The sequence below is a fragment of the Delphinus delphis genome, chromosome 10 (genome assembly GCF_949987515.2).
Source record: "Delphinus delphis chromosome 10, mDelDel1.2, whole genome shotgun sequence".
NCBI classification, from domain to species: Eukaryota; Metazoa; Chordata; class Mammalia; order Artiodactyla; family Delphinidae; genus Delphinus; species Delphinus delphis.
The window spans coordinates 23,188,563-23,310,458 of NC_082692.2; the positions used below are offsets into that span (position 1 = coordinate 23,188,563).

The window sequence follows — 121,896 nt, forward strand, 5'->3', positions numbered from 1 at the left end:
CTGCTGGAGGCATAGGTTTGGGCATCATTGCTTTTCCAGTAGAGGTGGAGCCTCTGAGTGGACAGGATCCCCAAAAGAGGGTGACCAGAAGAGGCTTGAGGATGATCAAAGGAAGAGGAACCAATAAAGGAGAGAGGTTGGGGGAGCAGTCAGAGAAGTAGGGCAAGGGAGAGGTATGCCAAGCAGAGACTGGGCGGCCACATCTGGTGCTTCAAAGAAGTCTAGTAGGTGAGAGTTCAAAAGATCCTTTGGGTTCAGGAGCTAGATGATTACAGATTTTGAGAAAACAGTTTCCACTTACCAGAGGCACAGAAATCGCTTTACGTAGGTTAAGGAATGAGTGGGAGGTGAGGAAAAGGAGGTGGTGAGTACAAAGGCATAGAATGGTGAATACTGAAGGTAACAGTATCATCTCTAGCTCAACCCACGAATTTTACAGTGAGGAAAATTTTACCAGTTCCCAAAAAAGTGGTTAGTTAGGGGGCTAGTCTCTTTTGAGACATCACACAGAAAAGGAGGGTGAGAGGTGGATGGACATTTAAGGGAGAAAGTCCAGGGAAGGCTTTTTATTTTCAAGAAATAAAGTTGAGTATGTAAAATGAAGGCGAATGAAAAGAGAAAGATACTGAAGACAAAAGAAAGGCGGGAAAGAGTATGGTAAACATGGGCAAGTGGGAGAGAGTACAAAGAATCAGCCTTGGACGGGAGAAAGAGTCCTCTGAATCAAGAAGAAAGGAAAAAGGAAACAAAGTGAAGGGAAAAGAAAGCAGTAAAGAGATCCACCTTGGATGGCCTTAAGTTCAATAAAAAGATGATAGCATCACCAACTGGGAGTAAAGAGGGGAGGAGGCGTGGAGGTTTAGAACATCACCTGCAGGAGAAGAAGAAGGGAATCAACAAAGATTAGGGATCACTGAGGGCTTTCTGAGGTTAGATGGTCAGGATTAGTCGTAGGCCTCTTATGAGGGCATGACTCTCCTGCAATGCTTGGCAGCCTAGGAAAAAGACCCAAGAATGAGACCATTGAGTTTACCCAAATCAAGTTTTTCAAGATTTTCTTGATAGAATATCAGGAAGGGAATGAGAGATGAAGAAAAACTTATCTAGATATACAAGTTGTTAAGCACATGGTAGAGATGTTGGTGGAGAAGATTGTGCTGTGAAGACCAGAAGAACGTGGAAAATGCAAAAGGCATGGACTTCGAGAGAGGAGGAGGTTATCAATGATGCAGAGGGGAGAGAGGAGAACAGTGGCCTCTCTTCTGCCCCCCCCTGCTCCTAGTGATGGGTGTGGAAGAAACAGCAGCCTTCACCAAAGACAGAAGGAACTTTATTAGGGAAAAGCCAGGTTTCAAAGTACCAGAGGAACTTGCTTTCAAAAGTGAAATAGAGGATTTGAGGAGTTCCATAGAATACTGTGAAATGGATTGGTAGAAACATCCTTTGTTGGGTAGGGAATCGGATCCAGGGAGGTTAAATCCCAGTGAGAGTTCAGAAGGAAACTAAGTCTGGAGGATTTTGCTTCCGGAAGCAAGAGGCTGCTGCTTCTGGAATTTAGGATGGGAGCTACACTGCATTTATCCTGAGGGAAAACAAACACTTTGAAGGCATCTTAGGGGGATGCGTAAGGTAAGGTATCTCTTCCAATTCCATGGCTTTCTTCGTGCCAACAGTTCCCATTGTTGACTCTCTAGTTCTCACATTGCCTCTGAAATCTAGACTCATATATACGACTGCCAAGTGACATTTCTGGGCAAGGCTTGAATATTATCCAAGACTTGGATGTCTGTCCAATAGGTTTAAACTTAAATCCAAAATTGAACTTCTGGTTCTCCCATCCCATCAGAATCCTGCTTCTCTCCCAGTCTCCCCGTCTTCTACCCCACCACCATCCATCCAATCCATCATCTGGTCCTGTCAATTCTACCCATGAAATATATCCCAATATATCCCAAATTTGTCTACTTCTCTCCATCTTCATGGTGGCCACCATCTTCTCCCCAGGATTACTGCAGTTGCCTCCTAACTGGCGTCTCTGCTTGCAATGTTACCCACTACAGTCTAGCCTAAACACAGGAGCCACAATGATCTTTTAAAAATGTAAATCCGGGCTTCCCTGGTGGCGCAGTGGTTGAGAGTCCGCCTGCCGATGCAGGGGACACGGGTTCGTGCCCCGGTCCGGGAAGATCCCACATGCCGCGGAGCGGCTGCGCCTGTGAGCCATGGCCGCTGAGCCTGCGCGTCTGGAGCCTGTTGTTCCGCAATGGGAGAGGCCACAACAGTGAGAGGCCCACGTACGCAAAAAAAAAAAAAAAAAAAAAAAAAAAATGTAAATCCAATCACCTCTACCTCAGACCTCCCTCCCTCCTCCCCCCACACCCACGCAACATGTGCACACCCTGACACCCTCCAGAGCTTCCCATGGTTGAGTAAAATTCAGGTGCTTTACTCGTCCTTGCAGGTCCCTGCATGATCGGGCCCCTGCCCCTGCTCCCTGACCTCATCTCCCACCTCTCTCCCACCCTCTCTGCTCCAGCCACACTGGCCTCCTTTCTGTTCCTCAACACCCCCAGCTCATTTCCACCTTCCGGCCTTCGCAGTAGCTGTTCCCTTTACGTGGAATGATTCTCCCCCAGACCTTCACTTGGCCACTCTTGTCATTTGGGTCTCAGCTTAAAATGCCATTTACTCAGAAAGGACTTTCCTGACCACTGTGTCTAAAGTAGTTCCCTGCCACTCTTACCACATGGCCCTGTCTTATTTCCTCATAGCCCTACTAACTGCCTTCTTCTTCAGTGTGTTTCTTTTCTGCCTTGCCTCACTAGAGTGGAAGCTCCACAAGTGCAGGTACCTTGTCTGTCTATCCCTACTGCCTGGAACAGTGCCCAGCACATAGTAAGCTCCCAATAAAGACTTGTTAAATGGAGGCATGGATGAATAATGGGGAAAAGCAGGATAAAGCTCAACTTTAGGTTTGTGGTTCAAGTTGAACTTACATTTAGAGTCAGGTTTAACTATAGGGTTAAGAATGGGGATGAGTTAGTTCCAAGATTAGCTCTAGAAACAGGGCTGGGTTAGTTTAGAGGATAAGTTTATTTGGGGGTTCATTTATTGAGATGTTTAGATTTGAGGTTAGGGTTGAGTTTGAGTTGTGATTTGGGTTGAGGTTAAATATGGGTTAGGATCAAAGTTGATATGTAATCCCACTTCAGGTTTTGAGGCTAGGTTCAAGTTTGAGACTATTGTCATTTCAGCCTTATCTGGAGGGCTCAGAGATTTCACTAGTTTCTCCACAGACACCACTGTAGAAACTGTATATCCCTCGGTTTGGAGCACAAGACTCCAGTCATCACCCCTCCCACTCAGGGAAAGCCCCAAACCAACTGCTGGCCTCCTCAAGAAAGAAACTGAATTTCACACAACCTCCAAAACTGAGATTGAAACCAAGATTGGCCCATCTCAAGGAGCATCCTTCAGCACATCGCAAATGCCTGTGGCACGGAGCTTCGACCCAATTCTCACCCTTCATTCCTCTCTGTCTCTCATGTCCCCCCATCACTTGTCCTCACCTTCCCCTTTTTTTTCTTCAATGCCCCAGTCTCTCTCTGACCGAAGTTTCTCCGTTTCTCTCTATTTCTCACCGTTAATTGCAGCACCATTTTACATTTTAATATAGCCGAGTTCTCCTAGTCCATGGGCTCCTACCATTGGAGAGGCAGAAAGAGACAGCAGGAAGAAAAAGGGACTCCAGAGAATGAGGGACACAGAGGAAAGGAAAGGAGCAGGGACCAAGAGGTAGGCCAACAGTGACACAAGACACAGTGAGGTTAAAAGAAACAAGATGAAGCCAAGATAGAGACCAAGGTATTTAAAAGAGGCATCTGTGGCTACCCTTCTTCCGCCATCACGTCTGGTCAGCCACCAAGACCTGTAGATTTTGCCTAGAAACTCTCTCCTCCTCTTCGTTCTCCTGCTACTGCCTCGATTTAAATGCAGGCTCTTGGGCTTCCCTGGTGGCGCAGTGGTTAAGAGTCCGCCTGCCGATGCAGGGGACACGTGTTCATGCCCCGGTCCAGCGCGGAGCGGCTGGGCCCGTGAGCCATGGCCGCTGAGCCTGCGCGTCTGGAGCCTGTGCTCCACAACGGGAGAGGCCACAACAGTGAGAGGCCCGCGTACAGCAAAAAAAAAAAAAAAAAAGTTAAATGCAGGCTCTTGTCACCTCCTTGCTGAGTTGTTGCAAACCCCCCTAACTGTTCTCCACACTTCTGGTTTCCCCTGCAGACCCCAACTCCCATTTCTCAATTCATTCTTCATGTAGCATCCAGACTCATGTTTTAAATATACCAATCTGGGTGGGTCCCTCTCTCACTCAAAACTTTTGGTAGCTCCCCATCACAATTACAATGAAATCCAAACCTCTTTTCTTGGTTTTAAACCCCTCAGGATGTGGTCTCAGCTTACCTCCCAAGCCTCATCTCTGTTCCTTTTATGTGTACTCACTTGCACAGGTTAGTGCACTTCATACTCTCTTTTACCTCCAGTCTTTGCACCTTCTATTCCCTCTATCAGGAATGCCCTTCACCATCTTTGCCTTGATACTAATGCCTGAATCACCTCTCCCCCAGGCCAAGTCTGATGGCTTTACTGTGGGCTGCCATAAGCCCACTGTCACGGAACCCACACTAGTCTTTGAGCTCCCAGAGGTCAGGACGCTCAGTAAATGTTTGTGAAATAGAGAGGAAGCTAAAGAGATGGAATGAAGGAATTCCCTGGTGGTCCAGTGGTTAGGACACCGCACTTTCATTGCCGTGGCCCGGGTTCAATCCCTGGTCAGGAAACTAAGATCCTGCAAGCCACGAGGCACAGCCAAGAAAACCCAAAGAGATGGAATGAAAAGAAGTAATAGGTTAGACTAGGAAGGCATGAAAGGCAAAGTTGCAGGGCCTCAAGTAGCAGGGAGGAAAACAGAACTAGCTGATGCACACCCTGAATATCACTTACGTGCCACAGGACACCAAGACACCTCAGGAACTTTCTGCCCAGTGCAACAGAGGGAGGGCTTTAGTTTCCATCACCACCATCCTCAGCCCCAGCCCCTCCGAAAACCTCCAAATGAAAGCATAACAAGCTAGTAAGAGGAATAATAATATTTGAGGGGCCAATTGTTATTTTCTCAATCTCATGAAATGTGACTAAAATCATCTTTAGAAACCTTGCTTTTTTTTTTTAACCTGCAACCTGCAAGCTAAGTGAAAACTCCCTCATGTTCAAGAACATTCATATCAACATTTTTCATACTAGCCAAAAACTAGAAACGAACCAAATGCCCATTAACAGAAAAATAGATAAGTAAATTAGAGTATATTCACACAACATCACATCACAATGAAATAAAAATCACTGATACACACAACAATATACATGAATCTCACAAACATAACGTCGAGAGAAAGAAGCCAAACACAGATGAGTAGAGTCTGTGTGATTTCATGTGTATGAGGCTCAGAAGCTGGAAGAACTAATCTATAGTTGTAGAGGTCAGAAAGTGGTTGGTTATCTTTGGAAGGTATGAACTGGGAGGGGGCACAAGAGAACCCTCTGGGGACCTAAAACTATGTTGAACTGGATGGTGGCTACATGGCTATAAACAGATGGAAAAGTTCATCAGGCTATCCCCTTAGGAGAAGTGCACCTCACTGTACCTGAGTTCTGCATCAATAGAAGGGGGAAATCCTTAATGATTTTACAACAGTGTATTGGCTTTACAAGTGCAGCTGCAAGACAAGTCCCTTTGCTGTCCCCACTCCGCCCTAGGTCACCACCCTTAAGCTCCACCTGTGTGGAATTCTGAAGCATCCCCTGTAGAGAACTTTAGCAATTGCCACATTCCTTGATCCTGGAATGTGTTTGTTTGGGGTTATATAAATCTGATCTGTGGAGCCCACCTGAGGTTGGGATGAGGTGGAGGGCATCCTTCAGCAGTGAGACAAGACCTCATCATATGTGAGTTCATGGCTCATCGTGAGCTGAATCTTCCAAACCAGAACACTTTTGAGAGTAAAAGGGGGTCCATGAATATTTCTACCAGGACAACAGGCATAACCCAGGATGTACCAGGCAGGAGGGAATATAATGGAACTTTTGATATGAAACCTTCCAGGCAAACTGGAAAATACACACACTGGGACAAGTGTGACTTGAGTCTCTGGGACAAGGACAGGGGTGCAAGAGGAGGAAATGTGCACAGAGAGAAGCCTGTAACCAGCCAAGGGTGCAGAGGTGTTATACATAATTGCTCTTCAGGGAACCGGGCCTCCAGCCCACGCCCCAGCTGCTCCCCTTCTCCTCGTCCTCTGAATTTACTGTCCCTTCTCTGGAACTCCTAAGCCTGACCCCCGCTCCCTGGCCCTCCCAGCCCACGGTTCCCCTGACCCCACTCCCTTTCCCAGAACTCAGTCGTCTGAGCCCCCAGCCTGCGGTTCTCTCCTAGGCCTCAGCCTTTCCTGCCTTCGACTGAAACAGCAGCATCTTCTAAGCCCTGGGGGCTTCCCCGGGCCCCAGCCCCGGCCTAGAACCCGCCCGCTGCCTGCCACGCTGCCACTGCCGCTTCCTCTATAAAGGGACCCAGGCGTCCCGGCCAAGGGGCCCCGCACAGCAGGTGAGACTCTCCCACCCCATCTCCTTGGGCTTCCCCGGCGGTGGACTCCTTCCCCCGGGGCGTTCAGTCCCTCCGACTGGGCTTCAGCCCCTCCTGCACCTCCTGCTTGGGCCTGGGCCTGGGCCTTGGTGGGTTTGGTTTTGGTTTGTTCCCCTCTCTCTGACTCTTTATCTGTCAATCTCTTTCTCTCTGCCTGTGTCACACAGTCTGATCCCTCTCTGTACCCTTCTCATCTCTGTTCGTCTCTCTCTCTCTCCCCCTGCTCACCTGGGGTTTCCCTGACTGCATCTTGTCCCCTTCTCTGTCTGTCGCCCCGTCTCTCAGGGTGGCTGTCTCCACGGGCAGGAGGCCCGTCTTCCGCATCGTGCCCCGCCCCGCTCACTGTCTCTCTCCCTGCAGGTTCTCCCCATGACACCACCTGGACGTCTCTACCTCCTGAGGGTGTGCAGCACCCCCCTACTCCTCCTCCTTCTGGGACTGCTGCTGGCCCTGCCGCCCGAGGCCCAGGTGAGGCATCAGGGCAATGGGGACTGTGTGGGCAGCCCAGCCTGACCTTGGGCCTGAGGACCTCTCTGACTCTGTCCTCCCCTAGGGGCTCTCTGGTGTTGGCCTCCCACCCTCAACTGCACAGCCTGCCCATCAGCACCCCCCGAATCACTTCACCCGAGGCACCTTCAAACCTGCTGCTCACCTTGTTGGTAAACATTCACCTGCCCTCCTAGACATGTAGCCCCCAGCCCTCCTCCCATCCCCCTTCAGGGACCCAAGCATCCCCTCCAGCTCACCCCCACTCCCACTCCCTTCTGTTCTCCCAACCATCCCCCAGGAACTCAGTCCAGCACCTGCTTCCTCAGGGATCGAGACCTCTGACCCCCAGGTCCTTGACCGCCATCCCTCCTGGCTTTCCCTAGGAGACCCCAGCACCCAGGACTCACTGCGCTGGAGAGCGAACACGGATCGCGCCTTCCTCCGCCACGGCTTCTCTCTGAGCAACAATTCCCTCCTGGTCCCCACCAGTGGCCTCTACTTCGTCTACTCCCAGGTGGTCTTCTCTGGGGAAGGCTGCTTCCCCAAGGCCACCCCCACCCCTCTCTACCTGGCCCACGAGGTCCAGCTCTTCTCCTCCCAGTACCCATTCCACGTGCCTCTCCTCAGCGCTCAGAAGTCCGTGTGCCCAGGGCCACAGGGACCTTGGGTGCGCTCGGTGTACCAGGGGGCTGTGTTCCTGCTCACCCGGGGAGACCAGCTATCCACTCACACAGATGGCATCTCCCACCTGCTCCTCAGCCCCAGTAGCGTCTTCTTCGGAGCCTTCGCTCTATAGAAAAATCCAGAAAGAAAAAATTTGGTTTCAAGGCCTTCTCCCCATTTTGCCTCCATTCTGACCACTTCAGGGGTCACCACACCTCTCTTTTGACCATTCCATCAGTCTCAAGTCTTCCCCCGTTCTCGGCACCTGGAGCTTCCAAAGAAGGAACTCTAGGCACCCCAGGGGACCACACCTTCCTGAACCACCCCGGATGCTCGGCTGAGGACTTCAAACCTGCCTGGAAATGCCCACCCAGAGCCCTTTGTCTGCCCTGCCCGTCTAGGGGGCCTTGCCCTGGACATGGAAGGGGAGCTGACACATGAGGGAGCTTGAGTGGATGACTGGGGGCAGGGAGGGGGGTTATTTATGAAGGGAAAAAATTTTAAATTATTTATTTATGGAGGATGGAGAGAAGGGGGACGGCAGAAGAAAGAGATAATACACCCAAGAGACGGAGAGTGAGAGGGCGTGGGCACAAGGATGACCTAGCAAGAGAGAAAAAGAGTGGGTCTGAGGGACCAAGGGGCTCTGGAAGGAAGTGAAAGGCTCCTAAGAGCCAGCCATTGCCTGACTGGACACCCCACGAGGAGACGTCTGACCCTTGATGGAGCCCAATAAACCTCTTTTCTCTGAAATGCTGTCTGCCTGTATCTGTCTGTCTGGGAGGGGAGAATTCCCCAGATGTCTCTAAGGAATGGAGGGAGGACAGGAATCAGAGGGACAGGAGCTGTGGGCGTACAGAGAGGCCTAAGGGGCTCTGGTGAAATGTGGTGGCCTCGCAGGGGTGGGAGGAGACCAGAGGATAAGCTGAGAAGACAAAGGAAAGATGCAGGTCCAAAGTCTGGAGGAGTGGAGGTCAGGGAACCCCTGAGGAATGGGGGTGACAGGAGGCTTCTGAGGAGCAGTGACCACACTGAAGGGTGTTTGTTTGGGACTGTGGAGGAGCAGCATGAGGCCCCCGGAAGGCATGGCCATGCCAGGGCCCCGAGGAGTGGGAGAGCCTCCAAGGCTGGGGGACTGGAGAACACAGGGGACGTTTCGGGAGACGTGGTCACGTGCAGGGGCTCTGAGGGCCAGGGCTGTCTCCAGGAAACTGGAGGGAGCAGGGAGTTCTTTGCAGATACATGGCCACACACAGGGACTCTGAAGGGTGGGGTCTTCGTGCAAAAATTGGGGCATCACATGCCCTTGGAAGTCAAGACTGAAACCAGCACCAGGGTTTTGCTGAGTCCCGGGTCAGAGTGAAAGGAGAAGGCCTGCCGTGGTGGGGTTCGTGAATTCCCAGCGTCGCTTTCACTCCTCTGGGGCTGTCCCAGGCTTGTCCCTGCCATCCTGCCCCAGCCCTTGCAGAGCCTCAAGCTTCCCTTCCTCCAGCTCCTCTTGCCCTCAGGGACCGAAACACACATCTCGGGACCCAGCACAGCTTCCCCCAAGTTTTCTCTCCATTAAGGACTCAGCTTTCTGAAGCCCCTCCCATTTCTAGTTCTACCACTACCTGAGTCCGGTCTGGAAATCAGAAGGAAATAGGCCACAGAACTCATCCCCCAAAGAAATGGAAACAACGGGAACTGGGGGGCACGGGGAAATGGGGTCCAGCCTCCAGGGTCCTACATCTACAGCAGTAACTGGCCCAGGGAGCCCCCCTCAGAATCCGGGTGGGTAGGGTAGGAAGTATCCTTGATGCCTGGGTGTCCCCAACTTTCCAAACCCCCGCCCCCGTGATGGAGAAGAAACCGAGACAGAAGGTGTAGGACCCGCTACCGCTTCCTCCAGATGAGCTCATGGGTTTCTCCACCAAGGAAGTTTTCCGCTGGTTGAATGAGAGCCTTTCCCCGCCCTCCTCTCACCCCAGAGCGTATAAATGCAGCTGTTTGCACACCCAGCCAGCAGAAGCTCCCAGAGCGAGGACACCAGGGGACCAGCCAGGAGAGAGACAAGCAACTCCAGAGCCCCCTGGAAATAACCTCCCAGACCACACACCCCCACCCCGACAGGCAGCCAGACGACTTGCTCCCTCTAACACATCCTGCCACAGGGCTCTACCGTCTCCCAGCTGGACTTGAGCCCTTCAGAAGAAGACGCCATGAGCACTGAAAGCATGATCCGGGATGTGGAGCTGGCAGAGGAGGCGCTCTCCAAGACGGCAGGGGGCTCCCAGGGTTCCGGAAGGTGCTTGTGTCTCAGCCTCTTCTCCTTCTTCCTGGTCGCAGGAGGCACCACGCTCTTCTGCCTGCTGCACTTCGGGGTAATCGGCCCCCAGAGGGAAGAGGTGAGTCCCTGGCCAGCCTCGGCTCGTTCTCTCACCCAGAGAGAAATGGGGCGAGATGTGGGGTGGGGGAAAGAGGTGTGCTGATGGGGAGGCTTGGGGAGGAAAACAGTGGAGAAAGATGGGGAGGCAGAAGGAGACGTGGAGAGAGATGTGGGAAGAGAAGGAAGGATGGAGAAATAGGGTGCCTGGCACATGGGCGACGCTCTCTAAATATTTGTCGAATGAATGAATGAGTAAGCAGGGATTCAGATATAAAGAGAGATGTGTAGACAGATAAGGGGTATGGGTAGAAAGATGGGGAAGAAAACAAGTCATCTGGATAAAGATGAAGCAGATACAGCAGGTATGAAAGAGAGATAGGAAAGATGAAGCTAAGGGTGTCTGGCACACGGCAGGAACTCAATGAATGAGCTGTTAAATGGATTATGGATGAATGGGGAGAGAAAACGAGACGCATCAGTGCAGAGAGTACAAGCTAGAGAAGCAGCCGGCTGTTTCTCCTTCAGGGGTGACTTGCTTTGATACTAATCCTCCTTCTTCTCCCAACAGTTCCCAACTGGCTACTCCATCATCAGCCCTCTGGCTCAGACACTCAGTAAGTGTCTCCAAAACCTCTCTCCTAATTCTGGGCTTGGGTGGGCGTAGGGGTTGGTCCTGGGATGGAAGCAGTAGGGGAAATTTAGAGTTTGGGTTTGGGGGGAGGAGGAAAGGAGGTCAAAGTAGTGAGATATTTTCTGGGAAGCTTAAGGGTCTCTCACCTTCTTCTTTTCTCTTTCCTCTTCAGGATCATCTTCTAAAACCTCAAGTAACAAGCCCGTAGCCCATGTTGTAGGTAAGTGTTCTGAGGATGTGTCTGGGGGACGAAGAAGCAGATGGGATGGGGAGGGGTAGGATTTGGCTGCTGAAGCCAGGCTGAGGGTAGACAGACCTTGGAGACAGGGTGAGAAGGACTCACTGAGCTCAAGGGGAGGGTGGAGGATACTTAGAACTTGAAGGGGATGCTCAGAGCCTCATGGCCAGATGGGATGTAGGAAGACAGACAGAGGGGACAGGAACCGGATGTGGGGGGTGGGGTGGGCAGAACTTGAGGGCCAGGATGTGGAGAGTGGAACTGACAGGGTCACAATGACTCACCCCTCCCTCTTTTTCTCCCTCCCTCCAGCCAACCTCAGTACTCAGGGGCAGCTCCGGTGGCTGAACACATATGCCAACACCCTCCTGGCCAACAGCGTGAAGCTGGAAGACAACCAGCTGGTGGTGCCGACGGATGGGCTGTACCTCATCTACTCCCAGGTCCTCTTCAGGGGCCAAGGCTGCCCTTCCACCCACTTGTTCCTCACCCACACCATCAGCCGCATCGCTGTCTCCTACCCGACCAAGGTCAACCTCCTCTCTGCCATCAAGAGCCCTTGCCAGAGGGAGACGCCAGAGGGGGCTGAGGCCAAGCCCTGGTACGAGCCCATCTACCAGGGAGGGGTCTTCCAGCTGGAGAAGGGTGATCGACTCAGTGCTGAGATCAACCTGCCCGACTATCTGGACTTTGCTGAGTCTGGGCAGGTCTACTTTGGGATCATTGCCCTGTGAGGGAGCAGGACATCCATCCTATCCCACCTCAATTACTTTATTATTTACTCCTTCAGACCCGCTCATCCCCTTCTGGTTTAGAAAGAGAATTAGGGACTCAGGCCTGGGCTCCAAGCTTAAAACTTTAAACAACAACAACACTTAGAAATCAGGGATGCAGGGAAGTATGGCCTGGACAATGGGGCACTGACCACCACCAAGAATTGGAACTGGGTCTTCTGGAACTCACTGGGGTCCTTGCGTTTGGATTCCTGGATGCAACCTGGGACACCCAGAATGTGGGGGCCAGGGGACCTTGGGTTCTGACTGGAACACTTCAGAACATTCCTTGAGAAGATCTCACCCAGAACTTGACATGAGTGGACTTCAGGCCTCCCTTTCTTCCAATGTTTCTAGACTTCCCTGAGATGGGGAGCCCAGCCACACCCCAACAGGGCCAGCTCCCTCTATTTATGTTTGCACTTGTGATTATTTATTATTTATTTATTATTTATTTATTTACTAATGAATGTATTTATTCAGGAGGTCAAGGTGTCCTGGGAGACCCAATGTAGGGGCTGCCTTGGCTCAGATGTGTTTTCTGTGAAAACGGAGCTGAACTGTAGGTCGTTCCCACCCTGCCTCCTGGTCTCTGTGCCTCCTTTTGCTTATGTTTTTAAAATATATTTATCTGATCAGGTTGCCTAAATAATGCTGATTTGGTGACTGACTTGTCGCTACATCACTGAACCTCTGCTCCCCAGGGGAGTCGTGTCTGTAACCGCCCTACTGGTCAGTGGCGAGAAATAAAGTGTGCTTAGAAAAGAAATATGGCCTCTTTCTGGGAATTAATTCTTCATTGGCCTCTCCTTGGGGGTGAGACGTGGCTCCCTGAAGTTCTTTCTCCACAGGGCTTATGATCCCTGCCCCTCACCCCTTGGACTGCTGGGGCTCAGGAGACCCTACATAAAACAAAGCCCCACTGAAAATGCCCCTCCCCCAAGAAAGGAACCTGAACTTAATTAGCTCTCCCTCAGGGCCCTGGAATTTCCAACTCTGGGAATTCCTATCCAAGTGGGGGAAATCCCGCAGCTCAGATGAGATTTCCGGCTGTTGCGGCCTGACCGAAAGACCCCGGGGAGCGGCCAAATTCTCAGGTACCTGAATCACAGCCAAGGGACTTCCAGGCAGTCGGGCACCTGGGCTCCAAACCGCCTGATCCCGCCCCACGCTCCTCCCCCTGCCAGCCCAGTCCTAACTGTGCAAACTGAACCAGTCGCTGAACCTCGTCTATCAAAGAGAAGTAGGAACGCCCACCGCACACGGGGCCCCCTGAGAACAGAAGACCTAAACTCATCACAACAGAGCAGCTAGCGGAGCACTCGGTGAATTCTGGCTTTCTCCCTTTTCCCAGCCCCCGGTCTTCTACCCGCTTCCATCTCTCAGTGGATGGAATTGAAGAGGAAGAAGAAAATAAAAAACAAGGAATAAGATGTAGGTGAAGGACCCACCCCCCCATGCCAGCTTGGTCTCCCTGATTTTCCTGGCGAATGATGAGGAGAGGGATGGGAGGTGGGTGAAGTGGAAAGAGAAATGCATTCCTCCCCTCCGGGAAGGCTCTTCTGGACACAGAGTCAAAGACAAATATGGAGTCAGAAATGAAGACTCAGAGAGTGGCAGCCCTCACTGGGCTCTGAAGTTGGGCTTTCCTTCCTGCTAGGGTTGCCAGGCAGGGGGAAAACTGTGCCGTGTGCCGCAGAGGTGGGGTGACCTGCTGGGGTAACCTAGATAGAGCCTTGGATCCTCCTCCAGCTCGGGGCTGAAAGTCGGTCACGGGGTGAAGAGGCTGCTGTTACTCACTCTGGGGCCGCGACACTTGCCCACTCATGGAAAGGGGACCTGAAGTGTGACTGCGGGGTGAGGACCTTCCATCCCACCCTGGACAGGGCCAGGTGACATCAGTTTTTCCTCCTCCCCCGGTTCTCCCTGGTGTCCTCGGGCACTATCCCCACCCCATCTCTCTTTCTCAACCACCCTCCCAACTCCTTCAGCCTCCTCCCTTCACGCCCGGTCCCCACCCCCACTGCCCCGCTCCCCGAGCTGTGGGTCTTCCCCTGGAGAAGAGTCGACTGAGGCTAACAGGGCCTTCAGGCAGCTAGCAGGGCGGAAACGCTGTCCCCTCAGTGCTTCATCATCAGCCCTCTTCGGGTTTACTCTGCTGGCTGGGCCTTTCTGAGTGGTACTTGCCTTCCCCGGTAATGACCCCTGTCACTACCGGGAGGGACCCAAGAGAGAAGAGTGCAGTGTTGAGTCTGCGGGGACCATGTGGCCTTGAGAATCAGGACGCTTGGAGATGCTTGGGGCTTTGTGGAGAGCCCTTTCCTTCTACCCTCTAAATGGGCTAGTGCTGGGGCAAGGCCATTCAGAGGCAGGGGTGGGTGGGACCCACAGATCCCCATCCCAGGGAACAGAGGCCATGCCAGGTGTTATGAATAGTTTCAAGACACCAGGAAAATACAGAGACTATTTAACCAACATTTGTGTACCCGACCTGAATGAAGACACGTCAGCATCTCAGCATCTGTACCGGCAGCACTAAAGCTTTACCTTCTTTATTTTCACCAGGCTCAAAATCAGTTTCCAAACAGTCTTCTCCATTTTCGCCACGGCCATGGGGTCCCTGGTGTCTGGGTCCCCAATATCTAGGCTGATTCGTTCACATACTCCCACCATGCAGTAGTCGTTTTAGGGACGCGGGTAGCCCTCACCCCACCATCACCGCCCCAAAGAAGGTCTTTCCTCTCCTGTAGTCCACCATATCGGGGTGACTGATATTGACGTACACCCTCTCGCCCCTCCGGAGCTGCACCAGGCCGCCGAACCCCACGCTCGTGTACCAGAGAGGCCCGTACTCGTGCCTCTGGGCGGGGTCCAAGACCGGGCTCACGGTCTCCGCGCCCTCGAGCAGTAGCTCGGGACTCCCCGATCCATAGGCGCCCCCCGCCCGGTACAGGCGACTGAGCAGCGTGACGGAGCGGTCCAGGGGGTCCCCGCCGGGAGGGGGCGCCCGGCCCCGGTAGCCGACGTGACAGTAGAGGTAATAGAGGCCATCCTGCGGGAGGGCCAGCCCCTCGGCGCCCGAGAACTGCGTCCCGCTCCTCAGAAACGCCTCTTCTTTCTTCGCCTCCCAGCCTAGCCCCTGCCCCGTGGTCCAAGCGCCTGCGGAGAAACGGGCCAGTTGGCTCTCGGAAATCCGATCCTGAAAGGAGCGATCCAGGCCTGGGACTTCTGGGAGGGTGGGCCTGAGGGACATTTGGGGCTTTTAACCCACTGCAGGAGTCCAGCCGGGCTGGGGGGAGCGGGGTCATGGCGCTCTCTCTGCAATGAGTACGAGTTGGGACTGAGGGCACCTGGGTGTGCGGTACAGAGCGCTGTGGTGGGGAGATCCAGGCCGGGTTTTGACTCCTCCGGCGGAGGGGGAAAGCGAGAAGCTAGAATGCTGGGCGAGCAGAAGAGTGCGTACTATAGCAGCGGTGAAGCAGGTGGGCTACCCAGCAGGGCAGTAACAGAGCGAAGGGACTCTAACTGTGGGCGAGCAGAACTGGCACCCTTGGACTCTTCAGGTCTATGAGATCCTTACCAATGAGGTGGGCAGCCGGGAGCCTGGGGCTGAGATCTGTTTCTGCCTCCTCCTCCACCGGCAACTCCCGGGACTCTGGAAGGGGCGAAGAGTCCACGGTTGGGGGCAGGGCAGCCACCCACGTGTAGTCACCTTGAGAGGACAAGGCGCCAGGGCCCAGGGATGGGGCACCTGGATTCCTGGAGGAAGAGAGTATCTGGGGATGCTGATGGATGGGAGCTGGGAGTCCCTGAGGGGCAGAAGCAGGGGAGGGGGAGGTGGTCGGCTCTTACCAAATCGCTGATGGGCCTGTGCTTGGGCGCCTGGGTCAGCGGTCCCTGTTACCTGAGTGGGTGGGGTCACAGGGCCCAGAGTTCAGTCTTAGCTGATGCCAACCCCCCCATTCCCAACATAGATGCAAGCTCGACTTGGGGTTTCTCCCACCAGCCCCAGCCTCGAAACACACCTCCCTGGAATGGAGAACAAGTAAGGCATCTGTACTTGGGCAGAGAGACAGAGGCCCAAGTATGTCTTGGGAAGAGGAGAAGAGACATACAGACAACCAGAAAGGGGCTTGGTGACATCAGGGCACAGCAGCATCACAGGAACGTGGAAAGAGGACCAGCAAAGAGACAGAGGAGACATCCCCACTGGGGGACAGCCAAGCCAGCTGAGCAGGAAGAGGCAAGAGGCACAGCCAGAGGTGAGGCCCTTGGAGGATTCGTGGCAGCCACTCACCAGTCCGCCCTGCTCCTGGGGCACCAAGGCCAGCACAGCCAGAACAGTGATAGGCACAGCCAGCAGGAGGGTCACCAGGGAAGCGGCTCCTGCGACAGCCAGCAGGAGGCATCCCTTCCCCTGGGGCCGCCTACCCCGGCACTCCAGCCCCAGCGCCCCCATTGAGACTGAGCCAGGGCCAGGGCAGGGGGGCTTTCATACCTCAGGGGTGGGGCCACCCCCCCCCTGTAGACCCACACACCTGGCTGGGACTTTCCGAACACCCCTGCTCCCCTCACCCTGCTTCCTGTTTACCCAGAGCTAGGGTGGGGCAGCTGGATGCCTGGGTTCTCTGAACTGGGGAGGGAGCTGGGGTGAAGAGACAGGCATTCACGGTAGAGCTGGAGGGGGCCTTAGAGATCTTCTGACTCAGTGGGAAGGGAAACTGAGGCCCAGAGAGGGAAGCTAGCTTGCAGAAAGTCAGGCAGCTGCAATGAGAACACAGAATTCCAGATTGCTAGTGTGGTCTGCATTCTTCTTCTTCTTTTTTTAAATTAATTAATTGATTGATTGATTGATTTTGGCTGTGCTGGGTCTTCTTTGCTGCGCAGGCTTTCTCTAGTTGCGGTGAGCAGGGGCTACTCTTCGTTGTGGTGCGCGGGCTTCTCATTGCAGTGGCTTCTCTTGTTGCGGAGAGGATCTGGGCACGCGGGCTTCAGTAGTTGTGGCACACAGGCTCGCAGGTTCTAGAGCGCAGGCTCAGTAGTTGTGGCACACAGGCTTAGTTGCTCTGCAGCATGTGGGATCTTCCCGGACCAGGCATTGAACCCGTGTCCCCTGCATTGGCAGGTGGATTCTTAACCACTGTGCCACCAGGGAAGTCCCTGGTCTGCATTCTTCTGCACCCCAGAGGTGGGTGCTGGAGGGAGGGCTGCATCCATATCCCTGAGGTCAAGGGCTGGAATAGGAGGACCAGAACTGGAATCTCCAGGGATGGATGTCTAGGTTCCAAAGAAGAACCTGTCCCCACACTGGAATGACCTCCTCCTCCCATTCCCTTGCGCCCTCCAAGCCCCCAGAGCTAGGTGAGAAAGGCAGAGTTAAGCCAGTCCACGGTGATGGCAGCTGAAGGGGGCCTCAGCCTCACCACTGACTATTAACTCACTGAGGAGGGATGGAAATAGAGCATTACCTCCCTTGCTACACAGAGTATAGACAGGAGAGCAATGAGGCATCCACCGCCAAAGAGCTTCACAGTCTAGAATGGCTCCATCCATTTAGTAGATGCTGACTAAGTGTTAAGTGAAGAAAGGAAAAAAGGATGAATGAGTAAGCAAAACAAAGCAGTAAGGACCAAATGAATGGTGTAGTCGGCAGAGCAGTAGGAGTTGAAGGGAGGAAAAACCAGGTCAAGAAAGTTGGAGGTGGTCCCAGATCATTTCCCCTTCTTGCTATCTCTGTGTGTTCAGGTAATAATAATAACAACATAGCTAATATCCAGATAGCATTTGGCATGTGCCCACCGCTAACCTACACACTTTATATATAATAATAATAATGCTCTTTCTCTCTTCCTTCCTTTTTCTTTCTTTCCTTCCTTCCTTCCTTCCTTCTTTCTTTCTTCCTTCCTTTTTCTTTCTTTCCTTCCTTCCTTCTTTCTTTCTTTCTTTCTTTCTTTTTCTTTCTTTCTTTTTCTTTCTTTCTCTCTTTCTTCTTTCTTTCTTCCTTCCTTCCTTCCTTCCTTCCTTTCTTTTTGGCCACACGGCGTGGCATGCGGGATCTTAGTTCCCCAACCAGGGATCAAACCCGTGCCCCCTGCAGTGGAAGCGTGGATTCTTAACCACTGGACCTCCAGGGAAGTCCTATAATAATGCTTTTAATCCCGATAAAAACTCTTAAGAGGGGAGCTTCCCTGATGACGCAGTGGTTAAGAATCACGGGCTCTGAGACAAGAGAAGCCACCGCATTGAGAAGCCGGTGCACCGCAATGAAGAGTAGCCCCCACTCGCCGCAACCAGAGAAAGCCCGTGCACAGCAAAGGAGACCCAACGCAGCCAAAAATAAATAAATAAAATAAATAAATTTATTTCAAAAAACTCTAAGAGGAAACTGAGGCACAGAGAAGTTAAAGAACTTGTGGAAGGTCACACAGTAGTAGCAGAGACAGGATTTGAACCCAGGCAGTCTGGCTCCATACCATTAACCACAAGACAGTTTAAAAACTGAGTACTGACTTCAGATTTGTCCATTTCAGGGTATGTAAATCTTACCTTCCTCACTCCCCCCAAAAAAGAATAGGGAAACAAATACTGAACTTGAGTCAATGATAAGCATGGTAAAGGGTTTAGAGGTAAAATGTACTGATGTTTGCAACTTTGAAAGGTATCAAAAAATGAGATGGATTGATAGATATGTGATAAAGCAAATATATAGAAGAATATTAATTGTAGAATCTAGGTGGTAGGGATAGGTTCACTGTACAATCCTTTCAATTTTTTTCTATGTTTGAATGTTTTAATAATAAAACATTTTGAAACAATATTTTCCTACTGTCCTGCATGGGAACACTGTGGATGGGAGAAGGGAAGGAAGTAGCAGAAAATTTCTGAATCTGGAGAAGGAAATGCAAATGCTTATGGGCCCAGGCACCAGATCTCCTCTTCAGTCCTTGCTTCCACATGAGCTCCCAAGTCTTCACCCTCCTCAAGGACTAGGTGTGCCATCCTCCAGCATTTATCTCCCTCTCCATCACAGTGCCACTATGAGGCCTTCATCTAGGTCCTTGGACTACCACCCTTACTTTTGTGCTCAATATCAGAATGTTGCTCGCTGCAGGAAGGCCACCTGGATTGCCCACACCTCTTTTCCCAACACCAACTTGTCATCAACTTTCTGTCCTAGATCTATCAGCAGTGCTCATGTCGATCTAGTCTGGCTGTCTCTGACTCTCCTGTTTGTTAATCAGTCAGCCAAGTGCCCTGTTAGATACAGCCCCAGAATACCAGGAGAGTTACCCAAATCCACTGGAACTCCCAGTCTGCCTTGGGAGCTGGAGTGTGTGTCCACACATACCAGGATCATGAGCTCTCAGCGACACAGTGTAATTGGGAAAAGTGAATCAGGGAAGGCACCTAGAAGGGATATGATCACTGACGACTTGTGGGATCAATAGGATGGCTGGAGGGCTTTCCTGGTGGCGCAGTGGTTGAGAGTCTGCCTGCCGATGCAGGGGACACGGGTTCGTGCCCCGGTCCGGGAAGATCCCACATGCCGCGGAGCGGCTGGGCCTGTGAGCCATGGCCACTGACCCGCGCATCCGGAGCCTGTGCTCCGCAACGGGCGAGGCCACAACAGTGAGAGGCCCGCGTACCGCAAAAATAAATAAATAAATTTGAAAAAATAGGATGGCTGGAGCTGACAGGGATCACAGGCTGAATTATAGTCCTAGGAGCCTGAAAGGAAAAGATGTTGTAACCCTAACCCTCAAAGCCTAACCTCCTCTCCTAACAATGCTAGGGAGGCACCCAGGCTGGGGGAGAAGTTAAACCAGAGGAGGGGCAGGAATGTCTGAGGTGGCAACACTTTACCCAGGCAGCTCCGGTCAGTCAGGAGTCTGTCCAACCGCAGGCCACAGACTCTAGGTAAGCTGGGCGAGAGCAGGGAACCCTCATGAAGGAAACCCAGGGAGGGGACAGTCACCCCCAGAGTGAGGTGAGTCTAAGGTGAAGGAAGGGAGAATATGGCTTTGAGGTTCCCTGGGCCCTGGGGGGATCCTGTCTGGCCTCTGTCTCCGCTTCCCAAAGATCTGCAAACAATCCACTTCTGCCGCCACCCCCCCCCCACCGTGGCCACCGCAGGCCCTCCTCCACCTGTGCTTCTGCTCCCCACCTGCCACCCCCCCATGTCCCAGCCTTCCTCCTGAACCCAGGATGGTCTCAGTTTCCACACCCTGGTCACTGCCTCTGGCTCTGGATGAAGTCAGCGGCCCCCTCTTCACCCTCAAACAGGAACCAGTGGTTGTAGGGCAGGAAGTGCCTGAGGGGAAGTTATGGGCCCCAGACGCTCCTCCATGGCCCCCTTCAGCCCCAGCAGTATCTGCCCAAGGGAAGCGGCTCTCCACACCAGCCAAGCTGGGGGCCCCCCTTTCCCAAGTTGCTCTGGGGCTGAGGGAGCGGCCGTAGGTGCCAGGTGGCGCTGGACACCACCTTCCCTATTTTCCCACCAGTCGCCACGCACCCTCCAGACCCCAGCTCCTGCCTCAGCCCCCTCACCAGAAACTAGAACTATCCAGTGCTGGAGAGGCCCCTATGAACCAGCTGGTCAGCCTAGGGTCGGAGAAACAGAGTGGGCTCTGGAGCTGGACAGAGCTGGCCTTGAACCCCAGCTCTGCCACTTCTGGGCTGGACGTCCTTGTCGGAGTCCAGCCTCGAGTCTCAGGTCCTTCACCAAGGAAATGGGCACAGTACCCTACATTGTTATGGGGATTAGCAGTGACGAATAGAAAGAGCCCAGTTCAGGGTTGGCACATAGCTAAGGCTCCTCAGCCTGGGAAACGATTGTAACAGGGGCCCCAGACTTTACAGATGAGGAACTTGGGGCACGTGACTCACCCCAGGCCATTTAGCCTGGAAGAGCAGCGCTAGGTTTCCCAACCTGCAGGCTAGTCTTCAGTCCCCAACCTAATGGAAGATTGTGGGATAAAAGGTAAGGTAACCCTCCGCTCAGGGAACAGTGGATAAAAAGCGGTGTGTGCGCGGGTCGTGGGTAGGTGGCCAGGGTCTCTTGGGGCCAGCCAGTGCAGCAGACAAGGGGCTTCATGGGGAGGCCCAGAGAGGGCAGCAATGTGGTGGGAGGTTTCTGAGGGGCGAGTGGTCTCGGGGACGAGCGAGTTAACTGATGAGTCATGGCCACCTCTGGGAGGAGGTGAGGGAACACAGTCTGGGGTGAAGAACCTCTGAAAGGATGGTTTTCTGTCTCTAAAACTGTTGGAGAAAGAAGCTGAGATCCCCGACCAACAAGGAGGACGGGGTAAGCTGCAGAGAGAAATGGGCTCTCTGACACTCACCCCTTTTCCCTGCAGACATATGGCCTTACCTATTTGGGGGCCTAGGGCTGGGGGTGCTTCTGTTCCTCGTCATGGTCATTCTGTCCGCCTGCCTGTGTCGGCTCCGTGGGAGAGGTGAACCCCACCCTCACCTCCCTCTTACCCCCTCACCCCTCACCCCCGGGCAACACCCTGTGCCGTCCCCCACACACCCTTTCCTCCTGTGCTCCCAGACGCCCCCATCAACCCTCACTGGCCCCTCCTGCCTGAGGAAGGGGGTAGAAGTTGGGGGGTGGAGAGGGGAGGGGAGAGTGTCCAAAGAGAGGGACCTTGGCTTTTGGCTGTGGGAAGCACAGGGAGGTTGGCAAGTGAGGAAACACCTGCTGGGGGTGGGGAGAGTGGGCGAGGAGGGCTGGAGGTGGCAGAAGGGAGACAAGGGGCAAGCCGAGCTTCTTCTTTTCTTCCAGTGAGGAGGCTGGAGAGGAGCTGGGTGAGTCTGGGGCAGAGAAGTGCGTGATGGGGCAACAAGTGGGGGCTGAGGTCGGGGGGCAGGAGAAGAGGGAGAAACGAGCCGGAGAGACAGAGAGACAGAGGAAGTAAGAGAGAAGCAGAAAGAGGGAAGTAAGGGCTGAGAAGAAGAGAGGAAAGGAAAGGGGTAGAGATGGAAAGAAGAAATAAGACAGAAAGGAGAGAGAGGAAGAAATGAGGGAGAGAGAGACAAAAGTGAGAGGCAAAAATCAGAGAGAGAATGAGAGAGATACAGGGAAAATGAGAGGAATCAAGAGAAAAAGTAAGAGAAGGAGATTAAGAGTGATAGAGGGGGAGAGTGAGAGAGTAAGAGAGACACAAAGGGAAAAGGACAAGAGAGGGAGACAGAAAGAGAGAGAGAGGGAGAGAGCGCGCAAATAGAGGCAATGAGGTAAGAAAGCGGGGCAGGGGAGCAGTGAGAACTCAGAGGGCAGCGTCAGGGGAGGGAGGCTCCTGGGGACCTCCTGTCAGCACCCTCTGTCCCGGCCCCAGGCCCAGCTCTCGCAACAGGAGCTCCACTATGCGTCCCTGCTGAGGCTGCCTGAACGGGAGGGACCTGACCTCGGCAACCAAGAAAGGGAAGGCAGCAAGGAGGACCCCAGCACGGACTACGCCTGCATTGCCAAGAACAAACCGGTCTGAGCACCCCCAGATGCCTCGTCCAACCCAGGCGGTTGGTCAGGGCCATGCTGTAAAGACCAGTAAACACCCAGTAAAGACCATGGTCTCGCCACCCTCTGTGTCTCAGGCTTCTCCATCTACCTCAAGCCCCAGCTCAACAGGGCCACCATCAAGACCTAAGCAACTTACCCTCCCACCCATTCTTACCCACCAGGGATCCACTGGGTGAAGAAGGGTGTTTAGGGACCCAGGCTCCCCTGAAGGCCAGAAAAGAGCATTTGTCTGTGGGCCACTGAGAAGTAGAGCTAATCATGTCTAATAGTCCACTTTTCTCAGGACAAAGGCCTTAGCCTCCTGGGGGGGAGAAGGAGGTGTGTTGAGTCTCAGGATGATGGTGGGAGGGGACTCTAGGCACAGTCCTGGGAAGCTCCCTCCTTGGACCTTTCCAGACCAGACTTGGTAGAAGGCAGAGTAAGAGTTGGGAGAACCCAGAACAGGGCACATTGGGTCATCTAGAGCAAGAAATACACAAAAGGAGTTAATGGTGGGGCAGAGAGGGATTTATTGGGGGGTATCTTGAAGAACTTGGAGTCACTGGGGTCTGAAATCACTCATCAGAGGCCATCCAAGGAGTGGCAGTGTGTTCCCATGTGACAGTGGCCTGGTGGAGAGGCCACAGGGGTAGCTCAGTAGCTGCCTGCTTCTCTCCGTGGTCTCTGTCTCCACCTGCTCCAGCCCTCTCAGTGCCCCTCCCACCTCTGCGCCCATTGTCCCGGCTCCACTACTCACATTTGCCCTGGTAATAGATGGTGCTGCCCATGGCCACTGAGAGAAAGCTGAAGGCATAGAACCCAGCCCGAAGGAGGAAGACTGTGCCGGCAGCTAGCTGAGGAGGTCCTGCATGTGGGTGGGGATGGCGAGGGGGAGAGGGGCTTAGGAAAGGAGGCCCTGGGAAGAAGCGTGCACAGGCTTAGGGAGGACAGTGGGCCTCAGGGAAGGACTCTTGACTCGACTACCAGGGAGAGTGGGGCCTCCGGCCAAGGAGGCACAGCTTCCCAGCACCTCACCTTTCTCCACCACCAGCAGAGTCCCGTTCCCTGTTCCGACACCCAGGCCCAGCACCTCCACCCTGCACACGTAGACTCCGGTGTCACGGGCTCGGGTGTCCCAGATGTGCAGCTCAGCCTGGTGGTCACAGAGGAAACGGGAAGACGGAAGAGGGGCCAGGCGGCCCCTGAACTCTGCGGTCTCATTCCTCACCTCCTTCCCTGGGGCCACTTTGTCCTGGTACCACGTGACAGAACCAATGGCCAATTTCCCTTGGCTGGCATTGAAGGAACAGGGCAGGAAGGCAGGGCTGCTCTCCTGGGTATGGATCTCAGGGGGCTGGGACACCCAGAGAGCACAGGATCCTGGGGGCAGAGAGAAGACCCAGAGAAACACCTCCCCAATTACTCCAAAGAAAAAAGACAAGAGAGCTTGCAGTAGACCATCCCTGCTGTACCCTACCCACAGAGGGCCCAGAGGGACGAGCACTTCAGATGTCTCATTAAGCCTTTCCTCTTTACCAATCTAATTTCTTAACATTGCTTATTAAATTGTTTTTCAAATTCTTTCCCATACCAACTCTCACCCTCACCCTCTCCCATCATTCTCCAGTTCCATTCACTAGTAACATTTTGCTGAAATTTAACTTGTCACAGTGAAAGTGAAGCTCATTCATGAATGTGGCTGCCTAGTTAACTAATACCATTAATTATATTATTCCAGGTATTATCTTAGTACTAATAGCATTCTGTTGCATACCATCCTTGCTACTTTGGTTTTTTTTGTTGTTGTTGTTAAAGAGCATTAACTAGGGCTTCCCTGGTGGCACAGTGGTTGAGAGTCCGCCTGCCGCTGCAGGGGACACGGGTTCGTGCCCCGGTCCGGGAAGATCCCACATGCCGCGGAGAGGCTGGGCCCGTGAGCCATGGCCGCTGAGCCTGCGCGTCCGGAGCCTGTGCTCCGCAGCGGGAGAGGCCACAACAGTGAGAGGCCCACGTACGGCAAAAAAAAAAGAGCATTAACTAATTAAATCTCCAGGTGAAGATATGGCTATAATTGCTTGGGATCCCTATTTAACTTATCTAAAATGATGAATTAAACCAATTATTAAAATTCTTGATTAAATTCTCTAGTTAATGAAATTTACCAATCAGTCTTCTATTTCAGTGATTCTCAAACTTGAGAGCACATTGGAATCACCTGGAGTGCTTGTTAAAACAGATTCCCAGGCCCCACTCCCAGAATTTTTTATTCAGTGGGTCTGGAGTGGGTCCTGAGAATTTGCCCTAGGTCCCCACTGACGCTGATGCTGGTCTGGAATCCACACTGAATTTAGTCAATGAATATGTCTGACAATTAAAATCAGTTTCATTAAGAAACTTAACTTAGATTTAATTAGATCTCCTAAACTCCTAATTATATCTAGACCCTAGATAATAAGCCTTGTTTAATAAGTTTATTAAACTCATCAAATTAAAACTGACCCCTTAAAAAGATTTGACCCCTTCCTTCAAGCCCTTCCTTCCTTCAAGCCCTTTTTTACTGGTTCTTTAAACTTTATCTTGTTAGGAACGTGGCTGGAAAGGAAGAGTTTTAGGATGGAAGCTGGGGAATGACCTTCCCAGCGGGTGACATGGAGGGAACTGCGAAGTGGGGAAGCCCACTGGGTATCAGCTTTATTGAGGGATGCCCTGCTTTCAGCCCCCACCCAACCTGCTCCCCCGGGACATCTATGTCCAGCCTCCCCCATCCTCCATCCTCCCAGCCCCACACCCCTCAGGGTCCTGGGAGAAACCCCTGTCACCTGGATGGACCGTGATGAAGATGAGGAACAGCATCCGGGCCATGTCGAAGGGTGTTCCTGTTGACGAGGGGGACATGAGCAGTGAGGTCTGGGTGGAGGAAAACGACCCACTAGTTCTGACCAGGACTTTGGTCACTGGATGGGGGTGGGGAGCTTCCTGTGACACACAGGACTGACACATCACTTACAAAGGACCTCAACGCCCCAGGGCCTGGGGCATCACACGCATGCCTCCCTGAGGAAAGAGGATGCTGCTGACGGGGGTATCTGGGTCACTAGGAGGTGGGGGCAGCATGTGCGCGTGTTGCCTAAGTGTTTGAGGGGGAGGGGGGGCTTAGATGGCCGGTCATGCTAGGGTGGGTGGGTGGATAGGTGAGACCAGGATGTGGTTCCCCTATCTTGTGAGGTTCAAGAAGACCAACACTTTACCAAGAATCAGCCTCCAAGAGCCTTATCTGGGCTCAGAGCTAACCTACTTCCCCTCCCCTTGGCTCAATAGCGCCCAGGTCCACCCTATCCATTCCCTTCCTTCGAGTCCGGCCCTCCCCCAGGGCTGCTCTAGAAATTCTATAAATGAGAGGATTAGCAGAAGTCAGCTGATTGGTCGTGGCGACAGGGAGTTGCCAGGGACTCTGTTTCGCTTAGGATGTGCTGACTTGGGTGGATTGGCAGCGTGAGTGCCGCTGATGGGGAAGTTTGGATGCTTTCACACTCAGATCCCCATTAAAGGAATACGCCTCTTGCAGAGGTCTGCTTTACCAGGTGTGTTCTGCACAGATTTATCACCCACTGGTCAATTCACTCATTTTTTATTTTATTCATTATTTAGCTAACATTTATTGAGAAATCACAAAGTGCCCCCATTACGTGAAATGCATTTTGACAAACCCAAATGAAATACACATTATGTGACACATAACTCCAAGGTTATGCAGGGATTAGTACAAGAGTATGCAACACACTCTTGTACATGCATTACACACCTACATGAGACAACACAGCACAGAGAAAAGAGGATGATGTGTAATATGCCGGGTGAAGCCTGCCCAGCCCTCGCCACACATTTTCCCTCTGGCTCCTTTTATATCAGTACATATTCTTTCTTTCTGGCCGAGTTTCTCGCTGTTTCACAATACATCCATAGATTGTGCAGTCCTAATCTCCACTGCAGTGATTTGGAGCATTTTTGGAGAAGTAGTAATTTTATGGTTAAGAATGCTGGCTCGGGGCTTCCCTGGTGGCGCAGTGGTTGAGAGTCTGCCGATGTAGGGGACACAGGTTCGTGCCCCGGTCCGGGAAGATCCCACATGCCGTGGAGCGGCTGGGCCCATGAGCCATGGCCGCTGAGCCTGCGCGTCCGGAGCCTGTGCTCCGCAACAGTGAGAGGCCTGCGTACCGCAAAAAAAAAAAAAAAAAAGAATGCTGGCTTGAAGTCAGGCTGTGATCAGCTCCCCTACAAACTAGTTACATAATCTTGAACAAATTATTGAACCTCTCTGAACCACCTAGACAAGCACGGTACCTCACAATCTGGGAAGGAGTGACTCAGCCACTCTCTTTTAGTGGAGTGGCTGCCTCCTCAGGGCCATCTAACCAGAGGCTGTGGAAATGTGGTGCCATGGCAAGGCAAGGGCTGCCCCCTGGTGGTCACAGAGAAGGGGGAGGCCTGAGGCACCAATATGTGGCTTTTCTCAACTGGGCCTTAATTCCAGCTTCTGCCCTGTCCCTTACCTTGCCTTGTCCTATCAATGCCCCATCCCCATCCCCAAAGGGTCAATGTGGAGCAAATTGTCTCTTGTACTCAACTGTGGGAACCCCATGGTTTGGGGAGGGAGGGAAGATCACCACCAGTGGAGTGGGGGTGAGGGGCTGGAATGGGCAACTGGCCTGAGGATAAAACTCTGTATTTCACAGGGCATATAATTAATCACATGGCACTACTCCATGTCCCAGGGCAATGCAGCTTAGAAGCCAAGTCAACATAAATAGGAATCATGGTTCCCCTACTTACTGTAAAATGGGAGTAGCATCTGTCAGTTTTCAGACTCCACTGTAGTGGAGGGTCAGTGTATGTTAGCCTTTATCTCCTCCCCAGTCCTGAGCTAGAATGACCAAGATTATAGCTGGGCCTGAACTCAAAGGTGCTTTGCTCTTTCAACCTCTTTTGTCCACCTAAGATTTCCAGTATCCAAAACTGTTGTGGATTATGAAGACAGTACTTGGCTTTTCTTAAAGTCCATCTAGAATAAACCCTGGTGTATGTGTGGATTCAAGGACCCTTTCAATAAATCTGAGACCCTCTAGGGCACTTTAACCTGTGGGATGGGAACTGCTGTGCTAATAAGCTCAGCAAACTCAAGGATGTAACTTTTCAAAAGAAACTTTTACCAGGCACTCAAGAAGAAAGGCCACAAGTAGGAAAGTTGTGAAATGGATGTACACACGTCTCTGGTCTGATTGCTTTAACATCCAGCTGTGGGCTGCCTTGAGGGTGGTCAGGGCCAACAAACTCCCAACTTAGAGCTTAGAGCAGGAAAAGAAGTGAAAAAAACAGAAGGGATTCTGGAACCCCAGCACAAGTGATCCCATCTCACCTGGTGTTTCCTCCTCTACGTGTTGGCAAGGGTGACTTCTCCTCCAGCTGAGTCCTTATAAATATTTTTCAACTAATTAATGGTTCTCAGGATATACTTTCAACCTCTGACCATGACTTCTCTGAGGTTCACCCCACCTCCTTTGGCCTCTCCTTCTTGCTGTCACTGTCCAACTCCCTCACATTCACCAAGAGCAGACGCCCGACTCTCCAGCTTCCTCTCTATTTCAATCTCTGCCATCTCTCTGGAAGATTTAATGTCCATGTATATGACATTATATACAGATGTAAATATATATTTATATAGTAAAGTACATAGATCTTAAGTGTACAATTTGATGACCTCTGGCAAATATATACACCCATGTAAACAGCACTGCAATTGAGATACAAATCATTTCCACCACCCCAGGAAACTCTCCTATGCCCCTCTTTGGTCAATCCCCTTCCCCTCCCAGGAGCAACTACTGATTTATACCCCTGTAGATTAGTTTAATCTGTTCTTGAACTTCATACAAATGGAATCCTAGAGTATACATTACTGTATCTGGCTTCCTTCATTCTGCATAATGTCTGTGAAATTCATCTATGTTGTTCCAGGTATCAGAGGCTTGTTCCTTTTTGTTGCTGAGTGGTATTTCATTATATGGATGTCCCACAGTTTGTTTATCCATTCACCTGATGATGTACAATTGGATTATTTCTATTGGTTTGATATTATGAGTACCTCTCCTATGAACATTCTTGCACACAATTTTCAAATTACTTTTCTATGCACTGATTTCACAGCTCCTTCACCTTGTCCACTCCATCCATCATCTTGACTCTACATGACCTATACCTTGGATCTTTTCTCCATTTTACCTCTTCTTTCACAGGGACATAAAAGCAATCAGACCTGAGTCCCTCCCAACTCCTGTACCCTCCACATGTGCTTTCACACCATTCTCCTGTTGGAAGACTTTTGGGATGTTTCTCTTACCTTCATTCAACTGAGCATCTACTATGGGCTTACCTAGGCAATTCTGTCATAGCCACATTTTTTTTTTAATAAATACATTTATGTATGTATGTATGTATTTATTTTTGGCCGCGTTGGGTCTTCGTTGCTGTGCGGGCTTTCACTAGTTGCGGTGAGCGGGGGCTACTCTTCATTGAGGTGGCCTCTCTTGTTGCGGAGCACCAGCTCTATGCGCGCAGGTTTCAGTAGCTGTGGCACGCGGGCTCAGTAGTTGTGACTCGCAGGCTTTAGAGCGCAGGCTCAGTAGTTGTGGCACACGGGCTTATTTGCTCCACAGCATGTGGGATCTTCCTGGACCAGGGCTCGAACCCGTGTCCCCTGCATTGGCAGATGGATTCTTAACCACTGCACCACCAGGGAAATCCAGAGCCACAGTTTTAACTACTGCTAGTCTCTGTCGAGTCCCCAGTCTATATCTCCACCTCAATTTGTACCTTTACCTCAGGCCTCTTTCTGAGATCTGAGTCCAGATTATCTAACTTCCCTCTAGACATCTTCCCCAGAATGTACCCCCGGCATTTCAAAATCATCAGTGTCTACCCAAACCGGGTCAGCCTTCTATATTCCCCACCCCAGTGAATGGAAACAATCTACCCAGTCACTCAAAGCAAAATCCTGGGACTTATCCTATTCTGCCTTCTCCCTCCATTCCCCCAACCAAAAAAACCCCAAGTGCTATCCATTCTGCCTCTGAGATATATAAGTATCTTTCTCTGCCTTTTGATTCTCACTGCTAGTTAAGGCCCTCATCATCTCAGGATGAAACTAGGACAATTGCTTCTCCGATGGACAGTGGGTTTCCTCTCAATATTCATTCCACGTCTCCCTATCTGAGCATCAGGGCTCATCCATCTATTCAACTATGCCTTTACTGAGTGCCTTCCATGTCCTAGACATCCTATCTTCATCTTCCCTGATCTCTCTTTCCCTTACCTCTCTCCTTATCTCTCATATATCTCTGTCCACAGCTCTATTTATTGTCTCACCATCTTTATTTTTTATTTTATTTTATTATTATTATTTTTGGGGGGGTACACGGGCCTCTCACTGTTGTGGCCTCTCCCGTTGCGGAGCACAGGCTCCGGACACGCAAGCTCAGTGGCCATGGCTCACGGGCCCAGCCGCTCCGCGGCATGTGGGATCTTCCCGGACCAGGGCTAGAACCTGTGTCCCCTGCATTGGCAGGTGGATTCTTAACCACTGCGCCACCAGGGAATTCCTGGTCATTTCTTTTTGTTACTCATTTTTTTTTTAAAGCTTATCAGTTTGGGTTTTTTTTTCGTATTTATTTATTTATTTGGTTGCACCAGGTCTTAGTTGAGGCACGTGAGCTCCTTAGGTACGGCAGGCGGGCTCAGTTGCGGCTCGTGGGCTCCTTAGTTGTGGCATGCAAACTCTTAGTTGCGGTATGCATGTGGGATCTAGTTCCCTGACCAGGGATCGAATCCGGCCCCCTGCATTGGGAGCGCAGAGTCCTATCCACTGCGCCACTGGGGAAGTCCCACTCATATTTAAATGAGATAGATTTTTCTAAACTATTAACAGGAGGAAGTTTGGTGGGGGGTCAGAATGGCTTTCCAGACTTACAAGTACAAGGACTCCTCCTCTTTTACCATCACAATGGATTATTTCCTTAAATTTGGCACCTCTGTGTAGCCACTACCTCCTTGGCCTCTGAGAACCTCTCCCAGTTAAGTAAGCATTTACCCCCAACCTTAGGCTTCTTTATTTCACAGGAGACCTCACAGGCTGCCACCTCCCGAGTGCACCTAAGGTGGTGCACTTAATATTAGGAGAATTTTGCTGCCACATCTGGGTCCCTTTGGCTGCTTTAAAACATTCTCTCTCCACCTTTACGGGTATTTGAATCTGTTCAGTCAGCACTGCCCTCAGCTTTTCCCTCCAGGGGTGAGGCCTTTCCTCCTAGGAAGGAATATTTGCTTTTCTTTTTTTTTTTTTTTTTTTTAGCAGTTACCGGGACCCTCGCTAGTCCCCTGCTCTTCTCAGAGGCACTCTTGGGGAATGCCTGCTCAGCGGGGAATTTGGTCCCACGGACACATAAATCGGAGTTTGTAGGTACTCTGTATCTCCTAGCTTCACTGAAAATGTAGCGCGCGCGTGCGTGCGTGTGTCTATGTGTGTGTGTTTCCAACCTCTTTACAGGAGTCAAGAGGGGAAATTTAGAAATAAACAGCTGCCACATTCCCCTCAAAGCCCTACAAGGAGGCATTTTAGAAAAGAAAAGCCTTTGGCAAAAGCGATGTTGGTGACTCGGTTATGGTTCTCCAGAGCTGTACCTCGTAGACTCAGAATCCTAACTTGTTTTCCTGCCTCCCGGAAAGCCTCTTGTTAACCAAGCCCCTGAGTCTGGTGCATACACCAGGATGCCCTTTTGTTCATTTGCAATAAGAAATAGAGCTACAGCAGAGATCCGTTTCTTCCCAGCCCCCCACACTCCCTCCATACACACATGTACACTGTATCATTCAGGTTCTCAAATTTGGTTCATTTGAGGAAATAGTTTTGTTTTGTTGTTTTAATTTGGCTGGGCTGGGTCTTAGTTGAAGCATGCGGGATCTTTAGTTGCAGCACACAGGATCTTTTTTTAGCTGCGGCATGCGGGATCTTTAGTTGTGGCATGCGAACTCTTAGTTGCTGCATGTGGGATCTAGTTCCCTGACCAGGGATGGAACCCAGGCCCCCTGCATTGGGAGCGCAGAGTCTTAGCCACTGGACCACCAGAGAAGTGCCCAGAGATAGTTTATTTACCAAGGTGCAGGTCAGGTATAGGGGAATCACAAGGCTTATTGCAACCCCGGTCCAAACGGATGAGGGGAGGAGAAATTACAGCAGTGGTTTTTACTCATTTTGTGCCACAGATCTCTTCAGCATTCTGGTAAAGTGTAAAATAAAAAATATATAACAAAGTAAAACAATTACATTGAGTTCCAGTTATCAAAATATTAATAAAATATTGGGATAGAAAAAACCATGTACTTATTACCGCATTAAAAGACAAGAGATTTAAAAGAGAGGCAAGTTGGGACTTCCCTGGTCGTCCAGTGGGTAAGACTCCACGCTCCCAGTGCAGGGGGCCCGGGTTCCATCCCTGGTCAGGGAACTAGACCCCACATGCAGCAACGAAAGATCCCGCACGCCACAACTAAGACCCGGCATAGCCAAATAAGTAAATAAATATTAAAAAAAGAAATACAGGCAAGTTGAAGTTAGACTTTAAAAAAGATGTATCAGTGCAAAAGATGTTGTTGGCTTGAGTAAGAACTTTAAACTGTGAAGTGGTCTTTGACAAGGCAACACGTGTAATGTCGGATGTGAGAAGAGGATGTACTTTTTCTTTTCCAAATTCACAGACCACCTGAAAGTTATTCCCTGGGCTTCTGAAACCTGGAAAAGGACAGCATCATGTAGAGCAGGTTGCCTGGAGAGGCGCATTGCCCATAGATGGAGGTGTCAGTCAGCCTGAGGTGACCTTGTGGGAAGGGAGTCAGAGGAATGAATACCTTTAACTTAATGTGCTCCCTCCTGTTGTTCTCCTGCCACACTCCCCATCAGCCAAGACAGCTAGAAGCCAGAGGTGCCCTTGACATAGTCTGTACAGTTAGTCTCCTGGGGCAGAGGACAGAGTGGGAGAGGGAAAATGGAGGGGCAAACAGAAGACCTCCAGGCCCCCCCCCAACACACACAGACAAGCTTTCTGGCCAGTGTATTTTCTTCATGTAGGTACACAGGGGACCTAATTCTAACCAGGAGCTCCCCTGGAGAGTGGACAGACATCCAGACACATCCTCACCTTAGGACTTTGCGTTTGCTGTTCCCTCTGCTTGAAATGCTCCCCTCCAATATATCCACGTGGCTTGTTTCCTCACCTTGAAATCTTTGCTCAAATATCACTTTCGCAGAGAAGCCTCCCTAAGCACCCTATTTAAATCTGCAGTCTGCGCGGCCCTTCCTATCTCCTTCCCTATTTTGTTCTCCATAAGCACCTACCACCTTTAATATACTTGTTTATTTTTATTGTCTGTCTCCCCCAATTAGATTGTCCACGAGGACAAGATTTTACACTTATTTGGTTCATTGGCCCTAGAAAGGTGCCTGGCATATAGTAAGCACTCAATAAATATTTGTTGAATGAATGTATGAATAAAAAAATAGATTCCCTCCACTAGGCACCAAGACCATTGGGAGGGCAGGGTTGCAGCTTTCTCCTCAGGGGGAGAGGAAGCTGTGATAAAGGGAACTCAAGAGGCCAGAGTCCCCATCAGCATCTCCCCCAGTCATGTGGGTCAGGGAGAGGGCAGTGAGAAATGAAAACTCCCAGCTGCAGAAGGGGAAATAGGTTGGGGGGGCGGGGGAGAGAAGGAAAGGTGTGCTCATCAGTGCTGGGGCAGAGTGGATGGAACTTGGGGCAGGGAGCTTAGACAAAAGTGTCTCAGTGAGGGGGACGCACTGTCCTGGCCTCCCCTAGAAGCCACTAGCCAAAAAGAACAGCAAAGGGGATAAAGAGTGTGCCTAGGGAAGACATTTATCAGAGGCTACTCCCCACTCTGTTGAGCCCACAGTGACCAGCAGCGTCCCACCCCTAAGTTGGCCTCACCCCCTGGCTCTTGTATCCACCACTGCTATATCTCTCAGCACCACTGGCCTCCAAAGAATCTTTTTTTTTTTTTTGGCCGTGTCATGCAGCTTGTGGGATTTTAGTTCCCCCACCAGGGACTGAACCCGGGCCCTCGGCAGCGATAGCGCCACAGTCCTAACCACTGGACCACCAGGGAATTCCCCCAGAGAATCTACTGAAATTCTCAAATTCCGGAGCTCTGTAGATTTTACTGAAAATTCCAAAGGAGATAAGAGGAGGGGATTACATTGCACATCCTAAAGCAAACAAAGACTGCTTTGTCAGACACTTTCATATTTCCAAGTGCCTCTCTGGAGCTGTCAGGTGGGAAGTGAAGTACCTCTCCCTTTCCAGACCCTGCACCCATCTTGCCACCCTCCCAGATCTGCCAGCAACTTCAGGTTCTTCTCCCATCCACAGTGCAGAAAAATTCAGTCAGCCTTTCCTCAGCTCCCTATCCAAACCTGCATGTCCAGACTTGTGAAACCTGGGCCTCAGTCACCTGAACCTCCAGACCTGTTCAGAGATTCTTTGTTCCTGAGAATAAATGCCCCCTGGGGTCTTACTGACCTTCCCCCACTCCTTTGGTGGCTTATCGAAATATTTCTTTCACACCCACACTGGGCTCCCCTTAAGAGGAATTAAGGAGAACGTTGTTTTCTCATCTCTTTTCTACATCCAGCTCCCCCTTCTTCCTGGGTGCTAGTGTCAGCAGAAGCTGATGGGGAAGTGAGGCCTGCAACTCAGAGGAGGAGGAAATGAGGGGAAAGGGGAAGTTTGGGAGGGAGGCCTCCAGGAAGCTGGTGGGAGAGGACAGCTGGCAGACAGAGAGGCGCCCAGCCTGGTCTGTCTCCTCCAGCATCTGCTGAGCTATGAGCCAAACCAGGGATTTACAGGGTAGGGAAGGTGGCATAGGCAGGACCCTAAAACGGGAGAAAGAACGTGCACAGTCCTGGGCTGTGGGCTGGGAATCTGGCCCATGAAGGCAGAATTGTGATGGCTTCAGGCTGGGCTTGGGGGTGAGGAGAGGAAGGGGGCAGTGAGGCTACATTAACCTTTGCGCCCCTTCAGGAGGAAAAGCCTTTGGGCTGCTGAAGGCCCAGCAAGAAGAGAGACTCAGTGAAATCAACAAGGTAAAAGGAAGAACTAAGGGGCGGGGCGGGTGGGGGGGCGTCCAGGAGGGCTTACCCAGGTTCTTGCTTTCCCCCACAGCAATTCCTGGATGATCCCAAATATAGCAGTGACGAGGACCTGCCCTCCAAACTGGAAGCCTTCAAGAGTGAGGGGAAAACTATAGGGGTGGAGAAGTGGGTGAGGAGGGTAGGATTTCCCCAGGAAAAGAGCAGATGGCAGAAACGAAGTTGACTTTTGGGGTGGGAAGAAGGAAGGCTGCCTCTATCGCCATCCTGGTTATAGTCCCTTTCCCCGGCCTGCCCCTCTCAGGAGCCCCTCCAGTTCCCTACACCGTACCAGGGCCCTCAGCCTCCCAACCTTCACACTTCCTCTACCTGCCCCACCTCTTCTTCATCTTCCCCCCCTACCTAGCGCTCGGTCAGTCCCTACCCTGCCCCTGCCTGGGACCCTCCAGCCAGTGCTTACCCTCTCTGCTTTCTCCCCTCACCCAGAGAAATACATGGAGTTTGACCTGAATGGAAACGGAGATATCGGTGAGAAAAGGGTGATCTTCGGGGAGTGTGCAGATCTAGGAAGAGGGAGGTCTTTCCCACAGTGCTCCATTCCCAATGGTTCGGGAGAGGGCCCATCGACCAGGGTAGGAAGGGGAATGGGAATGAGGAGGTAGAGGCAACAGAGTGAGAGAGGCTCCCCCTCTTCTTACCTCCATCCTCTGCCTCTAGATATCATGTCCCTGAAGCGAATGCTGGAGAAACTTCAGGTCCCCAAGACCCACCTGGAGCTAAAGAAATTAATCAGGGAGGTATCCAGCGGCCCCGGGGAGACTTTCAGCTACTCTGACTTTCTCAGGATGATGTTGGGCAAGAGATCTGCCATCCTAAAAATGTGAGGGTCCAGTTCCAACCTCCCCTATACTTACCTGTTTTCTCTCCCCCCACCTCCATCCCCAGGTTCACCTTCTACACATTACTCAGCATGCATTTCTCTTCCGTCTTTTGAGAGACCCTTCTAAGGTGCTATCCTCATCTGTGGTCTGGTCCCCAACAGCCCCCAGTACTCCCACTCCTGCCCTTTCTCCTTCTCCTCCCACCCTAACAAACCTCATCCTTTTTCTGGACTTTCACAGCAGCCTAAAATTTATTCTCTTGAGAGGACTGTCCCCTGATCCCTGTGTCTCTTCCATCTCAATCAGGATCCTGATGTATGAAGAGAAAGCAAGAGAACAGGAGAAGCCAACGGGTCCCCCAGCCAAGAAAGCTATCTCTGAGTTGCCCTGATTTGTGGTGAAGGAGATGTGGTGGGATTGAAGGGGCTTCTATGACTCCAACATGGAAAAAGAACACAAAATTGTGAGCCAGAGCTAAACTAATTTAAATAAACTATCCTCCTTCAGATCAACAGATCAGCTTGGTCACTGTTTGGGGGATTTTTTTTTTCCTGGGTTTGGGAAGGAGTGAAGCATCTTTGAGGGAAGGGTAGCAAGGATTTGCCCATATGAGCAATCCATCAACAATTCTGTAGTATGTCTACTACAGCAGGTGGTTTTGTACACCAAGGGGGATTCCAGATGTATAAGATAGCCTTGATCTCCCTCAAGGAATTTAAGTGAGATGAAAAGACATGTACAGACAAAAAATATATCATCCAAGCTCACGATGAAGAGCAAGGATTACCTTGAACCAACATTCTCTATGACTATAAGCTTTGTAACCTCAATGATTATTCATCCTCTCTGAGTCTTTCATTTGAAAATGAGAGTAATATGATCTACCCTGCAGTGCCTGACATATCATAAGCCCTCAATAATGTTTAAAACTTGAATGAATGGATGGATGGAGAGATGAAAGAACTGGTGTTACTGAATTAAGAAAAGGATTCACGACACTATAAAGCCTGATAATTTAAGTGAAAATGAGTCTTGAGGTCCTGTTGGGGACAAGCTACAACAACCGAGTCTACCTAATAAAAGGAAAAGGGGCTTGTATTAGGAGAGTACTGAGGGCAGATTCTGAGCATACAGGATCCCTGGATGGCAGAAAAGGTTAAAAAGCCAGTTCCAGGGAAGGCAGGAGCCTGAGAGTTCCCAGGCCTTTGGTGAGGCTATTCCTGGACTTTTCCTCCAAGGGATCCAGATGCATTAACTCCAGCAACTCCCAGTCATTGGCCACTATTTCAGATTTCCTTACTCCCTGGAAAGCAAGAATCGAATTGGCCCAGCTTGTTTCATGTACCAAGGACAGATCAGGCCCCTAGGGCCACTCATTTTGGCCCTTTCCAATGGTAAAGCCAGGTTGGCATCCTAAAGAGTGCTACAGTAAATGTACAGGACTTCAGATGAGGACGAGATCAATGTGGGTTCAATAAAATATCTGAATATAACAAAATTAATAGCTAAGCTTTACTGAGCACCTACTATACACTGGGTAGATGCTTTCTGTGTATTAATTCATTTAATCTTCTCGACAACTCTGGCGACAACAAGGAGGATAGGAAGGATCTGGAGCTTAAACAATTTGTTCATTCAGGATAAATAAATTGGGTTATGTATGTGTATGGCTGATTCACTTTGTTATAAAGCAGAAACTAACACACCATTGTAAAGTAATTATACCCCAATAAAGATGTTAAAAAAAAAATTGGGTTATATTTACACAATGGACTACTACTATATAGCAGTAAGAATGAACAGACTACAATAACATGCAACAATGTGGATAAATTTCATTAATACAATGTTGAGCAAAAGAAGACAGACATAAAAGAACCCTTACTGTACAATTCCATTTATATAAAGTACAAAAACAAGTAAAACTAATATATATTGTTAGAAGTCAGGATAATAGTTAGCCTTGGGGGAGGGCAGTGACTACAAGGGGCCCTCGGGCAGCTTTTGTGCTAGTTAAGGTTCCGTTTTTGGTTACATGTTTTGCTCAGTTCATGAAAAGCTATCAAAATTTCATATATTATATATATAATACACATATATATTACACACTTTGATAAGAAGAATTTTTTTTTCTTTTTTGGCTGGGTTGGGTCTTCATTGCTGCATGCAGGCTTTCTCCAGTTGCAGCGAGCAGGGGCTACTCTAAAGAAGATGTAAAAAATCACTTATTGGACATTAACTATGTTCCATTCCCTATTCCAGGTGCTTGGGATAGAAGAGTGAACAAAACAAAGATCCCTGCCTTTGTGAAGTTTACATTCTGTTGTGGGAACTGGTGTGGGAGGAGGACAGACAATAAAAAGTAAACATAATTTAAAATTTATATGATCTATTAGAAAATGACAAGTATTATGAAAAAAAGAGAACGTAGAGCAGGTTAAAGGGAATGAGGGGTGCCAGGATGGTCAGGGAAGATTAAAATTTTGAAAGGGTAATCAGGAGAGGCCTCATTGAGGAGGTGACCAACACTGAGCAAAAACTTCAAGGAAATAAAGGAGTGAGCCATGCAGGTTTCTGCGGGAAGAGTCAGTTGGGCAGAGGGAAAAGGAGCAGAAGGGCCCTAGGGTAAGACAGGTCTGTGCAGATAGGCAGAGCAATAAAATCAGAAACATAATAGAGGGCCAAGTCATCTAGGGTCTTGTGGGCCACAGTAAGGACTTTGGCTTTTATTCTGAGAGAAATGGAGAGGCAATGCAGGACTTTGAGCAAAGGAATGCTTTGAAAACTCCTCTGAGAAAAGGCCCCACTCTGACTGCAGTATAGAAAATAGACTGTAGGAGCAGGGGTAGACTTAGGAAGACCAGTTAGGAGGCTGTTACTGTAACCCAGGTAAGAGATGAGGACGGCTCAGATCAAAGTGGAAGCAGTGGAAGTGAAGAGGTTGGATTCTGGATAATTCCTCAATATAGGATTTCTTGTCTGATTGAAAGTGGAGTGAGATAAAGAAAGGAGTCAATGAAGTTTCCAGGATTCTTGACTTAACTGGAATTTTTTAAAATTAATTTTTATTGGAGTATAGTTGCTTTACAATGTTGTGTTAGTTTAACTGCAATTTTTAAATTGTCATCAGCTGAGATGGTGAAGGCTGTGGATAGAACAGGTATTGGAGGACCGGAGATCAAAATGTTCAGTTTTGGATGTACTGAATTTGAAATGATCTGTTAGATACCCAAGAGGTGATGTCAAGTACATAGCTGTGTATACAAGTCTGGAGTTTTGGAGTGAGGTCTCTGATGAATAGACACATTTGGGAGTCATCAGCATATAAACTTTATTTCAAGCCATGAGACTGATGCTCTTGGCAGTTTGGGTAGAAGGTGGGGATGAAGGCTTGACTGGAGTGGGTTTAAGAAAGAATGAGAGGAGAGACATTGGAGACAGTGTGTATGGATAGGTCTTCCAAGAAATTCTGCTGTGGTAACTGACCTGGGAAAGGGGACACGAGTATCATTTTGAAAGTCTGAGAGGGACTTCCCTGGTGGTGCAGTGGTTAAGAATCCCCCTGCCAATGCAGGGGACACGGGTTCGAGCCCTGGTCTGGGAAGATCCCACATGCCGCAGAGCAACTAAGCCCGTGTGCCACAACTACTGAGCCTGTGCTCTAGAGCCTGCAAGCCACAACTACTGAGCCTGCAAGCCACAACTACTGAAGCCTGCGTGCCTAGAGCCCATGCTCCGCAACAAGAGAAGCCACCACAATGAGAAGCCTGCACACTGCAACGACTAGACCCCGCTCACCACAACTAGAGAAAGCCTGCGGGCAGCAACAAAGACCCAACATAGCCAAAAATAAATAAATTAAAAAAAAAAAAAAAGAATCCGCCTTCCAATGCAGGGGATATGGGTTCGATCCCTGGTCCGGGAACTAAGATACCACATGCCATGGGATAACTAAGCCAGCGCACCACAACTATTGAGCCTGCACACCACAACTAGAGAAGCCTGTGTGCTGTAACTAGAGAAGCCCATGCACCTCAACAAAGAGCCCACATGCCGCAACAAAGACCCAGCGCAGCCAAAATAAAAAATTAAAAAATATATAAATAAAAATAATTTAAAAATAAAAAGAAAGTTTGAGAACTGAAGTCATCTCAACCATCTTTAATGAGCCTCAGGATAAAATTCTTACCAGAGTCTTGCTAAATTTTCTGCTCTCATTTTCCATTATGGACAGTCAGTCCTTTAATTTAGCCACACCAGCCTAGGCATAGGTTCCAAACCCATGCCTCTGCTTATCAGTTCACTGCGCCCAAGATGTGCACTCTCTCCTCAAACTTGCTAAACCTTTTTTTTTTAAATTTACTTATTGATTTGGCTGCATCGGGTCTTAGTTGCAGCACACAGGATCTTTGTTGTGACATGCGGGATCTTTCGTTGTGGTGTGCGGGCTCCTTGTTGCAGCACATGGGCTTTTCTCTAGTTGTGGCGCATGGGCTACAGAGCACATGGGCTCAGTAGTTGCAGCGTTCAGGCTCTCTAGTTGTGGTGTGTGGGCTCAGTAGTCGTGGCATGCAGGCTTAGTTACCCTGAGGCATGTGGGATCTTAGTTCCCTGACCAGGGATCGAACATGTGTCCCCTGCATTGGAAGGTGAATTCTTAATCACTGGACTACCAGGGAAGTCCCCTGGCTAAATTTTAACTAGTTCTTCATATCACTTAATAAGAGTCACATTTTTCTAGAAGCATTTCTGAACCTGCTCAGGCACAGTCTGATTTTTATTCCTCTACTTCTATAATATTCTGCGCATATCTCTGGCGCCTTCAGAACATCGTTGTTGACAATGGGTCACTTAAAAAATCAAAGAGGAAATTTTTAAAAGCTGGAGACAAATGAAAACGAAAACACAATGATCCACAATCTATGGGATGCAGCAGAAACATTTCTAGGAGGGAAGTTTATAGCGATACAAGCCTACCCCTGGAAACAGGAAAAACCTCAAATAAACAATCTAACTTTGCACCTAAAGGAACTAGATAAAGAAGAACAAACAAACCCCAAAATTAGTAGAAGGAAAGAAATAATAAAGATGAGAACAGAAATAAATGAAATAGAGACAAAAAACAGAAAATATTAATGAAAGAGCTGTTCTTTGAAAAGATAAACAAAATTGATAAACCTTTAGCCAGACTCATCAAGAAAAAGGGAGAGGGCCCAAATCAATAAAATCAGAAATGAAAAAGGAGAAGTTACAACTGACACCACAGAAATACAAAGGATCATAAGAGATTTTTACAAATAATTACACGCCAATAAAATGGACAACCTAGAAGAAATGGACAAATTCCTAGAAATGTACAATCTCCCAAGACTGAATCAGGAATAGAAAATATGAACAGATCAGTTACCAGTAATGAAATTGAATCAGTAATTAAAAAAAAAAAAAAAGCCTCTCAACAGACAAAACTCCAGAACCACAATGCTTCTACCAAAGATAAATTCTACCAAACATTTAGAGAAGAGTTACCAGGGCTTCCCTGGTGGCGCAGTGGCTGAGAGTCCGCCTGCCGATGCAAGGGACAAGGGTTCGTGCCCCAGTCCGGGAAGATCCCACATGCCGCGGAGCGGCTGGGCCCGTGAGCCATGGCCGCTGAGCCTGCGCGTCCGGAGCCTGTGCTCCGCAACGGGAGAGGCCACAGCAGTGAGAGGCCCGCGTACCGCAAAAAAAAGAAGAGTTACCATCCATCCTTCTCAAACTATTCCAGAAAACTGCAGAGGAAGAAACACTTCTGAACCCATTTTATAAGGCCAGTATCACCCTGATACCAAATCCAGATAAAGATATCACAAAAATAAAAATTATAGGCCAATATCACAGATGAACCGAGATGCAGAAATCCTCAAAAACTATTAGCAAATGGAATTCAACAATACATTAAAAGGATTGTACACCATGATCAAGTGGGATTTATCCCAGGGATGCAAGGATGGATCAATGTCCATAAATCAGTCAATGTGATACACCACATTAATAAACTGAGGAATAAAAATCATATGGTCATCTCAACAGATGTAGGAAAAGCTTGTGATAAATTCAACATTCATTTATGATTAAAACTCTCCAGAAAGTGGGCACAGAGGGAGCATACCTCAACATAATAAAGGCCATATATAACAAGCCCACAGCTAACATCATACTCAATGGTGAAAAACTGAAACATTTCCTCTAAGATCAGGAAGAATACAAGGATGCCCACTTTCATTCAACATAGTATCGGAAGTCCTAGCCACAATAATCAGACAAAAAAAAAGAAATAAGAGGAATTCAGATTGGAAAGGAAGAAGTAAAACTGTCAGTTTGAAGATGACATGATACTATACATAGAAAATTCTAAAGATGCCACAAAGAAATTACTAGAACTCACCAATGAATCTAGTAAAGTTGGAGTATACAAAATTAACATATAGAAATCTGTTGCATTTCTACACACTATCAATGAATTATCAGGAAAAAAATTAAGAAAACAATCCCATTTACAATCACATCAAAAAGAATGAAATACCTAGGAATAAATCTAACTAAGAAATGTAAGATCTGAAACCATAAAATTTCTAAAAGAAAACATATGGAGTATGCTCTGTGACACCAATCTTAGCAATATTTTTTTGAATATGTCTCCTCAGACAAGGGAAACAAAAGCAAAAATCAACAAATGGGACTATATCAAACTAAAAAGCTTTTGCATAGCAAAGGAAACTATCAGCAAAATGAAAAGGCTGCCTACAGAATAGGATAAGATACTTGCAAATAATATATCTGATAAGGGGTTAATATCCAAAATACACAAAGAACTCATACAATAAAAATAAAAAGATTAAAAAATGGGCAGAGAAGAAAAAAAAAAAAGGGGACTTCCCTGGTGACGCAGTGGTTAAGAATCTGCCTGCCAATGCAGGGGACATGGGTTCGAGCCCTGGTCTGGGAAGATCCCACATGCCGCAGAGCAACTAAGCCCATGCATCACAACTACTGAGCCTGCGCTTTTGAGCCCGTGAGCCACAACTACTGAGCCTGTTTGCCACAACTACTGAAGCCCCCAAGCCTAGAGCCCGTGCTCTGCAACAAGAGAAGCCACCGCAATGAGAAGCCTGTGCACCTCAATGAAGAGTAGCTCCCCACTCGCCGAAACTAGAGAAAGCCCGCGTGCAGCAACAAAGACCCAGCACAGCCAAAAAATAAACAAATTTATAAAAAAACAAAACTTACAGAGAAAGAGATCAGATTTGTGGTGGGGGGTAAGGGATGGATAAAGGCAGTCAAAAAGTACCAACTTCCTTGGGCTTCCCTGGTGGTGCAGTGGTTGAGAGTCCGCCTGCCGATGTAGGGGACATGGGTTCGTGCCCCGGTCCGGGATTCCGCGGAGCGGCTGGGTCCGTGAGCCATGGCCGCTGAGCTTGCGCGTCTGGAGCCTGTGCTCTGCAGCGGGAGAGGCCACGACAGTGAGAGGCCCGCGTACCGCAAAAAAAAAAGTACCAACTTCCAGTTATAAGATAAATAAACACTAGGGATGTAGCGTATAGCATGATAAATATAATTAAAACTGATGAAAGTTGTTAAGAGTAAATTCTCAGAGTTCTCTTCACAAGGAAAAAAATACATTTTTTCTATTTCTTTAAGTCTGTAAACTATGAGATGATGGATGTCCACTAAACATTGTGGTAATCATTTCATGATGTTGGTAAGTCAAATCATTATGCTGTACCCCTTGTTTATATAGCGCTGTGTGTCAATCATATCTCAATAAAACTGGAACAAAAAACCAACGTATCACTATTGGCTCATCAATTGTAACAAATGCGCCACGCCAGTGCACGAAGTTAATAATAGGGAAAACTGAGGCAGGGGAAGGAATATACGAGCATTCTCTGTACTTTCTGCTCAATTATCCCGTAAACTTAAAACCGCTCTAATAAAAATCTATTTTATACATTTTTAATGGTTAAAAAAACATAGCTGTTGAATTATTTGCTGAACGGGTAGTAGGAGCAGAGTAATAGAGTAATAGGAGACAAAGGAGGGAAATGGTACTGCATTTCGTAGAATTAAACTCGTTGTGAAGCGAATGCAAACTGCTAATAATATCAGATATACAAATATATTCATGAAAATTGTAGATTATAAAATTAAATGCCCGTCTTAGTCATTGGTTACCACTATTTTGATGAGCAGGCTATTCGTAGCCTATCTTTGTTCAAATGATTTGCATATATTATGCAAATAAGTAGAACTACCCACAGAAGGCATATGCTGTGTGATGCTCGCCCCTGGCCCCTTGGATTGGCCCGTCAATCCACCTTATTTGCATGACGTGATTTAATAAATGAAGGCACGCCCCCCCTGGTGCTTTCACCTCTCGCGAAGAGAAGCGTGAGTTGGGACTCTTCCCTGGTTACGTAAGCTCCGCCCTCCGGCAAAAAAAAAACCCTTCCGCCCCGTCTTCCAGCTCCGTCTCCTTCGCCGAAAGCGCCACGAGCCTAGGATCGTTTCCTTCCACTTTCGGCGTCCCTACGTCTCTCCGTTCCCATCTCTCCACAAACGCACGACGCACGCTCCGCCTCTTTCTCCCCCTATTTGTCGTGCAAATTCTGCGCCCAGGCCGACCGGCGCCGCATTCCCGCCCCCTCTACACGTCTCAACGGCCGACGCCGGGGGCCTGCCACTTCAGCCAACCGGCGTCCTAGCGCCTGTAAGTCCCTCCTCTTTATGCAAATAGCCTATATCAGCTTCGCACGCTCTGCTTTTTTTAATAAGGATAGCCCTGGAAGTAAAGAGGGATAGGGTAGAAAGCTCCCCGCCCTTTATGCAAATTAAGGGGCGTGTTTATGCGCGGTGGGAGGCGGCGGGGGGGCGCTCCCGGGGGTGGCGGTTGCCCGGATGGGCCGTTAGTCGGGGCCCAGCCGCGGAGTGAGCGAGGGAGACGGGAGGAGCCGAACCCGGCGCCATCCGCCGCCATCCGCCCCCGCCCCACCGCCATCCCACCCCGGGGAGCCCCTAGGCCCCGGTCCCGGACCCCCGCGCACCCGGCCAGGTGAGTCTGGGCGAGCCGAATGCTAACGCCCTTTTCCGGCGCGGGAGCAGCGGTGGCAGCGGCAGCAGCGGCGGTGGCGGGCCGGGGGGAGGAGAAGCTGCCATTAGCCGCCGCCATTTTGTCCTCCTGCTGCCGGGCCCTGCCTGCCCCTCCCCCTCCGATACTCCCACCCTGGGACCCGCACTTCCAGCCTTTCTCTGAGTCTATGGCCTGCCCTTACCCACTCACCTTATGGCTTCATGGGGCGACCCCCCACTCCTGGGCCGTAACCCCCCCCGCCCCCCGTTGCGCTCCTGGCCTTTCACCCGTATTTGTGGTCCCCTTCCCTGCCGCCGCTCTAGGGTGGGCCGCGCCTGACTGTCCTCTTCTCCAAGAGTCTCCCTTCCTTCAGTGGACCCCTCCCATCATCCAGCGCTAAGGTTCCCCCTTCTTGACGCCCCACTTCGCGTCGAGTCACTCCCACTCTGGAGCCCTGCTTTTATCCCGCATCTGTGCTTTCTACGTTCCTCAATTCCTTTTCTGCTTTTTTCATGTTTCCTTTCTTATCTCCTTTCTATCCCAACCCCGCCCTTTCTCCTGGGTCTCTTGACGTTGCTCCCTTACTTTGGTCTACATCCTTTTCCTACCATTCCCGCTTACGTGTATTATTTCCCACCTGCTTTCGTATTAATTCTCTTTTATTTTAGTTTCTTCACTATTTTTCTGTCCCTTTTTCTTTCATAAATTTATTTTCAAAGACTGGCCTCCTTAAACACCTTAAAAGCAATCCTTATCTAACCTGTCTTAAAGTTCTTGATTTGGGTTATCATCCTGGTCCTGTCTGGATGTCTCACCAACTCCCATCTCTTTCCTTTACACCATTCTCTATAAACGAATGCCTTGTCACCCAGGAACTGACCGATGTTGGAGAGTTTGGCCGGCTTGGGGAGCAAGGGGTATTAGGGAAAGAAATGACTGCCGATGTGTGTTTTTACTGGGGGTAGGAAAATGAAGTTGGTTCCGGCCTCGGCCCCATGGTTACATGGTATGCTTGAGGTGGGTCCATAATGCTTTGTTTCTCTCACATCTACATAGGGTAAACCAGAGCCCACCAGTATTTCATCTGCAGACAAAAATTTTTCCAGGAGCTGGGATGGGGGCAAGTGTAGGAAAAGACAGGCTATCCCAAATACTTGGTTCTATAGCTTGGGAGTATGTAGAGCCCCATTTGTTCCCTCAGGAGTTCTCTTGCACCAGCCCCCAGTCTGGCTGAGCAAGCTCATAAAATCCTTAAATTCTGGCATACCTTCTTGCAAACCTCCTCGGATGGGAGTGAGGCGGCTGGGAATAGAACCTGGCACACAGGAAGCTGGTATCTAATAAGTAGGGGATCTAGAGCTCTGTTCCTTACATGATGGAGCTGTATGCGTCTTTCTGGTTTTCTCTGGAGCTTGGACTTGCCCTTTTTTATTGTAGGTCTCTGAAATGATTTTGGTGGAGAGAGATTATCACTTGTGGGCATAACGAAGAGGCTGCTACACTTTATATAGGCTGGTACAAAGGGAAGAGTGTTTGTATTAGGAAGATACTGGATTTTTATTTGGGTTTCCTTAGCAAGAGATGTCTAGGGGAAAGAGGGAACATGGCATTTGGGCTCTGTGGGGAGCTAAGTAGATAATGGTTGCTTAAAGCGACTGGGGTGTTTGAATAGGCTGGAGGAAGAGACACTAGAGGGCCACATATCTGGGCCCCTGATGAGAATAAAAGGGAGCCTACGAGTCTAAGCTTCTGGTGGAGTCTCTAAATGGAGCAGAGACTGAAACACTTGGTATCTGGCCCACAGGCTCCGGCACGTTTTGGGGGAGGTGCCTGCAGGACCCAACGTACTCAATGAGCTTCCAGCGCAATGTCCGATCGCTCGGGGCCGACTGCCAAGGGGAAGGATGGAAAAAAGTATTCCTCGCTCAACCTGTTTGATACATATAAGGGCAAGTCCTTAGAGATCCAGAAACCCGCTGGTGAGGGTCCTGCAATGATGTTCCTAATTATAGGAGGCTGGGCATGAATGGGGCACATATTTCAGAGCTCTTCGAAGGGAAACAACTATGGTACATACATCCAAAGGTTAGAGAAACACTAGAGACTTTCTAATTTTATCTTGGGTCCCATGGGGATGTTGCGCTTTGGGTGAACACCAGTACCCTCCTACAAAGGCGTGTCTGTGGTTTCCCGTCTTTGGACACGTAAGAATTGGAGGCAGAGAAATGTGGACTTGGAGAAGTCTGGGGCCAGCTTGCTCCCTGCAGGCTCAAGATCAACCATCCCACATAGAAGTATTGAATGTAAAGCATCTCAGCCTTCTTTCCTGATAGAATTTCAGAGGTTGCCTAGGGCAAAGGGAGGGAAGGTTTCTAGGAGAAGTTTGGTTTCTAAGAGAAGATATTGAGGATGTCTAAATGGGACCTAGGGTAGGATGCTGTCAGATCTCTTATATAAAGCATTTTTCACTCTCTTTCCACCTTTTCTCCAGTTGCCCCTCGCCATGGCCTGCAGAGTCTCGGGAAAGTTGCCATTGCTCGGCGTATGCCACCCCCAGCCAACCTTCCAAGCCTGAAAGCCGAGAACAAAGGCAATGACCCCAACGTCTCACTAGTGCCGAAAGACGGAACAGGATGGGCAAGCAAACAGGAGCAGTCCGACCCCAAGAGGTAGACAGAGACCTGGGGGACTTAGAGTTATGAATATTTTAACTTTGAACTTCAGGATGAATGGGGGCTTGGTCTAGCCTGGCCACATGAGAGTCAGAGACAAACAGGGAAGACCCTGTCCTGCCTATTGTAGGACTCCTGTTAGATGACTGATGAATGGTACCTTTAGCTTTCTGTCAGATGTAAAGAAAGCTTGAAGAACAAAGGACAGCCTATGCAGGGTGACGAGCTTATGGTATTTTGCCCTAATACTTTTTAAAAGTAGGGAGTAGACCTGGGTTCAGTTCCTGTCCTCCACCAGTTGGAGAAGCAGTGGAGCTGGAGCCATCTCAGACTCTAACCTTCTCATCCTACCATCCCCTCAGTTCCGATGCCTCAACCGCTCAGCCGCCGGAATCGCAGCCACTGCCGGCTTCACAGACGCCTGCCTCCAACCAACCGAAACGACCCCCAGCAGCCCCCGAGGTATCTGAAGAACTGGATGTTATTTAAGGGGCAGGGGCAAGAATGGCTTGAAGCTTCTCATCCACGTCACCATTTATTATCTCTGCTTCCCCAGAACGCTCCTTCGGTTCCAAGCGGGGTAAAGTCCTGGGCACAAGCCAGTGTCACCCATGGAGCACATGGAGATGGTGAGTGCAGGGCTGTTTGGGGAGGTCTCTTTGGGCACCATAGTAGGCAGGAGTCCTGCACTGTACCTCCACTGTACCTCCTCATTCCTCTTTGGCTAAATTTTGGATCCCGTATTCAAGTTTCATGGGACACACATGAGCAAGTTTGTCTCAGAATTAACTGAAGGTGAGGAGGATGTCCCAAAACTGACCTTTTTTCTTGGGGAATGAACATGTAGTACGTAGCGGGTGAGTTTGGAGGCAGAACTGGATCTGCTACCTATCAGACCCTTCCACTCTCATGGTGCGTCCTCAGTAAATGTACTTGTGTCTCCTACTTTTGCACCTCAACACCAACAGGTGGAAGGGCATCAAGCCTACTGTCACGATTCTCTCGAGAGGAATTTCCGACCCTGCAGGCGGCTGGCGACCAGGACAAGGCTGCCAAGGAAAGGGAGTCTGCCGAACAGTCGTCTGGGCCCGGACCAAGCCTCCGCCCCCAAAGTGAGTGGCCGCCATTAGTGAGTGAATGAGTGGTTACCTTTTGGCCAGGACATTACCTTATTCCATCTCAGAGTTAGGTGCTAGCTTATTCATCTTTCTCCCCATCATTTTCAGCTATGTTCTCTCTGCCTTTTCCAAAATACAGATTCTACAACTTGGAGGGACGGAGGTGGGCGTGGCCCTGATGAGCTGGAGGGCCCGGACTCCAAACTTCATCACGGCCATGATCCCCGGGGTGGGCTGCAGCCTGCAGGCCCACCCCAGTTCCCTCCCTACCGCGGAATGATGCCGCCTTTCGTGAGTTTGGGTATCTTGTTTTGGATTGGTTGTGCTGGAAGTTAGAGAGTTAGGAATTAGGGCTTAGTCTTTGGAGGGGACACATGGAAAGCAGGGGCCTGTGACATATAGTGAGGGTGGGAGAATAATAGGTTTAGGGAGCTGGTAGGCTATTTGACTGTCCCTCTGAGCAGCTACTATTGGGCCCTTTTGCAGATGTATCCCCCATATCTCCCGTTCCCTCCGCCCTATGGACCCCAGGGGCCTTACCGATACCCCACTCCTGATGGGCCCGGGTGAGTAATCTAGGTCTGGGTTTGTGGTTGGGGACAGGGGAAGCCTATTGGGGAGGAGATGGTTTTCTAGCCAGGAGGCTCAGTCTCGTATGTGATTATACAACATGCTGTCTTTTAACCTCTTCTCCCCTTTGCTTTTTCATACATAGCCGTTTCCCCCGTGTGGCAGGCCCCCGAGGTTCAGGGCCACCAATGCGCCTCGTAGAACCTGTGGGTCGGCCTTCCATTCTTAAAGAAGATAATCTCAAAGAGTTTGATCAGTTGGACCAGGAGAATGATGATGGTTGGGCAGGTGAGTGGATACTAAGGACCAAGTATTTTTGTTTTGTTTTGGTTTTGGTTTGGGGTTTTTTTGTTTGTTTTGGTTTTTTGGTTTTGTTTGGTTTTTGGCTGCACTACACAAGTTATGAGATCTTAATTCCCCTACCAGGGATTGAACCCAGGCCCTCGGCAGTGAAAGTGTGGAGTCCTAACCACTGGACCGCCAGGGAATTCCCAAGTGTTTTAGTTTTAAAAAGCAAAATCTGATGAGGAAAAAACGGGTCATACAGGACTTCTCTGGTAGTCCAGTGATTAAGACTTCACCTTCCAGTGCAGGGGGTGCAGGTTCGATCCCTGGTCGGGGAGCTAAGATCCCACATGCCTCGCGGCCAAAAACCAAAACATAAAACAGAAGCAATACTGTAACAAATTCAATAAAGACTTTAAAAATGGTCCACATCAAAAAAAAAAAAATCTTAAAAAACGGGTTGTGTGGGAGAAAAGCAGACACTGAAAGGTAGGGGAGATACGTGGAAGAAAGCCAAGTCCTGGTAGAGAACTAAGAGGAGTGAGAATGAGAGTTATGGTGGGGATCTGGATGTCAGTGGGAGGAGGGCAGTTGGCATTAGTAGTACATCCTATCACGTAGTTCCTGTGTTCCAGAAAATATGAGATTGGAGAGCAGAATGCTTGGGTTACCACTCTTCACTGTTCTCCTCAGGGGCCCACGAGGAGGTCGACTACACTGAGAAGCTCAAGTTCAGCGATGAGGAAGACGGGCGAGACTCCGATGAGGAGGGAGCTGAGGGCCAGTGAGTTCGGGCCCTCTGGGGAGAGGAGGGGGCTCCGTTTCTCTCATGGTAATATACTCTTAAAGGAGTTGGGTTGCAGCTGATTTTAATTCCACTGTTGGTCTGCTCACAGCAAGGAGTCCCAGTCAGCTGCTGGTGAGGAACGGCCCCCTGAAGCAGATGGCAAAAAGGGCAACTCCCCCGGCAGCGAACCACCCCCTCCCAAGACGGCCTGGGCAGAGACCTCTCGGCCTCCAGAGACAGAGCCGGGGCCTCCTGCCCCAAAGCCTCCCCCACCCCCACCTCACCGGGGCCCCACCGGGAACTGGGGCCCCCCTGGGGACTACCCAGTGAGTGTCTACAATGAGGGGTTGAGAGGGTCAGTTGTGGGAGATTAGTTTCAGCTGAGTAATTGAAGCAGTAGTAATAAGAGGAAGCTGGAGGGAGGACCGAAAATGGGCTGCAGGAAATGCAGAGCTGTGGAGCATCTCTGGAAAGGTTTGGAAAATCGTCGGTGTTAGGCGAGTCTGGGTGAGAAGAGAAACTGGGATGCCAGTTAGGAAAAACAAGGAGACCTGGATGTTTGGGTCTCTGAAAGAGAGGAAACAAGACTAGGATCATGAGTTTGTCCCTACCCTGAGAGGCCATCAGCCCCTAGGCCTGGTCTTTGCACCTGCAGCTAGAGACAGTTGATCAGTCTGTGAAAGCGATCATAAGAAACATAATGACTGATACCTCTGGCCCTGCTGGGTCTGCCCACTGACAGGATCGCGGGGGCCCTCCCTGCAAGCCCCCAGCACCCGAAGATGAGGATGAGGCTTGGCGGCAGCGGCGAAAGCAGTCTTCATCTGAAATCTCCCTGGCTGTGGAGCGAGCCCGGCGACGGCGAGAGGAGGAGGAACGGCGCATGCAGGAGGAACGCAGGGCAGCCTGTGCCGAGAAACTCAAGCGACTCGATGAGAAGTTTGGGGCACCTGACAAGCGGCTCAAATCGGAACCTGCTGTACCACCTGCTGCCCCTCCTGCCCCCGCTCCACCACCTGCGGCCCCCAAAGAACTCCCCGCACCTCCAGCTCCTCCACCGGCACCAGTCCCGACACCTGAAAAAGAACCAGAAGAGCCGGCACAGGCCCCTCCTGCCCAGTCCACCCCCACTCCAGGTGTGGCTCCAGCTCCCACCGTGGTGAGTGGTGGTGGCAGCACCAGTAGCACCAGCAGTGGCAGCTTCGAAGCCAGCCCAGGTATGGAGATGGTGATGGGTACTACCAGGTGCCAGATCTCTTATCTGCTTGGGGTTGAGGGTGCAGGTGGTAAGGATGTGAGTAAAGGAAATAGAAGGCAGTTGTTTTGGTTTATTGGACCATCGGTGGTAGGATCGAGAAGGGTCTTTTCACTTGTATGGACATCCTAGGGGGAAAGGTTTTGTTACTTGAATTCCTGAATAAGTAGTGACCTGAAACCACTTCCCGTAGGCCTAGAGTGGAGCAAGGCTGAAGAAAGTGTCTGTTACTTTTGATGGTCTCATGGGAAGTTAATGCCACCACCGTTGGCTTTTGGGAGACCATGAAGTGTTTTCATGGGTTTTAAATGGGATGGTCTTAACCTTTAGTGGGGGAGCTAGAGGTGAGAGCTGAAATTATGAGGGTGTTCATGGAACCTTTAGTGGGGGAGCTAGAGGTGAGAGCTGAAATTATGGGGGTGTTCATGGAACCTTCAGTGGGGGAGCTAGAGGTGAGAGCTGAAATTATGGGGGTGTTCATGGAATATCTGTCAGGGGACTAGACCACTTTGATGAGTATCTTTTCTTTCATGCAGTGGAACCCCAACTACCCTCAAAAGAGGGTCCTGAACCACCAGAAGAGGTTCCTTCTCCTGCCACGCCCCCAGCCCCAAAGGTGGAGCCCAAGGGTGATGGTGTTGGTCCTACCCGGCAGCCCCCCAGCCAAGGCTTGGGCTACCCCAAGTATCAGAAATCATTGCCTCCTCGTTTCCAGCGGCAGCAGCAGGTGAAACTAAGTTACTTCCCCTTTTAAAGGCTGCTTTTCGTGGATTTATCCTATCCATGAGTTACTTTCTGGGACTCTCTACCATTTCTCTTTCCTTTGTGTCCCCCTAGTTTCCATCTAGTCGAGGTGTTTGTCGCACTTGCCGGTTTTTGGTTTTTGTTTTGTTCGTTTTTTTTGTTTGGGGCCTTTGATGCCTCTCTCATCCCCTTTTGTCTTTCCCCAGGAGCAGCTCTTGAAGCAGCAACAGCAGCAGTGGCAGCAGCATCAACAGGGCTCCGCCCCACCTGCCCCAGTGCCCCCATCACCACCACAGCCTGTGACCATGGGGGCTGTGCCAGCTCCGCAGGCTCCTCCACCACCCCCCAAGGCCCTGTACCCAGGTGCTCTGGGCCGGCCCCCACCCATGCCCCCTATGAACTTTGATCCCCGCTGGATGATGATTCCTCCTTATGTGGACCCCCGGCTCCTTCAGGGCCGGCCCCCTCTGGATTTCTATCCTCCTGGTGTGCATCCCTCTGGTAAGGGGCCATAGAAGAGGGAGGGGATGGTGGACCCCTTAGTCCTGGGAAGTGGGTATCAGCATCTTGCTACGGGGATGAAGGGCCACCAATTAAGAGGGGAGCCTAGCACTGCTGAGATACCTCTTTGTTGCAGAAATGAAACAGTGGTCCTTCTTTAACTGGGATTTACCTGGGTGGGGGGATTAATTGGATTCATCTCTAGGGAAGCTTAGTGGGTAACTGTGTTTCAGGAGCGTGGGCAAGGCCCAGGAGATGGAGGTGCCGACATTGACTGGGCTGACATGGAGGATTAACTGGGGAGATGCTTTTTGGGCTGGAGGGTTTGTAACATAAAAAAGGGGGGTCTTTCTCATACTATTTTGTTTCCTCAGGCCTGGTTCCCCGGGAGCGCTCAGACAGTGGAGGCTCAAGCTCAGAGCCATTTGAGCGCCACGCACCCCCACTCTTGCGGGATCGCGGCACCCCACCAGTGGATCCAAAGTTGGCCTGGGTAGGAGATGTCTTCACCACCACACCTGCTGACCCCCGCCCACTTACCTCACCACTGCGCCAGGCTGCTGACGAGGATGAGAAGGGGATGAGGTGAGTCTGAGTAGAGAAATGGGTGGGTTTCCAGTGACAATATCTAGGCTAGGAGAAAAGGTACTTTGGGTTATCAGTGAAGTGATAGGGTTAACGTGAAAGGAGTGTCTGGGTTATAATAAAGTGTTCTCTTTCCCCATCTAGTTGGTTTTCCTCGTCTTAAGATACTTAATTTCCGTTCTTTTCTGTCTCCCTCTTCAGGAGCGAGACCCCTCCAGTACCTCCCCCACCACCCTATCTGGCCAGTTATCCGGGCTTTCCTGAGAATGGAGCCCCTGGGCCCCCAATCCCTCGCTTCCCTCTGGAGGAGCCAGCTCCCCCAGGGCCCCGTCCACTCCCCTGGCCCCCAGGCAATGATGAGGCAGCCAAGATACAAGCTCCACCACCCAAAAAGGAAACCTCCAAGGAGGAGACTCCACAGCTGACCGGGCCAGAAGCAGGTCGAAAGCCTGCCCGTGGAATTGGAGGCCAAGGTCCCCCGCCACCTCGCAGAGAGAGCCGCACTGAGACCCGCTGGGGCCCTCGTCCAGGCAGCAGTCGTCGTGGAATCCCTCCAGAGGAGCCAGGGGCCCCTCCCCGCCGCGCTGGGCCTATCAAGAAACCCCCCCTGCCTGCAAAAGTCGAAGATCTGCCCCCCAAGCCCCTCGAACAGGGGGATGAAACCCCCAAGCTTCCAAAGCCAGACCCGTTGAAGACGGCAAAGGGGAAGATAGGTGGCCCCAAGGAGACCCCACCCAGTGGGACTCTTTCCCCTGCCCCAAGGCTTCGGAGGGACTATTCCTATGAGAGAGTGGGTCCTACCTCTTGCCGGGGTCGGGGCCGAGGGGAGTATTTTGCCAGAGGGAGGGGTTTTCGGGGCACCTATGGGGGACGGGGGCGGGGAGCCCGAAGCCGAGAGTTCCGTAGTTACCGGGAATTCCGAGGAGATGATGGGCGTGGAGGTGGGGCAGGGGGACCAAACCATCCTCCTGCTCCCCGAGGCCGCACTGCCAGCGAGACACGGAGTGAGGGTTCAGAGTATGAAGAAATCCCCAAGCGGCGCCGGCAGCGGGGTTCAGAGACAGGCAGCGAGACCCATGAGAGTGATCTGGCCCCCTCAGACAAGGAGGCCCCGACACCCAAGGAAGGAGTACTTACGCAGGTCCCTCTTGCTCCCCCACCATCAGGAGCACCCCCTTCACCAGCCCCAGCCCGCTTTTCCACTGCCCGAGGTGGACGAGTCTTCACTCCCAGAGGGGTGCCATCACGCCGGGGTCGAGGGGGAGGGCGGCCCCCTCCCCCCATTTGCCCAGGCTGGAGCCCCCCAACCAAGTCTCTGGCTCCAAAGAAGCCTCCAACAGGTCCTTTGCCTCCAAGTAAGGAACCTTTGAAAGAGAAGCTGATCCCAGGGCCCCTGTCCCCCATGGCCCGAGGAGGCAGCAGTGGAGGCAGCAACATAGGCATGGGTGTGGAAGACGGAGAGCGGCCCAGAAGGAGGCGACATGGGAGGGCTCAGCAGCAGGACAAACCGCCTCGTTTCCGGAGATTGAAACAGGAACGGGAGAACGCTGCCAGGGGGGCTGAGGGCAAGACCTCTTCCCTTGCCCTTCCAGTCTCCACTCCTGGACCGGAGGAGGCCCTTACAACGGTAGCAGTGCCCCCGCCACCTCGCCGGGCAGCTGCTAAGTCTCCCGATCTGTCAAACCAGAACTCAGACCAAGCCAATGAGGAATGGGAGACTGCCTCAGAGAGCAGTGACTTTGCCAGTGAGCGCCGGGGTGACAAGGAGGCTCCGCCAGCAGCACTGCTAACCCCCAAAGCTGTGGGGACTCCCGGAGGCAGTGGAGGTGGAGCTGGACCAGGCATTTCAGCCATGTCCCGTGGAGAGCTGAGCCAGAGAGCCAAGGATTTGAGCAAGCGGAGCTTCTCGAGTCAGCGGCCAGGCATGGAAAGGCAGAACCGGCGCCCAGGCCCAAGCAGCAAGTCTGGCAGTGGTGGCGGTAGCAGTGGAGGTGGCGGGGGTCCTGGAGGGAGGACCGGCCCAGGGCGAGGGGACAAGAGGAGCTGGCCCTCTCCCAAGAACCGAAGGTGGGTACAGACAGGTGACTAAGTTTATTCTTAGGGTTAAAAAGTTGGGGGAGGGGAGAAAACCTGGGGGAAAGGTGTGGTTGGGTGCTGTGGACTGGAGTGTGAGATCTGAGGGCGCAGGGTAAGCTTTTAGGCACACTAGGTTATCCATGTCTAGGTAAAGTAGCTGGAAAGCAGTTGACAGCGTTGGGAACACCCATATTCCTTGCTTTCTCCTTGATCTTTACAAGTAGAATTCCTTGGAAGTGCTCAGAAATGGGGAATTCCCTGGCTGTCCAGTGGTTAGGACTCGGTGCTTTCACTGCTGGAGCCTGGGTTCGATCCCTGGCTGGGGAGCCGAGAATCCCATAAGCCGCACGGTGTGGGGGGGTGGGGGAAAGTGCTTAGAAACACCTGGATTTTAGCGCAGAGGACTGGTTGGTTGAAGGTGGAGAGATAGAAGAGATTGGACTTGTAGGGAAGATATAACAATTCTGTGCATACTGGAACAGATGCTCTGTTTTCTTCAGCCGTCCTCCAGAGGAGCGTTCCCCAGGGCTCCCTCTGCCTCCCCCACCCCCCAGCAGTTCTGCTGTCTTCCGCCTGGACCAGGTTATCCACAGCAACCCTGCTGGCATCCAACAGGCTCTGGCCCAGCTCAGCAGCCGCCAAGGAAGTGCAGCTGCACCAGGGGGCCACCCAAGGCCCAAGCCTGGGCCTCCCCAAACCCCCCAAGGCCCTTCCCCTCGGCCCCCAACCCGGTATGACCCTCAGAGGGCCAACAACAATGACGTCAATTCGGGTAAGCTGGAGGGGCTGAGGGTGCAAATGTCTCCATCCCCAGAGAAGGCCAGGTGCTGAAGGGGGAGGAATCTGGCCTGGGAGCCCTGATGCTGGGTGTCTGCACTGAGGGTGGAAGGGTTGGGAGGTGGAGTACAGAGGGAAAAACTCGGTTCAGTGATAGAGCAAGACATGCTGACGGATTTCCCCTTTTCCCCAGACCCCCACTTGGAGGAGCCAGGGCCGATGGTCAGGGGGGTGGGCGGGACTCCCCGGGACTCTGCCGGGGTTAATCCCTTCCCCCCAAAACGGCGAGAGCGGCCTCCCAGAAAACCGGAGCTGCTGCAGGAGGTGAGGGATGGGGCTTGAGGTGATGTTTCACTGCTCTCACTTTCAAAGGTTTTCACTTAGGTTTTCTTCACTCTTTTTCTTATTTCTGTCATTGTGTTTTTACCCCAAATTCTCAGCGTTAGTCGCTGTTTATCTCCCACGTCTCCCTTTTTCCCCACAACTGGGGCACTCTGTCTCAGGTGCTTACATTCCCCAGTTCCCACCTCATTCATGTTTTGCTTCTGGTCTCTCACCTTTAGGAATCTTTGCCACCTTCTCATAGCTCTGGATTCTTGGGCCCCAAACCCGAGGGCCCAGGCCCTCAGGGAGAGTCCAGAGATGCAGGAACAGAGGCCCTGACCCCTCACCTCTGGAATCGTATACATACTGGTGAGTTAAGCTGAGCAGAAGGAAAGGACTGTGTTAGAGGGCTTAGAGAGCGAGGCGCGCTGCAGAGCCATCTTCTCTCACTCCTGTTGTGTTGGTGCTCCTCCCAGCCACTAGCCGGAAGAGTTACCAGCCTGGCTCCATGGAGCCTTGGATGGAACCCCTGAGTCCTTTTGAGGATGTGGCTGGCACAGAGGTAAGTGAGGGTGGGAAGGAGTGTCTGAGCTGGGATTTTATTGAACACTGGTCATACTTCCCCACCTATGCTGGGATGAGTATGGGGCTGTTGCATCACGTAGCTGCCTACTTTGTGTAGTTTGTCTATGTGTGTACCACAGTCAGGTATTGGGGTGGTTTCTACTCTGACCTAACTCCTTCTCCACTCCTCTCAGATGAGTCAGTCTGACAGTGGGGTGGACCTGAGTGGGGATTCTCAGGTGTCATCAGGTCCCTGCAGCCAGCGAAGTTCCCCTGATGGAGGACTCAAGGGGGCAGCAGAGGGGCCCCCCAAGCGGTCTGGAGGCCCCTCCCCCCTGAATGCTGTTCCTGGTGAGGGTCCACCTGGCTCTGAACCCTCTGAACCTCCTAGGAGACGGCCACCTGCCCCCCACGATGGGGACAGAAAGGTAAACGACCAAGAAAGGATCAGAAGAATGTTTCTGGGACTTTGACTTTGGCCTTACCTTTGCCTCCCCTTTCCTCTGCCTGTGTGTACTGATTGGGGCTTCCTTTTCCTTTCCCCAATCCTACTTCACTGTGTTGCCCTACCCAGGAGCTGCCCCGGGAGCAGCCTCTGCCCCCTGGGCCCATTGGCACAGAACGATTGCAGCGTACAGACCGAGGCCCAGAGCCTGGCTCCCTCCGGCCATCCCATCGACCTGGTCCTCCAGTCCAGTTTGGTACCAGTGACAAGGTCTGTGTAGGCTAGATCTGGGTGTCTTGGGTTGGGTGGACTAGAAGTGGGATGTGGAGGACACATGTCTGAATCATGGGACAATCTCTCCTGCCCATGATCACAGGACTCGGACTTGTGCCTAGTGGTGGGAGACAGTTTAAAAGCAGAGAAGGAGCTAACGGTATCAGTCACTGAGGTAAGTGGGAGAGTGAGGTTTTGGGGAAAGACCTTAGACTTCTGGAGAAGGCGTCTGAGAGTGACTTGGGCATCCAGGTTGCCCAGATAGCCCCCTTGACAAGGCTTGTCCTTCCCAGGCCATTCCCATAGCCCGAGACTGGGAGCTGCTCCCCAGTGCTTCTGCCTCAGCTGAGCCACAATCCAAGAACCTGGGTTCTGGGCACTGTGGCCCAGAGACCAGCTCCTCAGGCCAACGCTTGTACCCTGAGGTCTTCTATGGCAGCCCTGGGCCTCCCAGTTCTCAGGTAGGTCCTACTTCCTATCCCAAGACCCCTTTCTGCCCCTTTCTGTAGTCTCCTAATATCAAACCTTTCCAATTTGTAGTTTTTAACACTTTTTTTTTTTTGTCATTTCATTTTTCTCCCTGCTTTTGCTGTAGTGGGTGGGGTGAGTGAGCTTTTCTTGACCAGGAAAACTGGAGCTATTCCATACTTGCTCTCCTGCAGGTTTCAGGGGGAGCCATAGACTCTCAGCTACATCCCAACAATGGAGGTTTCCGCCCTGGGACACCCTCATTGCACCCTTACAGGTAAGACTAGATCTCTGTGGATCTCAGAAGGAAATGGAACTGTGTTTCAGGGGAAGAAGGAAGGGGAATACATTTCTAGGGTACCTGGCGGCTAGTGAACTTAACAGTACTGCTCAGACTAAAGGAGTAAATGACTTTGGCTTCCTGACGCCTTTCCTCCCCCTTGCCCCAATTTCTTTTCAGATCACAGCCCCTGTACCTCCCCCCAGGCCCAGCCCCACCCTCGGCACTGCTCTCTGGGGTAGCTGTCAAGGGCCAGTTTCTGGATTTCTCCCCACTGCAAGCAGCAGAGCTGGGGAAGTTGCCAGCTGGAGGAGTTCTCTACCCTCCACCTTCCTTCCTCTACTCTCCAGCTTTCTGCCCTAGCCCTTTGCCAGACCCACCCTTGCTTCAGGTAAGAAGAGGTGGGGGTGTGCTGGGCTTAGGGAGTTAGGGGTGGGGTGAAGAATGCTTTTGGGGGAGTTGACTTATTCCTCCCTGTTCCCCAACAGGTGCGACAGGATCTGCCATCCCCTTCAGATTTTTATTCTCCTCCTCTGCAACCTGGTGGCCAAAGTGGCTTCCTCCCCTCAGGGGCCCCTGCCCAGCAGGTACCTTTTATCTTCCCAGTTCCCTTTTGTTCTGTTTTCCTCCAACTTCTAGCTTTTTTTGTTACCTGTTTGGACTCTCTCCATGGTTTTCTGACATTCCTCCCTGCCCCAACACACACTCCCATGTTTCTCGTTACAGGTGCTTCTACCCATGGTGGACTCTCAGCTGCCTGTGGTGAACTTCGGCTCCCTGCCACCAGCGCCGCCTCCTGCCCCACCCCCCCTTTCTCTGTTACCTGTGGGCCCTGCTCTGCAGCCCCCCAGCCTGGCTGTGCGGCCCCCACCTGCTCCTGCTACTCGGGTGCTGCCTTCACCTGCCAGGCCCTTCGGCCCTAGCTTGGGGCGAGCAGAGGTAAGGTACAGGAACTGAAGTGCTAGGGAACCCCAAGAGTTAGGGGTAAGGATTTAGCATCTCGAGATAAAAGCGTTGAGAGGCAGGATGCTCATGAATTTTTTGTCCTTCAGCTGCACCCAGTAGAACTAAAGCCGTTCCATGATTATCGAAAACTGAACAGCAACCTTGGGGGACCTGGGTCATCACGTACTCCTCCAGCTGGAAGGCAAGAGAAGGGAATGGGGATGCAGACTGCCTATCCATCCCCAAGGACTTACTTTCTTTGGGGACCAGGGGCAGGTCTTAAGGTTGCCTCAAATGCCATTCCTCCTTCAGGTCTTTCTCTGGCCTCAACTCCCGTCTCAAGGCCCCACCTTCCACCTACAGTGGAGTCTTCCGCACCCAGCGCATCGACCTCTACCAACAGGTGAAGGAGAAACCCCTGTGGTCTCAAGTCTTAATTTAAAAGTCACCACCTGAGTTCCTGTCCTTTCATCCCTGACCTCCCTGTTTGACTTAACTCTTCCACATGTACCTGTCCCCCAGGCCTCCCCACCAGATGCCCTGTGCTGGACGCCGAAGCCTTGGGAGCGGACGGGGGCACCTTCTCGAGAAGGGCCATCCCGAAGGGCAGAGGAGCCTGGGCCCCGAGGGGACAAGGAGCCTGGATTGCCCCCACCCCGCTGAGGGAGTGCCCTTTGCCCCCCCCGCCCCCGGGGCTTGTATATAGATTATAAATATATAAGGGGGAAAGGGGCGGGTGGGGAGGGGTTGTGGGGCTGGGGCCTCACTTCCCCTCCTCCCCCCTCCCCTGGTCCCCTATCCCTGGGGCCGTTTGTTAAAAAAGAATAATAAAAGGATTAAAAAAATATTTCCAAAATGATTTTGGGGATGGGTCAGTTGTTTGCAATCTCCTGTGTCATGGTTCAGTGCCACGTGATCTGTAGAGTGGTTTCAGTCAGGGAACCATTTCCCATTTACCTCAGTGATGTAACAGAACTACCTCAGAACAAACTTTTGTTGTATCTTTAAAGCTCTGTGGGCCAGGAATTAGAGCTGGGCTCCCTTGGGCAAATCTTGTGCCAGTGAGTGAGGTTGGTTGGTAACCAGTCAGTCGGCACCTGAGCTCCTTGGTCCTATAGGGCTTTTGCTCACATGTCTGGGGCCATAGTGGGACATCTGGAAGGCAGAACTCCATTGGGTTGTCAACCACTGTCTCTGCATGGCTTCTCTGGCAAGAATCCTGAGTCATAAGGCCTTTTAATGTCCCTCCCTGAGTCAGTGTTCCAAGAGGTCTGGGCAGAAGCTGCAAAGCTTACAACCTGGCCTTAGGTTTCTGCCACGTTCTATTTGCCCAGCACAAACTAGCTAAAAAGGAGAAGGGACAGCAGAGAATTTGCAGCCACATGTCCCTTTGGTCGTGTCCACAAAGAAAGGAAGTGCCTTTATAGCTGTCACATGTGTTCAAGCACAGAGCTTGAACTTGGTTGGGCTCCTTGAACTGGGTAGAACAGTTCTACCATAGTCAAACTTGGTTGAGTTACGCTGGTACCACTGCATGCTAGTCAAGACTACAGGTCTGCAGCTGCTTGGCAATTAAATGGTTTGAGAGCCCTATCCTAGCATGTACTAGGATATAGGTTTCTTTAAACCATGTAGGTTTCTTTCATCTCATTTACAGTTTTCCTTGAAAATGGCTGACCTCAAAACAAGCAGGCTTGTACACTTGTTGTGCTGCACGAACAGTAAAACATCGTACTGCACATCTGCTCGTGGTGAAATGTTAAAAGCTGTCTAGTATAGGTGGGTTCCTGGGAATTAATTTATAAAACCAACTTCATAGAAGATTAAGGGGCTTAGACTACCTAACGAAGACAATTTAGAGACCAAAAGAAAGAGCCAGGAAAATCTGACTTTATTTCTTAAATACTGTGAAGGAAGAGGGGAGAAATGGTCCCCTGATGATGGAGGGCCATGGAGCAAAGAACTAGGGATCCTCAGCAAAAGCCCTGTGGGCATTAGGGAAGCGCTGGGGGCTGTAGTTAGGGTCTTCCTGCAGTCGCTTTTGTATATCAGCCCGGAGCTAGAGAGAGAGAGCAAAGCAAGTTGGAGTGGTACTGGCCCAGCCCCTAGGATCCCAGCAAGCACACAGAAGTCATCCCTCAGGAGCTAACATTTCCCCACCAGCCATGTACTGTTCAGTAGCCCAATATGGCATCACTGAGCCTTCCCAGATGCCCCTAGGGGAAAACATTTTAAAACCAAGTAGTAGCCCCAGACTGACCAGTTCATCTCTGAAGGGATCCAGGGAAGAGGGACCCTAGCCCAATCCCTCCCACTAGACCATCCCTATGCTGCTCCAAGGTGGGGGCACCTGCTGCCTGTAGCTCTCCTGAACCTCTGGTGCCTCCAGGTCCCGGCTCAGGCTCTCGGGGCTTGTCAGGGGCCGAGCTCCGGCTGCCTTAGCTGCCCGGCTCACGGCCTCTGAGAGAAGCAGCTGGGGGCCCTCACCCTGCATCGTCTGGGGGATGGGGTTGAAAGGGAAAAGAGGATCAACATCAGATCCAATGTCACCACCCAGCTCACCCTTTCCATGAGTCAACCACTGAGTCTCCATGCTAGCGGAGAGAAGGGAAACAGTCCATGTGTCATTTTGACAGCAGAAATGCCTTCCTAATTGTGTTTGGCTCTGGCCAAAAACACCATTGAATGTGCTGGACTTGGTCTTCAAAACAAGAGGGGCAGGACGGGTCAAGCCACCCAGTATTCACAGCTAGCTAGTCCACAAGAGGAAGCCCACCTTAACGACGATGGGCCCTGGTCACATGGGGATTGGGCAGCTGAGGGATGACAAGGACTGCTGACAAACAGACTAATATAAGAGTGTGGGGCAACAACCGTGAGCAAGTCTGAGCCAGAAAGTTTTCCTCATCAATTAAATCAGGGGACTAAACTAGGAAGAATTCTTTCCAGCTCTAATTAGTTTGACTCTAAGCATAGTTTGACTCTAAGCACAACAGGGGAATTCGGATAAAGAGCGATCCTCAGGGAAGAGGCAAACCAACCTTACGTCTCTTGGCAGGCATACCACTGAGGTAGGCATCGCTCAGTGGGGGCTGCGGTTTCACCTTCCGCTGGCTGTGAATGTCCTGCTGGATAATAGGAACCCATTCCTGGGGAGGAAAAGATAAAAAAATAGTCATTCCCACAACTTTCAGCTGCCTTACTTTAGCCCACTGGACCACCTCCTGACACTCACTGGGGGGACTGCAGCTGCCCAAGGTTCTGTCTCGGCTGAAGCTCCATCCTGCTCGTCTCGGGAGCCTCCCTCAGGAGCAGGAGGCGGACCTCGGGACATGGCCTCTTCTGCTGTTGTCCCAGGGGCTGGAGAAGCATTCTCCCGCTGGCAGTCAGACAGTGGGAAGACCCAGGCTTCAGAATTCTCAGCCTCCAGCCCTTCCGGCCCCAGCCCTCCACTCCACATTATCTGGCTCCTCGACCTCTCCCTGGTACCTGAGGCTCAGGGGGAGTTCTCTCTGATCCTTGAATTTCCATTGGCTCCTCAGGAAGCGTCTGTGCAAAAGGACAGAGAAGGAGACCACCACAAAAGGCCCTCTCAGATCTCTGCAGTTCCTTCGAGTCCCCTGACCCCATAGCCCATCAGGTCCCTTACCTGAGGGGGATCACCAACCCTGCGAACATATCTGAGAATGGCATCAGGGCCTACAGGCATGTGCTCCAGCACCACCTGAAGCCTCAGTCCCATCATAGTGGTGAGCCAGCTCACCAAGGACGGATTCACTCCACGAGACATGCGACGCTGGGGGGCAGAAAGCAGACTTGGAACACAAAACCCTCAAACAGCTTTCGAAAGGTACCAAACAGTAAAGGATGGCAGTTTTGAGAAAAAGAAAAAAAGAAAAGAAAACTGCAGGATACCAAAGAAAACAGAAACCTGAGGAAACAAAAGGCTGGGAATCTGGGGCTGGGTGATGCTTACAATTCGGCCATTGATGACAGCAGCAAGCTCCATCTGCTGCCCCCCCAAGCAGTGCAGGTTCAGGGCCAGGCATTCAAACAGGCCCTGGTTACACAGCTCTAGCAAACGGGCCCCAAATCCACTGTCTGTGGGTGAGAAATAAGGACGGAATGCTGGCACCCAGCAGCCCTGCACATCCAACACGCCCCATTCACCTGGGCCCAGCGAGCCCCTGACCTGTGCAGTGCATCACGTGAGCAGCAATGCTATTAAACTGCTCTTGGAGAAATTCCAGGTTTGTCCGGATGATGTCCACACCTGGCTGAACTTGCACCAAAGACTGAGAGACAAAACACACACAAGACCCCCAAATCAGAAGCCCTGAGAGACTGGGAGCCGTGGGCTATCCTGACCAGAGCCAGGAGAGGAGGGGATGGGGAAGGGTTACTCACAAAACTCTCCCGCACGTATTCTTCTAGCCCCGTGATCAATGTGTGGGTTGCCGTCTGGAGGGCGGTGTGGGGGGAAGAGAACAGCACAAGTTTAGAACCAAGTCCCACACCCCTCAAGACACTTCCCCCTCCTCCCCAACCAAGCCCAGGGCTTGAGCTGGGGCAGTCACAGCTTTAGGCAACGAACAAAGTTAGGAATAAGGAACTGAAGGTGAGAAGAGTTCTGGGCCCAAGGTCTTCATTTACCCGGATGTTACCAGGTGTGGGTTCCTGGCCACCCAGATAGTGCTGGTGGAAGAAAGATCGCAGCTGGGGCTGGAGCCGCTGCAGTGGCTGGAAATGCCCGTGGAGAAGCATCACCACATCCACCATGGAGAAGTTCTGGCACAGAAGAGAGAGCAGTGCCCCAAAAAATCCTAGGGACAGGGGCAGAAGGAAGCAGTGGCCTTTACCACCTGGCCTGCCCACCAGCCCATCAGCCTCACTCCACCTTGACAATACCCCTAACAAAGGCCATCTACCGTCCCCTGGTTGCCCCTCCCTAGAGAAGGCCAAGGCACCCCCATTTGCTCACCGAGAGCCCCATCAGCCCCAGGCTCAAAGATGTTGCTGGATCCACTGAGGCGTTGTATGAAAGCAGCGATACTTTCACTGCTGCCAGCCCGAGCCCCCAGGGAGCCCAGCAGGGAACTCAGCACACCCTGCACCACCGAGGTGAAAAACTCGAGCGGCAGGCTCTCAGGACCCAGGCCTCCAGGACTCCCTGCGCCACCAGAGGGGGACCCTGGTGGAGGCGCCGTCTGCTGTTCTGGGGCTGGAGGTGGGGGTGGGGGCGGAGGTGGCGGAGGTGGCGGAGCAGCTGTTTGTGTCGCCTGCCCCACAGAGAAGGAAGGAAGAACAGAAGACAAAGTGAGAATGGGGACAAGGGCATAAAAGGGCATCAGGAAGGCACAGATCAACAGGGGTCTGGAAGACGTGGAGCTCTATTCCAGTCTTTGCACCTTAAAGCAGAATACACACTGTAGCTTCTCCAGAGTCGAGTCAGGTTGAGCAGCTGCCTCTCTCCCTCTGATGGGGTTAGGTCAGAAAGCAGTGCCCCAAATTACTATGCTTCTCTCTCCAAGCCCTGTTTTCCTCATCTCCAAAATGGAGGGTTCAGAGTCAATAAATTCCCAAGTTTCCTTCCAAGTGGCAATATAATGGCAACAAGACTCCAGTGCCTGGCTGGGCCCAGGAATAGGAAGGGTGAAGTGAGGAGCAAGCCAGCCACTCACCTGCAAGAAGTCAGTCATGCCCTGGAGAAAGGCAGGGACACCAGGCATCGCCACAGTAATGGTGGGGGAAGCCATGCCAGGCCCTCCAGCCCCTGGCCCTGCAGGCCCCAGCAGGTTCCCCAGGAGCTGAGAGAACTGAAGATCAGAGGCGGAGGGTTGAGGAGGTGGAGGCTGGGCAGGCCCCCCAGGGGCAGGGCCAGCTGTGGTAGCTGTGTTGGTGGTGCCGGCACTGGCTGACGCAGTGGCAGGGGCTGGAGGTGGAGCCATTCCTGGGGTCCCCTGAGCTATAGGGGCCAAAAGAGGAAAGCTGAAATCTCAAGAAAATCAAGACCCCACAGCATCTCCACTCTGGTCTTCCCAGTAGGAAAGCAAGAACAAAGGGATATGGAGAGAACTGGGAAGTGCCAGTGAGGAGACCGGGAAGGGAGCATCAGCCTTCAGAGCCAGGGAAACCTCTTCAGTTTGAAGTGGGGAAGAACAAGTACTCACCCACAAGAACAGGCTGCATAAGAAGCTGCCCCACGAGGCCACTCACCATCTGGGCTAAAGAGGCGTTGGTACCCAGACCAGCGCCCGGCTGAGGGGAGAGGAGAAAGGCAGGCTTTCAGTCTTGGCCTCTCCATGCCCCACCATAGAATTTTCTCCCCACACTCATCCCCAGTGGAACTCCCCCACCCCTACTCACCAGAGCCCCCGAGACTGGGGGCCCCCCAGGATGGGAAGGCCGAGCCTGTGGAGGGGTGGGCCGGGCAATCACCACCCGGGTGGGAGCTGTCGGGAAGCCTGGCACCTGCTGTCCTGTGGGTGGTAGAGGGGAGAGACCGAAGAGGGCTGAGGGCCGGGCCCCGGCCTGCCAGTGGATGATGCCCACCACCGTGGTCCAGGCCCCACCTCCCAGGCTTCCCCTTTCAGGTCATTACCTGCGGCCGCGGAGGCAACAGCTGCCACCATGGCCTGATGTGTGATCTGGTGGGCGACGGCGTGCATGAACTCAGGGGGCAGGGAGGGCAGCTGGATGTGGGTGGAGCCTGGGGGGTGGGTCTGATGTAACCTTGAACCTGGACCCCCTTCAACCCACCCACTTGGCCCTACCCCTTCTCTACCCAGAGCTCAGCCTGCTCTGATGCCCTCACTCTTACCCAGGGTCTGGCCATGACCAGGGGGTCCTAGGGGGCCAGTGGGAGCACTCGGAACTCCACCGGGCTGTGTGCCAGAATCTGGGCAAGGAGACAGAGAGAGTGGCCCTGAGACAGGCGGGGCCAAGGCCTGACTGTATCCTCCTGAGATCGGCGCGCTTCAGGCTTCCACTCCCCCGACCACAAAGCCTGCCTTTCACTCCATCTAGCCAAGGAGAAAACACTCCCTTCACCATGCAAACAGCTCTCTGAGGACAAGTAGTTCTTCCTGTCCCTCCCCCCCCACACCAACCAGAAGAGCTTCTGCTCGATCCCCCTGCCACCGCCATCAGCCCTGGCCTCCCCTTCCCCACCCTGGCGCCCTCACACCTCAGCGCCAACCCCACCTCCCACATCGCGCTGCTCTTCTCTGCCAGTGACTGTTCCTAACTCACCTTGAATGTTCATGTGCATCATAACCACGGGTTCCACACTCTGGTGGGAAATCCGGATGACCCTTGGGTGGCTGGCGGTCGGTGGGGGAGCCGGTCCTAGCGGGGGAGCCCCCTCAGCCAAAGACTCGACGGTGGTAGAAGAGGGGGCCAAGGACGAGGCCTGCCCAGGACCAGGGGGAGGTGCCTCTGCATTGGGAGTCGGGGGGGGCCGGGTCCCATTCCCCGTCATGGTCACAGTGGTCCCCACGTTGATCTGGACGATAGAGATGGATGGGGCAGAAGTGAGAAAAACACCAGAGCCTAACCCAGAGCACCCCACGACACACTGTACTTCTAAAGGCTCCTTCATCGTGCGTCACCACGTTTCCAAAGTCTGCTCCCCTTCTAACCTCTTTTGAGCCCAATAGCTATGCTGGATCGTTCCACTGACAGCCCTCCATTCTCCCTCAGGCCAGACTCCCCTGACCCACCTGGATGGGGATGGCCGCCTGCTGGAGCACCATGGGGGTGGTGTAGTGAGACATGGGCCGGACCACATGCAGGTGACGCGGCGGCGCACACGCCAGATTGCAACGCAGGTCAGACAACGCCACAAAGGTGTTGCCCAGCAGCCGCAGGCTCTCCCCCACCAAGTTGATCAAGCGCTGGTCCTCTTCACGGCCCTCTTGCTGTACTCCCCGGGGCCAAACACAGAAAGGTGGAAAACATTAGGCTAGAATCCACCTTGCTAACAAAAACAGCACCTTCTTGAAATTATCATGTTCTCACGTCCTCTACGTCTTCAAGTACGTGCTTAGAAGCTTCTGTGTAGACCACATCTTTGCAAGTAAATTCTGTTTTATACACGTTAACAGCTTCCTGATAAAATAAGCCCTACAATGAATCAGTTACCACCTGCTAATCTCCCTTACTTTATAAACTTCCTAAATAACTCACTGAGGGGATCAAGAGGGTGCGAGGACAGTGACAGTGGCCATGATAAAGATGTCAGAGAGAAAAAGATCCTCCTTCTCTGTCACGGAGGAAAAGATCACTTCCTTCCAAATCTAAAGAGCAGCTATTCTGTCGAAGGCAGTACCTTCTGCGGGGGGAAGGGGTGATCTGCATTTCTCCCTGCCCCACTGGGGAGTACTGGGCAAGGGGGTGGGCGGGCTCACATTGTTATTGTAGTCTGTAGTGGCGGCGGCGCCCAGAACCTCATAGTAGCGCTGCAGGAAAGGCTGGAGGCGGCTCTCAAGCCGCTGTAGCTCCTGAAGCACCTCGACATACTCCGCAGGGGAAGGATGGCTGTGGGCAACCCCAAGAGGCAGTGAGCCAAGGCTTCCCTCAGATTCCCAACCTCACCATATCTGCCCTACCTCTTCCTGGCCTCCCAGACCCCTGGCCCAATCCCTTCCTGAACTAGCAGAGCTTCCGTTCTTTAACCTCACCCAGGGGAAGATGAGAAGAGGAAAATAAACTGCTTCCACCCTCCCCACCATACAATCCTGTACCTACAATGGCAAAACACTAACCCTAAGAAACAGACGGGGCCTGTGTGGACTCAGGAAGCACCACTTGGATTTCCTTGCCCCAGGGAGACCAGTGCTTCTGGCTCAGCGGCCAGGCCTAACCCCATTTACCTACACTGGAGCCCCTCCCTGCCCCTCAACACTAACTCTACAGGTATAACCCCTAAGCAATCCTTCCTCTCCCATCAGACCTTCCCTGGTCCTCATACTTCACTTAGAATCCCCAACCCACTCCTACCCCAAAAGGTTCCCTCCATCTCTCACTTGGGTGCGTTTGTGTCTGGGGCAGGTGCTGGGCCTGCTGGGGCTGGGCCGGAAGGGGAGAGCTCTGGGCTCTGGGCAGGGGCGCGCTCCTCCACCTCTTCTGCCTCCATGGGCTCCCGAGGAGGCACTTCACTTTCGACCGGTTCTGATGCTGGAGAGCTCAAGGCTACTGGCTCCGAGGCCACAGCTGGCGTCTGTGGGGGCGCCTGACTCTGCTGGGCTTGGGGTCCCCCTCGGCACTGAAGGTGGGGAAGAGTCAGGACACCAAAGGCAAGATGAGACAGCAGCAGAAAATTACTCAGGTCAAAGCAGACTGAGTGGAGAATGCGCTAACTCAGCTCCCTGAAGGCAGGGCTCTGCATCTACACCTGACTCCCTAGCAACTCCCTAAGACTTACGCAAGTTAGGTGTGTGATGAATACCTATGATGCTTGCAAACAAATTACTAAAAAAAAGTATGGCCTGGGGTTTCCTAACCTCCAAGAGAAAAGAAGGAAAGGCCATCGGTTGCAAAAGCAAACTAATAAAATTAGGCCATCCCAGTATAAAATATGATAAGCGAGGAATAGAAAAGCATGGAATCCGTATTTAACTGAAAAAACATGCCATGAGAATCATCTGACAAGTCTGCAACAAACTGCCCAGATACCCGGGACTTAGAGAATTGGCAGGGATGAAACAGCCTCACAAAGATACTTTTTCTTCCCGAAAGAATGAAGACTGCAAAGAGATTAGATTAGGAGGGGAGAATCCAGTGGATGTGGCCAGTCATGCCCCCACCCCTAGGCTGAGAGAAAAGGGGTAGGGAGGATGCAGTGAGACAGACAGACCCTAGCCAGCCCTGCCCACTCACCTCCATCCGGGATAGTAAGGTTTGTATATCCCTGATCATGTGCTGAGCCATCACCAGCCGTACTCGGGGCTCACTCTACAACAGGAGAGAGAAGATCAGGACAGGTCTGAGATAAGCCACAAGCTCCACCACCTATTAAACCAGGTCCCAGCCATCTCCTCAGCCAGATCCGCCCCCACTTCATGGCCTCCTTCTCCCAGATCCCCTTCCCTGACCCTCCCAGGCCTCGTGATACCTGAATCGGGGCCTGTTCCATGTTGATGTGAACATCCACAGCAGAGCCGTCACTCTGGGGAAAGGGTAAGGGAAGTTGTTCTGGGAGAAGTCAAATACTAAGGCCCCCGCACTTCCAACTGATTCTCTGGAGCCCCACCCCCTATCTCTTCAAAGACTGAGGCCATCATCAGACCACAGAGCCCTCCAAACCCAATCTAAAGACTGAGACGCCTGTCTTATAAGCTCTTGACTGCTACCACAACCAAAACTACCCCCAGAAAAACCATCCCATGTGAAACACAAGCTTACAGGAAGATTGAAGGTTCCAACCATGACATAGCTGTTGGCATTCCGGTCATGAACAGAGGCCCCAGGCCCCCGAGTACCAGGTGGGGGTCCCCCACCATGGGTGGCTGAGGCAGACCCTGTTCCAGAAGACGCTCCAGAAGGGAGCTGAGTCTGAGGAGGAGCCCGTTCCACAAGGTGGATAACCTTTCCCCCAACATCTGCAGAAAAAAAGATTTACACCAAAACATTGTATGATCAGGTAAACCCACGGCCTCAGCTCATCCCTCTGAACAGCAGCGGCAGCTCTGAACTGCCTCCCCCACCCCCTTACTGTATTCCTGGAGCTTCTTATCATCCTGCAGAACTCGCCCCTGATAGATAAGCCGCTGTTTCTCAGAGGGGATGCTGACAGAAGCAGCAATGTGCTCCTTAAACTCCTTTACATTCATCTGTAAAGAAGACGAGACATAAATAGGAATCTGGGAATGGAAGAAAAAGGAAGGACAACAGAGGGACAACCGACTTGTGAGGGGTAAAAACCATCCCATCATAAAATCACTACCTGCCTGTCTTAACTGTGAGGTTAATTATTGTGCAAAGCCCTGAATTAAGGCAACACCTGTCAATATACATACAATAAACATGAGGAACTTCAAGTTATAAACCTAGGACAAAACTACAGGGTTAAAAAACAGAAAAGTCAACTGACATTCTCTTCTCTCCTTCTCTGCCTGGCTCCCAAAGTAATGTGTGTGTCTAAAGATACCGGTGACCCCTCCCCAAACACAGAACGATACCAACACTGTAATCTCAAAGCTAAAAGCAGTGACAAAGAAGATGGAGTAGAAAATCAGATTAAGGAAGGCAGACTCAAGCAAGAAGAAAGAAAAAGGGGCAAGCCAGAAAAACATTTTTCCTAACTAGACAACTGACTCTTAAAGAGTACCAAGCTGTTTACGTACATCTAATCACACAAACCTACATGGTTTCCTTAAATACATGTAACACCGTGTTTAAAACTATAAATTAACCACCTCAAAATTTTGTCTATTAGAGCTCTACCTGCATTATGAGCATTACAGGATCTGATTTCTATCCTTTAAATACACAGTACAGACGTCACCAGTTTTTGTTTTTAAGACACATTTGTATTTTAGGTCTGTGTGTTCTCTTTCCTTTCCCAAAGGCAGGAGCCGTGTCTCTCCCTTTGGGCTGGGATTCATCTATGATGTTGGAATACAGATTCCTCCTTCCTTCTTTCTCTCTGCACTGAGTTTTATCCAGGTGGAGTAAGGCAAAAGAAAATCTGCCTTCCCCAACAAAAACCAAAGAGGAAACATCAGAAAATGTTCTGGCTACAATATGAACAAAGGAATCAATGAAAGAAACTGTGAAAACCAGAAAATTAGGCTCTTCTCTCAGAATAAGGAACCTATAAGAGGAAGAGTTAATGGGTGTCTCCCAGAAGTACTGGGGTCTCACCTGGGCCCCCACAATAAAGGTCCGGGTCTGAGAGTCCAGGGTCTTCACCAGCACCTCCAGGCTGTCAGGTTCCTCCATAGTGGTACTGGTACTATCATTGGGCTCCATGGCCGACAGCTCTCTAAGAAAGAATGTTATGAGGGAGGTCCGCTGTCGCCCAGAGCAGATTTTTATATACCCGGAAGCCTCCCCGGCCCGAGACTCCGCCCCAATACCTAAAGAGTTTCTCTCACACAAGCACACACACTCACACCCTCCCCCATTCCCCTTCAGATTCCGGGGCACAGGGAGAGAAACACAAAGGCCAAGAGATCGACGGCACAGGGATCTGGAGGACGGCAGGTGGGAGGGCCTCCACGATGCCAATCACAATAAGGGAGGGCCAGTCGGGCTAGGAAGCAGAGAAGGAAGGAAACACAAGACCAGTGTCATCACTGGTCGCGATAAGACAAGGGCCCGAGAAGTAGGCAAACCCTGGGACAACGAGAGACCGAGGGTCGCGCCAGACTATGCGGAGAAAGTGGTTTCGCGCACGCGCGCCACGCCACGCCACGCCCATCGAACCCGCCTAAGTCGCCACAGACCCGAAATGACGGACACTCACGGTAGGCCAGCTCTGCTAGCTGACTGCCTCCCTCTTCCACCTACCCTCGGTGCTCTAGCAGAGCGACGCAACCAACACAGACCAAACACACCCCCACACACACCAAACACACACACACCCCACAACCCCGCAGCTCCGCCCCCGACTTCCCCACTGTACCGTCACTTCCGGCCTCCCCCCAACCTGCCTCCGATGGCCACTTCCGTTTCCGACAGTATTTGGGGATCGCGAGGCGGTACTTCCGGCTCCCCCCAGGTCCCCAAGCTTTACTTTTGTGGGGCACGACGAGAAAGTCCGCGGCCCCAAATAGTGAGTTCCTGGGGGCTAAACGGGCCGGGGCCGGCCTAGATGGGAGGGAGCCGAGCACCCCGAAGAGCCGCCGCCGCCGCCGCCGCCCGGGGGACCGTACTGCGCTTGCGTGCCTCGCACTACGCATGCGTACACATTTAGGCATCTCCCCACCCCCGCCGGCGCTGTCCATTTGTTACGTGCGCGCGCTTAAGCAGTAGGGGGTTGTGGTGGCCCCTATAAATGCCTGAAAAAAAATTATCAGGTGGCACTCTTCGACTGCCTCGAGAGCGGCTTTAAACAGTTATATGGATCTTGGAGTTTGGAGACTGGGGATTGTGCATCGCTAATCTATGTTAAAATCTTGGCCGGCAGAGAATTTGAGGCGGCACTGTCCTGGCCACCTAGAATACTGTCTTCCTCTTACCGTCGTCCTCGTTGCGCCACTCCTTCGGCGCTTCCGGAAGTCACCCTTTCCATAGGCGGTTGGAGGCGGCTCTCGAGCTGATTTGCGTGCGGTGGCGTCGTTGGGTTTGACCTCAGTTTTGCCCGGTGGGCGTTTTGTGGCGCCATGTTCTTCCCCGGCGGTGTGCGGCCGAGGGGACACACCATGTTTTGGAGAAGCTAAGGATTTACTGCCTTTCAGGACTTTTGTCTAAAAAAGGACGCCTCCGAGTTTGGGAATTGGGAGCAAATAGAGTTACACTGGACCGAAACACAAGACTCTGACCCTGGGGAATTGAAAGGGCCGCCTAAGAGCTTCTGCGGGCCGGAGGTCCGGGGAGATTATCGTCCCTCTGTCCTCTTCTCGCCCAGCCCCTCGGGCAGGGGCCTGGGCCACCCGGTGCTGCCAGTGTGCCTGCCTGTGGTGCCCACCCTTTCTGGGATTCGTAGTTTATACTTAAGTCCCAGTACTGTTTCAATTAAGAGTTCTAGTAAGCACCTGGACATGAGCCCCTAGTTTGTGCCAGCCAGTTTGCTGAGGGTTTCACGTACTGTCATATTTAAAAGGCTTTCAACATCTGAGATAAGTATTACATCCACTTTACAGGTGAGTACACCTAGGCGAATGTCAGTGGCAGAACTGACAAATTGAGGCCTACCACACTCCCTTGGGTCAATCACTTCTACTTTACTGCCACAATAACTTGTATCTTAGTTTTTTTTATTAAAAATGTCAAATATTAGCCCAAAACAGTAATAATGAACCCTCATATACACATCATCCAAAGTTTATTCTTTTATTAATTAATTTATTTTTGCTGTGTTGGGTCTTCGTTTCTGTGCGAGGGCTTTCTCTAGTTGTGGCAAGCGGGGGCCACTCTTCGTCGCGGTGCGCGGGCCTCTCACTATCACGGCCTCTCCAAAGTTTATTCTTTTAACTAAATTGCAAGCCCATAGCAAGCCTCACCTCTCAGAACAAACCTTTATGGCAGTCTGTGGGTTATAAACAATTTATAAAAGAAGCTCCACACCTTCCATTACATTAACTGCCCCACCCACTTGGCACTCACTATGCAATGAGTGGCTCTTGACAATTCTTTCCCTACCTTCTGCTACTTGAGAACTTAATGCCCACCAGAGACTAATAAGTACTTTACAAACACTACTATTAATTATAGCGAATATTTATTTTGGACTTCTGTGCAGGCCTTTGCTATGGGCTTATATGTGCATTAGCTCTTTTAGTCCTATGAGATGGATGATTTGCTCATTTTACAGATGAAAAAACAGGCATAAAGGTTAATAAAGTTATCCAAGATCGATAAGTAGAGTTAAGGGTTTGGACCCACTCTGCCTGACACCACTGTCTGTTCTCTTTAACCACTAGATTATGTAGTCTCTTACTTATAAACATTGAGTGAATGAACTCATGTGTCAGCAAACTTTTCTGGGGGGTGTACATATAGTTTCCCCAATTAACAACTTCAGAGAGAAAGCCTCCCATCCACCATGCTCCAGCACCTGGTTCATACCTGTTCTAAAGCACTTACCAGGTTGTACTGCAATGATTTGTTTATACAGCTAGTTTTCTGTAGACTAACTTCTTCAAGGCCAGGGACTGTGTCTTATTCATTGTTATGTTCCCAGGGCTTAGCCAGTTCCTGACCAACAGCTGGAACTCAAAAACTGTTTGCTAAGTGAGCGAATGAAAGAATCAATCCACTTCTCTTCAGTGCTGCACAGCACAGCAGATATCCCAGCTCAGATATGGGTTGAAAGACCACAGGCCTACCTGGAGGGCTCAGCTCTCTTAATTCCTGGGAGACCCTGGACATGCCAGGATGTATTGTGGAGTAGTTGCATTTAGAACATGGGGAGGAAGTCCCAAACACTGTAAGTAATCCAGGCTTGGGTTGGAAAACAAGGTTGAAGTTACTCATTAGCAGGTGAAAGGGTCAAGGGTCGAGGCAAGGGGGCTGGAAGCAGAGTGGACTGAGCAGCCAGTCCACGAGGCAAGGGGGAGAGCAGTTAAGGCACCAGCCACTCCACGCAGACCCCCAGCTCCCTCCTGCCTGAAGATGTTCCACCAAATTTGGGCAGCTCTACTCTACCTCTATGGCATTCTCCTTAACTCCATCTACCAGTGCCCTGAGCACAGTCAGCTGACAACTGAAGGACTAGATGGGAAAGAGGTATGGACTGAGAATGTGGGAAGCTTTGCCGGGTTGGGGGTTGGGGGGCCCTTGAGAAGTGGCCTAGGATGACCAAAAAGCCACACTGGGAAAGGAAGGGAGGAAGAGGGTATGGGTGTTGTGATGATGAAAGCAAGAAGTAAAAAAAATATTAGTACTGTGGCCATCAATGTGAAGACATGTAGAATTGGGAGGTGGGGTTTACTGAGGAGGGGCAAAGAGGAAAAGTCATTTAATGACTCCTTGTCATGGATCCAACCCTCAGTTGGAAAAAGGCAGCCAACACCTTCACCCCTAAGCATTGTCATTCTGACTGATGAAGAGGTTGGATGGATTCTGTAGTGAGACCCACCTTCTTCTGCTCCCCTCGTTGTCTCTCCAGTTCCCAGAGCCCCATCTGGGCCGGTGGTACTTTATCGCAGGGGCAGCTCCCACCAAGGAGGAGTTGGCGACTTTTGACCCTGTGGACAACATTGTCTTCAACATGGCCGTGGGCTCTGCCCCCATGCAGCTCCAGCTTCGAGCTACCATCCGCACGTGAGTGGTGAGGAGGCAGAGGCAGCAGTAGGTACAGTCTCTGCCTAAAGTGTGAGCACCCACCCACAAAGAGCTGGGCTCTTTGGCATATCCATTATTCTTGGTCCACTTGAGTTCAACAGCTCTATTAGTTTCCCTCCGGAGAGATAGGGACCTAACCATCCCTTGGTAGCTTGAAACCCAAGGGGAGCCAGGCTTCAAGAGGAAGTAAGATGAAGTAAACAGAGGCTGGTACTGAGCGGTTGAGGTGTCACTCAGTCTTTCTTCCTTGTCACCACCACCTCTGCAGGAAAAATGGGCTCTGTGCGCCCCGGAAATGGATCTACCACCTGTCTGAGGGGAGCACAGATCTCAGAACCGAAGGTTGGTTCTCTCCAGCCCTCAGTCTCCTCAAGCCCCCTGGGCTTGCTTGCTTCTGTACCTCAGTCCTCACACTTGCCCCACCCACCCCGACAGGCCGCCCTGACATGAAGACCAAGCTCTTCTCCAGCGCATGCCCAGGCGGAATCATGCTGAAAGAGACAGGCCAGGGTTACCAGCGCTTCCTCCTCTACAGTGAGTGAGGGTGCCAGGCAGGAAGCGCTGGGGGGAAGCGGGAGCCGGGGGGCAAGAGAGCCCCTTTCTCTGGGCTCCGTGACATCATCTCAGGAAGGGCTGCGTGCTTCCGTGAGGGCCTCAGCAGGGGCGGTGCTGAGAAGCACGGGCTTTCACGGGCCTTGCCTTGCTCTTCCAGATCGCTCACCACACCCTCCCGAGAAGTGTGTGGAGGAATTCCAGTCCCTGACCTCCTGCCTCGACTTTAAGGCCTTCTTACTGACTCCCAGGAATCAAGGTGAGGGGGTAGAGTCCAACAGAAAACAACTAGGACTCACCAAGTCTTCTGTGAGTGCTGGATGAAAGGGACTCAAGTGATGTCACCAGAGGGCATGGCCAAAGGCCAACATCATCACATTGGCTGTGTTGACACTTCCATTTGTGTCACAGACTGCAATGGCACCACAGGGAGCCAGGATGGGCTCTGGGATACTCAAGAGAGGTTTCTAAGTTTGCAGTGGATAAAAGGGGCAGAGGGTCAGACAGGGGGCAGAGGTCTGTAGGGAAAAAAGCCCTCAGAGACCCGGTCTCTGACATGGGGGAATGAGGGAGTACATTCTTCCTCATCCCATTACCATCAACCTTGCCTCTCTCCCTGGGTCTCCTTCCTTTTCATCCTCTTTTTTTCTCCCTCCTCCCACCAGAGACCTGTGAGCTGTCCAGTAACTGACCTGTGGCTTCATCTGTGCCCCCCAGATGGATACAGTAGGAACTGAGATTGTGGTGGGGGGAGAAGCTGGAGACTCTTAACTCCCTTTCAAGAATAAAGATGATTTTTCAATCCTCATCTCATTTGGGGGTTTGTCTCCCAACATCAGTCCCACTCCCCCCATTTCAGTACTCCCTCTGGACCTTCTACCACCTAAGCCCCCAGCTGGACGGCGTCAGGAAGGACACTGAGTGACAGTAACTCTCACTTTTAGTGGTGTATTTAGGATTTGGTGTGACACATTTATTGCTGAGTGAGCAAAGCCAACCCCCCAGTGGGGTCTGCAAACTCCAGTGCTCCCCATACTGCCTATGAGCCAGCCCTTCTGAGCTGGCCCTCCTGCCAACACTGCCAGCACCATCCCCACTCCCTCTGGCTGCTAGGAACACCCAGATCCCCCCTGCAGGCTCCCCATCACCTGTGGGAACCCCATCCAGACCCCCAATCCACCTACCTAGCAGTGCCACTCTTTCCCAGATAGCACAGATCCCAGGATCCACAGGATCCCTTGAGTCTCTGAACCACCCTCTCACCCCACCCAGAGGTCTGTCTGTCTTGCCTCTAGTCTCCTCCACCCCTGGAGAGTTTTGAAAGGTAGAGAAGACCCTTTAGTCTTTATTCTCCACCACCACACTTTTTTTTTTTTTTTTTTTTTGGTTTTTAAAAAGCGGAGGTGGGAAAAAAAAAAACTGGAAGTGGGAGAAATGTAAAAGCAAAAATTAACAACAGCTGGTGAATTCAAGGCCAATGCCCCCACTGTCCATAAACACACAGACACCCTAAACAGCTCTCCTGTGTGTGAAGGGGGGCAGGGCCTCTGTGCCCTCGTACTCTGGGGTTTCTGCCCCATCCCTGAGGTCCCTGTGCTTACAATGTGGATCGTGCCCCCACACTATCTTCACCCTTGCTCCCAACCCACTGAGGGTGGGACGCTGGGCCACACCCCACCCCGTGGTCACAGCCTCTTTCCTGGGTCTCCCCTCTGCTCCTCACCCTCCCTCCCCAACTTCTCGCCCTCCAAGTCAGTGGCCTCCCCATCCCCACTGGGCTCCCGGAGGCTGACAGCCAGCACCAGGGCCTGTAGAAGACCAAAGAGGCAGGCAAAGTGCAGGGGGTGAGCGGTAAGTAGGCTCAGCACGGCATGGAGCCCATGCAGGGCAGCCAGGAAGGACAGTAGCCCATGCAGCCAGAGGCCCAGCGGTCCACGCAGGCCCAACGCGTCCAAGGCTGCCCGCAAGGGCCTTGAGCACAGCCCTAGCAGGGCTGAGGCCAGGAGCTCCAGCAGGTGCAGGGTCAGGTTGGTGGAGATCTGCAGACACTCCTCTGGGTCCCCCAGGTACTGGTAGGGAGCCCCTGCTCCCCCACCTGTTTCCCCCCGCAGCCAGCCCAGCAGCTTCTGACGCTGGCCAGGCTTCTCCGCTGGGGCTTCAAGCCCAGGGGGGCTCAGTCCCTCTTCAGGGGACACACCAGGCTTCTTGGTGCCACCTGAGTCCACAGGATCCCATCCTGGTTTGAGAATGGTCTCTCCAGCCTCCAATCTCCCAGACTCTTGAGTGCTAGAGACAGTCTCATCCCACTTGAGAGAATCCATTTTTTTGCACCCCAGTTGCTCAACTTGGGACTCCCTGCTTGGTTCTGGAGCAGCCCCAGAGCTCCCCTGTGCACCTGAGTCCTTGGTCTTGGGAGGCCCCAGATCTCCCATGGTTTCTGGGGCACTGTCCCAGTCACTCCCTGAATTCTCAGAGGAGCTGTCCATCCGTCTGGGTTCTGGGGCGGGCAGGTCAGGCCTCGTTGATTTCCAGCGGCCCCAGGGGCGAGGTAGCCAGCCACCAAGCTGTCGCAGGAACATGGTTGGGGTGTGTAATGAGCCCCCAAATTCTGGGGCTGCTTCCTGGCACTGCTTAGACGCTCAGGTTTGGGGGCTGAGGGTTTCCTCAGAAGCCACAGTCTGTTCAGGCTCAGAAGAACAGGTATCTGCTGGTGAGTCCTACTCTGAATTCAGAAGTGGCTCCCCACTTCCCTGGATGGTCATGCAGCCTCAAGTGTGTCAAGCGGCTTGTTTCCTTTACAGTTTTGAGGTAAAGGAAGGCACATCCAAGTTCATTCACCACCACCACCCAGCACACAAGATTCCAAAAGTCTCAGGATCTGACAAAGCCTGGGTCACCCCCACAGTGTCCTCCCTGTTTTCCAGGTTTATTTCCCAGCAGGCAGCACCCCAAGTTTCACTCACCAAGCCTACGTCCCAAGGTGCCCCAGCAACTGGGGAGGAGGTTCTCCCAAGAAGGAAGGAAGGAAGGAAGGTGGCCCTGGGTCCTAGGTGCTCCGGAGCGGGAGAGTCCTGAACTGCTGCCCTAAGGCAGCTCAGGAAGAAGTCTCTTGTTAGGTGAGTGAGGGAAGAGGTATCCGGCAAACTCCAGCCAGCAACGTTCGTCCCTTGATTCAGAGGGCTATGAACCCTATAAAGTGGCCCCACCGGCCCCTGAGCACGCAGCTGAGACTCGGTCTCCGCGAGGTCAGGCCGGAGATGTCCTCGGAGATCCCGGTTGCCAGGCAAAGCGCGGGCCTGCCTGGGGAGCCAGGCGTCCAGGCGCTGCAGCCCCTCCCGGGCCCAGCGTCCGGGCCGCGGCCTCGCGGATCCGCCCGGAGCCGCAGAGCCCGGAAGCAGCTGCACCGGGACTAGAGGGACAGGCGGAGGCGGGGCCCGCAGCTCGCGGGGCGGACCCTGCCGATCCACCACCGCCCCGCGCCCGCGCTGCTTGTGCGCGCCATCAGTGCGCACCTGGCCGTACCGCGGGGCGCAGAGTCAAGATCACGGGGACCCAACGCCTGAATGTAAACCCAGCTTTCCCTTTTCGTCGTCTAGAGCCCCCGTGACGCCAGTGTTCCCTTAAACTCGCCCGCCCCCTTTAGTCCCCTTTTCTTGTTTATGATTTCATGAAAGGATTTTCCGGAAAAGAAAGCTGAGAGGAGGCTTGGGACTTGAGTAGCCCTTCCTTGCTCCTCCATGCACGTATTTTACCTCTTGGATTTGACGACAGTGAGCGCTTCATGTGCCTGGCACCTAGTATGAGCAGCACAAGGGAGGCGCGGGAGACGAAGTGTGGGAAGGGCAAGTGTAGACAAATAGGATGTGCTTCCTGCCCTCAGGAGTTTTCAGGTATCAAAATGAACAACCTTGGCTTAAAGTGTGTATTTGGGAGGCCAGAGTTCTGGTCCCAGTTTCAGCTAATAGCCTACAGGCTGCATAATCTTAGGCCCTCCTATCACACTGGCCTCTTCCTGCAAGACCCTACCCACTCTCATCACCTCTGAGCCTTCCCTGACCTCCTCTATCACCATGCATTGTATTTGATCACATCCTGTCTCCTCCAGCTGTGAGCAACCTGAAGACTGGGAAAGTCTCTTACTCCCTATTCTTAGCACATAGTATATGAACTTTGTTTGTGAAATCAATGATTGAATTGAGTGGGCAAGGGATGGAGTGGGCAGGGGATGCCTTCTGAGGGAAGTTAGACTTGCATAGAGATGGGCAATTCCTGGTTCAGGGATTGAAAAAATAGGTGGGGCACTCTGGGCAGCGGCTGGGACTAGGAGCGAACCAGACTGGCAGGGAGGTGACCCTATCATACCACCTAGCAGAGCTGCTGCCTCTTCTGGCTCAGGTAGAATTTCATGTGGCCCCCAGCCTGTTTGGCTTCCCTGCAACAGCTTCCAGAAAAGTGAATAAAACACCAAAGAGGGGGAAAAGCTTGATTTATTTCTCAACTCTCAGCCTCTTTTCTCCCACAGGCAGAGTCCACTGATCAAAACCTGAAGGTCTGGAACCTGGGCAGGCCCCAGGAAGTAGAAGCCCAAGTGCCTAGGTCAGGGGCCCAAGTTCAGACTTCAGCAGCAGACCAGGGTCAGAACTTGCCAAGTCAGAACTCAAGGTTCATGTATGTCCTCAGATCCCGCTCCCAGGCCCTGTCCTTCTCCTCCTGCCTTCTCTCCTCCTTCCAGTTCAGTGTGGTCACCCTAGGGGCTCTCTCCCTCCCAGCCACTGCCCGTGTATCCCGAGCTGGGAAATGTGTAACTCGGGGTTGGGGTGCTGATCTGTAGCCTAATCCTTCCTGGTCCCTCTTGAGGACAGTGGGGATGGGACTGGCACGGCCCTCGCCCCGGGGTCCCAGCCCCATTCCAGGCTCCCAGCCCCCCCTCAGCAGCAGCCTGAAGCCTGGGCTGGAGGTAGGCACCCCAAGGGGCAGGTTGCGGGGCTGGAGATCCTGGGACAATGACAGCAGGTGAGCAGTGGAGGTACGGTGGTTAGAGTCTTGGAAGTGGGCATCACAAGCCTCACAGTACTGGGGGGAGGGGGATCGGGACCTGCAGAGAAAAAAAAGAAAGGGTTAAGGGCAGCGCAAGGGTTTAGGCCTCAGAGGTGGGTGGCAGGGTGGGACAGGGTCCTTCCAGTATTTCTGCTGAGGAACAAATTGCCTTCCTCCCCACTTAGCAACGAGGGACCCAAAGGGGAATAGCTGGGAGAAGAGAAGGTTAAAAGGCCTCACAAGGCTCTTGGGTGAGGGAGGATTAATAATAATTACTATAGTTAATGTTTGTATAGTGCTTATTATGCTACAAGCATTGTTCTAGCACTTTACATATATTAACCCATTTACTACTAACAACGCTTTGAGAAAGGTGCTCTTATTGCCCCATTTCTTAGATGAGGAAACTGATGCACATGGACATTAGGTTGCTCGCCCAAGTAAGTAGTCAGGATTTAAACCCAGGAGTGGGTAAACACAGGAATATAGCAAACATTTTATAATGACTTTAAATGGACTGTAACCTTTAAAAATTGTGAATCACTAATATTGTATAGCTGTAATTTATATAGTATTATACATGAACTATGCTTCAATAAAAAAATAAAATACAAAATTAAAAACTAAATAAATACATAAATTTTTTAAATACAAAAAAATAAACCCAGGGAGCTCATGTCCGTAACCAGACTGCCTTACTAGCCTACACTAGAGGACAGGGGAGAGAACCAACCCTCCAGCTCTGTTCTGGGGCCTCTAGTGTGGAGTAGCTGGGAAGGAAAGAACACAACGGAAGATAAGGCTTCCCCTCACCGGTTCTCTGGACTCCTCGTCTCTCTGGGGCCCTCTCTGACCATGCGGGCCACCTCAGGGAAGCCCGCTTCTTCTGCCAGCTGAGCAGCATCCCTGCCACCCAGCTCGCAGACCCCCACCCAGGCAGCCCCACGGCCCAGGAGATAGCGCACAGCTGCCCCCTGGCCTGCTCGGGCCGCACACATCAGGGGGGTCCACCAGAAAGCATCTCGAGCGTTGATATTCCCCCCAGCTCCCCCTGCCTCATGGGGATCCAACAGTCTTTTTAGTTTTGCCACATCCCCCTCCTGGGCTGCCCTCAGTATCCGGTGGGTCATCTTGTCCTCTGCCCCAAGGGATCTCCTTTGTCCATGTCCTCCTGATACTCCTGCTGCAGCTTCCTTCATCATTCTTCTTCTCTTCCTCTTTCTCTTACTGGCAGACTCAGGCTGAGCCCTCTGGGGTTCACGAGTGCTGCTCTGATCCCCAGTCAAGGCTTCGTAGAAAGCCCGGGCTGCAGCCCCATCCAGGGTGGGCTTCAGCTCTTCAGGCTGTGACTGCAATTGCCCATCTTTCCAGAGATCACTGGGGTCAGTGGCTCGGGTAAAGTTAATGAGGGTGGCCCTGGACATGGCTTTTGGGAGATCTGGGAAAATGAGACTAGGCAGGGGGAGGATGAGACGAGGAAGCCAAGTCCCTGGTGGTCCTGCAGTGACCAGAGCCACCTCCAGACACCTGCTGGGAGAAGGAAAAGTATCCTTAGCGTCAAAAATCCCCTCCTAACCCAAAAGTGACCCCACAACCTAGGACCCTGCAGGGCCTGAGGACCAGAGATCATGTGGAAAAACAGGAAATCCTACAGTAACAGACCATGCCCCTTAGTAAAGGTTAACAAAGAAGTCTCCATAAGACAGCTGCCCAGAGGTCCTGCGCTCCGCCCCCACTCCCATCCTCATCAACAATAAATAATAGCCTCTCTGAGGCTACTTTACCACCGCGTAAGACATACCGTTAAGAAAAACAATCAGCCTGGCTCTTTAAATCGTCCTCGATCCTATTTCGGGTAACGTCTTCTCAAACAAAAACAGACTTGACACTTCTCCGGAAGCAGGAAGCAGATTTAAGGGAGAGGTTCCAGTCTGTGTTGTTTCGTAGCTTCTGTACTGCAAAATGACACTACTCTAAGCAAAGGAATCGACAGAGTCACACGATACAAAGACGCATGCGTGGCTTGAGGGGGACAATTACTCGAGGGCGCAGGCGCGCGCAAGCGCCGGGGCTGTTTCCCGCCTTGGAATCGTTCCAGTAGCATACCGCAACGCAGCACGTGCCCAAGTAGCGCGAGGACCGAGAAAGATCCGTCGGTTGGTGTGCTGCTTTTACATAACGCCCCCACAATACCCTTCGCCTCCCTCAAGGTGGCCCCCGCTCCGAGCTCATTTTCTGTCCCTGGGAAACCATTCTCGGGCTTAAGAAAGGCCCTGAGGTGGAGAATGCCCAGAAACCGTGAAAAGAAATAACGTCTCACAGCCCCTCACCATTACTCTGACCTGGGTTCGAAGGTCACACTTAGCGCCTGCAGCAGCGCCGTTCAAGCCCTAAGAGGAAATGCAGAAGTACAAGGGAACAAGCAGCAGAATGGCTGTCGCCACCTCAGGTTAGCGCACGGGGCAGTCCTGGTTCTGTCGCCGTTCAGTTCAGCCCAGTACACCCTACCCAGGTCCGTCAGCACGGAACCCGGCCTCACCTCCCGCCTCCGGAGCCCAAACCCCGGGGTGAAGTATGGGCCCCTTCGGGGGTCTCCTTGGCGAGCTGACTCGGGCAAGGAGCCCGACAGGCGATAAGGACCAGACTGGCTGGAGCGGATGAGGTCAATGCCCTGGGAAGCGTAGCCGCGCCGGGGCCTGAGGCTCGCTGTGCGAGGGGAGCGGCAGGAAACGACACCGGCAACCGTGTTCCTCTCCCCGCCCTTCTCGACCCCACGGTTCCGGGAATCACACGACTATATTCCCCAGGCTCCCTGGCCCAGACGCGATACTGACTTTCCGCTTCCGGTTGAGCCTAGCCGCCCCTTGCTGCGCCCCGCCCCCGAGCGTCTCCCTCAGGAGCCTCGCGACACCAGGGTCGTGCGCGGGTCATCCTGGGATTCGTAGTTCGGCTTTCCCTAGTTTCGCCAGTTTCTCCCTACCGGGGACTCCATTTCCCGGCGTCCATCGCGGCTCCCAACGCTAAGCACTTGCGCGTTGCCCTCTTCCCCACCCTCCCCAATTTCCACTCCCCCCCACCCCACTTCGCCTACCGCGGTCTTGTCCGCGCCCTACGTTGTAGCGGTCCCCGCGGTTCCTTGGAAGCAGAAACTCCCCTTTCCCCCCCCGTCCCCCGGTCCCAGTCCCCGTCCAGTCGGTGAGTCTGGGGTCGTCCCCGCGCCGTGTCCCCTGTCCCTGGGCGCGGCACATGGGGTCTCCCCGCCTTGATATGGGGGTGGGGAAGGAAGTGACCTGGTCCGGCACCGAGGGAGGGAGAGGTGGCCAAAAGGGTGGAGGCGGGATGTGGGGACTCCCATGAAAGGAACCTGAGGGCCACCCCCAGGCCATGAGAAAAGGAGGGGCTCGGCTCTTATTGGAAAGGATAAACTTCGGAACGCTTGGGAATGGGGCCGGGAACACGCGGAGACTTGCGCGGGTAGGGAGCCTGAGCCGCGGGCCCTGCCGGAGTTGACGCGGAGGAGAGAGGGGCCTGGCCTTCGGGAGCGTCAGGGATGTGGGTAGGACTAGTGGGTCAAGACCTGTCGGTTTCTCACAAGTGGTGGGACCCCAAAGAATTTATCTAGTCTCAGAGAAAAGGGGCCGAGATGTGAATAAGAGGAGCTAGAGAGACGTGCTCCAGGTTCGGATCCTTTAAGAAAGGGTTGCCCCAAATTCTTCCATGGTTGGAGGGCAAAGTGTGGAAGGAGGGAGGATATCAGAGGCAGGGAGGGAGAGCTTACCCTTACACTCCTCTTTCTTTAGCTTACGTGAAGATGAGCAGCTCAGAGGAGGTGTCCTGGATTTCCTGGTTCTGTGGACTTCGTGGCAATGAATTCTTCTGTGAAGTGAGTTCTTCTCAAACCCCCTATCCATCTCCACATATAATCTGGCTAAATAAAAAATTCTCCCGCATATTCAGCTTCCACACACTTCTTTCACAGGCTTACGTAAAAACTCTTTCTCGTCAAGGAAGAGTCCCCTTAGTAACTCCCTCACTAACTTGTGGTGAAGGGGCGAGACGGGGGCCCCAAGTCAGCCCTGACATTCTCCAGCAGTATAACGTTGGACACGTCAACCTGTGTATTTTCTTTTTTATTACCACAGTGGTACTGGTAGTGGTAGTACCTATCTTTTGTGGCTGTTAGGACTAAAATAGTTCCTACTAAAACGTTCTGTAACGTGTAAAGCTGTGTGTTAACATAAGGGATTGTAACTGCCTTCAGAATCCAAGCTGTTGAGCCTCCACCTTCCTCAGAGAGCCAGCTGGCCCTAAGGAGAGGCCAAAACTGAGATGGGAAGCAGGAATAGGAACAAGGATCATGAAAGGAATGTCTCTCTAAGACGGGGTTTGCTGTACCTGTTTATCCTTGGAAAAGAAAATCCGAAGCTTCTATGGGTGGGCGGTACATGTGAGCTGGGGAGAGAGACTCAAGTACTTCTGCTGAGTTGGGAGTGCGGAACAAAGGGAACAGAAGCAGTTGTGTTGAGGATAAGGCACCAGTTGGAGCAACTTGCCCAGGTCAAAGCTGAGGATTCTGTTGTGGGTTTCCTTTTGACTTCATGTCCCGACAGGTGGATGAAGATTATATCCAGGACAAATTCAATCTCACTGGACTCAATGAGCAGGTGCCTCACTATCGACAAGCTTTAGACATGATCTTGGACCTGGAGCCTGGTGAGACACCCTCAGGGTTGTTTTGTGTGTGTATGCTTTTTTTCCTTTTTAAATTCTGTTTATCTGCTTCTTGAATTTCTAAATTTCCTTTTGGTTCTCTGACCCCCTTAACCCAAAGTCTTCTACTTCATTTTGATTCCCTACCTCACTCTTGCTTAGTTTTGTGACTTAACACCACTCATTCCCATACTCTGATCCTGTTAACTTAGCGCTATTCCATAATGCCCATTTTTCCATGAGTCTTATTTTCTGCTGCTTTTCCCTGCCTTGCACCTTCCAGGCTAGAGTTTTGTCTTCTGTGGAGACATCTTTGCGTTTGTGTATCGAGGGAGAGAAGGGAGCAGAGGCTGAGAGGGATGGAAAGAAGGCAGAGCTGCCTTGGGTTGGTGGAAGGGTCAGAGGCCCAGGTTTCTGGGTCAAATGCCCAGGCCGTGGGTGTGGTGAGGCTCAGAGTTGGGTGCTGGGCTAACTGAGTAACCAGCAGCCCCTGGGGATGGGCAGGGCACCCAAAATAGCTGTAAGACAAGTGGTTGCATTTGGTTGGGCCATGTTTCAGATGAGGAGCTGGAAGACAACCCCAACCAGAGTGACCTGATTGAGCAGGCAGCTGAAATGCTCTATGGATTGATCCACGCCCGCTATATCCTCACCAACCGTGGCATCGCCCAGATGGTGAGGCCTCTCTACTCCCAGTTGGCTCCTTCGCAGGCAACAAGGGAAACAGTTTCCTGCAGCAAGAAGTCACTTGTTTCAACCTTATCAAGGAATCTAGCTTAGAAGAGGGAAATAAACCCCAGAACCTAGGCTTAGGGATTAAAACCTGATTGAGGGTATGCTAAAGGGGGTGTTTTCAGGGAGGGAGATGTGACCTTGGGCAGGAAGTTGTAGACCGCCTCTTCCTCAGAGAATAAGCAGCGAATGGCTCTGATGGTCTGCAGCCTGCCTAACTGGAGGAAGGGAAGCAGAGGAGTCTTGAGGGCCCATCTGAGCCAGAAAAGGGGTCTCTGGACAGCGAGAGACAGGAGGAGTTGGGGACAGAGTGACGTGGGTTGGGCTGAGGAGGGGGTTGTCTCTTCTCTTCATACCTATCCAGCAACCCCTTCCATTTTATTCACTGCAGTTGGAAAAGTACCAGCAGGGAGACTTTGGCTACTGTCCCCGTGTGTACTGTGAGAACCAGCCAATGCTTCCCATCGGTGAGTGTTGGAAAAGGGAAAGAAGGGCCACATAAAATGGCAGGTCCACTGGGAAGGAGTTGGGGCTCAGCAAGTTGGGGCCTGAGTCCAGGAGGGAGGTTGGGCAGGCTTGGGTTACCTGGCCTGCTGAGTCTGGCTGTCTCCCAGGCCTTTCGGACATCCCAGGTGAGGCCATGGTGAAGCTCTACTGCCCCAAGTGCATGGACGTGTACACACCCAAGTCATCGAGGCACCACCACACGGATGGCGCCTACTTCGGCACCGGTTTCCCTCACATGCTCTTCATGGTGCACCCCGAGTACCGGCCCAAGAGGCCCGCCAACCAGTTTGTGCCCAGGTGGGGAGCAGGGACAGAGTCACCAAGGGTCAAAGGAAAGGGCCGGGGTCCCCCAGAAAGAAGGGAGGACAAGGACAGGGCATGGTCTGTTCTTGACACCTACTTCTCCCAAAGCCAGGGCTTTTCCCTGCTGAGTGACCTTGGGAAAGTTGTGTGATCATCTATGCCTCAGTTCCGTTATCCATGAAGTGGGGATGGTGACATGCCTGACAGTGTGTTTTTAAATGTATGAATCGCTTAAAGTAATGTTTGTCACTTGAAGCAACATTTAAACAGTAGCTAACCTTGTTGTCTTCTTGGGTGTTCAGCCTTCTGCCAGGAAATCCTCAGAGCCACGGTTCAAGTGTGGTTTATCTTCCTGGAGTACCATTTTTACTCTTGTGTAGAGAAGGAAAGTTCAGCTTTATATTGAAACAAGTACTGACGTGTGTGCTTGTGCGTGTGTACACACGTGTACGTCCTAGAATTTGAGTTTTAATGGATATTTAAAATAAATTTCCAAATATTCTTGAGAGAAGAAGTTTGGGAACCTCTGCCCTTCAGTACTGAGCAGGCCCATGAAAGAGCTGGGGTGGGGAGGCAGGAATGCTGGCCACAGGCAGGGCCAGGATGGGGCTCACACTGCTGCCTCTCTGACCTCTGCCCTGACCCAGGCTCTACGGTTTCAAGATCCATCCGATGGCCTACCAGCTGCAGCTCCAAGCGGCCAGCAACTTCAAGAGTCCAGTCAAGACGATTCGCTGATTCCCCACCCCACCTGTCCCCAGTCTTTGACACTTTCATTCCTTTGCTGCCACCCTTTCATGAACCCTCTATGGTTTTTAGTTTAAATTAAAGGAGTCATTATTGTGGTGGGAATATGAAATAAAGTGGAAGAAAAGGCCGTGGGCTGATTTGCTGGTGCTTGGGGTTGGGGAAGGGAGGGTAATGGTGTGCTGAACCCCAGGAGCTCTCCTGGCCCCGCCCCCCCTCCTCAGCTTGAAATCCAGCACAGATTTGTGCCCAGTGGATTTGGGTGATGTTTTTAGTAGGAAAGTGGAGTTGTAGAATTGGGTGTGGGGATGTGCAAAGATCACAAAAGACTCAAAAATCAAATTTCAAAGATTAGAGAAATATTCTTTTTGGGCCACCTGTGGTCGTCTGTTTATACTCTAGGGAGTGCAGTCAACAACACTTTGAGTTTGGGTTTTACAGGGAAAGTGGTCCCAAAATAAACAACTGTAAGGGGTGGGGAAAGGAGGGGCAGGGTCCAGAACTGCTGTTGTGTGGTGTCTGCCTGCCCCCTGCTGGGGAGCTGAGACATGCGCATCTCAGAAGGATGGGGGGCACTGGCTTCCTGGCTAAGGTTTCTCCCAGAACAATAGGGACTGACCCTATTGTGTGGGAAGGATAGCAGATGGTACCAGAGAAGGAAACATCCATGCACCCTTGAAAGGCACGCAGGACAAAGGTAGACTGCTGGATTGGGGCCCAGGTATTGCCCCTGTCTGGGCTACTGCTCCCACATTCAGGAACCAGACCTGGTGGGTGAGGACATGTCCCTCCTGCCAAGTTAATAGCTTCCTCCTCCAGTCAGGAATATAGCTCTGTACCTGCGGTAGCTCCTGCTCAGACTGCCTGTCAAAACTAGCCTGCAGTTCAGGCTTAAGGAGCATGGTCACAGGAAAGAGGGGTTTCAGAGCACCCCTGAGGGGCTTCCCCTCTCCCCAGAATTCCATGATGAAGGCCCATATGTTTGTAGGTGTGCTGGTCATGATGGGCTTCACAGTGGGAAAGGGTAAGTGGGACACGGGGGCAGGGAAGGAGGGGTGACTGAGTCCAGGGAGGGGATGGCTCTGGATGAGCGGGCTCCCTGCAGGGCAGGGAACTTGGAGTGAGCCAACACGGCCATTTCTCCTGTCTTCCACTTCCCCAGCTCTTGTTGCTGAAGTCCGGACCTGCCACCTCTGCCTCTTAGAAGATCCTACTATAGGATGCGTTTTAGGCTCAGAGAAGTGCACGATCAGCAGCTCATCCCCATGCATGGGGATCAGCATCTTTCATAGTGAGTCAAGTCCTAGGAAGGGGCTACTGGTAGGGCAGCCCATGGCTTGGTCTCCTCTTGTAGATGAAGGCTGCTTGGGGCCTGAGGTCTAAGGAGATGGAGGATCCTGGAGGGGGAGGGGTCTGGGCTTCTGTGGAGCCAGTTAAGCTAATTTTTCTGGCGCCTTCTGATGGAGTCTGGGATAGGAATTGGGTCTGGGTGAGGGATAGCGGAGTCTGTGAAAGGGGTGCCAGGTTTGGGGACTATGGGAGGCAGCAGTGGTTGTTAGCTGTCCCCTCTCTTCCAGATACCAAGGTTCGCTTCTTAATCCGGGGCTGTGGACAGCACAAGTCTTACCGGTGCCAAGAAAAACACCCCACCTACCTCCCAGAGTACTGGTACTACGCCCAGTGCTGCCAGTATGATTACTGCAACTCCTGGTACAGCCCCCAGCTCCAGAGCTCCCTCCCTGAGGCCCCTGAGGGGTCCCTGGCCCTGCCCCTGTCTGAGTCCCAGATCCAGTGGTTCTGCCAAGCCCTGAACCTCTCACTGCCCCTACCCAGCTTCCATGCTGAGAAGGAGCCTTCTGAAGGCCTGGACCCCCTGGCTGTCCTGCCCCTGAATCTGAGTTTGTCCATTGCTGACCTGCGCCGCATATACTGGTTCCTCAACAATTCAGGACTTTTGGTTCTTCCCTGGGCTAGGCTGTGACGTCTTACCCTTCCCAGATTTCACTCTGGTCCAGCGTCTCTCCCCTGACACCCCAGCATCATGTACTGCCCTCTCAGAACACTCACACTTTCTGGTCTGTGAGTTCTCAGTCTTCCTTTCCTTTGTACTTCCATCGTCTATATGGTTTTGGTTTAGTTTCCTCCCCAAAAAGCAGTTGGCACTGCACCCAGTGCCCTTCATCCACCTAGAAAATAATCTCAAATGTGAATTCTGCCTAGGCTGACCTGGGAAAGGCACAGTGGTTTCCTCATCCCTCTCCTATCATCTGAGTGGGATCATCCCCCCCCACCCCCCATCTTCCTGATCCCCTCTCAATCTGGCTATTTCCACCCCTGCACTTGTCTCTAAAACCTTGTGCCAGACTGACCTTGCATCAAGACGGGTGAGAGGCGGACTTTGTGCAGATTTCCTGACTGGGCACTCTGGTGTTCCTACCTCACTGTCTCCACCACCCTCACTCCCGCCTGGTCTCCTGCTTCCTTCTCTCATCTCTTGTCCCCATCTTTGACTTCCACAGCCCCACTTCACGTCCCTGAGTCCTGACACCCACTTGCACAGAATCCCAGGGAGAGGAGAAGATCTGTCCTCTGCTCCACATTCTCCAGTTTCCCTCCACAATAAACAAACTGGGCTAAGTCTGTGTCACATTGTTTATGGGGTCAGGCTCAGGTGTGGGCAGGTGTAAACAGGTTAAAGAAAGTTAACTGGGTGTGGGGTTCAAACAGGGTTGCAGAGCCCTGCCCACTCCACTTGGCCTTTGTGCTTCCTTATGGCCTGCCGCAAAGAGCCCACATCCATCCCACCCTCTGCTCAGCTAGAGATCAAAGTATGAGGATTGTGACTCCTGCCAGCCTTAAACATACCCTACAAAACCTAGAAAGTTAAACCCGGGTGATGTCAGGTTTTTCCACATAAGAAAGGAGGAAATACTCAACCATGAAAACTCAAGAGCAAACCAGAGGGCCCAGGTCTGCATCTCAGAGTTAACCTGGAGCTGAGGCACCTGCGTTCCTACCTATTCTCAGTTCTTTTCAGGATCCTGGGAGCCAGGACCCCCTCTGTGAGGGCCTAGGTGGAGGGGGTGGGAGAGTACAGAGAGCACACAGGTGGGGCTGCAGTGGTAGGGTCTTTCATTTTGAAAAACCGCAAGCATGCAGAAAGCAACCTTCCCCATACATTCAATAAACACTGGACACACTGCTCTGAGCCAGGCCCAGTATTAAGCAGCAAGACTTGCAGATGAGTACAGCCAGGTGTCCACCCTTCTGAATCTCACAACCCAGTGCTGGGATTATGAAACTTTTTTCTGAAAAGTAGTGCAGCTCTGTGGCTGGGAGGCCCAATCCCAGCTCCTCTGCCACTTAAGTAAGTTGGTCTCTGTGCCGAATTTTGGTCACCTGTCAAGTAGGGATAGTGCCTCAGGATTGAGAGAATGTGTGTCAACGTGTGCACAGAGATAGAAGTTAATGGACTCAAAAATAGACACGCCTTAGAGGCAAACATACACACAGATTTTGGTCTATTTAGTTTTAAACCTTTTTGGCCATACAGATGTTTGCGCACCATAAGGTGGGTTTTTGTAAACTACACACCTGTGTTACCACTCCCTGAGTTAGCATAAAGGCCTTTATCAACACCCAAAGCTGCCTTCATGCACCCTCCTAGACCCTCCTAAAATTCAGGGGTAGCCACTGTCCTGAATTTTGTCTGTGTGCTTGATAGAAACGACATCACAGCATACACTCTTCCTACACAACATTTTGCATGTATGTTAATAGATTTTTGTGGCCCCTTTAATGGCTTGTGCTCTGGTGGGAGAAACCATTTGTTTCTAGGTCAGGAAGCAGTTGGAGGTACAAAGAGGTACAAGCCACTGTGTCCCTCTCTTGCCGCCCCACTTTACCCCATGACCTCTGACTTCAGCATAAGTCAAGGGCCCAGGTTTACACAGCTCCAGCAAGTCAAACTGGAAGACAGCCTCAGAGGATGAGAAACCCAAGGCCCGAAACTGAGGAGTAACTTAACCATGGTCCTTGAAAAGGGAAGTTGAGCCTGGGGTCAGAGAGGCCACTAGGCCTTGCATCTCTTCACAGAGCTCCTTCCCCACCCTCTCCTCCCTGGGACTGGTTCTCTTACAGCTCCACTCCTACAAACACACCCCCATGAACTTCCCTACCAGTCCCCATCCAGCTCTGGGTCTGACAGCACTTCTAAGGATGTCCACCACCCTTCTGGTCTTCAACATAGGAGGGCTTGCAGTTCCTCTTCACCTCTTTGTGCTGAGAGCTGAATCAGAGACAGTGGGGCAGGGCAGGAGCAGAGCTCCGCAGAGCTGGGAGCCACTTACCTGCCCCTGGCAGGGCACTCAGGCAGTACCACCTCCCTCAGCCTCCACATCCACCAGAAGAGAGAGACAAATCAAACAGTTTGCACACCTATTTATTTTGGAGGAACAGCCGGGGACTTTGGACAAGAGAGGACCATGGTGGGAAAAGAAGCAAAGCAGGGCAAAGGGGCATCCTTGAGGTGGGAACAGACAGGAGGAAAGATGTCAGACTGAGGCCTTGAAGGAAAACTCCAGAGAATTCTGGAGAGGGAGCCTAGGGAAGGGGCAGAGTGGGAATAGGGGTGTTGAGGGGCGTCAACCAAGAGACAGATAGGACTGGGGTCCAGTAGCTGCTGCTGAGGGCGGCAGGGAGGGCTGGTGGGTGCGGATGGACACTGTTCTGGCTGCCCCCAGGTGGAAATCAGGAGGATGGCTGGAAATTGGCCGGTTTTTTCTCCAGAGGTCTCTATGGAAGTTCTAAGGACCATATTTTATTCTGTTCTGAGGGTTATTGCAGAAATTCTGGAAGCAGCATCGAGAGAATATCTAGAAGCCCAGCACTGGAGGAGTGTGGGTGTACGAGCGATCACTCATCTGCTCCTTGCTGCGGCAGTCACTCACCATGATCTCCGAACCACTGTCTGGGGAGGGACGGCAGCAATCAGCGACACAGAGTTCCCAGGTAAAGCCCCGAACCCTCCCATCCCCTCACCCCACATGGACTTACCATCACTGCCCCCACACCCTGCCCTGGACCGCCAAAATGCAACAATTCCTGGAACTGGACAGGCCAGCAAGTGCCAGGGAGTCACCAGCCATGAACTCTGTGGAAGTTTCCCAGGGAAGGTTGGTGGGAAAGAGCCATTCGAGATACAGTGACAGCTGGAATGGGGTGAATTGGGACTTGTGGAGCAAAGTGAGGAGAACCAGCACTTCAGGCGGGACCATGTAAGAAAAAGTTGGGAGATGTATTGGAGGTCAGATTGCAGACAGGAGGTGTTTGTCGTTTATTTTATGGATCAAAAGTAAGAGAAGAGAAAAAAAAAAAGTAAGAGAAGATGAGGGACTTCCCTGGTGGCACAGTGGTTAAGAATCTGCCTGCCAATGCAGGGAACATGGGTTCGATCCCTGGTCCAGGAAGATTCCACATGCCGTGGAGCAACTAAGCCCGTGCGCTGCACCACAACTGCTGAGCCTGCGCTCTGGAGCCCACGGGCCACAACTATTGAAGCCGGAGCACCTAGAGCCCGTGCTCCGCAACAAGAGAAGCCACTGCAACGAGAAGCCCGTGCACCGCAACGAAGAATAGCCCCCGCTCGCAGCAACTGGAGAAAGCCCTCGCGCAGCAACAAAGACCCAACGCAGCCGAAAATAAATAAATAAATCAAATATAAATAAATTTATATTTAAAAAAGTAGAAGAGGATATCTCTGTTGCTATTGTATATATGAGAGAGGGGAAATCTTTGTGCCCATGTACGGGGATGTTCACTGCTGCCCTGCTTGAGAGAGTGAAAACTTAGAAGCAACCTAAAGGTCCATCAGTAGGGGGATGGATAAATCAACTCTGACATGCCCATGCCGTGGAATACCATGCAGCAGGACAGGAAGCTGGTTACAAACTGATACGGAAACATCCCCCATAACTGTTAAGTTTGAAAAACAAGTGCAGAACAGTGCTTACAGTAGTATGGTACTGTTTGTGGAGGAAAAAAAGAGGTGAAAAGGAGTAAACAGCATATTTGTATAGGGTGGGATATGCACAAAAGGTCACAGAAAGGATAATAAAGGCAATTTAAAAAATGGTTTTCTCTTATTCATGCCTGAGAGCTGGGTGAATTGGGCCAGGAGTGGGAGGGAGACTTTTCTTGAATATTCTGATATGGAACCACATCTATGCATCAGCTGTTTCAAAAAGTATAATGAAAGGATTTGAATGAAGGCAGCTTTGTACAGCAGTTGTCAAGAGCACCATCTCTGGAACCACCACAAACTGTGGCTCAGCCTCTAGGAGACTTATGCAAGGTACTGACCTCTCTGCACCTCTGTTTCCACGTCTGTAAAATGGGGATAACAATGCCTACCTTGGAGGGTTGTAAGTGCTTAGAACAGTGCCGGGTACAGAGTCTGTGTTATGTGTTTATTATTTATTATTGAAAAAGGTGAGGGATCAGGTGGAAGAGCAGGCTTGAGGAACTGGGAATGTAGTCAATTTCCAGCAAGTTGAAAATGAGGTGGAGATATCCAGAGGGCAATTTGACATTACAGTTTGGCCTAACGTTCAGTTTTAGGAGGATGCAGTATGTGCCTGCTGGGTGAAGCCAAGCAAGCAGATAAAATCCTCTGGGAGAGTAAAGAGGAAGAGAGCTAAGGACCAAACTTTGGGGAACGTGAACTGTTAAGGGTCAAGACTTAGCGAAGACCCAGTTAAAGGCAAGACTCAGTGAAGAAGACTGGAAAGAAGCAGTGGAAGATGTAGAAGAGTGGTGCTGGCAGGAACTACTGCTGACAGATGGGGAGAAGGCAGCTTGAAGAAAGGCCAGTAGATTTGGTGATCCCCAGGGTCCCCTACAAGGCTGGGTGCTATGAGGAGGGTTAGCCGAGAAGGGGAGGGGAGTAGAAGTGGAGATGGGGAGTGGCTCTAAAGGAAAGGAAAGAGAGATAGTGGTGGAACAGTGTCTTAGAGTTGTGGGAACCAGTATTAGGGTGCAGCTTAGAAGGCTGGTAGGGACTCAGTTCGGGAATGGGCTGGGCCCACGACGAAAGGGAGAAGGCAGCTTACTGTTCTCTATGAGCAGAGTCATGCAGCTGCTGCCCTTTGGGGCGAGGCAGATGTCAGATCCCAGAAGGCATCCCAACTCCTTGGTCTCCAAGAGGCATCGATAGCAGCTTAGGTATTTATTTAAATGAATCTGATGAAGGGGTTCTTGATCATAACACTCAAACTCACCTAGAATACAGAGAAGCACTGACCCCAAACCCACCTAATTCCCAGACTGGCCAATCCCACTGTTCCCTCCTACCTCCCCATCTCAGAAAACCATGAAATCACCAATTCTTTAATGAACCATCTGGCTTAATCTAACATCAGAAGCTTTCGTTCTCATTAAAAATCTCCATTCTCTGCTCTTTTACCTCCTGAAATGAGGAACTCATTCATTCACTCATTTATTCATATATTTGAGGGGCTAACGTTCCCAGCACTCTACAAGCCTCTAACTTTTAAAGGTTAGGCCAAGGCAGTCCATTACAACTTTTGGCAGCCCTGTTAGGACAGTTCTTCCTTTGTGACTTGGTTTCACTGTCCCCACCCAACCCCCAGACTCTTTTGAATACGCTTTCTTAATCTATAATGTTCAGAAGTGAAAACATCAGGGTGCATCATCACAGGACAGGAAGAATCTCAGCTTTGTGTAGACAGGAGACATCAAGCAGCCCAAGGCCACATTCTTTGTTTGGTGGTTCTCTCACTGAACAGACTCATATTAAACTTTGTCCACCAAAGCCCTCCCCAACTGCATTCCTATTCACCTCCCTCCTCCTCTGATCCCAGGCCCAGACCACATGTTGATGAGTCCCCAGACCCAGCAGAGCACTTGGTGTAAGGCAGATGCTTAGCAAACACTTTGGATCTTGTTTCTGTGTCAATGGTGCTTTGCAGCCAAGTGAGGTTATCAGGCTGGATTCAGCCTTGTTCTACACTGTGGATCCTGAGGCTGTCATCTGGCATGTTCTCCCAACCCTCCCTATTCTGTATTGTCCTCAGATTCTAAGAGGTTCCCTTTAGTATCTCCATTCAGGTCACTGCTGTTGAATGAGATAGCCCTGGGGTAATCACCAGAAATCTCCCTCAGAGTGAACATCAGTACATCATCAGTCCCCAGGCATTATCCCACCAAGCCCACCCATCCCATCTTTCTTCCTGCCTGGGTTTACCTGAATCTCCTTGGCAGATGTACCCAGACATCTATCCAGGGTTTCCCTATCCAGCAGGATAGGAGACCCGTCTGACCCCGTAGAGCCACTTACCAAACGCCAAGCTCATCAGGACCAGCATTATTAAGAGGACCATGTACAGGGCTTGGGGGGGGGCCAGATTCCGGCTACCTGCAGGGCCCGCCATAACATGCATGACTGCCCACCAGCCTCCAGTTTGGCCTTATATTGGTGGAAGAGAAGGTGGCGCAGACGAAGGGGAGAGGCAACATCCTTTGGGGGTGGAAATCAGTGCCTGAACAGCCAGAGGGACAGAGCGTCCTCACCCACGGCCATTCTGGGGTCTAACATACTGGCATGGGGACAAGGACCCAGCAACAGGGGAATGAGAGGGGAAACTTCTTTCATATTAATTCAACAGACATTCATTCAATCACTGCATCAGGTGTTGGGGATACAATATTGCACAAAGTCACTACCCCCACAGAGTACACCATCTAGTACGGGAGACAAGTCAACGGACAATGAAGGGGGAGGGGCGGGGAGCGCGGGCAGAGTGCTTCCAGGGAGAACTTGGGCAATGGAAAGTACTGACCCAAGGAGTTTCATTAGAGCAGTAACAAGATCAATTTATGTTTGTAAAAGATTTCTGAGGCCAGAAAACCACTTAGGAAGCTATTCCTGAGCCCAGTCACAAGATGGCGGCCTGGTCTAGCAGAAGAGAGGGAAGCCGCGAAGTGAACGAATCTGAGCTGCATTTAGAAGAAAGACTGGACAGATTTGGACTTAGACTGAATGTGCGGTGAGGGAAGGGGGATAGGCTTGCAAAAGGGGGTAATTGTGACACCATTTTCCAAGATGAGAAACACGTGTCAGAAACCCCAAAGCGAGGACACCTGAGTCGCTAATGACCGTACTCGGCCCAGTGCCCCCTGTGGGTTCCGGTAAGTCAGAGCCTTTCCCTACGCCCGACTTTTCCCGCCCCGCCTCAGCTCAGCTGCACGTCGGTGGATCTGATCTCCGGCGCCCACAGGCTCCGGCGCTGTGCGCTCGCTCTCCGCGCCTGGCTGCACCTCAGAGATTTTGGGAAGACGCGAAGGCGGCCCCCAGCCCAAGCTCAGCTCTTGGCCGGGCGGCTGGGGAGGGCGCGCCCGGCGTCGGGACCCAGGCATCCGGCCCTGTCAGACACCCAGAGCACTACGCGGCTTCCCCGGAACATCGCACTGTGGCGCTAACATCCCTCCCCACACCCGGATTCTGGAGACCACACAGCAAGCAATGAGCGGCCGCGAACTGGCTCCAGGCGCCCCATCCACTTCCCCCGCCGGGGGCCTGCTGGGCCCACCATGCCTGCTCCGTTGGCATCTCGCCAGGTCCGTCTCTCTGTGAGAGACACAGGGTTTTTGCTTTAAGGGTCGGTGGGCTAGGGGAAGTCCTCGGCTTCCAGGAACGGACCACCTGCTCCAACTTCCAGTCTGAAGATTTGGGGCCGGGCCCTGCCCGAGGGTTCCCTGCTGTGTTCCCAACACTATCCAAGAATCATCCGGTCTCGGGGTGCTGATGCGGAAGATGGGAAGAAACTGACGGAGACACGCCAAGAAAGGCGGACGCGAAAGAAGAAATACGAGAGGAAAACACACGCCACTGCGCGCACCCCAAGAGCCTTGGGATGATAAAAATAAGAGAATTATTTTAGAGAAAAGTCAAGAGTAATGGAGAACTGGGGAGGAGCACCTGGGACCGATATAAATGTTGGTTGAATGAGGGACAAAGTGATAGACGAAAACAATTAGACAGCGGGGGCTGCTTTTGAAGCAAAGTGGGCAAAGGAGAAGCAGAAGGGAATTTCACAGCGCCCTTTGACTCCCTCTCTCGAATATAAGCTCCTTGGAGGCTTATGGTGACGGGCTCCTTGGAGGCTTTCCTGGGGTGAAGAGGCGGGGCTTTGCAACTGTCGTCCTGGTGAAAACAGCGGCTGGAGAAATCCACGCTGAGGGCCCCTCCCCCCGGACAAGGGATACCTGAGGGTAAGCAGCCAAATTACCAAACAAAGCAGGTCGGGCCTTAGGACAGAACGCTGCAGTTAGAGGAAGAATCGGGGTGAACGAGGGGCGGAGCTATGGATGATTGGGCCGGGCGAAAGCCAGGTTCTGTTAGGGGAGTGGCCGCGACAGAGCAGTCTGGAGAGGAACTACAGAGGGGACCTTTAATCAGAATAGAAATGAATGAAAAAATGAATGACTGGGCTCCTGAGGGAGCTGGGAAGGGTTGGTGATTGGATGGATGGATGGATAGGGACCTGGCTATCCCCGACGCCTGGGCCCCCCACTCTCTGGAGCCTTTCACCCTCGGGGCCCTCATTCACTTGTGACAGTGGGAGAAACACATGCCCCTCCCGGGGCAAACCCTCAACCCAGACACTCAGTTCAGAGCCGAGTCCAGCACCTCACACCGGGAGCAGCGCAGGGTGGCGCCTGGGCCAATGAGACATGGTAAGAGAGGGGGTGGCCCAGCCCGGGGCCCACTTCTTCCCAGGTTTCCTGTCCAGTTGCTAGCTCTCCTTTTCCCCAGCCTCCATCCCCTCTCCCAGTTTGCCTAGCAACTCTGGGATGCCTGGGTGTCCAGGCCTCACCTGGTGCCCACTACAGCAAGAGTCAGAGCCTCAGCAGATGTGGTGTGTGCATCTCAGCTGGTCTTCTCCCGAGGCTGCTAGAACCCTGATAAATAGAGTGAGGAGTGGATATGGGGGAGCTGGTCCCACCCCGGGGGCGGGGGTGTGAGCCTTATCAGATAGGGAGTAATCTGAGGGGGTAGACTGAGACTCCTTGGTGGCGCGGTGCAGAATTCAAATTTTGAGCCTCACTTCTCCCCACCCACTTCAGGTATCCATGCGCCCCTCACGGCATCCACTGTTCTCTATAGTATGTGCAGGAAGAAGGGGGAGGGAGACGTGGTTGTAGAGGCAGGTCAACAGAGTCCCTGATGGCCATGGCCAGGAAGAGGGAGTCCTTTGTGTCTAGGGTGTGAGATGTGGGGCACCCCGTGTTTGCATTTAAGGAGGTTCCCTTAGCTGAACAAAGACTTGGGTTTCCAGGGGGCTAACTGTCCTGATGGCTCTGGAAGGCAAGGTTCAGAATCATGCAGCTGGTTCCCACAGCTTCACGCTCCATACTTCCCACCCTGTTTGCTCCCTAGGGCAGAACAGAGGAGAGGGGTGCCAGGATCAGCTCTCCGGTATTTGCTAAAGGTGGAACACTCTGGAGCTGTGGCCACCTCTTCTCTTCTAACCCCAAATAGGAAGCATCATGTCAACTGACAAGTCTCAGATCACTCCTTTCAGTGGAGACTCAGTGTATCTCCCTTTAAGGAGCTGCTGAGCTGGTTAGGGCAGACAGCCTCTGCCCCAGGCATTGCAGGGGAGCTCTGTGCTTTGAGGTTGGAGAAGACACTGAAATTAACCAGAGGATGTATCCAGGACCTCAGAATATGGTCCACCTTAAGTATCTTGTTCAAAATGGTGGACCCAGGGTGGTAAACCTAGGGGTATTTCATCTGGAAAAGAGGTTTCCAAGGGAAGAAGGTGGCCAGGGTACAAACTGATGGGTGGGAAAGGGACTCATTCTGTTCTGTGAGGTCCAAGGATTGGAAATAGAATGGAAGTTATAGGGAACCAATTTCCTCAAGTTCAAACTAAGAATATTCTAACAGCTGTCCAGAAAGGCAAAGTATGGCTCTGGGAAGACCCGAGTCCTTGGCACCTGCTCCTTGGTCCCCGGCAGGCCCTGTGTTTGTTGAATTGCAAAGAGGGTGTGAAGAGAGAGACTTGACATGGTGAGGAGGGTGTGCAGGGCTTGTTGCATCAGACATGGGAGCAGGCCGTTCCTCACTCCCCACGGAAAGAGCAAGAGCTAAGCAAGGAAAACTGGAAGGACTGATGGTGAGACCATGCAGGCTGGACCTGGAAATCTGTAGAATCGCTGAGTAGGTGAAAATCAGGAGCTAGAAAGTATTTTGTAACCAACAAAGCCCATGAGTTGTGAGCAAGAGGAGGCAACCTTGGTCTGCTGGGCTGGTCGTATGCAGGAAGGCCTAGGCAGGCACCAGGGAGGCCGCACAGTGGTGATAGTACTAGGCATGCCAGGGAAGGGTGAGGACTGGGGACCCATTGCACAAGGATAGCTCGTGCTATTGCCTGAGGTGACAGCAGAGATGGGGAGGGTTACACTGGCTGTCTGGAGTTGGGGTTTCTCAAAGCCCAGCCCTTTGGAGCTTCGACTCTCCCCACTCCCAACCCTGGCTTCCTGGACACCTGGGAAGTCACAAAATTAGCCAGCCAGTAGAAAAAATATTTTTATTAATTATTAGGAATAATCCATTCATTTAATGCAGGGAGTGTGTTGGGGAAGGTTAGGTACTGCCGGATGGATGAGGGGAAACGTGCAAGAGGAACAGTGAGAAGGGGGATGGTCTCCCCGCTTGCCACAAACTATAAACAGCAAAATAAACACAGAGGATAACAAGTAATAGGGTCCTTCCTCGTGTCTCCTCCCATCCGTTCTTCCAGAATGAGTCCCAGTGTGGTCCCTAGAGGTGCCAGGGCATCTGGAAGTTCTGGGCCGGGAGTGGGGTACAGTGTGTGGCTTCGAAGTTGTGCAGATGCTTCTGAGCCTGAGGGGAGAGGGCGGGACAGGTGGGGTACAGAACACAGACACCCTCCGAACCCACTACCCACTCTACAAAAGCTGCTACTTCCAATGCTTACAGGGTACCCCTGTCCCCAAGCCCCACACGTGCCCCCTGGCCATTCAGGCACCCTCTTCCTGCTTCCCACCCCTTAGCTCACCAGAAACAAAGCCAGCTGCCGCCTTCCTTCTGGACTCATGTCCTCCCCTGCAGAGAGGAGGTGCTCAAACACGGGCCACGCATCTGGATATTCACCCCCTTCCTGGGCTCTTCCCAACCCCTCCTCCTGCCCCAGGACTCCTTACCCACGCTCCAGGGGAATTCAGGCCCGTGTTCTGCCTGGTAGGACTGGAGGACGGACAGGCACCAGTCCTCCTCCACCTCCCATCGGCTGTAAATCGAGGCTGGTCATGGAGAGAGAGGAGTGCCCATCAGCAACCTGGTTTTGCCAGGCCCCCAACCAAAGCCCTCACCAGATCCCCTTTCACCTTCCTCCAGCTGTGAGGAGGCCTCCAGCCACTGCCTCACTGCTTGAAGACCCTCCTCCGCCATCACACGGGGATACCTATGGAGGCAGTGCCGGGACAAGAGGTCAAGACCCAGTTCTCTTCACTCGTCATCCCCAAACCTTCTCCCCTGTCTCCCCGCGCTGGTGTCAGTACACACACATATGTGCGTATGTGCGTACACACACCCTGGCTCTCACCGATGCTGCAGGAGCTTCAGCAGGAGGTCATTGCCTCGGTTAGACATGATGTCCTCAGGAACCCTGGGGGTGAGAAGAATGTACACTGGAGGGGCTGGAGGTTGGGGAGGAAGGTTCTGGATACCTGGTTTTCTGGTGGGCAGAGGGAGGAGGGGCAACTCCCTGGCTGTCTCTGGGATCCAGGAGGGCAGAAGTTCCCAGGCACTCACGTGGTAGTGATGATCTCATCCTTGGTTCTGCGGATCAGCAGCACAGGGCCCTGGTACCTTCAGAGGACAGCATAGTGGAGAGGGAGAGCTCAGAGGGGGAGACAGGTGACAACTGGCCACCCCACCCCTGCACTGGCTGCATTCTTACCCCTGCTACAGCAGGGCCCCCTGGGCTAGCCCTTCACCCAGTAGAGTCAGAATACTTAAGAATGGGCATGGCTCAAAGTCAGGCCTTGCTGGGAGGTCCCTGCTGGGCCAGGCATGAACCGACTAGTTGCCAGATCGTGAGAAGGTCCAGGGTCCCAGGGAAGCTGGGAGGGGTCGGGCCTGCCGTGGTGGTGGCGAGGCCACTAGGAAATGTGGGGCAGTGGCTTGTACTTGTACTTGGGTACTAATTTCAGCATTTGAACACCCAGTAGCATCTCTACAGGGGGTGAGGTGGGGGAAGGGTGTTATACGCTGGACACTGGCCCGCCCTCACCTGCACAGCTGCTCTGCGTTGTTTAGATTGAGATGCTGCCTCACAGTCCTGGTCACCAGGCCCCCTAAAGTGAGAGGAATGTGAAAGGACAGCAGAGACAAAGCCCCTGCTCAACACCGAGGTCCCCACTGTTCATGGAGATAGAAAACTGAGGTCCCCAGACAGGGGAGTCCTCCTGCTTCTCAACAATGGGGTGACCTACTCCCCACCCACAGAAAGGGGAACCATCTCCAGTTAGAACATCTCCCAGTTCCAGCCCACCTCTTTCCTGAAGGGCAAGCCTGGGAGCTGCACTCACTCCAGCTGTCTGGCATGACCTTCAAGGCCAAGGGCACCAGGTCATCAAAGGAGGCATCCAGGATCACGGCACTAATGTCTGGGTAGGACATGGCTGCCCACGTAGCTGGTACCAGGACAGGGAAGAAGGGTGAGGACCAAGGGCAGGCCCACCACCCCTACCCTTGTCCCACAGATCCTATAGGCTGACCCCATCCTGCCTACTAAGTGAGCCCCAGGTCTCTCCTTAACCCCTCACTTCACTCAGCCAGGGGTCTGCCGGAGACGACGGAGAGAGAACAATGAAATGCACTGAAGACAATACCAGAGGAGACATTTACTCCCTGATGTCACCACCCCAGGACCCCAGTCCACTTCTTTTAATAATCGGGCACAAGGGTGGAAGGAAATGTGAAGTGTACGCGAAAAAGGAGAGCTTCTTCCAGATGCACTCAGAGATCCCACCCCCGTCCCACCTCTCCTCCTTGAAGCCTCCACCCCGCTCCTGGGCCACCAGTGCATTTCCCCACCTCTCCTGGGGGGACACAGAGATGGTTTGAATGTGCCTACAGTAGGGGGGGGGAGGAGGGAGGCTGGTACCAGTGAAACCGCCGATGGACCAGGCATAGATGATGATGTCCTGGGGCTGGAAGCCCAGGCGGTGGATGGCAAACTGGACCACCACATCCATGGCGTTGGCCTCGTTCTGTGGGAACGGCACCCCCTGCAGGAAGAAGGGCAAAGGCAGGAATGGGTCAGCACAAAAGGCCGCTTGCCCATCGCCCCCCAACCTCCCAGCAGGGACCCTTCCTGCAGCTACGCTGCAACAGACAGCGAAGATGGAGCTGCAGCTCTGAACAGACAATTCAGAGCGCTTCTCTAATGGAAGAATAAACGCCTGTCAGTGGCATTAAAAAAAAAGAAAAAGAATAGGGCAGTGGGAGGGGCTGTTCTCTCTAGAAACCAGTTGTTTACAGCAAGATCCACCGCCTCCCCTCCTGCCAAGCCCCCAGGGTGAGAGGAGGAGGCTTGCAGCTCCCTGCCCTTGGCGCCCAGGTCACAGCTGAGTGGGAGGCCCTACAGAAACATATAACCCCTTTCCCTAACACCAGTGGCTGACCAGAGGGAGACAGACCATAACTCAGAAAAAGAAGGGATTTCAGAGAAGGTCTCACCGTGCTTCCAGCAAAGCCGGGATGATTCCAGCCCAGGACTGAATATCCAGCTGTAACACAGGGGGAAGAAGGGCTGGGACCTCATGGTCCACGCCCCCCACCACTCTCTGCCCCCAGCTCTGGGGGAAGGAGCAGAAGGACACTGGAGTTCTAAACACCCAACTCAGAGGCCAAGAACTCCAAGCCTTCCCAGAATGGGAAGATGACAAAAAGGTTCTGAGGCAGCAGAAGGGAGAGAGATGTGATTGTTGGGTCCGGGGAACAGAACAAAGAGCATAATAAGGTTAGGGACACAGCCCTAGGGGAAGGATGCAAGGTTAGCAAAGCAAGTGGGGAGCAGACTTTTCCCCAAAGGCAGGGGTCTCAAACCTCACCCAGAGAAAGTGGTTAGGCCCTGGGAGGTCATATCCATGTGGGAAGGTGGGGACATTCCATTCCAAGGGGCAGAGATAAGAGGGCTGAGCCATGGGCCTACCTTCCAGAGGTGTGGAGACGCAGCCCACTTCATAGAAGCCCGCGTTCCCCTCACAGCAGATCACCTATAGGGGAAGCAGGAAGGAGCCAAGTTGGGACCAAAAATCCCACTAGCGGCAGGGAGGGCAGCCTGTGGGAGCTTTGTAGGAAAGAGGAAAGGGCACGTTTCCTGTTCTCTCCAAGGAGAACAGAAACTTCTCATTTCACAAGTCCGTAAAGTGAGAGGCAAAGTGGATGCAAATGCTTAGCAAACTGGGCCCTCCGAGGAAGAGGAATGATCCAACTTGAAATGCTCAACCCCCCAGCAGTGTCCACTCTTCCTTGGAAGACTACCAGGTGGCCATCTCTCAGGAATGGGATTATGGATTTTTTTTTCCTTTCTAGTTTTGGGGTCCATTTTTTCTGTGACTGTTTCTTTCGTGTGGTATGCCAATCGCTTTCCCTCTCCCTCTCGGGCTCCAGAATTATGGTCAGATAAACTCTATTGGTGCCCCAAGCCAAAGCTCAGGGATGGTGGGGCTTGGGTAGACCCTCAGAGCATCTGGGCAGCGATGGGACTAGAACCCAGCACCCAGCGCTGCTGGCTTAGTGCTCCTTCCAGGGCTGCTTCATGGGCGCAGGAGATTTTAGAGCCAGGCTGCCTGGGCTCAAATCCCAGCTCTCCCACTCACTAACTGTGTGACCTGGAAAAGCTATTCTGTGCCTCTGTTTCATCATCTGTAAAATGGGCTAATATAAATGGTACCTATCTTACAGGGCTGTTGTGAGGCTCAAACATATGCCCTGCATGTGGTAAGTGCTAAGTGGTGACTATTACGATGATGACGTTTTGGTCCTTGCGTGTCAACTCCTCCATCTATTTCCCTATCACAGGGATTTCCTACATCAAGAGGTCTTTAGGGCGGAGCTGGGAGATGGGATTATCCCCACTGTGCTTCCTTAGGGCTGCTGTAGAACTGAGATCTCTAGAACCTCCACTGCCCTCCCCACACTCTACCTTTGGGCTCCCTGTGCCCTCTCACCAGCTTCTGTCCCTGGGGCTCAGCTCTCCCTCGCCGGTCCACAAACATGGTGTCAATCTCATTGCCGTCGCAGGCCTGCAGCTTTGCCCGGCGCCCGTTACACTGAGTGGGGGAGATGCAATGGCCAAGTTGGAGGGGCAGGAGGCCACATTCCTGGGTGGGGGAAGAAGGGCTGTTGGGGGGGGCGGTCACGGGCAAGGGAGCCTTACCTCTTCCACCAGCCGGGCCTGCCCCTGCAGCAGCACAGGCATGAGGGCCTTCTGGAGCAGGTACACAGAGCCCGGATACAGCATCCGGCGCCCCAGGGTGTGCGCCACCAGATAGCTGTGGGGAACACGGGGTTAATGAACCTCCAACACAGTGGAGCCCAGGGACCATCCCAACCCAAGCACTCAGAGACTCTGGGGCCGGCTTCACCTTTGACCTTCACAGCTTCGTTTGCCTCTTTCAGGACTTAACGAAACAATATATGCACCAATTTTTCAAACTTTTGTTTGTTTGATTTTTGGCTGTGCCACGTGGCTTGCGGGATCTTAGTTCCCCGACCAGGGATTGAACCCATGCCCTCGGCAGTGAAAGTGTGGAGTCCTAACCACGGGACCGCCAGGGAAGTCCCTCCCTTTTCAAACTTTTTTTACTGCAACCTTTTTTTTTTTTTTTTTTTTTGTGCTGTACGCGGGCCTCTCACTGTTGTGGCCTCTCCCGTTGCGGAGCACAGGCTCCGGACACGCAGACTCAGCGGCGACGGCTCACGGGCCCAGCCGCTCCATGGCATGTGGGATCTTCCCGGACCAGGGCACGAACCCGTGTCCCCTGCATTGGCAGGCGGACTCTCAACCACTGTGCCACCAGGGAAGCCCTACTGCAACCTTTTTAAAATACTTTATATTGTGGCCTAGTACACATATATGCACATATTAACATTGAAAGTTTTATGAGATAATACTTTCTGTATACTGATATAAGTAAAAGCAAACTAATTAAAAATTATGATTCTGTTAATGTATTTATTTAGGTCCCCAAATAAATAATACTGTTCATTGCGATATGCCCGGTATCTGCCATGTAGTAGGTGCCAAGAGCCTCGCAAAGAGTACTCTGGGGCTTAATAAATATTTCTTGCACAAATACACTAATCTAGACACAAAAGATGCAGTAGGGGGCTTCCCTGGTGGCGCAGTGGTTAAGAATCCACCTGCCAATGCAGGGGACACGGGTTCGAGCCCTGGTCTGGGAAGATCCCACATGCTGTGGAGCAACTAAGCCCATGCGCCATAACTACTAAGCCTGCGCTCTAGAGCCCGCGTGCCACAACTACTGAAGCCCATGTGCCTAGAGCCCGTGCTCTGCAACAAGAGAAGCCACCGCAATGAGCAGCCCGCGCACCACAACGAAGAGTAGCCCCCGTTCTCCGCAACTAGAGAAAGCCCGCGCGCAGCAACGAAGACCCAACGCAGCCAAAATCAATAAATAAATCGAAAAAAGAGATGTGATAGGTGCTGTTCCTGAAAAAGATGGTTAACCACTTCCAGTTAATCCCGAAGTAGGATTTGTCCCCAGAACAACATTGTACAACCCCGTCCAGCATCCCCCCTCAAAACCTCAAACTTGCCTCGCCCCTCTGATCAATCAGCACACAGTCAACAACTGACCACTAAGTCCATCCACTTCCTTGGTATCCTCCAACCTGCCTCCTAGCCCCCAGCAACAGAAAACTCCCACACTGGCCGCGCCGCTGTGGTCACTGTTGTCGTTTCAGACATCACCAGCACCCACAACCACGATTTCCTTAGGTTCCACCTCATGCTCTCAGGCACCCAGGCAAGGTGGAAGCCCTTCAGAATATGTTAAATCTCACCAACTCTATGAGGCAGGTTGTTCATGGACGCAGAAGTTGGAGCTGCCTCGAAGTGGAAAAACCAAGGAGCAGCGGGACCAGGATAGGGCCGCAGCTGCCACCAGACCGTGCTGCAGCTAAGGCTGTGTGTCCCCGCCCCACCCATAACCTCACCCTTCCCTCTCAGCCTCACTGAAAGAGCTGTTGTGTCAGAACTGTGTTAATATCCCAGCTCTTCATGCACCACCTGTGAGACTATGGATCTCTCTGAACCTCTTTTTTCCACTCACAGATGTGGATAAAAACTAAATACTTTGCTACAAATAATACAATGTACATGGCACTAAGCCCAATAAATGACAGTCAGCTAACAGCGGAGCGCCCTGTCCTGGAGCCTCCGCACCCTATGTTCCCTCCACCCCAGCTGGCCTCTCTTCCCTGCTGCTTCGCACCTGGTGATCTGACAAGGCAGCTTCTTGACTCGGTTGAGGAAGGTGTCTGCAGTCCCCCGGTGCAGGGGCTCTGGGCGGAGCAGGGCCACACCCCAGCGGGAAGGCCCCCCCCGGGACTCCTTCCTGAGGAATGGAAAGATGCAGGGGAGGATGGGGTCAGGAGAGCAAGCTGCGCATCTGAGGTCCGTAGGATGGTGGGTGCAGGAATGAGGAGATGGCGCTGGATGGCGGGCCCTAGATCCCAAGAAGGGGTGGAGGTGGGGGACAGAGCAGGCATGGAGCGAAAGAGCCGGGGCCTCACCGGCTGCTGGGCTCTTCCCAGTGGAAGTCGACTGGCCAGCTCCCGAAGTCAAAGTTGTACTTGGCGAGCTGCCTCTGTGGTGGGCGGAGAGAGATGGGGGAGGGGATGAAAAGGGGAGTCGTGGGGATGCCCGCCTACCCACCCCCAACACTCCCACCATCCAGGGGACCGGCCCCCACCCATCATGGGGAGACAAGCAGAGGTCAACACCCTCCGGTCTGCAGATGGAAAGTTCTGCCGGGGCCAGAAAAGCCAGGCTAGAGAGGATGCCCTATCAGGTATCAACTCTGGCCTGTTTGCCCGCATCCAGAAGAGGAACCTAACACTCTTCGCTTTTCTAAAATCTAAGACTGACTCACCCCCAGGAGGGGGCGCTGGAGGTGCTGGAGCTTCTGAGGGAGGAGGTGGGGAGCCTGTTGGCTGGTCACGCTCCCTTCCCCACCTAGGTTCTTTACACGATTCTATCTTGAAGGATCAAAATGTCTAGTGAGAGGGAAGGAGAGAAGTCATGCCCACGGTAGCCCCTTTGCACCTGGGCCACCACTTGAATCAAGGCCTCTCTGACTGTTCCATCCTCACGGGCACCTCCCTTCCCTCGACTCCGGCAGCCACGGGCTGCTGATGCCACCCAGACCATCTGTGCCTTCGGTTACCCCACTGAGTCAGTCCACGTGCTTTTTTTTTTTTTTTTGCTGTACACGAGCCCCTCACTGTTGTGGCCTCTCCCATTGTGGAGCACAGGCTCCGGACGCACAGGCCCAGCGGCCATGGCTCACGGGCCCAGCTGCTCCACGGCATGTGGGAACTTCCCGGACCGGGGCACGAACCCGCATTCCCTGCATCGGCAGGCAGACGCTCAACCACTGCGCCACCACGGAAGCCCAGTCCACATGCTTTTTAAGGGCAGTGAGAGCTGTGTCTTCCACTCTGCTGTATTTCTTCCCCCACCCCCAGAGCTCCCAGCACTTTGAGAATAGTTTATTTTCTGTCACAGACATTTTTTTTTGACATTTACAAAAATAACTGGACTAAGAAAGAGCAATAGAAAAATTCTACAAAAATGTAAATGGAAAAACAAAACAAAATGAAGGGAAGCAAATTTTAGGCAAGCTCTGTTCGGGCCTGGACCCAAACACAGGCTTAGTCACTTCCTTGCTCTGTGACTCTGCTTGGGTCTTGTAACCTCTTTTTGCCTCTGTTTCCTCAGACATAAAAATAAGGGTAATAATGCCACCTCATGCCATTGCTGTGAGGATTAGAAAGGGTGTATGCAAAATGCGTCAGACAGCGGCATGGTGGAACATCTTCACACAGCTCCGTAAGTGGTGGTGTGGAGCAAACAGCAATACGATGATGGTGGTCAGAGCTGTTTGATCCCAGAAACCCCTGTGTAACAGGAAAGAGCTTTATAGGGCCCCAAAGCCCCTTCTCAAAGATGATCACACTCCAGCACTGGCTGGGCTGGCACGACTCCAAGGACACCCTGCCCTAGCTTTTCTCCCTCCTGGCACCACACTGTGCTCTTGGGCACAAGGGTGGACATACCTGCCTGTCTTGTCCCATCCCTGAACAAAACTAGCACAGTGTTCAATGCACACGGCAAAAATAAACAAACATTTACAGAATGAGCTGTTGTGATAGAGAGGAGACCTCCTTCTAAGAAACACTGTGAATGTTTCCACATCTAGGCAATTCTTGCAGATGGAGGGTGGAGGATTATTCTAGTGGGATATTCCACCAGAAGTGGTAGGGAGGAAAAATTCCTCAGGGGGACAGTTCCCTTGTGGAGGGGAGAAGGGATCCAGCCATGTGCAAGCAAACGCCCAGTGTGGCGGGTGGCAAAACACATCTCCCTGCTCAGGCAGAAGCTGGGCCGGTGCTCTGCGGAGGCAGTTGAGGGTCTCACCTTGTTTTCTGCAGACCGGTTCCTGTGTGTTGCCTCCAAGATGGTGATGAACTGCCGGTACTGGGGGTTGGTCCAGCGGCCGATGCCTGGTGGAGAGAGGATAGGAAACTGTGTTAGGAAAACTGGGAAGCAAGACGAGTAAGTTTCAGGAAGAGAATCCGAGATGGGCAAGAAGTGAGAGGAAAAGGAACAGAGGGCCCTGGATCTGGGGAAACAGGAGACCTGGGCCGACGCCCCTCCTCCATATCCAGTGGCCGGCAAGGGCATTCTTCCCCTCCCTAACTTCTCCAGTTTGTTTCTTCCTAGACTATAGACCTTCCACCCTCCAGAATGTTCATTCTTCCCAGTCTTAAAACACTGTCACGTGCCCTCAGGCTTCACTCTTGCTAACACTGGGTTTCTCTCCTTCTCCCTCCTCCCTTCTCCAATGCTACCTTTCCAACTCTTTTCTGCATATTCTAACTCCCTGCATCTGGCTTCACAGCTCTTGCTCTTGCCCCATATTACTTCCTCACTCACTGCATCCGAGTCCCCTTCCTGTCCTCATTCTTTCTCTCTCTCTCTCTCTTTTTTTTTTTTAGTAAATTTATTTGTTTATTTTTTGCTGAGTTGGGTCTTCCTTGCTGCGCGCAGGCTTTCTCTAGCTGCGGCGAGCGGGGGCTACTCTTCGTTGCGGTGCGCGGGCTTCTCATTGTGGTGGCTTCTCTTGCTGCGGAGCACGGGCTCTAGGCGGGCAGGCTTCAGCAGTTGTGGCACGCGGGCTCAGTAGCTGTGGCGCACGGGCTTAGTTGCTCTGCGGCATGTGGGATCTTCCCAGACCCGGGCTCAAACCCGTGTCCCCTGCCTTGGCAGGAGGATTCTTAACCACTGCGCCACCAGGGAAGTCCCCCCATTCTCTTTTAACTGTGCCACTCAGCACTCTTCCCGTCTGTCAAGATTCCTTTCTCCTGTTTCCTGGGTCCCTCTTTGCCTCCTTCCAATTCCTGGGCTGCTCCTCCCCTGCCTCCCTTCTTCTCTCTCTGAATCGAAAGTCATTCTCAACACTGAGCTCTTTTCTCTCTTTGCTTGGCCCCTCAGCGATCGCATCTGCTCTCCCTTCACTGCTGAGGAATCTCAAGCCCTGACTTCTCTGCTCCCACTGACCCGACAGGTGTCATGCGCCAGGCACTGTTCCGACATGGGAGTGACAGCAGGAAACGAGACACACAGGTCCCAGCCCTCAAAGAGCTGGCATTTTGGTTGGGGATGGGGTGGGGCTGGAGAAAGACAATAAATGAGTAAACAAGAAAATTTCAGAGGGATAAGGGCTATAAAGAAAATAAAACCAGAATGAACTAGAACACTAGGTATCATCAAGGGTAGAGCCCCCAAACAATACTGAGAATGAAACAAGCTGCACAGTGATTTGGATAGAGTGATGTCATTTGTGCTAAAAATGTAAAATGCACCCCCCAAAATGCTCTATTTTGTCTATACTTATCATATTGCACAGATTCTAAGGTTCATATATTTTTTTTCACATTTGAAAACTGAAATCGGTATGCATTTACAACTCTTAGCAGCTTTGATGTGATGGAATGAGGTCTCTATTTTGTAAAAATATAAAAATATGGACTAGGGAAAAATAAACACACCAGATGACAATGGTTATTTCTGGGGAAAGAGAAACACGGGGCTGAGGAAGATTCCAGTGGAAACGCCAACCCTGTAATGCTTTAGTATTTTATTGACAAAAGGTATTTGAAGCAGTAGCACAAAACATGAGCATTTTAGTTCTTTCTGATATTTTGTTTTACGGACTTTTCTGTACTTAATTTCTCCCCCAAATTAAAAATAAATAAAATGTAAAATTAAGACAAAACTGAGGAGTGGGAGTGACTTTCAGATAGGGTGGTCAGGGAGGGCCTCTCGGAGCAGGGAGCCCAGCGCCACGGGCAGAAGGTCCTCACCCCGGACTGGACTCAACGGCAGCCGTCCAGCTCCTGACCCCACCACTCCCTTCTTAGGCATCCCCCTCACCTGGTTTTCATCAAGTACACCCACCAGAGGGCACTGATTTGGTTTCTCTCTTCAGTTTTTAAATTGTGAGATAATAACATATGTCCATAAAACATACATTCAGTTTAAAGAATACAAACATTCATGTGCCGATCACCCAGGTCAAGAAAGAGCACAAAGCCACCTCCCACCAGGAGTCCTCCCCAGCCTGTTCCCGCCCCCTCCCAGGTTATCACTCTCCTGACTTTCAAGATAACCAAGACTGTGTTTTTCTTTAGTGTTTTGCCACTTATATATGCATCCCTTTTGAACTTTATGTAGATGGAAACATACTGCATAAATTATTTGGTGTTCAGCTTCTTTCATTCAACATTATATCTGTGGGGGACTTCCTGGTGGCGCAGTAGTTAAGAATCCACCTGCCAATGCAGGGGACACAGGTTCAAGCCCTGGTCCGGGAAGATCCCACATGCCGCGGAGCAACTAAGCCCATGCGCCACAACTACTGAGCCTGCATGCCGCTGCAACTACTGAAGCCCGCACGCCTAGAGCCCATGCTCCGCAACAAGAGAAGCCAGCGCAATGAGAAGCCTGCGCACCGCAACGAAGAGTAGCCCCAGCTCTCTGTAACTAGAGAAAGCCCGCGTGCAGCAACGAAGACCCAACGCAGCCAAAGAAAACCCAAAAACATTATATCTGTGAGATTCATCTGTGTAGCTGGGTGTAACTCTGGCTTGTTCATCTGCCTTGCTCTCTGGTGTTCTCTTGTAGGACTATAACCTCTAATGTATTTCTCCATCCTGCTATTAGGGGCCATGGAGTCCACTTAAGGATTAACACAAACATACACATGGATATATGTGGAACTGTTGTAGGGTATATGCATCTTTTCTAGATAATAGCAAACCTTTCTGCTAATTATCTGTTCATATTTACAACTCAACCCCTTTAAGGAAAAGATCATGTCTCGGCCATTAATTACTTCCCTTCAGGGCCCAGCACCGAACTATATTTGCAAAGGTACTTAATGAATATTTACTCAGTGATGGATAGATCCAAGCCGGTCTCCGTCTCCACCTACCTCGGAGGCAGGCCACTCCTGCCAGCAGGAGAAGCAGTGTCCCAGCATAGTGAGAAAGTGGCACCACTTTGGACAAACTCAAGTAACCTGGTGGGGGAGAGGGATTCTATGAGAAGCTTTCCCCACTGGCCCTCAGCTCCTCTTCGCAGTTCAGCCCCAGCCTCCCCCCCACACCCTCTTTTGGGGACAGCCACACCCTCAGAGGAAGAAGACACCTGATGGAAGAGGGAAGCCAAGCCATCCTCATCACAGGTCCCCTTTCCTCATTAGGGGATTGGCTCAGCTGCCAATGACCTGCCCGTTTCCTGTCCCACCACCTTTGAAACCACACTGACCTTTCCTGTATAAGTAGAAGAAGGCGAAGGGAGAGGAGTAGTAAGAGATGGACCAGAAGACTGAAGCCTGTAGCAGAAAGACAGGGACAAGCAATCAATACACACACACACACACACACACACACACACACACACACACACACCGGTCTGCCATTTCCAGGCCTTGGCTCTGAGCAAAGTGGATAACGTGAGGGATATCATATCAAGTACCTATTCTGTGCATGACACCATGCACACAGTAGGTGCTCAATTATTTGTTGAAGGCAGTGTGTCAGAGCATAACAGAGGCTTGGAAAACTAGGTACAGCTTCTAGTTTCTTCCCCTAATCATCTCCGGACATAATTTCATCACATTTAAAGGCCAGTCTCTCTTTCTACTCAAGTTAATCAAGCCTTTTCAATCAGCCCTACTCAGGACAGCCCCTGGCCTGGTCCCCAAGAGATGCACAAATGTCACCATCGGAACCTTGCCAGAGAGAACAGCTGTCTCTGCAGCCAAAGAGGCTAGATGCCAGGGAGGACAGGTCACTGGGGACTGCAGGACTCCGCACCTGCGGATGGTCCCAAGAGTAAACGCAGCTTCCTCATGGCTCAGGCTGCCCCAGAGACAGCAGTGCACATGCCAAAGGAGAGTACCAAGTATGTGCGCTTGAGAGCTATCTCTGTGTGTGTGCGTGTGCGTGTGCATGTGTGTGTGTGTGTGTGTGTTGGAGATGTCTGCTGCAGAGCCCAGAGCATCCCCCACCCCCAGGGGCACTGCCCTGTCCTAGTCTGGGGAGAAGAAAGTTCAGGAGGGCAGCTGGGTCTGAAAAGATGCAACAGTCCCAGATGCCAGGGCAGACATACCAGTGCCAGGATGCTGTCGGCATGTTTCTCGAGGGCACGGGGCTGATAGTACGTATCCTGCCAAAACAGATGGCCGAATTAAGGATGCTGCTCATTGACAAGTCCCCCACCTTCCCTTTTAGAAGCCTTGATGTGTGTCCTCTGGCTCTAGCCCCCAGAGTCATCTCTCCTAGGACATCTCTGGCTCTGTAGGAAGCTCCTTTTCCCCACCCTGACTCAGAAGCTGATTTCCTACTCCAGACCCTGAGAACAAACACAGGGCACTGGACTTGGAAGCAAAGTGAAAGCAGCATTGGACGACTTTTGCTCTTTTTCACAACCCAGTTTCAAATGGGTTGTGTGCCTATGGGGACAGAGGTAGAGAAGGAAAGACATCATGACAACTTTAAGAGGGAAAGAAGAGCATTGGAATGAGAGTCGTCTGATTAAGGAAGAGAATGTGGCTGGCGGTGGGCAGTTTGTAGAGGGCAATGAACATAATCTGAGACCACCGATAAAAAGAGAACATTTAGGAACACAGCCTACCACCACCCAGGTTTTCATAAACGCAGTGATCCTGGGGTCTCCAAGGTAGGCTGCGGGTGGGGTGGGGGAGAGCGGACGTATGATATGTTGAAGAAGTCATTTTGAAATTCAAGGCCAGGGAAGATAAACGGAACCGGGTGAGGCACTGAGTAAGGGGAAATCGAGAGTTTGATGGCAAAATCATCCAGCTCCTGAATCCGCGCACGGTCTCTTCCAGGACTTAAGAGTCAATTGGGACCGGCATGAAGCAAGACGGGCAGGGTTGAGGGGTCGCGAGAGGAAAAAAGCAAGGAGTGGCAGTCGGAATGAGAAAGCACTGGACAACAGCGATACAGCAGGCGGCCAGTCCACAGGCGTGACTTTAACCCAGGAAGCACAAAGAGAGCAGACTTTGCGGACAACTAGCTTGACAAGCAGGCTCCCCCGATTTCCAATAATGGGCGCTTCTGGAGAGCAAAGGCCGCAAAGGGGTTTGGGCCATACTATGTTTTTAACCAGGGGAGAGCTCGACTCACCCAGGAGCTGGAAGGGGGGTTAGTGACTGAAGTTGGAGTCCCAGGGACGCTGGACGGGGCCCTTTCAGAGTCCCTTTCCCGGTAGATCTTGTAGAGCCGGGGGCCTAGGACGCAGCTCAGCAGCTTCGCCATGGCCCCGGCCCGGGGCGCTGCTCTTTCAGCAGCAGGTCCCCCTGCCGGCCCCGCCCTCCCCCGGACCCTAAGGTGTTGCGTGCCCTTGACGTCAGCACGTACCGGCTCCGCCTTGCGCGGAGTTGAGATATTTTCAGCGCCCTTTCAGCATGGATTCTTGTAGTTGGAGCTACGGGAACTGCAATAGTCAGAAATTAGTTGGAGGCGTTTGGACCGCGGAGAGTTAGAATATTATCAGACATAGTTAAGCCACTTCTTTCTACCCCTTAATACTGGCAGACTCTCGAGCGACAGTGTGAAAGAGGGGTTAAGGAGCGTTTGACAAGAGCAACAAAAAAGGTATCTAGGAACACGTCTAATGAAAGAAATGCAAGATTTTACGAAGGAAATTACAAAAATTACTGAAAGAGGTAAACAAAGGCTTGAGTAAATGGAGAGCTACGCCATGGTCATGGATAGGAAGACTCAGTATTGTTAAGATGTGTGAAATACTGGTTTAAAAAAAAAAAAAAAAGAAGGATGGGGCTTCCCTGGTGGCGCAGTGGTTGAGAGTCCGCCTGCTCATGGAGGGGACACGGGTTCGTGCCCCGGTCCGGGAAGATCCCACATGCCGCGGAGCGGCTGGACCCGTGAGCCATGGCCGCTGAGCCTGCGCGTCCGGAGCCTGTGCTCCGCAACGGGAGAAGCCACAACAGTGAGAGGCCCGCGTACCGCAAAAAAAAAAAAAAAAAAAGGATGAATTATTGCACTTAAGCGTGAACAATTTTCAAAACCATAATGTTGAGTGGAGAAAAGAAAGCCACAGAAGATTACATACAACATGACACCATAGTGCAAAATTCAAAAACACTTAAAATTTAATGATCAAGTATGTGAAAGATAAAGAGCAAATTTATAATACTGTTACACAGCATAGAGGATCTTTGGCTGAAAGGGTAATATTCTGTTTCTCGATAGATATAGAGGTTTGTTTTATTTTTTTTAGTACCTTACACCTACATAATATATAAACTCTTTAGCTTTTCATTGCAGTAAACACATATAGAGAAAAATGCACCAATTGAATATGTCCATGTAGTCATCACCCAGATCAGGAATCTGATAACATCATTACATCATTACTGCATCTAGAAGACCCTCTCCAGATCACTACCAGTTGCTACCACCCCACCAAGAGTAACCATTACTTTTTCTTTCTGTTTAGATCTGAATTTATTTTTAAAATTTATTTTATTCAAATATAGTTGATTTACAATGTTGTGTTAATTTCTGCTTTAAGCAAAGTGATACATTCTTTTTCATATTCTTTTCCATTATGGTTTATCACAGGATATTGAATGTAGTTCCCTGTGCTACACAGTAGGACCTTGTTGTTTATCCATCCTATATATAATAGTTTGCATCTGCTAATCCCAAACTCCCAATCCATCCCTCTCCCACCACCCCACCCCACCCCACCCCACCCCCCAACCACAAATCTGTTCTCTATGTCTGTCAGTAGGTTTCGCAGATAAATTCATTTGTGTCCTATAAGTGATATCATATGGTATTTGTCTTTTTCTTTATTTTTGGCTGCATTGGGTCTTCATTGCTGTGTGCGGGCTTTCTCTAGTTGCGGTGAGCGGGGGCTACTCTCGTTGTGGTGCTTGGGCTTCTCGTTGCGGTGGCTTCTCTTGTTGTGTAGCACGGGATCTAGGTGCATGGGCTTCAGTAGTTGTGGCTCACAGGCTCTAGAGCACAGGCTCAGTAGTTGTGGCACACGGGCTTAGTTGCTCCAAGGCATGTGGGATCATCCCCGACCAGGGCTCGAACCCATGTCCCCTGCACTGGCAGGCAGATTCTTGACCACTGTGCCACCAGGGAAGACCTCTTTTTTGTTTGTTTGTTTGTTTGTTTATTTATTTTGGCCACGCTGGGTCTTCATTGCAGCATGCGGGATCTTTAGTTGCAGCATGAGGACTCTTAGTTGCGGCATGCAGACTCTTAGTTGAAGCATGCAAACTCTTAGTTGTGGCATGCATGTGGGATCTAGTTTCCCGACCAGGGATCAAACCCAGGCCCCCTGCACCAGGAGTGCAGAGTTTTAACCACTGGACCACCAGGGAAGTCCCTGTTTTTCTCTTTCTGACTTACTTCCCTTAATATGATAACCTCTAGATCCATCCATGGGTAACCACTCTTTTAATCTCTAACCTCATAGATTACTTTTGTGTGTTTTTGCACTTTATGTAAATGAAGCATACAGTATGTGCCCTTTGTTTCTGGCTTCTTTACTCTCATCATGTTTGTGGGATTCAACATTGTTGCATGTCATTGTGGTTTGTTCATTCTAATTGCTATCGAGTGTTCCGTTATGTGAATATACCACAGTTTATTTAGCCAATATACAGTTGTACATTAGATATAGTCTTTGGTATGCATGAAATAGTTCATCAAAAACAATTTTTAAAAAATAGCCTTTAAAGATAAATAACACATTGGGACTTCCCTGGTGGCACAGTGGTTAAGAATCCGCCTGCCAACGCAGGGGACACAGGTTTGATCCCTCGTCTGGGAAGATCCCACATGCCGCGGAGCAACTAAGCCCGTGCGCCACAACTACTGAAGCCCGCGCACCTAGATCCCATGCTCCGCAAGAAGAGAAGCCACTGCAATGAGAAGCCTGCGCACTGCAACGAAGAGTAGCCCCCGCTTGCCGCAACTAGAGAAAGCCCGCACTTAGCAACGAAGATCCAGAGCAGCCAAAAATAAAAATTAATTAATTAATTAATTTAAAAAATAAAGAAATGCTTTACCAGGAGTCTTTTTTTTTAAAATAAATAAATAACACATTCAAAACTATTAGAGCAATATGAAGAGCTGCCTTAAGAGAGTCCTTCCTGAGGCAAAGGGATGAATCAGTGAATTCTCCAGGCCCCTGCTATCCTTCTCCTTGAGTAATAACTTAATATACTCATCAGGGGCTCAGAAGAAGTCTGTGATGTGCCAGGCAGCCACAGAGAAAGTCATTCTAAGTCCTTTAGGGAGTACTGACTGGATGTGCAGTCTTGCGCTGGGTTCCCTGGAAACCAATATGAAGACTCAGCTTCTTCCCTCATGGCTGGTGTCTCTTGGGCTGGAGGAGAGAACACGGAATGTACTTCCAGACTGATGGGAGGTGGACAGCCGTGACCCCTTCTGCACAGGCTTCTTCTTAGCGCATAGAGTCTTTGTTCTGAGTCCTTCAGCTGGTGTGGAGTCTGAAGGGTGAAGAGGTCATCTTTGGAGTGGCCTGAACTTGGTCTTCTCCCTCTTGGCACAGAAAGGTGGTTGTCACTTTTTCCCCCATTAGACATGCAGCTGGGCTTTATCTCCCCAGCATTCCCATCCCCTTCAAAGGCCCATGTCACTCCAGACTAGGGAGTATGGGCCTTTATCTGGGCTCTGTTTCCTCCTTGGGGATAGCAGGTCCCAGGCAAGAGAACTTGGTAAGCTCTCCCCATGGCTGACTTATTCCTCCTCCTTCTGTGCCTACATGGGCTCCCCCAGGCCGCTGCAGGTAAGGAGCAGGAGTTGAGGGGTCCTTCACCTATTCACAGGGTTGGGAGGGACTGCTGCTGTTTCTCCTTAGCGGCCTGGGGAAGGCATCTGTCTCAAGAAGATAGATTTACCCCAGTTGACCTCCCCCTGCCTCTAATACTGGGAAAGATCCAGAGTCAGCGAGGGTCCAGGTCAGGTACAGTTTCCTTTAGAAAATAAGAACGGACAAGTGAATGCTCATCCAGAAGAGGAGAAACAAAAGGGAGGGGGATGGGCATTTGTCAACGATTCCAGCCTTTTCCCTCTTGCCCTCAGATTCCCTCACTTGCCAGGAGAGGTGGGGAAAGCCCCGCCCTCTTCTCTCCACCTTACTTTTTTGTTGCTGTCACTCGAGAAAAGTGCTCACAGTCAGGCCCAGTGCTGGGGGGGACCCCAGAAGGGGAAGAAGCCAGGGGTAGGAGGTTGACGGGTGGGGTTGTTGACCTGATGGAGGTCTCTGGTCTCACACAGCCCCCTCCCCACAGACAACATCCAGGCCATCTATGTGGCATTGGGGGAGGCAATGGAGCTGCCATGTCCTTCACCACCCACCCTGGATGGAGACGAATTCCTGTCCTGGTTCCGCAGTCCTGCAACAGGCTCCTCCACTGCTTTAGTGGCCCACGTCCAAGTAGCCAGGCCAGCCCCAGACCCTGGGAAGACTGGAAGGGAATCCAGGCTCAAACTCCTGGGAAACAACTCTCTGTGGCTGGAAGGGTCCAAGGAGGGAGACGCTGGGCGGTACTGGTGCGCCGTGCTGGGTCACCGCCACAAGTACCAGAACTGGAGGGTGTATGATGTCTCCGTGCTCAGAGGTGAGTGGGGAGCATGCAGACCAGGGGCCACTGGGAAGCAGGGAAGCCCAGACAAAGAACTGAGGAGTCCCTCTCTCCCTCCAGGATCCCAGTTCTCTGCGAGGGCTGCAGATGGATCCCCCTGCTCTATCCTCCTGTGCTCTGTGGTCCCCACCAGACGCCTGGACTCTGTGACCTGGCTGGAGGGGAAGGGTCCTGTGAGGGGGCGTGTGCAGTCCTTCTGGGGTGATGGAGCTGCCCTGCTCTTGGTGTGTCCTGGGGAGGGGCTTCCTGAGCCCAGGGGACGTAGACCAAGAAACATCCGCTGCCTCATGCCTCAGAACAAAGGGGTCAGCTTTAGCCTGGCAGGTAAACTGATGGACACTAAGGGAAGGGATGTTGCCTCCGACACATCCCGCACTGCTAGCTAGGGGAGGGGGCGAATCTGTTATTGGCTGTTTTTATCCTCCGCTGCCTGGAGGAGGAGGGCTTTTTTCTCACTGACTGAATCTGTAACAGAGAAGGGGGCTGGTTAAGCCAGCTTTCTGATGGAATAGACCATCAGTCAAGAGGGAGAAGAGGAATTCTGGTGGAATATACCTTTGTTTAGAAATAGGATAATCTATGACCTTTGTGGAATATCCCTTAGCAGTGAGGAAGAAGGTAAGAATTATTGCTGGGGCGGTTGTCTTTTGAAGAAAGGATATATGCACTGATGTTATAATGGCCCATTGATGGTGGAGGCAGAAGGAGAAAAAATATATAATTGTTTTACAATAAGAAGTCCATTATACAGAGAAGGAATGCTATTGGATGTAGAACAACCCATTTACAAGGCAGGAGGGAGGAGCAAATGACCATTATTTTTGTAAGCAGAGGCCAACTAACAGGCAGTGACTGGGTTCTATTTCCCTCTACATCCTCATACCTAGTCTGGGGTCTGGCATGTGGTGGGCACTCAGCAAATACCTGTGGAGTGGATGAATGGAAGAATGAATAAACACAAGGCATTTTCTTTTTTTCTTAAAAGGGTGGATTACTGTGAAGGGCTTGAGGAAAAAATCCCAGTTACGGCTGGTGGTCCACCCTGGAGTTAGCCATCCATGTGTAGCCAGGGGGGCATCACCACTCTCTGTCAATGTTGGTTTATGGGATCAGGGTGAGAGGCCTGGAAACAGGCAAAATGGGGCGGTGGATATTGGGGGCAAGGAAGCCTTCTTTTGGAAGAGCCCAGCAGACTATGGGGGAAAGCCTTTCTTTGGGGCACGAGGGACAGACCCCCCTCCCTGCCTCCCTCCTCATCCCTCTCGTCTTGCCCTTACCGCAGCCTCCATGGATGCCTTCCCGGCCCTCTGTGCCCCTTCCACAGAGTGGGGTGCACCCTGGATCCTGATGCTGCTGCTCACAGTGGGCCAGGGGTTCACCATCGTGGTCCTCAGCGTCATGCTCTGGAGGCGGAGGGTCCAGGGGACTAAGCACAGAAGTGAGTCCCTCCTTCCCAGAGGGGTGGGCTCATATCTTGCCTCTATACCCTGTCTTCTCTAGGGGAGGAGGGGGGTAAGGAATATAGCTCTGAGTTATCTGTGACTTCTCTGCCACACCTCATATGGCTCTTTCTCCCCAGATGCCTCGTTTCCTCAGTTCAAACCCGAGATCCAGGTCTATGAGAACATCCATTTGGCCCATCTCAGGTGAGGAACAACTAGGGGGCAGAGGCTTAAATCCCAGAGGAGACTGAGGTTGGGGTGGGGATGGGATGCTGGTTCCTGAGGACGTGGAGAATAGAAGTATCCTTAATGTCTTTCCACTTTGCAAAACCCACAGGCCACCTGCCCCTAAGACCAGGTGATCTCAACGACATCTGCTGGGAAGTGTGACCTGCTGTCTCCCTGGCCATCTGGCACCTGAAAGATTCCTGAAAACCTTGGCAAGGGGGCAGGGGCTGGGAGTGCTACTTCACAGTCCAGCTGGTCTCCAGCAGCCAAGCTTTCTGTGTGTGTGTGTGTGTGTGTGTGTGTGTGTGTGAAGGGGCTGGGGGCTGAAGGAAAGGAGAAGCATTATTCTGTGATGTCACCTATGAAAAGTGTGGTTTCCTGTCTCACAGAAGCCAGTGGAGGGGTGGCCCTGAGCCTGCAGTACCATGGGGTTGAGGGGAGCTTGGGGTAGCTGGAAGGGGTTGCGGAGGAGTGGGGATGAAGAAAAGAGACAGAGGAATCCAGAGACTTGAGCAGTGGTGGAGAATCAGTTATGGGGGAACCAAAGGACAAATGGGGGAAACTGAAGAAGAGAGAAGGGAAGAGGCCCAAGTCAGGGTAAAGGGAAAGAGATGGAGAGAGAGAGAGAACAAATAGAAGTACAAAGTGGGAGGACTGAGGGACAGAGAGAATGGAAAGAAGACTCAACTTGCCTCTAAATTAAGCCAGATCCCCACCCCTGTCTCATCCTCGCAAAGAAAAGAAATTGAGAGAGAAGCACCTCTAATCAGACCCCAGACTTCCTCAGATGGAAGTGGAGGGAACTGAGTCAGGATGGGGGTACCTGTGCCCCCCCTTATCCTAGGCGCT

At 51.9% G+C, this 121,896-nt stretch overlaps 16 protein-coding genes and 1 non-coding gene across 39 annotated transcripts; 10 read left to right on the forward strand and 7 right to left on the reverse strand.

Moving 5' to 3' along the window:
• Positions 1 to 6,548: 6,548 nt before the first annotated feature.
• LTA (lymphotoxin alpha) lies at positions 6,549 to 8,356 on the forward strand. The gene is made up of 4 exons (XM_060021551.1): positions 6,549 to 6,658; positions 7,058 to 7,165; positions 7,251 to 7,356; positions 7,570 to 8,356. Exons 2-4 carry the CDS (start codon positions 7,067 to 7,069, stop codon positions 7,980 to 7,982), a joined length of 618 nt encoding a protein of 205 aa, XP_059877534.1. The 5' UTR covers positions 6,549 to 6,658; positions 7,058 to 7,066; the 3' UTR covers positions 7,983 to 8,356.
• A 1,527-nt stretch (positions 8,357 to 9,883) lies between these two features.
• On the forward strand, positions 9,884 to 12,605 carry TNF (tumor necrosis factor). Its single transcript, XM_060021550.1, has 4 exons — positions 9,884 to 10,236; positions 10,786 to 10,831; positions 11,021 to 11,068; positions 11,399 to 12,605. Exons 1-4 carry the CDS (start codon positions 10,051 to 10,053, stop codon positions 11,818 to 11,820), a joined length of 702 nt encoding a protein of 233 aa, XP_059877533.1. The 5' UTR covers positions 9,884 to 10,050; the 3' UTR covers positions 11,821 to 12,605.
• A 1,785-nt stretch (positions 12,606 to 14,390) lies between these two features.
• LTB (lymphotoxin beta) lies at positions 14,391 to 16,318 on the reverse strand. Of its 2 annotated transcripts, none has more exons than XM_060021549.2 (4): positions 16,157 to 16,318; positions 15,712 to 15,763; positions 15,440 to 15,514; positions 14,391 to 15,018 (listed from the first exon to the last, which is right to left on the reverse strand). In XM_060021549.2, the coding sequence occupies exons 1-4, from the start codon at positions 16,316 to 16,318 to the stop codon at positions 14,564 to 14,566; spliced, it is 744 nt and encodes a 247-aa protein (XP_059877532.1). In that variant the 3' UTR covers positions 14,391 to 14,563. The 2 variants fall into 2 exon arrangements, with proteins under 2 accessions (XP_059877532.1, XP_059877531.1); XM_060021548.1 differs by having other exon boundaries at positions 14,884 to 15,018; positions 15,440 to 15,618.
• A 4,444-nt stretch (positions 16,319 to 20,762) lies between these two features.
• On the forward strand, positions 20,763 to 22,434 carry LST1 (leukocyte specific transcript 1). Its single transcript, XM_060021546.1, has 4 exons — positions 20,763 to 20,839; positions 21,216 to 21,314; positions 21,647 to 21,669; positions 22,200 to 22,434. The coding sequence occupies exons 1-4, from the start codon at positions 20,818 to 20,820 to the stop codon at positions 22,347 to 22,349; spliced, it is 294 nt and encodes a 97-aa protein (XP_059877529.1). The 5' UTR covers positions 20,763 to 20,817; the 3' UTR covers positions 22,350 to 22,434.
• A 451-nt stretch (positions 22,435 to 22,885) lies between these two features.
• NCR3 (natural cytotoxicity triggering receptor 3) lies at positions 22,886 to 44,008 on the reverse strand. The gene is made up of 6 exons (XM_060021547.1): positions 43,860 to 44,008; positions 42,781 to 42,925; positions 25,180 to 25,236; positions 23,396 to 23,740; positions 23,118 to 23,225; positions 22,886 to 22,989 (listed from the first exon to the last, which is right to left on the reverse strand). Exons 2-6 carry the CDS (start codon positions 42,890 to 42,892, stop codon positions 22,943 to 22,945), a joined length of 669 nt encoding a protein of 222 aa, XP_059877530.1. The 5' UTR covers positions 42,893 to 42,925; positions 43,860 to 44,008; the 3' UTR covers positions 22,886 to 22,942.
• On the forward strand, positions 34,231 to 35,966 carry AIF1 (allograft inflammatory factor 1). The gene is made up of 6 exons (XM_060021545.1): positions 34,231 to 34,326; positions 34,501 to 34,562; positions 34,642 to 34,708; positions 35,055 to 35,096; positions 35,286 to 35,448; positions 35,756 to 35,966. The coding sequence occupies exons 1-6, from the start codon at positions 34,302 to 34,304 to the stop codon at positions 35,838 to 35,840; spliced, it is 444 nt and encodes a 147-aa protein (XP_059877528.1). The 5' UTR covers positions 34,231 to 34,301; the 3' UTR covers positions 35,841 to 35,966.
• Positions 44,009 to 44,364: 356 nt separating the features above from the next.
• PRRC2A (proline rich coiled-coil 2A) lies at positions 44,365 to 60,053 on the forward strand. Of its 4 annotated transcripts, none has more exons than XM_060023301.2 (31): positions 44,365 to 44,537; positions 46,360 to 46,534; positions 47,047 to 47,224; positions 47,590 to 47,689; positions 47,784 to 47,856; positions 48,196 to 48,339; positions 48,485 to 48,636; positions 48,832 to 48,911; positions 49,061 to 49,203; positions 49,894 to 49,984; positions 50,097 to 50,313; positions 50,730 to 51,204; positions 51,779 to 51,969; positions 52,193 to 52,487; positions 52,862 to 53,072; positions 53,274 to 55,139; positions 55,649 to 55,920; positions 56,119 to 56,249; positions 56,489 to 56,618; positions 56,726 to 56,811; positions 57,008 to 57,241; positions 57,388 to 57,528; positions 57,635 to 57,706; positions 57,825 to 57,992; positions 58,194 to 58,276; positions 58,460 to 58,670; positions 58,768 to 58,866; positions 59,006 to 59,218; positions 59,332 to 59,426; positions 59,537 to 59,627; positions 59,747 to 60,053. In XM_060023301.2, the coding sequence occupies exons 2-31, from the start codon at positions 46,423 to 46,425 to the stop codon at positions 59,885 to 59,887; spliced, it is 6,495 nt and encodes a 2,164-aa protein (XP_059879284.1). In that variant the 5' UTR covers positions 44,365 to 44,537; positions 46,360 to 46,422; the 3' UTR covers positions 59,888 to 60,053. The 4 variants fall into 4 exon arrangements, with proteins under 4 accessions (XP_059879284.1, XP_059879285.1, XP_059879287.1 ...); XM_060023302.2 differs by having other exon boundaries at positions 52,199 to 52,487; XM_060023304.2 differs by lacking the exon at positions 44,365 to 44,537 and having other exon boundaries at positions 46,377 to 46,469.
• LOC132433005 (small nucleolar RNA SNORA38) lies at positions 46,717 to 46,847 on the forward strand. The gene has a single exon (XR_009521054.1). It is a non-coding gene; the product is annotated as a small nucleolar RNA SNORA38 (small nucleolar RNA).
• Positions 60,054 to 61,098: 1,045 nt separating the features above from the next.
• On the reverse strand, positions 61,099 to 72,081 carry BAG6 (BAG cochaperone 6). 12 transcript variants are annotated; one of them, XM_060023287.1, is made up of 26 exons: positions 71,853 to 72,081; positions 71,090 to 71,210; positions 69,939 to 70,056; positions 69,629 to 69,825; positions 69,339 to 69,392; positions 69,104 to 69,178; positions 68,251 to 68,489; positions 67,633 to 67,762; positions 66,946 to 67,143; positions 66,476 to 66,728; positions 66,045 to 66,122; positions 65,826 to 65,933; positions 65,591 to 65,703; positions 65,395 to 65,482; positions 64,906 to 65,189; positions 64,206 to 64,503; positions 63,878 to 64,047; positions 63,632 to 63,685; positions 63,417 to 63,519; positions 63,201 to 63,325; positions 62,874 to 63,020; positions 62,714 to 62,773; positions 62,460 to 62,603; positions 62,266 to 62,373; positions 61,575 to 61,721; positions 61,099 to 61,283 (listed from the first exon to the last, which is right to left on the reverse strand). In XM_060023287.1, the coding sequence occupies exons 2-26, from the start codon at positions 71,195 to 71,197 to the stop codon at positions 61,188 to 61,190; spliced, it is 3,495 nt and encodes a 1,164-aa protein (XP_059879270.1). In that variant the 5' UTR covers positions 71,198 to 71,210; positions 71,853 to 72,081; the 3' UTR covers positions 61,099 to 61,187. The 12 variants fall into 12 exon arrangements, with proteins under 12 accessions (XP_059879270.1, XP_059879273.1, XP_059879271.1 ...); XM_060023290.2 differs by lacking the exon at positions 71,853 to 72,081 and adding an exon at positions 71,738 to 71,758; XM_060023288.2 differs by lacking the exon at positions 71,853 to 72,081 and adding an exon at positions 71,694 to 71,714.
• A 2,315-nt stretch (positions 72,082 to 74,396) lies between these two features.
• On the forward strand, positions 74,397 to 76,535 carry APOM (apolipoprotein M). The gene is made up of 6 exons (XM_060023299.2): positions 74,397 to 74,617; positions 75,000 to 75,154; positions 75,444 to 75,517; positions 75,611 to 75,709; positions 75,888 to 75,986; positions 76,393 to 76,535. Exons 1-6 carry the CDS (start codon positions 74,504 to 74,506, stop codon positions 76,416 to 76,418), a joined length of 567 nt encoding a protein of 188 aa, XP_059879282.1. The 5' UTR covers positions 74,397 to 74,503; the 3' UTR covers positions 76,419 to 76,535.
• Positions 76,536 to 76,661: 126 nt separating this feature from the next.
• Positions 76,662 to 79,121, reverse strand: C10H6orf47 (chromosome 10 C6orf47 homolog). The gene has a single exon (XM_060023286.1). The coding sequence runs from the start codon at positions 78,304 to 78,306 to the stop codon at positions 77,413 to 77,415; it is 894 nt and encodes a 297-aa protein (XP_059879269.1). The 5' UTR covers positions 78,307 to 79,121; the 3' UTR covers positions 76,662 to 77,412.
• A 969-nt stretch (positions 79,122 to 80,090) lies between these two features.
• On the reverse strand, positions 80,091 to 83,575 carry GPANK1 (G-patch domain and ankyrin repeats 1). Of its 6 annotated transcripts, none has more exons than XM_069541121.1 (4): positions 83,107 to 83,575; positions 82,566 to 82,719; positions 81,578 to 82,294; positions 80,091 to 80,822 (listed from the first exon to the last, which is right to left on the reverse strand). In XM_069541121.1, the coding sequence occupies exons 3-4, from the start codon at positions 82,186 to 82,188 to the stop codon at positions 80,378 to 80,380; spliced, it is 1,056 nt and encodes a 351-aa protein (XP_069397222.1). In that variant the 5' UTR covers positions 82,189 to 82,294; positions 82,566 to 82,719; positions 83,107 to 83,575; the 3' UTR covers positions 80,091 to 80,377. The 6 variants fall into 6 exon arrangements, with proteins under 6 accessions (XP_069397222.1, XP_059879266.1, XP_059879265.1 ...); XM_060023283.1 differs by having other exon boundaries at positions 80,092 to 80,822; positions 81,578 to 82,291; positions 82,566 to 82,714; positions 83,304 to 83,575; XM_060023282.1 differs by having other exon boundaries at positions 80,092 to 80,822; positions 81,578 to 82,291; positions 83,304 to 83,575.
• Positions 83,576 to 83,838: 263 nt separating this feature from the next.
• On the forward strand, positions 83,839 to 87,903 carry CSNK2B (casein kinase 2 beta). Of its 3 annotated transcripts, none has more exons than XM_060021541.2 (7): positions 83,839 to 83,959; positions 84,565 to 84,647; positions 85,375 to 85,477; positions 86,034 to 86,149; positions 86,598 to 86,673; positions 86,821 to 87,010; positions 87,664 to 87,887. In XM_060021541.2, the coding sequence occupies exons 2-7, from the start codon at positions 84,576 to 84,578 to the stop codon at positions 87,752 to 87,754; spliced, it is 648 nt and encodes a 215-aa protein (XP_059877524.1). In that variant the 5' UTR covers positions 83,839 to 83,959; positions 84,565 to 84,575; the 3' UTR covers positions 87,755 to 87,887. The 3 variants fall into 3 exon arrangements, with proteins under 3 accessions (XP_059877524.1, XP_059877526.1, XP_059877525.1); XM_060021542.2 differs by lacking the exon at positions 83,839 to 83,959 and adding an exon at positions 84,096 to 84,238; XM_060021543.2 differs by lacking the exon at positions 86,821 to 87,010 and having other exon boundaries at positions 87,664 to 87,903.
• Positions 87,904 to 88,726: 823 nt separating this feature from the next.
• Positions 88,727 to 89,744, forward strand: LY6G5B (lymphocyte antigen 6 family member G5B). The gene is made up of 3 exons (XM_060023804.1): positions 88,727 to 88,787; positions 88,926 to 89,054; positions 89,341 to 89,744. The coding sequence occupies exons 1-3, from the start codon at positions 88,727 to 88,729 to the stop codon at positions 89,742 to 89,744; spliced, it is 594 nt and encodes a 197-aa protein (XP_059879787.1).
• Positions 89,745 to 92,637: 2,893 nt separating this feature from the next.
• On the reverse strand, positions 92,638 to 96,222 carry LY6G5C (lymphocyte antigen 6 family member G5C). The gene is made up of 3 exons (XM_060021540.1): positions 96,120 to 96,222; positions 94,873 to 95,040; positions 92,638 to 92,732 (listed from the first exon to the last, which is right to left on the reverse strand). The coding sequence occupies exons 1-3, from the start codon at positions 96,220 to 96,222 to the stop codon at positions 92,638 to 92,640; spliced, it is 366 nt and encodes a 121-aa protein (XP_059877523.1).
• A 4,141-nt stretch (positions 96,223 to 100,363) lies between these two features.
• Positions 100,364 to 115,034, reverse strand: ABHD16A (abhydrolase domain containing 16A, phospholipase). Its single transcript, XM_060021539.1, has 20 exons — positions 114,849 to 115,034; positions 113,809 to 113,865; positions 112,963 to 113,029; positions 112,628 to 112,714; positions 109,549 to 109,634; positions 107,643 to 107,716; positions 107,342 to 107,464; positions 105,262 to 105,376; positions 105,053 to 105,154; positions 104,032 to 104,095; positions 103,557 to 103,606; positions 102,982 to 103,105; positions 102,404 to 102,508; positions 102,106 to 102,169; positions 101,625 to 101,681; positions 101,416 to 101,478; positions 101,198 to 101,274; positions 101,015 to 101,113; positions 100,870 to 100,916; positions 100,364 to 100,694 (listed from the first exon to the last, which is right to left on the reverse strand). Exons 1-20 carry the CDS (start codon positions 114,978 to 114,980, stop codon positions 100,611 to 100,613), a joined length of 1,677 nt encoding a protein of 558 aa, XP_059877522.1. The 5' UTR covers positions 114,981 to 115,034; the 3' UTR covers positions 100,364 to 100,610.
• Positions 115,035 to 118,460: 3,426 nt separating this feature from the next.
• LY6G6F (lymphocyte antigen 6 family member G6F) lies at positions 118,461 to 121,181 on the forward strand. Its single transcript, XM_060023274.1, has 6 exons — positions 118,461 to 118,518; positions 119,024 to 119,353; positions 119,438 to 119,701; positions 120,660 to 120,815; positions 120,957 to 121,023; positions 121,157 to 121,181. Exons 1-6 carry the CDS (start codon positions 118,461 to 118,463, stop codon positions 121,179 to 121,181), a joined length of 900 nt encoding a protein of 299 aa, XP_059879257.1.
• The last annotated feature ends 715 nt before the right edge of the window (positions 121,182 to 121,896 follow it).

Bases quoted from the DNA above. Each gene is read 5' to 3' on its own strand.
- LTA (XM_060021551.1), top strand. From the start codon at position 7,067: ATGACACCACCTGGACGTCTCTACCTCCTGAGGGTGTGCAGCACCCCC. The intron at 7,166-7,250 runs GTGAGGCATCAG...GTCCTCCCCTAG, and splicing joins CCCTGCCGCCCGAGGCCCAG to GGGCTCTCTGGTGTTGGCCT. The intron at 7,357-7,569 runs GTAAACATTCAC...GGCTTTCCCTAG, and splicing joins ACCTGCTGCTCACCTTGTTG to GAGACCCCAGCACCCAGGAC.
- TNF (XM_060021550.1), top strand. From the start codon at position 10,051: ATGAGCACTGAAAGCATGATCCGGGATGTGGAGCTGGCAGAGGAGGCG. The intron at 10,832-11,020 runs GTAAGTGTCTCC...TTTCCTCTTCAG, and splicing joins CCCTCTGGCTCAGACACTCA to GATCATCTTCTAAAACCTCA. The intron at 11,069-11,398 runs GTAAGTGTTCTG...CCCTCCCTCCAG, and splicing joins GCCCGTAGCCCATGTTGTAG to CCAACCTCAGTACTCAGGGG.
- LTB (XM_060021549.2), bottom strand. From the start codon at position 16,318: ATGGGGGCGCTGGGGCTGGAGTGCCGGGGTAGGCGGCCCCAGGGGAAG. The intron at 15,764-16,156 runs GTGAGTGGCTGC...CCACCCACTCAG, and splicing joins CCCAGGAGCAGGGCGGACTG to GTAACAGGGACCGCTGACCC. The intron at 15,515-15,711 runs GTAAGAGCCGAC...CGCCCCTTCCAG, and splicing joins ACAGGCCCATCAGCGATTTG to AGTCCCGGGAGTTGCCGGTG.
- LST1 (XM_060021546.1), top strand. From the start codon at position 20,818: ATGGAAGATTGTGGGATAAAAG. The intron at 20,840-21,215 runs GTAAGGTAACCC...TTTTCCCTGCAG, and splicing joins GGAAGATTGTGGGATAAAAG to ACATATGGCCTTACCTATTT. The intron at 21,670-22,199 runs GTGAGTCTGGGG...TCCCGGCCCCAG, and splicing joins GGAGGCTGGAGAGGAGCTGG to GCCCAGCTCTCGCAACAGGA.
- AIF1 (XM_060021545.1), top strand. From the start codon at position 34,302: ATGAGCCAAACCAGGGATTTACAGG. The intron at 34,327-34,500 runs GTAGGGAAGGTG...GCGCCCCTTCAG, and splicing joins CCAAACCAGGGATTTACAGG to GAGGAAAAGCCTTTGGGCTG. The intron at 34,709-35,054 runs GTGAGGGGAAAA...CCCCTCACCCAG, and splicing joins CAAACTGGAAGCCTTCAAGA to AGAAATACATGGAGTTTGAC.
- NCR3 (XM_060021547.1), bottom strand. From the start codon at position 42,892: ATGGCTCACGGACCCAGCCGCTCCGCGGAATCCCGGACCGGGGCACGA. The intron at 25,237-42,780 runs GTTGGTACTTTT...CCTCGTCAACAG, and splicing joins CACCAGGGAAGCCCAAGGAA to GAACACCCTTCGACATGGCC. The intron at 22,990-23,117 runs GTGAGTAGTGGA...CCTCTCCACCAG, and splicing joins CATCTATTACCAGGGCAAAT to GCCACTGTCACATGGGAACA.
- PRRC2A (XM_060023301.2), top strand. From the start codon at position 46,423: ATGTCCGATCGCTCGGGGCCGACTGCCAAGGGGAAGGATGGAAAAAAG. The intron at 46,535-47,046 runs GTGAGGGTCCTG...CCTTTTCTCCAG, and splicing joins AGAGATCCAGAAACCCGCTG to TTGCCCCTCGCCATGGCCTG. The intron at 48,912-49,060 runs GTGAGTAATCTA...TTTCATACATAG, and splicing joins CCCACTCCTGATGGGCCCGG to CCGTTTCCCCCGTGTGGCAG.
- BAG6 (XM_060023287.1), bottom strand. From the start codon at position 71,197: ATGGAGCCCAATGATAGTACCAGTACCACTATGGAGGAACCTGACAGC. The intron at 68,490-69,103 runs GTGAGTGGGCAG...CCCCACCTTCAG, and splicing joins CCTTACTATCCCGGATGGAG to TGCCGAGGGGGACCCCAAGC. The intron at 62,374-62,459 runs GTGAGTGTCAGG...TTTCCTCCCCAG, and splicing joins GGGCAGCTGCAGTCCCCCCA to GAATGGGTTCCTATTATCCA.
- APOM (XM_060023299.2), top strand. From the start codon at position 74,504: ATGTTCCACCAAATTTGGGCAGCTCTACTCTACCTCTATGGCATTCTC. The intron at 74,618-74,999 runs GTATGGACTGAG...TTGTCTCTCCAG, and splicing joins AAGGACTAGATGGGAAAGAG to TTCCCAGAGCCCCATCTGGG. The intron at 75,710-75,887 runs GTGAGTGAGGGT...TTGCTCTTCCAG, and splicing joins CCAGCGCTTCCTCCTCTACA to ATCGCTCACCACACCCTCCC.
- C10H6orf47 (XM_060023286.1), bottom strand. From the start codon at position 78,306: ATGTTCCTGCGACAGCTTGGTGGCTGGCTACCTCGCCCCTGGGGCCGC.
- GPANK1 (XM_069541121.1), bottom strand. From the start codon at position 82,188: ATGTCCAGGGCCACCCTCATTAACTTTACCCGAGCCACTGACCCCAGT. The intron at 80,823-81,577 runs GTGAGGGGAAGC...TTTTCTCTGCAG, and splicing joins ACGAGGAGTCCAGAGAACCG to GTCCCGATCCCCCTCCCCCC.
- CSNK2B (XM_060021541.2), top strand. From the start codon at position 84,576: ATGAGCAGCTCAGAGGAGGTGTCCTGGATTTCCTGGTTCTGTGGACTT. The intron at 86,674-86,820 runs GTGAGTGTTGGA...GCTGTCTCCCAG, and splicing joins CCAGCCAATGCTTCCCATCG to GCCTTTCGGACATCCCAGGT. The intron at 87,011-87,663 runs GTGGGGAGCAGG...GCCCTGACCCAG, and splicing joins GCCAACCAGTTTGTGCCCAG to GCTCTACGGTTTCAAGATCC.
- LY6G5B (XM_060023804.1), top strand. From the start codon at position 88,727: ATGATGAAGGCCCATATGTTTGTAGGTGTGCTGGTCATGATGGGCTTC. The intron at 88,788-88,925 runs GTAAGTGGGACA...CCACTTCCCCAG, and splicing joins GGGCTTCACAGTGGGAAAGG to CTCTTGTTGCTGAAGTCCGG. The intron at 89,055-89,340 runs GTGAGTCAAGTC...CCTCTCTTCCAG, and splicing joins GGGGATCAGCATCTTTCATA to ATACCAAGGTTCGCTTCTTA.
- LY6G5C (XM_060021540.1), bottom strand. From the start codon at position 96,222: ATGCATGTTATGGCGGGCCCTGCAGGTAGCCGGAATCTGGCCCCCCCC. The intron at 95,041-96,119 runs GTAAGTGGCTCT...TCTGTATTCTAG, and splicing joins CCTGATGAGCTTGGCGTTTG to GTGAGTTTGAGTGTTATGAT. The intron at 92,733-94,872 runs GTAAGCTGCCTT...GTCCCTCCCCAG, and splicing joins GACTCTGCTCATAGAGAACA to ACAGTGGTTCGGAGATCATG.
- ABHD16A (XM_060021539.1), bottom strand. From the start codon at position 114,980: ATGGCGAAGCTGCTGAGCTGCGTCCTAGGCCCCCGGCTCTACAAGATC. The intron at 103,607-104,031 runs GTAGGCCCATGG...CCTGTGTTACAG, and splicing joins CGTCTCCACACCTCTGGAAG to CTGGATATTCAGTCCTGGGC. The intron at 101,275-101,415 runs GTGAGAGCCAGG...CTGCCTCCATAG, and splicing joins CTGAAGCTCCTGCAGCATCG to GTATCCCCGTGTGATGGCGG.
- LY6G6F (XM_060023274.1), top strand. From the start codon at position 118,461: ATGGCTGACTTATTCCTCCTCCTTCTGTGCCTACATGGGCTCCCCCAG. The intron at 118,519-119,023 runs GTAAGGAGCAGG...CCCTCCCCACAG, and splicing joins GCTCCCCCAGGCCGCTGCAG to ACAACATCCAGGCCATCTAT. The intron at 119,702-120,659 runs GTAAACTGATGG...CCCTTACCGCAG, and splicing joins GGTCAGCTTTAGCCTGGCAG to CCTCCATGGATGCCTTCCCG.